Below are 144179 nucleotides of genomic sequence, written 5' to 3'. Positions count from 1 at the left end.
TTAGCCCCACACTGAGCCCCCAAGCCCGAGTCAGCTGACCTAGGCCAGCTGCAGATCTTTTCTTGCAGTGTAGACATACCTTAAGCATTTTATACTCCAGTTTTAATTATTGTTTCAACTGAATATATAAATTCAGTATTATATTGAGGTTGGTGTCCGCCCCTAAAAAGAGAACTTCTCATTGACAAGGTCAAGCAACTTGCTGACCTTGACTTGTAGTATCATATTGAGTGAGAGAGAGATGTGATCTGAACACAGGAATGGGAGACAAGATACTCCTGAGTTCCAATTCCAGATTTGGTTCTGATGAACTTTGTCCCCTTGGACAAGTCACTTAATTTGTTATCCTCAGTTTCCCTGTATAAAATGGGCATATTAGTGTCCATGTTGTGAAGATTAATTACTGTTTTTTGGTAAAAACTTTGCAAATAAAAAGTCTGCGTACTAAGTTATTTTGCCCAAGTGCCTAAGTCACTGTTGAAAATGGGATTTAGGAGACAAAGTCACCTAGGGTATATCTACACTGTTTTAAAAAAAAAAAAAAAAAAAGGCTGTGTCAGCAAGACTCAGAGCCCTGGTCTACAAGCTGGGGCTTGTGCTATAGCACTACAAATAGCAGTGTAGACATTCCCTGGAGCTGGAGCTCAGGCTCTGAAACTCATCCTGTTGCCCCTTAGGTCACATACAGATTTTACCCTCTATAACCAGCCATTTGTGCCATGATGTACTGTCACATCTAGGAACCCACGTTTTGTGCTTTTGTGCTTTGTTTGGAAATATAATGGAGGTAGGAGTGTGTGTGTGTGTGTTTAAGCTGCAAAATATATGTGAGGGTCTAGAACAGGGGTCGGCAACGTTCGGCACGCGGCTCGCCAGGGTAAGCACCCTGGCGGGCCGGACCAGTTTTATTTACCTGCTGACGCGGCAGGTTCGGCCGATCGCTGTCCCGGGCCAATGGGGGAGGCGAGAAGCGGCACGAGCGAGCGATGTGCTGGCCGCGGCTTCTCGCCACCCCCATTGGCCCGGGACGGCGAACCGCGGCCAGTGGGGGCCGCGATCGGCCGAACCTGCTGCGTCAGCAAGTAAATAAAACTGGCCCGGCCCGCCAGGGTGTTTACCCTGGCGAGCCGCGTGCCGAACGTTGCCGACCCCTGGTCTAGAATATTCAAGTTAAAATATTTTCTTTGTAGTCTGTATTAAATAACTGGTACTATTACATTTGGTTGCAAAATGTGACAGAATAAGCAGACCAGTGCAGGGAAGCCAAGTGTGCGCTTGCCCTACAAACTGTGTTTGACCCATTTAAGAGATTAATCTCTCAATACAGATGTGATTCTCAGGAACATTAATAGGGGTCACTTGCTCCTTTTGAAGAACTAAACCCTTTTATGTATTAGGCAAAACTGGCTACAGTTTTTCATGTTGGAGAATCAAAGTTGTATCCCTTCAGATTAATTTGAAGCTTTGAATGTATGTCTATAATGAAGTCTGGTAAAATTGATCATGGATTTCTCCTGTGAAGTTTACTCTATATTGAGTTAATTAAACTATTTTAAAGCAGCTCTCTTTTTTGTGTGCATTGAATAGTGATCACATTGACTGGATTAATTGATGATGAAGTGGATGCCTGCTGTTAAGTAATTGGCTTTATTGTGGAGGAGTAGTTAGTGCTTCTTTTAATCCAGTTAAGGTGTCTACAGTTATTTTCAGTCAAATTTAAAATGACAGCTCATCCAGACAAAATTACCACATGAAGGGCAGCACGTCCGATTTAACTTTATTTGTATTAGGGCAGAGTCTGAATTACACAAGCAATTGCTATGCAGTAGATGAATGTCTAGATCTTCATTGACGAGAGTTACTGCTTGATGTATTTGAGTCTAATGCCCCATGACTGTTTAGCAAGTCTGCTTTTACCAGCAAGGAAGATGTCTGAGCAAAGAGTACTACTATAGGTTAAATACAAAAACAATGCTTTTTATCTGTTTTCCTAATAACATCGATGGTTTTTAGTGGGGGGGGTTTATGGTTAGGGTGTTCTTTTTATTAATGAAATATTGTTTTTATGACTGTTTTTCAGCAGAGATACCAATTGTTTTTGATGATTTTGTTTTAATTTCTTGAAAATGCTACAATGGTTTTGAAAACTATTCTTTAGTAAAACATAAACATTGGGATTTAATTACTTCTCAGCAGTCCTTCCAAACAGTGTACTGAATGGGCTTTTTCTTTAAATACTGTACCAGTGTCTTGGGGCCTAATCCTGTAGATTCTTGTTTGCTTTTAGTTCTCGCTCATACAAGTAGTTCCAGAATTAGTAGGATTACTCACTTATGTACTACTCATGTAAATAAGGATTTGCAAGTTAATTTCCTTGGTGCATAGTCCTGGCCATGCTTAATATTTTAACAGTTACTGAGATATAGAATTAGATATAAGTAAATCCAAATATTTAGTATTTTCCACAAAGCAAAATTGCAAATTTAAAATTCTTATAAAAGTACTTTTAATTCTTTATGATAAAGTAATCCATTCTAAAAGTAACCTAGATTTTAAATTAGAAGTGTGAGTTGATGCTTTGGAATCTGTAGGAAAAAAGTTTTATTGGATGCAAATAAAAAGTGTGCTTTTTTGACATGCATTTAAGGAGAAGTAGATATGATGTACAAACTGAAAAGTCCTTTTTTTCTAAACATTAGTATATACAAAATTCAAAATATAGAATTGTATAAAAATGAACCCTAACTGTACAGCTTATTCAGTGCTGGTATAACCTGCAAAGTGTTGAAAAATGACACCTCTTTATAATGGTTTGCATCACAGAATTGTAAAATGTTACTTTGGAAGATTTAGGCACAATTTTTGGTGGTGGTTTTTAATGTACTAGTATAATTGAAGCTGTGGTGTTGGGTCTTGGTCTAAAAGAAATTAGAATAGCTACCTGTAAATGATGTTTCTTACTTGTAATGAGGGCCACAGATCCATCACATTGGATCTCTGTCTATGCAGCTTTGGAGGCAGGCCAAACCTGTCTGTCATTGGAGTCACACCTATCCTGCCACCTTTGAGAAACTGCCTTATGTTTGTCTGCTGCTTCAGCGCCTTCTTGCTGCAGGGCAGTTTAAAAAAGGGCTTTAAATCTCCAGGCTGTCACCATCTGCCTTTGTTGGCAGAGGTGATTCCCTTTCTCCCCATAGTCCATCCCTTCTCTTCACCCAAGCAGAGTGCAGCATGGCAGAGAAGGCTCAGAAGAGAGGGAAAGCCAGACACTGTGTCTACTGCACCTCGCTGCTGATTGAGTGCCTGCAGGGAGATCTGTGCCTGTTCTGTGGAGACTCAGGCCCCTCTCAAGCGGGTCTGTGCTCACATTGGGCCACTATAGAGATTCCTCTTATCCCTCCCTCCATTATTTCTTATCCAGCCCTCAGTAATTTCTCCATGACGACTGAGCAGATTCAAAGCAGGCTTTTCAAGAGGTAAAGTAGTCAGGACAGTTACTGCCATAGATGCAAGCCTGGAGGAATAAAACTATCACACGGGATCAAGGACTGTTCAAGGATCTAGTCCAAACAAGAGAGCAAGCACAGTATAAGCTGGCAAGAGCTCAGGGCAATCTGATATGATCTCGAGGCTCTGCTCCCATGTCTGGGCTCTTCTCTTGTGCTGATCATGACAGGCAAAATGTCTTATTTCAACAGAAAAGGACTGCGTTCTATGGTCCCTCAGAGAAAAGCTCACCTCCTGATGACTTGGGCAAAGGAGAGTCTGCAGTCAATTCTCTCCCTTTACATCCAAGGGAAGATTGAAAGTTACAGCCAACTGGCTCAGCAGGCCAAAATTAGACAATCCCAAGTGGGAACTACACCGAGAGGTGTTCCATCAACTGGTTAAAGAATTTGGTCTCCCAGCAAGGGCTCTATTTGCCTCCCACCTGAATCACAAGGTTTGTCTTTTCTTGCTGGCAGCATCACAAAGCTAAGGTAACAGATGTCTTGTCAGAAAGATTGGCAAAACAGTCTCTTACGTGCCTTTCCTCTCCTTCGCCAGAATGCTACAGAAGATCAGGCGAGCAACTGAAGCACTGGTAATTTTGGTATCCCCATTCTGGTCAAGGAGGCGTCAGTTCTCTGACCTACTTGACAGAATACGAAGACCTCCCATCTGTTATCCATCCAGAAAGGATATGATGGGAGGGATAGCTCAGTGGTTTGAGCATTGGCCTGCTAAACCCAGGGTTGTGAGTTCAATCCTTGAGGGGGCCATTTAGAAATCTGGGGCAAAAATCTGTCTGGGGATTAGTCCTGCTTTGAGCAGGGGATTGGACTAGATGACCTCCTGAGGTCCCTTCCAACCCTGATATTCTATGATACTACCAGCGTCAGTCATGCATCAGAATCCAGACAGTCTGAGCCTAGCTGCCTGGTTCTTGAACAGACCCTCTTAAGCCAACAAGCTTAGTCAGAGAGCTAATAGCCACATTTGTAGATTCCAGTAATAAATCTACTAACTCAGCGTATTCTAGGGCCTGGTTGAGGTTTACCATTGGTACCAGAACAAGGGTCTCACCCACACATCTGCAGATTCTTGAACTTCTTCAAGCTGGACTCAGGCTAGGTCATGCAGTTCAGACATTCAGAGGCCAGGTGGCTGCTTTGTCTAGCATCCTTAGTGCGGCAGACAAGTAATAGATTTTATCTTATCCAGATGTCCAGCATAGTGTGGGTGTGGTGAGATTTTGTTTGTTTGTTTGTTTATTTTGGAGCCGCATCTTTTCTTCCTCCTCCTGAAGTACAGAGAGTTCTTTTGTGGGCTCTTACCTGGTTCTTAGTGCCATTACAGGTCATCCAGTTGAATCAATTGTGAAAGTGTTAATTACTTTCTAACATGGCCTTTTTGATAGCCATCATGTTAGTTTGCAAACTGTCTGAGTTGGGACCTCTTTTCCTGGAACTTCATTGCTGCACCTTCTATAAAGAACGTGGTAATAAGAATCAACCCTGTTTTAATGTGGGAGATTAACCCCAGGTTCCATAGAGCATAGGAAATTATCTTTCCATCCTTCTGTCCAGCTCCAATACCTTCCACAGAGAAACTGTGGCATACTTTGGATGTCTGCAGAGCTCTCAAAGTCTATGTTCATTGTATAGCTTAGGTCAGAAGGACAAATGCTTTTTATGTTTTACTATCCAGTGTCAAAGTGTAAGAAAGCTTCAAAATCTTCCATTTCCAAGTGGCTAAGATATTGTATGTCAGAAGCATAAAAGTGTGTGTATATAATATAATATATAAGGGCCCTACCAAATTCATGGCCGTAAAAAATTTGATCTCCCCCATGAAATCTGGCTATTGTAGGAGAGACCATTTTTCACAGAGTTGGGCAGCCGGAAAGCGGGAACTGCTGGCCGGAGCCCAGCACTGAAGGCAGCGCCCCTGCTGGAAGCAGCTCAGAAGTGAATGCGGCATGGTATGGTATTGCTACCCTTACTACTTCTGCACTGCTCCTGGTGGTGGCGCTGCCTTCAGAGCTCGGTGCCTGGCCAGCAGCTGCCCAGCTCTGAAGGCGGCAGCACAGAAGTAAGGGTGGTAATACCATGACCCGCCTCCCACAGTAGGCTCGTGACCCTCCCACCACGATCCTGTTTGGGGTTGGAAACCCCACAGTTACAATACCATGAAACTTCAGATTTAAATATCTGAAACTGAAATTTATGATTTTTAAAATTCTATGATCGTGAAATTAACCAAAATGGACTCTGAATTTAGTAGGGCCCTAAATATAATATATAAAATTTTTAAAGAAAGGTTACTCCCAACTTCTAACAGCAGAGCTTTTTCCTCAGAGCTGTGGTAGCTTCATGGGCAGAAAGACCTCCTACAAGCAAAAGAGGAAAGCAGCCACCTGGTCATCTGTTCACACCTTCTCCAAATTCTACAAGCTGAACATGCTATCGTTGTCTGATGCTGCCTTCAGTACATGGGTGCTCTTCACTGTAGTATCCCAGTAACTATTAAGAAAGGGTTACCCCCTTTTCCATCTGTGTGGGGACTATATACAGTCATATACACACAGTGGATACTGTTATGAAAATTCCAATGTCATGGATCTGTGGACCTCATTACGAGTAAGAATAGGAAAATGTATCCCTTATCTGAAAATCTCCTTTTTTTGGAGCAATGACGTTCACAGATCCATCCCTCCTTTGGCTGTTAATTCGGGAAAGAGATGGGATTATTAATTGGCACTCAGCTTCTTATACATTGAATATCTTGCTCTGCAGGAGGATTGTCGTGTTTAGTCTTAATGCTTAATTTTCCTTACCATGCATTTTGTTAGTTTGCCTAGGGCTATGGAACTGGCAGAGGGGGAGCCTCACCTAGACTGCCACTGATTTGGTAGGTTTTGGTCTGCCTCCAAGGCTGCATACAGTTGAGACCCAATGTCATGTGGGCCTCATTCCTCTAAGTAATTAAATTTTCAGGTAAGGCACAGATACATTTTCCTATTCTCCATCTCTAACAGTATGGTGAAACTTCTGGGTCAGTCACTTTACTTTACATCTTCACTGCTTTAAAAAAAAAGGGGGGGGGGTTATGTGTTTATACCAAGATAGCTGACTCAGTGTAAAATCCTAGTGGGTAGGCTTGTGGGTAGTGACTGTAATACTAGGATAGCCTGGGATGCTTTAGAAAGGTCCTAGTGCTCTTTATTGATAGGACACCATCAATCTTGATGTGTTAAGCTTCACTCTATCCCCACAGCTCCCTGATAATTAAGGTAGTTGAACTCTGCAGAGGAAATGGGATTGTAACTGTCATCTTTTACTTGGGTGGTGCTAGAACAAAAGGAGAGAAGCCAAGTCAAGCAGAACAGAGGAAGTTGGACTTCAAGATCAGATGGGACCATCATGATCATCTAGTCTGATCTCCTGCACATTGCTGGCCACAGAACCTCACCCACCCACTCCTGTAATAGACTCTTAACCTCTAGCTGAGTTGCTGAAGTCCTCAAATGATGGTTTAAAGACTTCAAGTTACAGAGAATTCACCATATACACTAGTTTAAACCTGTAAGTGACTTGTGAAGAAAGTGTTACACCTCCTTCCAATAAATTACAGATGGAAGAGGGCTTCCTATCTCTTCTGTGTACTTGAAGCAGGTTTGCTAGCGCTTCTGAAGATTGAGGGCCTAGTCATATGTGTATGTGAGGCATCAGTTGACAGCTCAGCCTTACAGGCAGAAAAGGCAAATAGACCCAGCAGCTCGAGTTGAAGTAGTGGTGTTGTCCCTCTTTCTTGGTTTGTGATTTGTGCTAAATAACTCTTTTTATGACCTGGCTGTCACAAAGGAGTAGGAACTGCTTTTCCATCTTACACTGTGAAAGGAACAACAAGAACTGGGTCTGTCAGGAGACAGGGCGGGGTCAAAAGGGCATGCTTATAACTTATGTGAGGAAAGTGACTGATCCAGATGTTCCAGACTGGCGTATCAGAGCTGGAGAAACATTAAGATATGAAAAATAGGCAGCAAATTCATCCTAGTTTTGTAGATTTCGAACGTTCACGTTTGGCTAGTGAGCTAAACCACTATTATTCATCTGTTTCTTCCTCTAGTGAAATATTACTTAAGCTGTATGGTGCTCAGCAAAAAATCATTATTGTAATGGAAGAGCAGGCAGTTCAGCCGGTTTACTTACATTATGTGCCTCTGGAGGCTCTAGTCACCACCTCTTTAATTATGGACTACTTAAAATAATTCACTCTTAGTCTATTGGGACAGCGGATAGCTAGGATTGCTGAGTGGAGGGGTTTATCACAGCCTAGTTGCTATCAGAACACCAAGTCTCCTCTCTTTCAGGAAAGGTTTTTAACTCCAATAAAAGCAGCATGGGGAGATTTTTAAACCTGTAACAACCTCTCTACTCCCACACTTTGGGTCATCAGCAGGAATTGAGCCCAGAACTTTTAGCTAGATCTGATCGAAAAATGGTAGTTGTCATGGGGGGGAAAAATTTTTAGTCCATAGGTTTAAAGAAGGAGTAATTTTCGATTTATTTGAATTATTTGCAAACATTTAACGCTTACTTCCTTTTTTTAAAAAATGGGATTTTTTTTTTCCCCTTCTGTCTCCTTTTCATTTTGCCAAAGTAGGCGGAAATTATAAGTTCCTTATTTCTTAACCAATGTTGTTCAAATTTGGGAAAGTGCACATTCTTCATTAGAGACTGCTTATAATTCTATTTTTTTACATCGAAACAGGTTTGGAGCTCTCTGAGCACAAAAAGACTTAATGGGCCAAATCTTCAGCTTGTGTAAATCAGTGTAGTCCTATTGACTTCAGTGGAGCTATGCCACTTACAAGAGGAGAGGATCTGGCCCAACATTTTTGTGAGTCTTATGACTTAAAATAATATTGTGTGGGGTTTTTTCCCCCCTGGCTTGGATATCTTACACCAGAATTGCTTTTGTATGTGGATGTTTTTGTTTTGATTTGCTTATAAACATTCCAAAGTTCATCAGTAGGCTGAAAAAAAGCATGAGAAATCCAGATGTAAAGGAAAATTTGTTAGAAGCCACTGAAAAAAGCTGTCTTTTTAAAGAATGGTATGGTTTTAACTGTAGTGTTTGTACCACAAAGCTTTATATGAACTTAAACAGATGTTTTCAGAATTAGATGTATCATGCCTACTAAGATAAGTATTCCTGGAAAACTATAGGAAAAGGTTATACTGAACAGCAGTTTTAGTTCAGTAGTAGTTTCAGGTTCTCATTGGCGTTATATACTTGGATGTTTGTTTTAAAATTGTAACAGACTGTTGGCCAGTTATCCATTCACCTTAACTCATTACTTATAAAAAATTACATTTTTTCTGGTAAATTTTAAAGTGAATGTTAAACCTTTAAAACTTCTGAAAATAGAGGAAAACTTGCATGTAAGTCAGGACAATCAAATATTATGCCTTTAAAATAATACAACTTGTTGGCAATCAGTCTGACAGAGATTTATATAGAAAGACAAGGTGGCTGAGGTAATATCTTTTATTGGACCAACTTCTGTTGGTGAAAGAGAGAAGCTTTCAAGCTTCCAGAATCTGAAGAAGAGCTCTCTTCTCCAGGTTAAAGTGAGCTAACTTATTCCCTTAGGGCACAGTTGTGTAGATGTGATTTCATTAGGACTAACCTGCAGGACTGATGGACACTGATTCTGAATAAAAAGCTGAGATGAAAAGTAGCAATTCCCATGGGCTACTTGCCTCTTTTCAGTTACGAAAAAGGTTTTATAGCTTCGTTCAATCGCATTATTGCACAAACCTAAACATTTGCTTTGTTAATCAGAGTCAATAAATAACTCATTGAGGTAATCACGTACAATGCCAAGTCATTTTTGTTCAATATAGTGTCCTTCCAGGAAAACTTGCAACCAGTCTAATATAAAACTATAAATCTCTGAACTGAGTTGTTCTGCAAAAAACATCTTTTTCTCTCTCTCATGCTTATAAAGCCAACAAATAAAAGTGTATAAAGCTGATTTATGTAGAAAACGTAAGTAATGGCTTTCAATTTCATTATTTCAACTTGACTGTTTGCAAAAGTTCAAACTTACTGAAAAAGTCTGGTGTGTTGGGCAGTAAATTACAAAGCATTTTGTTTTTTTCATGGTGATGCCTTGGTAGTCATTTAAACAGCAGGTGCCTCGTAGATATAATTTCCTCCTGCCATCCTTCCTGCAGAATATTTTTTAAGTGTAACAGACGTGATCATAAGATTCTGATTGGGTGGTAGTTGGAAATTAGGATTGAGTTTACATAACGACATTCTATGATTTGTCATACTATAGGTAACCAGAAGCAGTTTATTTCCTTAAGCAATATTATATGAAAGCCATATAGAGTGATCTGTATTGCAGAGTAAAAAGTTGTTAGATTTAGACTGTAGTAAGGTTACATTTTGCAGATTGTTAAAATCTGTTTTGTATACTGTTTTGAAAATCACGTGCATACCTTAGCAACTTTCTGGCTTTACTGGAAAAACATGTGGCTTAATACTCATTGAAATACCGGCCTGTATAATAGTTGACTGTTAAAGTTTCACTCAGCCACATATTTCATTTTAACTGTTCAGTGCTGAATACAGCAGAAGTTGGACACATAAAAGTCAGAATGTTAGATTGACTCTTCAGTTCTAATGAAACGGAGAGAAGCTTAATATGTTGGCTTGCTTTTCTAAGCCTGTGCCAGAGACTTCTGACAGGAAGGGAAGATTAATGTTAGCAGGCATGGTACTGCTTACTATGGAATGCTTCAGGCCAGCCCACCAGTGGGACTGTGCTGTGATTTGCAGTACAAGGAAAGGCTTTGTCCAGTTTTATCAAATGCCACATTTCTTACTAGCTTCTTGCCAGAAAAACACAGCAGGCATGCTAGAAAAAGTTCTTTCACTGTAAGGAAACTATTTCAATGGGACACAGCAACTGAGGAAGCAAGAAAATTCTGCTGGAAAACAGATCTTATACACTATTTTTCAGAACTGGAATTTTTTTTACTATCAGGAACCTTTTTGAAAAAAAAAATTGTATCTGTAAAAATTATCAGAATAATACTCAAATTAGTCCCCAAAAGTTAGATTTTTGTAACATCTGCAAAAACAAATTAAAAATAAGGTTTTAATAAAATAGTGAAACTAGCCTATATGATTTCACTGTTCAAGCTGAGTGAAATGCATAAAATAAACTAACCTTGTAAATGGTGAAAAGAAAATCAGGTTAGCAGAGGGGAATTGTGAAGATCAATTAATGACTGTAGAGTCATTTGGTTATGTGAAGTGCTATGAATTAAAGCTAAAAGCATTTTAAAAATCTAATGGTAGTAACAAAGGTGCAGACATTTTATTAAATATGACAGTGTGACTTACTGAGTATCCTTTGTAAGCAATGCTTGCTGATTTGCAGATTCTCCCAGTCCTGTATTAGCAAAGGATTGTAATTTATGCTTGAAGTTTTGTCAATGTTATGACCAAATATGCCAACTAGAAAAGTAAGTATATTAAAGAGGTTCGGAATGCACAGAAGCTATGTAACATCTAATCTTATATGGATCAGCATGCATTTTATTACCAAGATTGATAGTTAAAACTTTCCTGTTTTTGTAGTTGTAGAAAATAGAAGTTTAGGGTTTTTTTTTTTGTATTCTGACCTCTTCCTGTTGTGGTGGGGTGGGAGAAAGGTGCACTTTGTACAGTCTTTCTAGTTGCCCATATCTAGTGATCTTTTGTGAAGTGGTCTTAAATTCTCAGTGGCGACAGCTATGTTATCCAAACTGCAAAATGAATATGGTAGTAGCTGCTACCAAGGAGGAACATAAATATTACAAGGGAGAAAAAGAGGACTCAAAATGAAGAGACTGTCAATAAGCACTATGATCTCACTCCTGCTGATCAGCTTGAATTACTGGGCCCAGTTCCCCTCTCGTGTGTACCCTAATTTTACTCTGATGTAACTCTGTAGTTTCAGTGGGATTACTCCTGATTGACCCTGGTGAAAATGAGAAGAAAATCCGATCCACTGTCTTTGAGACTGGTATTCCCTTCAACGTCCTGATTTCTGTCATAGGGTGAAGAGCATGTGTGCACTCAGCATAGAAAATTACATGACACCTTTCTGGTGTATGCCTGCTAGCGTTCCTCATCGGCCTCCTCCCACTGTTAATATGATGGAAGGCTTTTATTCTTCAACAAAATGTCTGTGTGGTGTGACTTGTTTAAGCCTTGGGAAACTAGCTATTTCACAGGTGAAGGTCACCTGGGAACTGCCTAACTTCCAAGCCTGTTTTGGGGGCATTGTGCCAAGAAAGAGGGAAGTGTTTTTGGCAGCTAAGAGGCAGGGCAACTTGGGACTCTTGGGAGGAATGAAACCTGAGAGGCTGTAAAAATAGTAAACCCAATAATAATGGGGGATTTCAACTATCCCCATATTGACTGGATACATGTCACCTCAGAATGGGATGCAGAGTTAAAGTTTCTTGACACCATAAATGACTGCATCTTGGCGCAGTTAGTTCTGGAACCCACAAGAGGAAACGCAATTCTTGATTTTAGTTCTAAATGGAGCATAGGATCTTGTCCAAGAGGTGAATATAGCTGAGCCACTAGGTAATAGCAACAATAATTTAATTAAATTTAACATCCCTGGGGCGGGGGAGGGGGAGACACATACGAAAGAAGCCCACCAAAGTAGTATTTAACTTCAGAAAGGGGAACGACACAAAAATGAGGAAGCTAGTTAAACAGAAATTAAAAGGTACAGTCTCAAAAGTGAAATGCCTGCAAGCTACATAGAAACTTTTTAAAAATGCCCTAATAGAGGCTCAAATTAAATGTATATCCCATATTAAAAAACATAGTAAGAGGACCAAAAAAGTGCCATCATGGCTAAACAACAAAGTAAAAGAAGCGAATAGAGGCAAAAAGGCATCCTTTAAAAATTGGAAGTTAAATCCTACTGAGGAAAATAGAAAGGAGCATAAACTCTTGCAAGTCAAATGCAAAAGTATAATTAGGCAGGCCAAAAAAGAATTTGAAGAGCAGCTAGCCAAAGACTCAAAAACTAACAGCAAAAAATGTTTAAGTACATTAGAAGCAGGAAGTCTGCTAAACAATCAGTGAGGCCACCGGATGATCGAGGTGCTAAAGAAGTACTCAAAGAAGATAAGGCCATTGTAGAGAAACTAAATGAACTCTTTGTATCAGTCTCCACTGCAGAGGATGAGCCATTCTTTTCAGGTGACAAATCTGAAGAACTGTCCCAGATTGAGGTGTCATTAGAGGTGGTTTTGGAACAAATTGATAAATTAAACTGTAATGAGTCACCAGGACCAGATGGTATTCTCCCAAGATTTCTGAAGGAACTCAAATATGAAATTGTAGAACTACTAACTGTGGAATGTAACTTATCATTTAAATCAGCTTCTGTACCGGATGACTGGAGGATAGCTAATGTGATAGCAATTTTTTTAAAAAGCTCCGGAGGTGCTCCTGGCAATTTCAGGCCAGTAAGCCTAATTTCAGTACCAGGCAAATTGGTTGAAACTGTAGTAAAAAACAGAATTATCAACATATAGGTAAACATCATTTTCTGGGGAAGAGTCAACATGGCTTTTGTAAAGGGAAATCACGTCTCACCAATCTTCGAATTCTTGAGGGTGTCAACTAACATGTGGACAAGAGTGATCCAGTGGATATAGTGTACTAGGACTTCCAGACAGCCTTTGACCAAAGTAAGCAGTCATGGGATAAGAGGGAAGGTCCTCTCCTGGATCAGTAACTGGTTAACAGATAGGAAACAAAGGGTAGAAATAAATGGTCAATTATGGAGAGAGGTAAATAGTGGTGTCCCCCAGGGGTTGGTACTGGGATGAGCGCTGTTCAACATATTCATAAAGGATCTGGAAAAGGGACTAAACAGTGAGGTGGCAAAATTTGCAGATGATACAAATTTACTCCAGATAGTTAAGTCCAAAGCTGACTGTCAAGAGTTACAAAGGGATCTATCTCAGTAAATTGGGTGACAAGGCAACAAAATGGCAGATGAAATTCAGTGTTGATAAATGCTAAGTAATGCACACTGAAAAACATAATCCCAAGTATACATACAAAATGATGGGGTCTAAATTAGCTGTTGCCACTCAAGAAAGAGATCTTGGAGTCATTGTGGATAGTTCTCTGAAAACATAAACTTAATGTGCAGCAGCAGTCAAAAAAGCTAACAATGTTGGGAACCATTAGGGAAGGGAGAGATATGACAGAAAATATCATAATGCCTCTGTATAAATCCATGGTATGCCCACATGTTGAATACCAAGTGCAGATCTGGTTGCCCAATCTGGATAAAGATATTGGAATTGGAAAAGGTACAGAGAAGGGCAACAAAAATGATTCGGAGTATGGAACAGCTTCTGTAGGAGGAAAGATTAAAAAGACTGGGACTTTTCAGCTTGGATAATGGGTGACTAAGAGAGGATATGATAGAGGTCTATAAAATCTTGACTGGTGTGGAGAAAGTGAATAAGGAAATATGATTCATGCCTTCACATAACACAAGAACTAGGGGTCACCCAATTAAATTAATATGCAGCAGGTTTAAAACAAACAAAAAAGGAAGTACTTCTTTACACAATGCACAGTCAATCTGTGGATCTCTTTGCCAGGGATTGTTGTGAAGGCCAAAACTATAACAGGGTTCAAAAAAGAACTAGATAAGTTCATGGATGATAGGTCCATCAATGGCTTTAGCCCAGATGTTCCGGGATGCAACACCATGGTCTCAGAGTCCCTAGCCTCTCTTTGCCAGATGTTGGGAGTGGATGATGGGATGGATCACTCGATCACCTTTTCTCTTAATTCCCTCTGGGGCACCTGGCACTGGCCGTTGTTGGAAGACAGGATACTGGGCTAAATGGACCATTGGTCTGACCCAGTATGGCTGTTCATATGTGCATTCAATCTCCTCCTTGTCATTGCAGAGTGAGGGGGACAGAGTAGCTGCCAAGAGAAAGGTGTACGTAAGGCCATTTGCCTGTAGTGGAATAGTGTTCTGATACTCACTGAGAGGGAGGGGGAGACAATGGAACAGGGTTCTCAGCTGCAGTGACAGAGGCAGGGCTCTTATGAGAATAAGAAGAAAGATGTGTGCACTGAGGAGGATTCCTCTGTAGTACTTCATTGCAGAGCACTGCAGGCTTTATGCTCTCTTGAGTAGTCTAAGGGAAGTGGCAGTACTCAAAGGAAAGAGTATCTCTAGTGTTCCACAGTCTTCCCATCTAAACTCATGGCTACCTGGCATCTGTACCCTGCTGAAGCAGTCAAGTCAGCTTGTGTGAGGACACATTGTACAAACAGATGGAGTACTACACAGGTATGTGGGATGAGTGAATTGTTTATATGTTGTTTGCACCAATTCTGTTTTGTTAGCCAAAGCCTCAATAGAATGGGAAGAATCAAGCTTCTGACTGTCCTCTGCCAACTTTTGGCTGAAAAAGTCCGCAAAGTGCAGAAATACTTATGTTTGTTTAAGTGATGCACAATATTTGTCTAAGTAGATCCCATATTTATTGAATATTGACAAACTAACTTCTTCCATAGTTCACAATTTTTTGTTGCTGCTAACTGCTGTTAATGGGCAACTTTAAAAATGCATTTCTATTTTTTTATTTTTATTTTTCTTTTAAAGGGTCTGGAATCGTACCTGCAAACAAGGCTGAGGCAGGAGCGACAGAAATTTCTCCTCCAAGTCCTAATCCTTTGAAAAAAGGAGGATCAATTAATTGGCCTTTCCCTGATAAAATAAAATCTCCTAGAACTGTGAGAAAACTTTCAATGAAAATGAAAAAATTGCCAGAACTCAGCAGGAAGCTGAGCATCAAAGGAACCTCAAGCTCTAATAGTTCAGATAATCCTTCTTCCTTGCTGAAAGGTGACTGTCAGGATACAAGCCAAGCCACATCTTTACCATCTTCTGGAAACGCAACAGCAGCTGCTAGCAGGAATGTTATAAGTCGCTACCATCTTGACAGTAGTGTATCATCACAACACGGCTACAAAAAGAAAAGCAGTGGGAGTTCCAAATCCTCCAGTAAAGGTGGTTATCTCAGTGATGGAGACTCTCCTGAACTTATAGCAAAATCGGGTAAACACGGTTCTGTAAGCAGGTTTGGGAAAGGAAAAGAGACCCTTCCAAGTAACAGCAATAAAACTGAAATAGACATTGATGCCTTTAGACATTACAGCTTTTCTGATCAACCCAAATGTTCCCAATACATATCCGGACTCATGAGTGTTCACTTCTATGGTGCTGAAGATTTGAAACCGCCACGGATGGACTCAAAAGATGTCTTTTGTGCAATTCAGGTAGATTCAGTAAACAAAGCAAGAACAGCCTTGCTTACATGCAGGACGACTTTTTTAGATATGGACCACACTTTCAACATAGAAATTGAAAATGCCCAGCACTTAAAACTAGTGGTCTTCAGCTGGGAGCCTACCCCACGGAAAAATCGTGTTTGCTGTCACGGAACAGTGGTTCTCCCCACTCTTTTTCGAGTGACAAAGACGCATCAGCTGGCTGTCAAACTGGAGCCCAGAGGGCTTATTTATGTCAAACTGACTCTCATAGAACAGTGGGAGAATTCTCTTGATGGTCTAGTTGCAGATCGAGAGCCAGTGATATTTGGAGTAGGTGCTCGAAAAGTTGTTGAGAAGGAAAATGTGGGCTTGATGGTACCGCTTCTGATGCAGAAATGTATTGTGGAGATTGAAAAGAGAGGCTGCCAGGTACTGTAAACTCTTTAAAAAATTATCCTATATCATGTGGCTGAATTTCCTTTTGCACTGTTATGTTTAGAATTTGAGCAGCGAGCAAGGCAATACAGTAAGTATGTTTCCCACAGTGTGTCTTTTTTTCTTTGCTTCTCCTCTTATTTGATCTCATCACTTTATTGCTGTCAGTGTGTAAATTTCTCCCCTTGCTCATTGTAACGTGGTGAGGAACAGTAAGGCTGGGTGAACCCAGCATTTTCAGCTGCTTCAGACCCAGTGGTGTGTTAGGACAATGGGAACATAAATAAAACTGTAGATTATGGCACTTGGAGTAACTCCTCAGTTAAGGCAGCGTTGGGGTTAGGACTCACCACTTCCTGACTTCCAACCAATGGCTCATTCCACAAGACTATTTCTGCTGCATACATGTTGAAAAGATATAAAATTCCCAAACACCCACAATTCAGGCACTGTGCCATCTAAAATAAAGTTATTTGCTATCATCCTGGCAAAACTTCAGTTTAGCAAATGCATTCACAAGCCAAAATGTGAAGGATCGACTCTGATTTGTCCCTTAGCCTTTCCTTTATTTATGCTGCTATACATAACACGTCTGCCTTTAAACACAAGCTACTGCTTGGGAAGCCCCCAAATAGACTAAAAACTTCTCAGGCCAAGTCTGGTCTACCCCTCTGGCAGTTGGACAAAAAGGAGACAGAACTCTCATTGTCTTCCTCCACACACACACTCTTTCTTTCTTGCTTGCTTTCTTTCTTCATGGGGGGACCCCAAAATTGTAAGATAAACTCTAAAATCTAGTAGTGTTGTGCAGTGTCTTTTGTTCATCTTGTATAGTTTATGGTTGATAAGTCTAGTGGTTGTAAAATGTGTTAAAAGAATCATGATATCTTCATCTTCCAGTAACACTTCCAATTGTAGACGCTGAAAAAAATTAGAAAGTAAGGAAGGTGCACAGTTCTCATGGCAGACTTCTCCTCTGGCCAATTTAATTGAAGTTAGCAGAACAACTTTCACATAGTGCTCCATAACATGTGTGAGGCCTGGGAGCCTCTGACACACACTTTCATTCAAGGTGTGCGCTTCTGTTTGATGAACCCTGCAATTCAGAAGTAGCCACACCCCCTGGCTTGTTACATTTTAAAAATTGTGCCATTTTTGGTGAATGGTTCTGGGCCAAATGGTTTCACCACTCCCATTTTTGACTTTGATCATGTGACTCCGATTTTACCACAGCACTTGCTTGTTAGCATCTAGTCATGCAGATGATATCGGGCAATCAAGACATTACTGATCATTGAACAATTGGGATCTGAATTGTCTTCAGGTGCCTGGTGCTTCTAAGCATGAAGTGTAATTTTTCAACCTGTACAAACAAGACTGAGAACATTAAATGTACCGTGCATGTTAATTTCACATTTGACTATCTATACATGAAACTTCTTGGATTTCTTACTGAACTACACAGAATGTAAGTTTGTGTTTCTGCTAATGTCACTGGTGTCTGGATGATTTAACAAGCTGTGATAGTAAAACCTTATGGCTAATAGTTGAGTGTTTGTCTAATATCTGCATATACATTGCTAATTTCTGCTTTCAGTTATATGGTTGTAACATCCATTGCCTTCATTTCTTAACTCTTCATGTACATCAGTGAGCCTTGGATCCAGGTAACTTATTTGACCATTAGCATATGGTCAAACAAATGCCCCTTTTTATAAGCCATCATATATAATATAGGACTCCTGGGTTCCAGTCTCTGCTCTGCTCATGACTCACTCTGTAGCCTTAGACCAGTGTTTCCCAAACTTGGGACACCGCTTGCGTAGGGAAAGCCCCTGGCAGGCCGGGCCAGTTTACCTGCCCCGTCCACCGGTTTGCCGATCGCGGCTCCCAGTGACCGCGGTTCGCCGCTCCAGGCCAATGGGAGCTGCTGGAAATGGCAGCCAGTATGTCCCTCGGCCTGTGCCGCTTCCAGCAGCTCCCGTTGCCCTGTAGCAGCGAACCACGGCCAGTGGGAGCCGTGATCGGCCGAACCTGCGGACAGGGCAGGTAAACAAGTCAGTTTACCAGTCAGTAAAATAAGGATCAAAATGTAACAGAGGGTCCTGTGGCACCTTTAAGACTAACAGAAGTCTTAAAGGTGCCACAGGACCCTCTATTACTTTTTACAGATTCAGACTAACACGGCTACCCCTCTGATACTTAAGGATCAAAATAACTCTCTCACTCTTAGCGGTGGTTTTAGGTTTAGTTCTTTAATGTTTGAGAAGTGTATGGAGAATGGGTGTTACCAAAATACAAAGTTGTTTTTAAAATGATAAATATATCAAGTTAGAGCGGGTAGAAGTATATGCGCCAAGTACTCTTCGATGCATGATAATCGTGTATAGATACCGTTCCCATGTACCTGAATGTGTTAGATAACTTTAGGAAATATAACCTCCTGCTTTGTATAAAAGTGTTCATGTAACTTGAAACAATGTATATGTTGGCGTAATATCTTAACACTTCTCAAATTTGTTTCTTGGTTACCTGATGCTAGAGTACATTTGTTGTCTCTTGATATCCCAGTGGATATGATATCAAATATAATTAAATATTGGTAATGATATAGTTAACTGCTGTGAAAGCAAGTGTGTCAATACTAAATTACTCACTTAACAAAATAAAATCGAAATAATTTCTTTGTAAATTGATTTACAGCATATCCTTGTTTCTTAATGTGCATAATCTGTGGCCGTGTTTCACAGGTACGAAGCTTGTTTACTGAAGGGCCTATTAATCATCAATAGACTAATATCTGTAGAATTACCTTACAAAGTCCAAGACCAATTTTCTAATCCAAATTATTTTCTGCTTACACTCAAAGGAGTTAACGTATTGGGAATTAAACTGTTACACTAGCACAAAAGCGGTGAGCTGAACAAGCAGAGTAGCAAGAGGGTTGCAGTTTCACCTGCACAACTTTGCATTATTCATTGAGATTACACCCACTCATCAGTGGTTATAAAGAGTAAATGTGATCAGAGTTCTAGTTTGTGTATCACAACAGAAGAAAATGAGTGTGGAAGTTGTTTTTTTTAAAGAAGCCACTAGAAAGTGAGCAGCAAAGAGCACTTAGATTAATGTAAAGACTTGATAATTTTTTTCCATTTTGTATTACAGTTTATTGTTCTAGTTCTCCTTTACAAATTACTATAAAAATCATTGAGGTTGATTAGGACATTATTCCCATTCCTTGTCAATAAAAAGGGTTTGTGTGTGGGTGTGTAACAATGAATAGTCTTTTGGGGAGGGAGTTGTTTGCTTTACACTAATATTTAACACTAAGTTCTGCAACTTTTTATCAGAGTTTATTAAAACATTTATTCTTAAACAGAACATTGCTAGCATCTGCTATGGGTACATGGAAACCTTTTTGTGCTCTTCCTGAGTGACTCAATGATAAACCAATAGCTTAATAAAAATCACTTTCTGTCAAAGACATAATGGTTCAATATGTGTGGCTGTGGATATTAGCTGCATCCATAGAAACAAACTGATAAGAGATTGAGTTTCAGTATTGTAGAGAACAGTATTATTTGTTTACTATTATAACCCAGACTGAGGACATTGTACAGTATTGATAACATGTTGCTGTTTGACGTTAAAAGATTTTGCCATATGCTTTTGTTTTTTACTTAAGTAAGTTTTTGGGTGTGAGCATTTTTTCATCCTTAACAGAAGACATTGTAAAACATCTCATTCTTTTCATGCCAGTTATCTGAGTAGCACTACTTAGTGCTCTGTAATGGGTAATATGTCACAGTGTGGCCATGATTTTACTTCTAGGTTGTAGGCCTGTACCGATTATGTGGTTCAGCAGCAGTCAAGAAAGAGCTTCGAGAGGCGTTTGAGAGGGATAGCAAGGCTGTTACTCTCTGTGAAAACCAATACCCAGATATTAATGTGATAACAGGTAATGCACTTACTTTTGTTTTTAATATATAACTATGAGAAATCTCTATCTAAATAAAGAAAATTGTGCTTTAAAATGGCTCATTGGAGAGTCACACAGACAAATCCATTAGTTACACTTCGTTTTGCTGAACAAGAAAGGGAAGATGAATCCTAACTTTTGTCATGTAAAAATGAGATGTGCCAGTGATAGAGAAACAGTGTAATGAGTTGTGGATAGGGGTTTGAAGTGAATGGAGGTCTCCGTGGTGTGCCAAACCTTTAAGATTATTTATTCTTTGTATTGTGATAGCTCCTGGGAGACTTAGTCGTGACCAGTACCCCATTGGGCTAGATGCTGTACAAAGACAGAACAAAAACTCAGTCCCTGCTCCCAATATCCTATAATCTTAAGAGAAGAGACAGCATGTGGATATAGCCAAACGGGAGAGTACAAAGAAACTGGTCTTATTTACGAGCTTAGGCCCCAGTCCTTGTGCTAATTTTACAAATAATTCCATTGGCTTCAATGGGACTACTCACAATACAGAAAGTTACTCACGTCCATAAGGCCTTGTAGAATTGGGTCCTTAGAGCCAGATCCTGCTGCCATTTAAGCCAATAGCAAAACTTTCATTGACTTATGTGGGAGCTAGATTAGTGAATAGTGCATAGAAATTCAAGGTGTGCAGTGGGAAATAATTATCTATTAACCTGATCATATGCATACTTTTTTTTGTTGGTCATTTATAGAAAATTAATTTGGGGCTGATTTTATCTAAAGTCTTATCTGTCTGTGTAGTTCATATTCCTGCCACTCAGTGGGATTACTGGTAAGGGTTTGGAGAATTGAGACAATTTTTATGATGAGAGTCTTAGTTTGGATAGCCTTCTGGAAATAAACCAGAATGTTTTGTGGTATATACTGTGCATTTCACCTGTAACATTTAGTAGTAGGAATCTTTGTTTTTTTAAAAGGTGGAATAATTTTATGACTAACCTTATTTTACATAACAAATATTAATCTATTTTCAAGCTTCATGGTATAAATTGATTGCCTGCAGAAATTGGAATGGAATTTTTCCTTCATATACATTCAGGGCTTGAAAATTTACTCAGCATGTGGTAGCCCTGGTGCAAATTTTGCTGGGCTACAACATCCTCTGTCACTTGTAAAGAAATAACAGTTGTGTTATTTAATTGTTGGTCCTTTAATTTCCAACATATTGTCAGTCAACTTTCGATTTTATGCATATTTAAAAAAAGTAACTTACTGCTAAGGATGGGTGAGTAGAAGAAAAACTTTATCAGCAGATTTTATGCAATTAATTTTATGGTGTTTGCTAAATAATATCTTTGCAGAATAGAACTTGACCAACCCTATTTACTGTTTACTTGGCTAGTTTCATTGTTGGTTTTTGCCAGTTACTGGCTATTCCCAGAGGCAGGATACTGGATTTAATTATATATTCTTTATTTTGAAAGGTTGCACAATGAACACTCATCAAGATCTTTTAAAATATTCTTTGATTTAACTTCTTTTAATAAATTCACAAGAAAAAAGTGATGATAATTCTTAGGACCAGTTTCATATCCAGTTTCTTTCAACAAGAGTTTGTTATGGTCCTGTGTTGCTCTTGATCATTGTAAGCAAGCACTGGAAATGTAGATGACTGTTGTTGCTTAGGTTTGTGAATTAACTCATAGAAACAAGAGTTTAATTATGTCAAACATCAGAAACCAACAGCTTAATAGTGGGCTGTAACTAAGTAATGGCCAAACAGATGTACTGCTAAGACAAGTTTTGGCTCAATAAAAAATTGAAATAGCATCTCGCACCTTAATATAAAGCCTTATTATACTATAAACCTTCAGCAATTACAGAAGCAATTCAGACACATGGAAGACTTATGAAACAGTTCATATCCACACCCAGAAAAACTAGTAATATTTCTAGGGTTGCCAACCCTCCAGGATTGTCCTGGAGTCTACAGGAATTAAAGATTAATCTTTAATTAAAGATTATGTCATGTGATGAAATTACGAGGAATATGTCCAACCAAAGTTGACAACCCTAAATATTTCATAGCATTCCAGTTACCTGTGCACCTCACTACTTCAAGTATTTCTTATAATTGATTTAAGCTTAGGTTTGACCTGGGATAGTGCTAAGTGTAGAAAGAAAGCCCCGGTGTTGCAGCTGCACTAGTCTGGTCCTTCCAGCACAATCCCACAATACTGTGGATAAATACAAAAGATCACTTTAATTTTGCAAAATACATTGGTGCATGCTTTTGTTGTTCTTGATTGTTAAGCTACATCTGTTTGAATGTGCAGGGTCTCCTGTACTCCTGACTTCTTGTTGTGAACTACTCCAGCTTCTTAATTTTTTGCATTTGACTTTTATTTTTATAAGGTATAAGGCATACAGTTTTGATATCTTTGTTTTTAAGGAAGAATCAGATATGCTTCTTTATACGTTATAAAATGTATGCTGCTCTGTTTCTGAAGAAAAAGCATATTTTAAGGAATCGCATTTAAAAAATTATTTGCTACAGCACCTCTTCAACTGTGCAGTTCTGAGACTCGCGATGCACTGGTTCTCTAACAGTTGGCAGGGTTGCTGTATGTGTCTGCACACTGAACTAGTTACTTACGCAAACTATAGCCAGTTCTATCACTGGTTACAATCTAAACAGTTCAGTCTTTGATGAACCTCTAATGCCTGCTGACATATCAGAGGCATCATAGAATCATAGAATATCAGGGTTGGAAGGGACCTCAGGAGATCATCTAGTCCAACCCCCTGCTTAAAGCAGGACTGTAAGTAGACATGTGCCTGTCAGTTTCAAGTTGTTTTTTAATAGTATCACATGCTGGTAATCTACTATTCTACAGTATGACAATAAATCTAACTGTGAGGATGGTGTCCCTCATACCCCATGAGAAAAAGAAAAATGCTTGATTCAGGCTTAAGATCCATCCTTAAAGGAAGTCCTCAGTACAATTTTCATACTTGGTTAAGATCATGCATACTTTTCCATCCTTATTTGTAAGTATCTGTTAGTGCATATTCACCTACATTATCTCTTTGTTGATGAAGAAGAGGTTTCTTAATAAGCCAAATCATGTGTTCCCTAAAATATGAATAATCCTAAATCTTAGCTCTTTTTGAAGACTAGTGCTTTATGTGGGCCCATATTGAAATTTGAGGAGCACTGTTGTTTTCAAAACATTATGAAGATATTTTCTTTTGACAGTTCTCCAAAGCCTAAGGAATGAACATTTAATGATTAAATTTGACGGAGAAATGCTCTTGAGGCTGGCACTGGCTTACACGCAATTAAATGCGCTCGTGGCTCAAAATAAAATGGGCTGCCAGTTTTAGGAACTAGCCAGTAGTAATGTTGTTGCATCATGTCTGCTTCCATCCATGTGAATTCACATCTCTGAGTAAAGCATGTAATACAGTTAACAGTTCAGTGGATCAGAAAAATGAGAAATTAATGAAGTGGATGGTGGTTTCTGCTTGCTGTCTAAATTTGTTCTGTGTGGTGAGTGGTTGTGTGAAGGAGAAAGCAGCAGTGAGCTGGCAGTCAGGAGAGCATAGCTTAGATTCATAAAAATAACTGCAGCCTCTTACAGGGCTAATTTAGCAAAGGGAACAGCAAAAGGATTGAGAGGTCAAAGGGCACTCCATGGCTCAAAACTATTCTGTTATTCAGGAAGTAAGAGAAAGTTATCTTGGGGGGTGAGGGGAGAGGGAGAGGTTGGTCCCGTGACTATGGACTATTGTATTAGGTGAATTGAAAAATCCTATTTCTTTTGTTTTTTACAGTGCAAGTATTTGTAATCAAAAATAAATATAAAGTGAGCACTGTATATTTTGTGTTCTGTGTTATAATTGAAATCAATATATTTGAAAATGTAGAAAACATCCAAAAATATTTAAATAAATGGCATTCAGTTATTGTTTAACAGTGCGATTAATGGCTATTAATTTTTTAATTGCTTGACAGCACACACACACACACATTATATATATATATATATAAAAAACAGGAATATATAACAGCCTTGCTTTTTGAAGAGGACCATGCAATAAAAAAGCTGTCATCTGAATCTTGAGATGGATCCTTGAAAGGACATGTGTTTACAAATGTAAAGGAAGAGTAAAAATTTTGATTTAAATATACGTTGGGTTGAATAGTGTGTACTGAGTGTGCATGATATAACATTTCTTTCAGTTGGGAAGTGTGCACTTAAACTTAGATGCATGTCTGAGGAATGCACACCCATTTAGCATGTCTGTGGGTAAGAGCCTGCTCCTGTTGATGTAAATTTTGAAATTCACATTGGTTTCAACAAGAGCAGAACTTGGCTTCAAGTGTGGACTGTTTGTCTCAAGGAGTTTATAATCTTCTCAAACTGAAAAGCTCCAGACTTCCCCCCCCCCCCTTTTTCCTCTGCCCTTTCTTTCTTTTCTTACTTCTTTCTTATTTATAGGCTTTAAAAACCTTGGAGAGTTAATGTTAAAACTATTAATGCCCTGATAAAGTTATACAGCTAAAGCTGGAACAAATCAGCTGTGCTTTCAACGGCAGCGTTAATTTGGCCATGTTGCACTAATCAGAAAAGTAGGACTAGGAAATAGTATATTTGTGTAATGGGGGGCGAATTAATGTTACTCCTGGAATCTTTGCTTTCACATTTTCTGACTTGCTACAATTTTGACTGTTCTTTCTTAAAATTGTTTCAATGCAGTACATTTTCCTTTTTTACTTTTCTTTCAAAGAAATAAGAACAAAGATTGATAATAGTTGTAATAGTTATATTCCACATATGAAGACCATCTAAGGAGGAAAAACTAAATCTCCCCACTCTCTGTATTTATGCTAAATTAATTTTTAACAAAATATTTAGTGACACAGTTTACTTTACAGCTGGCTCATAGAGCAGGCTTTGCATTGAGATTTGTAACAACTCTGGCTTTGTTAAAGAACACAAAAGTGATGGTATTTCTGTCCTGGTTTGGGGAGTGACATGTCCTATGTTTGGCAGATACTTAAAATTATACCTCTCTATTTCCTGCTTCCAGCTCTCTCATGCCAGGTGCTGCCACTAACCAAAGTGTAGGCTGCATTTATTAGGTTAATTATGGTAACATTTTATGAAAAGGAGTTTTAACTAAAATGAAATATCAGATTATAATAGGTTTAACTGAGTTGTATCTTAATTAAAGTGGTTGTTTGCATGATATACTGTGCTTGGACATTTTGTAGCACAGAGAGTGATTTTTTTTAATTAGTTTTTTTAAATGAGTGGTAAAAGAGGTAGGGTGGAGAGAGAAGTAAAACCTACACATCTTTAGGTGGTTTCTTTGTTTTTGTAATTCTGTGGGGTGTTTTTTTTTTGCTTCTAGATACCAGGCGTGTGTTTGTTGTTTCCAAGTGGCTATGATTAGTGCTCTTGTTTTTTCTATAAGCAATTGAAATAATAATCATCCCGAAGTATTAGCCAGGAGTTTAGACCTGTTTACAAAAATTTGCAATTGCTGAGGTTAACTCCCCGCACCCACTCCCCCGCTGCCCTTGCCCTCGATTCTATTTTAGACAGATGGCGAGGCTCATAGAGAAGCAGGTATAGTGAAATGCTTCCTGGCTGTTGGCATCCCACAGAATCACATTTCTCTTCTCCTTTTCCTCCTCCCTCTCTACCCCAATCCTTTCCAAAATTACTTTTATAAATGTCCATCTGCATGTCGTGCATGGTCTTGGCTACACTTGCAAGATAGAGCTCATTAAAGCAGCCCCAAGCGCCCTAACTCCCGGTGTGTCCACACTGAAAAGGCACGTAGAGTGTCTGTACTCTGCAGCTGGAGCACTCCTGGTAATCCATCTCCTTGAGAAGCATAAAGCTTGCTACGCCCTGGCTGAAATGCCCGGGCGTCAGTGTGGGCGAGGTGTTGCGTTACTGTGCTTTGACTGGCCTCCGGAAACGTCCCATAATCCCCTGAAGTCAAGTGGTCACTCTTCTCGTGGTTTTGAAATTGGCTGCAGGCATGCAGATATCCCCTTTCAAAGCTCCGTTTCTGACAGCCGGCATGCTTATCTGCTCCAGGACAAAGCAAACCATTAGTGTAGAATGCTGCTGTTGTGTGGGGGTGGGGGCGGGGAGGCTATGCTGCTGTCTGAACTTACAAGGCAGCATGCTAACACACTCTCAGCCCCCCAAAACACACTTTCTCTCCCCCCACATATACACTCCACCCCCCCATTTGAAAAGCATGTTGCAGCCACTTGCACACTGGGATAGCTACCACAATGCATTGCTCTTTGTGGCGTTGCAAGAGCTGTAATGTGGCCATGTCAGTGCGCTTGCACCTGACAGTGTAAACACACGGCAGTGTTTTCCCTACTGCGATCTCCAAAGGTTGGTATAACTCTCAGCACTCTACATCTGCAAGTATAGCCATGCCCTTAACGTTGGGACTATAGCAATAATTCTCTACTAGTTAGTGTTTTCTGGGATCAAGAAAATTTGCAGAAGTAGGTCCTTGCATTCATTGCTGCAAATGTCTGTGGGCTTGTCTACACTTCAGTGTTGTCGACAAAACTTTTGTCTTTCACGGGTACTTAAAAAAGCCCTCCCGCGAAAGACAAAAGTTTTGCCGACGCAAGTGGCAGTGTGAATGTGGCTTTGTTGGCAGGAGCGCTCTTCTGCCGACAAAGGTAATGCTGGTCGCAGGGCTGAAAGTATTTTGTTGACAAAAGTGCTGACAAAATATCAGAGAGCGTTCACACACTCTGACTTTTAGCGACAAGGCAGTGTTGACACAGCCTTGTTGCTAAAAGCTGCTTAGTGTAGACAAGCCCTGTGATCTTGATACATTCTTATGTTTAGTGAGAGTTGCAGGAGTTCTGCACTTCTTGGGCTTGGACATATAGTTGCCAAAGAGGTGATGAGTGGAAATGTCAATGAATGGGAATGGCTGCTTGTAGCCGTATCATTCTGTGACCACTGATCTACTTATTGACTAGTTCAGCAGCTGTAAGTGCTCCAGGTGGTTAGAAAGTGGGACGTTGGGTGGGGTTGATGTTTTTGTTTTAGGGATTGGCTGCTCTTTTCTGCTTTGGATTAGTGTTAATACACAGAGCATGGCCTTCTAGTGATACTTGGCAATCAGGCATATTTTATAAACCATAATAAGAAACAATGAGATGAATAGGAAAGGAATTAATCACCAGGCACACATGAAGCCTTGTGTCACTAGGCTTTGGTGTAGCAGAGAGATTTAGGTCATTCCTAGTTACTGTAACTCTCCCTTCCCTTTCCTGAGACAGCAGATGTGTGGGAAGGCTACTAGCAGCTTCTTTTCTGCTCCTCCCCTACTTCTTGTAAATGGCAGGATCCCGAAGTGACATTCTCCAACTTACCCTTGAGAGAGCTGTGGATGAGATCACTGATAGCATACAGTTTCCATGTGTGCATGTGCCCACCTCATACATACATCTTTCCTCTGGGAGTACCAGGCACCTTTCATATGTCAGGCATCCTCTGGTGCCTTCACCTGGATAAAACACTGTCTGTGGGCCTCAGTGTAAGTTAATGCAAAGTAGTTATTCGAGTAATTAAGAACTTTTATTCTATTTTCTTTCTTGGTATTCTGGCTGTGAATAATGCTAGACAGTAGTACTGCACTGCTTTTGTTCTGGAAGGACAGAGTCTTTTACAGAAGGTGGTAGAACCACCAACGCAGAGGAGCTGGTGTAATAAATAGCACTGTTGAGAGCCTAACAAAGGCTCTATTGCACTGTCATGCAGCAGAGCCAGCAAGTAGCGTGGAGCAGAACAAAAGGGACTGGGGAAGAGCAAGAGAGCAATCTTACCCCAGTGGGGGCAGACTCCCAATTCTGATGAACTTGTAAACTTGCACTGAACACCAATGAGAAGCATTGTTTGTATGAATAATCCTGTATTGAGAAAGAAATATAACTCATTCTGGTGCAGCTAGAGTTCTGTCATTAATGGGGGTATTTAAGGTGTTTTCAATTTTTTAGTGTGACCTGGACTATGAAAATGTCTGAGAAAGAGAGCTCTGATTCAGAATAAAGCAATTAATCTTCATTCTTGTGTGTGAATTTTATACTAGTATGAATTGCGTATGACAGGTTTTGGTGGAATGCATTTGTGACCTGTTAGAACTGGAGAGATTTTTATCATGGAGAAGAAAAATGCTCTCATGTTAGCAGTCATTACTGCACCTACTGTGCACAACATAGGCAGTTTCTAAAGTGCTCTGTATACTGGCAGTGCAAAAATAGAGGAAGGATAGTTCAATGGATGGGGACTGGCTTGGGAGACCTGGGTTTAATTCTTGCTCTGCCACAAACTTCCTGGGCAAATCACTGAGGGTATGTGTACACTGCAACCACAGGCTGTGATTTAACCTAGCTAGCCACCTGGGTAATTACCCAGGGTTCCGGACAGGGCTGTACAGCCCATGCTAAAGTCTGGGATGCTGCAGCTTCATCTATTCCACATCTGTATTTTCCTACCTCTCAGGGCTGTTGTGAAGAGATCTTCATTTAAAGATTGCGAAGAGCTTAGATCAGGGGTGGGCAAACCTTTTGGCCTGAGGGCCACATCTGGGAATAGAAATTGTATGGCGGGCCATGATTGCTCACAAAATTGGGGTTGCGGTGCCGGAGTGGGTCAGGGCTCTGGTTGGGGATGCAGGCTCTGGGGTGGTGCCAGAAATAAGGAGTTCAGGGTGCGGGAGGGGGCTCCAGGCTGGGGCAGCAGAGTTGGGTGAAGGGCGGGGGTGTGGGCTCTGGGGTGGGGCTGGGGATGAGGAGTTTGGGGTGCAGGAGAGTGCTCCAGGCTGGGATTGAGGGATTCAGAGTGTAGGACGGGGATCGGGGCTGGGGCAGGGGGTTGGGGCGCAGGGAGAGGCTCAGGGGTGCAGGCTTACCTCAAGTGGTAAGTGGGCGGCACTTACCTCAAGTGGCTCCCAGAAGTAGTGGAATGTCCCCCCTCCAGCTCCTATGCCGAGGCATGGCCAGATGGCTCTGCGCACGGCCAGGCAGCTCTACATGCTTCCCTGTCCGCAGGCACTGCCCCTGCAGCTCCCATTGGCTGCTGTTCCTGGCCAATGGGAGCTGTGGGGGCAGTGCTTGGCACTGGGGCAGCATGCAGAGCGGAGGCCCCTGGCTGCCTCTAAGCGTGGGAGCTGGGGGGAGAGGGAGCATGATGCTACTTCTGGGAGCTGCGTGGCGCAGCCCCCAACTCTGCTCCCCAGCTGGCACGGGGCAAGCCCCAGACCCTGCTCTCCAGGAGGAGCTCAAGGACCAGATTAAAACAGCTGGTGGGCAGCATCCAACTTGCAGGCCGTAGTTTGCCCACACCTGGCTTAGATACTACAGTAAATATAAAAGAGAGAGAGGTCTGCGGTAAGTCTAGTACTAATAGTGCTATAAGCATACTTGAAAAAGTTTCCAGAGCCCCAAAATATTATGAAGGAATGAAATACCATCATCGGGTAATGACACTCCCAGTAATGCAAGCCTTTGGGAGCTCCCCAAATAATATGATTTTAGTCTATTCTTATTTCCTCCCTGCAAATGTAAGATGTAGAAAACAGCCTGGCCAATCCTCTTATAGGAGGAGTGCAGGTTATGTGCCTTACCACTCTCAAGAAATTCTGTAATGTGAGAGTCTGCAGCTTGTTAAATGCATCTGTTTCTGTCTCTTTTGTGAAGGTGTCCTCAAGGATTATCTAAGAGAGCTGCCCTCTCCCCTGATAACTAAGCAGTTGTATGAAACAGTGTTAGATGCCATGGTGAAAAATCCCTTGAAAATGACAGCGAGCGGTTGTGAAAATGACCCAAGTGACTCTGAGCATACGGTGGCCCTTCTTGATTGTCTGCCAGATGTTGAAAAGGTGAGTACTATTGGACAGCTAAAATGATAATAAATCGCCAATTGCAGAAAGGGAAGGAACTCTTTTTATTAGACTACACATAAATGCCTCTGAGTTCTTATGTTTTCTATTTGTAACCCAAATACCCACTTGATAGATAACACTTTCAAGCTGTCTTTTACTTTAGGGTCTGTATTGCTGGGTTTAACTTGTACTTTGTGTGTTTTACCTCTTCCGGTGTACAAAATGGAATTAAAAATGCATAAGGGTATTTTTTAAAATTGTTAAAAGGGAGATCCTGACTATGAGCTGTATTAAAGTCCCATCGCCATTTTTGTTATCCTGGGTATCCTAGCCAATGCTTACCTGAGTAATTGCATTCTTCTCCTCTAAACATATGAGATAGGACTATAAGCTACCATATGTTGTAGTGTAATAGCTGCCGTGTTCCATCCAAGAGAATACTGCAAACAGCATATCCTGGACAGGCAAAGTGAACCCTGTATATAGATTGTGGAGTGCTGTGGGAGGATTCAGTCTGAAAGGCACTCTGTAAATCCCTCTTGCTGAATTATTATTATTATTATTATTTATTAACAACAGTGCAATAAAACTTTAACCTGGTTTAATGTTGGCATAAATAGATTTTACAAGAGCAAAAGTTAAAGGTTATTAACAGAAAAACTAAAGAATGAGAACTGACTTGATTGTTTAATGTGTATACTGTAAAGGGACAAGCAAATTGCTTTTATGCAAAGTAGAACATAGTAAATGTTTAATTTTTAGCCAGCAAATGTGCTTGTTAAGTATTTTATTACCTTTAATTTAAAAGATGAATTAATGTTCCTTTAAGAATTTTTTATTGATTTGATTGCCAGCTGTTTGTTGGTTTTTCACTTTTGTGTTGAAAAGTGCCCAGAATTCAGGATGGATGCTTCAGTAATAATTAAAATAATCCCATGGACAGCAGCTAGTCTGTGTTGCAGAAATGAATGCTCATTCTCCATCGAGGAGGACTGCATTTGAGGTGGTGAAAGGAGCAGGTCCTGCTTCTGTGTTTGTACATCTGTTCTGTTCTCTAATAGTTCAAAGGCTGCTTAACTTCTTGGTCCTACGGTTTAACACATAACATTACAGTACCGTTGCTCTCAGAGGTGCACATCCTATGGCAGGGGTGGCTGAGCTGCATGCGGCTCTTTTACGTTAAAGTGCAGCTCACAGAGGTCCTCCATATATCTTCCCCCATTCTCCACCTACCTCACTGGGCTGGGGGGAAGCTTGTGGCTTCTGCCCTGCGGCGTGTTGGTGGGGCTTCAGCCCCACGGGGCATGACTGCCAGGGCTCAAGGCTTCAGCCCCAACACTCCCCTCCCTGCGGGCTGAAGCCTGAGCCACGGCAGGCACACCCAGCTCTCAAACTTCTGAAGATTATCGTATGCGGCTCGGCGGGTTAGTAAGTTTGGCCACCCCATCCTATGAGTATGTGATGTATTGCCTGAGGTACCATTCTCTCTTCCTGACGATCTGTGTTCTTCAGGAGAGATTAAAGGAGCAGCCTTGAACATTTTGAGCAGATACTAACCCCTCATTGGGGTGTTTATGGGGTTGCACATTCATAAACAAAGCCCTTTTCTTCAAGATTACAACTATTCCTAGAAGTTGCTCTTCTAACTAAGGGGTGTAGTACAAAGGACTTGAGTGTCCATGGCTGACAATCCAGCAGTTTTAAAGAATTCTCAATTCATGTAGGGCCAGATTCGGCCATCTATAACGCATGTTGAGTAGTATTGTATTCTCCTTGTCCCACTTTGTTTAGTGGAACTAGCACTGGGGTAAGGAGCTAGACAATATGAGTAAAAGCACCAGATGCTAGTCCTTAATGTTAAATGAAAGACACTGCCCCTTTGCAAAAGAATCTCTGGAAGCTAAGCATTTTGAATGCTGAAAAAGACGTAATTCTAATAAGTCATTTCCACTTAAGGCAGACCTGGGTGGCCAAAAACTGGATAGAGGCCAATTTTTATTTTTATCAAGCCAGACTGACTTCTTGTGTCCCTGCTGCTTCTTCAGTTTCTTTCCTTTCTCTGGTGTCCTCTTTTCACTGTAAGAAAATCTATACACATAGATCAGAGGTCATGTAAGAGAGAATTTTTTTACCCAAGACATCTGTCTTAACCAGCCTGCACTGTAATGGAGTCCAATACAACTTGATGTTCAGTGCTTAGATACTGCAGTGATTGTGTTATAGAATATGTGACAAGTACCCTTGAAAATAGCACTGTTAAACAACAGCCAAAGGATGATAATGGACTGTATTTTTGCTTTATCTAGTTACCTGAAACTTAACTCTTCATTTTAGGCAACCCTAAAGATGCTGCTGGATCACCTGAAATTGGTGGCGTCTTATCATGAAGTAAATAAGATGACGTGCCAGAATTTAGCTGTGTGTTTTGGGCCTGTCTTACTGAGCCAGAGGCAGGAGACCTCAAACCATAATAACAGAGTCTTTACAGATTCAGAAGAACTTGCTAGTGCCCTGGACTTCAAAAAACACATAGAAGTTCTTCATTATTTGCTCCAGCTATGGCCAGGTAATAAAGTTTATGAAAAAATTCTGTCTGATGAGAAAGCAACGTCGTCAGATCCTAAAATATAACCAAATCTTTTACTGTGTGACTATAGAGTGTGGTTTACAGGGTATACAAACGGTATTGGGACTCTTCTCAGTTATAGCAGCAAAGAATCCTGTGGCACCTTCTAGACTAACAGGCATATTGGAGCATGAGCTTTTGTGAGTGCATACCCACTTCTTTGGATTTATGGGTGGGTATTCACCCACGAAAGCTCATGCTCCAATACTTCTGTTACTCTATAAGGTGCCAAGGGACTCTTTGCTGCTTTTACAGATCCAGACTAACACGACTACCGCTCTGATACTTCTCAGTTATAGGTTAATATGTCACAACATACAACTTGGTGATTAAAGAGACCACAGTAATTTTATTATCTATTGTATCCAACTGTTGTTTTATTAAAATGTATCATTTAGTGGGAGATCCTGTGCTTTGGTGATCTCTCTACCAAATGAAAATGACAAGATTTAAAAGTGCACATACAAAAAGCTGTTTTAGTGTCTTTTGTGTAGTGTTCTCAAGCAACTATGATAATAAAAATAGACAAAAGGTAAAAAACCTCACCTAATGGGGTAATGCTCCTACACATGACCTAACTCAGGTTTCTGCTGTGTTTGGCATTTTACCGACTTTGGCCTGAACAGGTATAGATTCTTTTGGTTTTATGGCTTCTTAAATTGCATGGACAGACCTGCTGAATTATTGTTGTTTGTATTACAGTAGTGGCTAGAAGACCCAGACAGAATTTGAGATGCCATCTGTACAACTATGTAGCAGAAGGCTTTGGGGAGATAGGTAATGAGCCAGTTTCTGAGAGGTGCAGGGCACCCATAACTCCCATTCGCTTATTGCGGGTTTCATGTGCTTAGCAGCTCTTGGGAACAAGCTCTAGTAGAAGGGAAGTGAAACTTCGATATTTTTAATGAACCTGCCAGGATGCAAGTGAAGGACATAGTTCTGTTCAGATCTGGGCTTCAGAGGTAGAAGGATGTTGCCAACTTCTCATTTCCTAAGGTATTCAGAGACCTGATCAAAGCCCGTTGTAGTCAATGGAAAGACTTGCATTAACTACAGTGGGGTTTGGATTAGGCCCCTTATAAATTATTTTTGAACTTTTTCTCCTGCTTAGTAGCTAGTTATTGAGCTGGAGTCTCCCCTTATGAAAACCCTGCAGTAATTCACAGTAACAGGCTCAGCTATTGTAGTCTCAGGGTTGTAAACTGGAGTTTGAGAAAATTACGGGGGGGTCTTTAGTATCTTTTTATAATAGTTAAATATTCCCTGGCCAACAGAATCCATCAGTCACCTAGAGATACGTAAGTGGGTGGAAGATGAAGGTCTGCTATATCTCTTGTTTCCTGACATGAACAATCATTGAAGCCCACTTAGTTTCATAGTAATCTGATTTGTGACAGTGATCAGAAGTAATCTCTTCCATTACCTACCTGCTTGTTAATACGTGTTTCTCAAATGTGCACAGAATGAACATTTTTATTTTTGAGATTGCAGAGGTTAACTATAGTGATTTCATGAAATATTTTCTCATCTGTTTTGCCTTTAGGACATACTAAAGCCTCTTAGGAAACTTTTGATTTGCGTTAAAGTATCCATTGAAATATGGGATAAAACTACTTGATATGAGGTTTAAACTAACTGAGATTATTTTTTTAACACAAACAGAAGAAATCCTTGTTCTTTTATGTAAGATTAACAGCAGATATACAAGAAATGTCTGAGGGTATGTTGTGGCATGTGTTCGGGATGGCAAGTGATTCAGGTATAAGTGAAGTATGAAGGACATCATATATTCTGCATATGCCACGCTTATTACAGAAAATCTGTTTCAGAAATGTTTGAGAATAAATATTTGTGTATCCTTTTGCCAATAAATCCTTAATACCAAGAGTCAAAATACAGGACCTGGAAGGAGAGGAAAATCATAATTATTACAAAACCTAAAAATTTACCTAAAATAGTTTCCCCATACATCATCATGTCACAATTGAATTCAAGGTTGATATCTATCATCTGCTTAGGATAGAATAAAAATGCTATACCTTTTAGAAAATGGGAAATCTCCCCTTTTCCAGTGATGTATAGCAGTGGTTCTCCAGCTCTTTTTATCTGCAGACAACTCGCAACAGAGAGAGAGCTGCCCAATTTCTCACTGGATGGTTCTGAAAGCATTTAATTCCAGAAACCACCAGGAAGGAATCCTGGAACTCAGGACTGTGTGAAAGAAAAAATTAAATATTTCTCTGGCAAGTTGTGCAAGAATAAATAAATAAAAGTTAATGGCCGTTTGAAACTATTTTAAGTTTAAGTTGAAACCGTTTTAAGTGTTTCTCCTGGAGGGGGAGATGGATTAGCAGACAAAGTGCAGGTCAGGCATATGGGCACAATGAATGCAGTCTGCAGTTTACTACATGATAACTACATAAGTGGGAATAAAGGTGAACTTCAAAAGTTTATTAATGTTTTTGTTTTTTAAGATCACAAATATATTTACTAATATATTTTGAAGTAAAAGTATATGGAAATCCAAATTTTTAAATATTAATCTTGTAACTCCACCAGCTGTACCCTAGCTCAGTGGTTCTCAAAGCCGGTCCGCCGCTTGATCAGGGAAAGCTCCTGGCGGGCCGGGACGGTTTGTTTACCTGCCGTGTCCGCAGGTTTGGCCGATCGTGGCTCCCACTGGCCGCGGTTCACCGCTGCAGGCCAATGGGGGCTGCAGGAAGGGCGGCCAGCACGTCCCTCGGCCCGTGCCGCTTCCCACAGCCCCCATTGGCCTGGAGCAGCGAACCGCGGCCAGTGGGAGCCGCAATCAGCCGAACCTGCGGACTCAGCAGGTAAACAGCCCGGCCCGGCGTGGCCCGCCAGGGGCTTTCCCTGAACAAGCAGCGGACTGGCTTTGAGAACCACAGCCCTAGCTCACATTTTCTTGGGGGAAGATCTCAAAGTGGGTGCTGCTTTATCTAGCTAGTAACTTTGGTTATTATCTGTTGAGAATCTTTAGAATGATTGACTGAAGTAAGAGAATTGTTTGAGAAGGTGTAATCTGTCTTTGGGTGGAGCTGTGAAATGCGAGGGGGTGAGATGAATAAACAAGTAGAGGGAAACATGAGTCTTCTGCAGGCTTGTTTGAAATTACCACAAAAAATTCCAAATTTCTGAAGAGCTATGGAGAAGTGTTTTTTAAAAGTACCCCAAGGTTTCCCATACTACATTAGATACTGATCAGTATAAATAATATTGTGGGACAGACAGTGACTCAGCCTTCGTGCATACCTCTTTATCACTATCACAAGAAATAACTTCCACCCTGGGAATATCACTAGGATCAGTGCTGCTACTGCCAAAAATGTTTGGCACAAAATCACTCTGCACCGGAGGCTAATGCCATTTTAAGGTCTACAACAGCTGCAGCACTCATCTGTCTGTGAGCACCTACTTATGCTTTATATCCTGGCAATAGAAACAATGAGTTTGTTAGGAAATTTAAATTGTGTAGCGGAAGAATAACCCAGTATAAGTATGCAAATTCTCATCTGTTCGGTTTGGGTTGTTTTGTTTTGGATATTGAAATTTCTAATGCTCACTGCCAGTCAGATATTCTCAGACGTTAGACCAGCACTTTGTGGGGAGCCAGTGTTACTTCTGACTGTCACAGCGATCTTATGAAGCCAGTCAAAGGGCCTGAGGGGATGTCCCCATCAGAAGAACTGGAACAGCTGCTTATCAAAAAGATAAATGGCAGTGCTTGATCTTCCATATTCTTCTGGTCGGACAATGATCATGTCATGGCACTGCCTCCACACTCGGGGGGCCAGGATTCCCATTCCTTCAAGATGTAACAAATGTACACCTGTTTCATCATGGATGTGCTTTAGCATAACGGCTCAACAGTCATTGACTAATACTGGAGCTGCCTGCTATAGGTTTGGCTAATTCAGCCTACAGAAATGAAAATGTGGGTTGTATTTCTAGTTGCAAATTAAGGTGGGATTTGAACCAATAATGTACAGTACCTTTGGTTTACAAGAATTGTGCAGAACAATGACTACAATGAAATTAAAGTAAAATATGAATGCTTAAATGTAAATCATTCTTCTGAGGGTAAAAAAAAATTTGACTCAAGAAGGAAAGAGCACAGTCTAGTCTCTTAAGCTTAATCTTCCTGTAGATTTAGCAAATTTGATAATAAACATGTTGTTGTGCAATACTTCAATTTCCTTATTTTTCCAAGTGAAAACAAATGGTCCTTGTTCAGTGGGAGAGTGTAAAGCTGGCAAGTTATTGTTAACCCATGGACGCTTCATCTTAATGGAGCAAAGTCCAAACAGAAAGACTTTTGTTAACGTAAAATAAAACAAAAAACCAAAAAAGTTATTGAAGATTACTGTGGTATACCTAAAATGAGACTAATGTCTTGCATAGAGACCAGTTATGGGTCCAGAGAGGAGAACATTTGAGACCTCCTAGGACTGAGACCTTTATGTGTCCCTAGCCTCTGTTTGTCAGAGGGTGGAGATGGATGGCAGGAGAGATATCACTTGATCATTACCTGTTAGGTTCACTCCCTCTGGTGCACCTGGCATTGGCCACTGTTGGTAGACAGGATACTGGGCAGGATGGACCTTTGGTCTGACCCAATATGGCCGTTCTTATGCTTAAATATAGAGGACATTAATTAAAAAGAGACCGAGTTGGAATCTTCCTGATCTCAAGGTATTTGTGTATGCTACATTTCTAGCAGTGAAAGAGAATGCATAACCTGCTTGTTTAATTTCAAGAGGTAATAGTCCACTGCACAGCAGAAAGAAGTTCAGATATTTAGGAGGCATGGGTCAGTAAAAATATTTGTACTGTTTACCATAGGAAGCCGATAACAGAGGAGGAGTCTTAGTAACTTATGCTGTGTAATCATGAGTTCAGGTAACAAACCGTCAAACCTGTTTGAGTGTATTTTATCTTTGACATGGAATTATGGCTGCTTAGATAAATTAATACAAAAGAGCTTCTATTGGTAGTGCATAAAACTTCGGACAAAAGAGAAATGCAAGAGTTCAACTCTGATGTGCCTTCAGCTTCTCTAGGTGTTTCTCGAAGTGGTATTTTTATTGTGTTTTTAACCTCTACATGCTGTGCCTGTGTTTTGTTGCACCATTTAGTTTGGAAGAGGCCTGTGAGCTAAGCTGTTTGCTTTTATTTGACCATAGCTAGATGGTGATTAACTCAACTGCGTGAGTTAATCAATGCTCTGGAAGTTTTCTGTTTTTAAATAGACTTTTTCAGTTGTGGACTAAATATGGCATGAATCTTCAAAACTGGGCCTTCCACTAGATTTTCCTTTTAATCTAAGTGATGTCAGACAATGGCAGAAAAAAATAATAGTGGAATGTGTTGGCCATAAGTTTGCATGTATTAATGCATGTTTTGAGTATGTAAAGTAGAGTGAAATAAATGGACAACCTTTCGTTGCTGGTCTCTACTAGCAGTATGATTGTTATGATTTTCATTAAACTTCTTCTTTGTTCTAGTGCAATGTTCAACTGCCAAAGAATCAACATACTCAAACATGTTTCCAGGGAACCAGTCGTCTTTGAATTATCTGAGACCCAAGAAGCAGCGACCTCAGATGTTGAATTTGAGCAGTACTGAAATGTCAGGGGTACTTAGGCCCAGACCAGCCAGATTAGACAGTCCCTCAAGTAATCGCTATGCAGGAGACTGGAGCAGTTGTGGGGAAAACTACTTTTTGAATCCAAAGGAGACCCTAAATGAAGCAGACTATGATGATGTTCCTTCAGAAGATACAGAAAGTGGGGAAGATTGCAGCAAAGTAGATGGACCAGATAGACTGATTGAACACGCAAAATCCATGTCTAAAGAGCATACATTTCAGACCTATTTGACAATGCAAACAATAGATTCAGCAGTGGACCACAGAGTAAACCTCAAAGACCTGCAAGAAAGTATAGATACTCTGATAGGAAACTTGGAGCGGGAACTCAACAAAAACAAACTAAATATCACTTACTAATTTTCTTGCATGATACCTGCTGTTGATACCTCCCTGTTCCTCCACCCGCCTCCTCAAAAAAGTCTGTCTGTCTGGTTTTTCTAATGCATTGTGGAATAATCTGTGGCCTCCCTTCGATAAACAAATCCAATTTAGCCAATCCATTATTGTGGATAATTTTTCTTCTCATTAGAAGAATACATTGGCCTCACCCTCTGTGGTTTAAGTTGGCCTTTTAGACTATGCGAAATGATGTTAGGAAGAAGTGATTTCCCCCTCACCCCGTCAAGGTACTATGCACTTATGAAGCTTGGACAGTATGTGACAGGAGATAAGGTGCCATCTTTGTCTGCTCTGTGTAGCAACAGCACTCTTCGTTCCTGAAACTTTATACCTGGTACGGACATTCCTCTTAGTAGAGGATTAGTGTTTCTTGGCCTGTGATTTGCAGCATGAACTTTAGGTAGATCCCATTCTACCATCTATGTCACCTTTTCATTTGCAATGCAAAGGCTGCTATGAAAAAATGCTTTTTATACATATATAAAAGTTTAGCTGTACAAAATATTATTGTATTCCTGTATTAACACTTTTCAGTAATTATTTAAACCTGCAAAAGTTAAATATTTTTCTAACCTTGTTTGTATATATTTATGTACATGTTTGTATAGTTATATTGGGAAGCGGGAAATCTGAATTAGATAAGGAAACCGTTTCTAAAAAGCTCCACATTGTGATGCCAAAATAAGGATTCGCTTGAGCAATGTAGCATTTGATTTTACGCACAGAAATATGTGCCGAGAGAGAGGACATAGTGAATGATTAATATAAATGACCTTGTGTCACATGTTGTGCTTCAGTTCACAGCTGTTGACTATTAACTACATTAAGAAACCATCCAGTTTAGTTTTAAGTAGTATTCCAGCATTTCCTAAGTGTTTCCAGTGAACCTGTCTGTTCCCTTTAAAGGTGCCCTTCAAGCAAAGAAGGGGGATGGAAAGGATTGTGCTATTTATTTTTTTTAATCCTTTCTGATGTATGAAGAAGGTCTGAAAGGGTTTTGGGTTTTAAAGCTGTTATTTGGGGAGGGGGTGTGTGCTTTTTCTTTTATCTTAGAAATAGCAGACTGTTAAATCTTTAATGCCTTTGGAAGTCATCTTGCATGATTCAGATGTTCATTGGGAACTTGGAGGTGATAAATACCTATGAAAGGCAGTCGTATGACACCCCCCCCCCCATCAGTGTTTTAATTAAATAGGTGTTAACTGAAACAAACAAAATCAAGAGTTTTAAACAGTCAGAATGAAAATCACATCCCCTCTCAATCAGATTTCATTTCCTTGGTATCTGTGATCTCATAATATAGTCATACCTCCCATCAGCTAGAGTCTTCCATGGCAGGCAACTGAATTTCTAAAATAAAAAAAGCTGAGAATTTTGTTTAATTTTTTTTTTTAAATCCCAAGCCACCTTTGTAACATCATAACAAGCAAAAGGGCACAAACCCATTGTTTTTCTTTTATAGGTCACAGCATTTTTACTGGGAATTCAAACATCCAGTCTTAATCAACTAGCAGTATAGGATTTAATTTTCTTGTTTCTTTTCACTATGTCCGCATCCTTCCATATCTTTCCTATTGCCCTGTAGTAAGTGCTTTTAGCTAGTACATACTTCTATATATTGCCAGGTTTTATAATTATTTATTTGCAGTAGAATGGCATTGAGAATTAGGGTACAATTTTACTACCTTTTTCTAAAGGAATATCTTAGCATGGTTTCAAATGATTTATTCATTCTCATTAATTTATTTTTGTTATAAGTGTTAAAATATGCAATACAATATTGTTTTAAATGTAAATTTAATCTGACACATTTATCAATAAATCAATGTATTTTTTTAAACTTTTATACAGAATGTGTATAATTTTAAAACTATAAATTTTAATTCGAAATAAAAATTTGAATTGAGAATAAAATGTGATCAAGTCTTGTAAGTGATTATTTAAAAACATACTTTAATTAAAGCTATCTACTGTACACATGCTTTGGCAGAATATATTATTTGCTCGATAGATACTCTAGTGGTTTGCAGAATTTTTTTTTCAGTCACTCGGAGAATTTTGTTTTCTAGATTGCATTTGCATTCATATAGGATTTTTAAAAAATTTAATGCAATAGCATTTGTAGATCTGTTTTTGTAAGCAACTTTGAAAAGCAGTGTTTTTGATGGCAGTTCTTGGTATGTTACAAAGATATGTTGACAGTTTTGGTTAATCGGTTTCCATATTGTTTGTATAAATATATTTAGCATTAAAATATTTTTGTATAAATATTCTTTGGTAAACCAGACTATTTCTTACATTCTCTGTGTTTACAGTATAGACTACAAAAGGGTCCATTATGCAAAAGTATTTGGTGGAAATTTCTTTCTTTTTTTTTTTTAATGTACAGATGTATTTCCTAGGCTGAATAGTGCATTAACATTTTATGCAGCAAACACATTGCTTTATCAAAATTAATTTAAACTTTAATATCTTAACAACATTAGAACACAGTAATCGGATGACCTGTAATGAATTACTTGAATTAATGTCAAGCTCATGAGTTGTTTAATTATACTAACGCTTCCCTTTTCAGAGATCTTGTATAAGGGATCTAACTGCAGGTAAACAAAATTAATTTTGCAGTTTGAATGATTGTGGTTGCCATGTTTGCTTTTAAATGGGTTATGACAACATCCTGTAATATCTTGGTGTCCTGTAAACATTTTGTTTGTTATATACTGTGCCTATTCACAAATCTGTTTATATAATATTTGTTCAAGTTGCATCCTTCTGTCAGACTTAGCGTTGTAAAAGATTCTTAAAGAGCTGGATTAGTATGTGAATTCCCCATGACCAGGGAAGTTAAATGCAGGGATTAGAAGAGCGTAGTTCTAGCAAAATGGAAATTAGCATTTCTTCTAATAGATAGGTCTTCATGGCATACAAGAGATGAGCCTCAGGTTCTGCAGTCTTTACTCAGGCAAAACTCCCAGTGAACTCCATGGATAAGCCTTGAAACACTTATTTAGTAATAAACTACAGTTTCTTGAGTTCCCCATTTTTGTGTGTTTTTTCCAGTACAGTTCATGAAGGTGGTAGTGCAATGGTTTGCACTCTGCAGGGCCTCTTACTACCAGAAGGGATGTAAAAACTAGATTTTACAGCACATAATATAATTCACAAGCAGACTGTCTTTGAGCTTTGTGGCCTTTCTACTGTCCCAGATAATGAAGAAGTTAGATGCAAATGAAGATAACACAGAAACATGTCAAGAAATCTTACCCAACTCACAAATACGCAAACTGCTTTCCCATAAGAAAAGTGTGGTCATTTATATATTTGTATACGTGTCTGTTGATGCACACACAGCATGCCTGGGGAAAGCACCAATCAAACGGCTTAATTTACAGTCCAGTGGAAATAGGAGAATGGTACCGAGATCTGTACTTCTGATAATGCTTATCCACTGTCTTACAAAATGATCACAACACTGATCAGTAGATCTCAAAGGTAAGTACCATTTCGCATATGGGGAAACTTAAGACACAAAGAGTTTAGCTGATTTGCTCTTGGACATACAGCAAGACAGTGGCAAAGCTGGGGCAGAACCCAGGTCTCCTGACTCCCTATCACTGATGATGTCCACTTAGCTATTCTGTGTCTCTGGCAATATGCATCTCAGTAGCCATAGCGATATGCACCTGCTTTGTGAAGGAAACTTCAGCTGCTTCCCTCAGAACAAAGGTATTTATCAATCATTGTTTGCCGACACTCCTACCCTGGCTGAGCTAGTGGATATCTCTGTCTGAACTTGAAGCAGTTGGAGAAGTAAAACTGGAATACTTCCATTTAGACATGTTAAGGTTGATCGGGAAGCCAGGCCCCTCTCTGGGCATTTATTTACCCCAGTTTGAGGAAAGGGTGAGGTTAGGTCTGGTTGCTGTGAGATTTCTGATGCGAGCTTCTCCAGGCTGGAAGCAGAGAGAATCTCCACTCAGCTGTTTTGTTTCCTCCACAACAACTGGAGCAATGACATTTTTGAAGCTGGTAGTTCTCAACTTCTTCCCAGTCTCCCTTTGGCAATCACACTGACAACTAGGCTGCTTGGTGATTTTGGGACAACATGAAAACAAATTTGTTTTCGGGGGGTATGATGTGGCAGCTTGGTTAAACCTCTACTCTCCAGAGCCCAGTTTGTTTCTGTGCTGTTTATTTCCACTCTCTAGGTATAGGCCTTTACGTATCTTACTGGTGACTATCCCGACCATAGCTTCCACAACTCTCCAGGTCACGTTGCACTTTGGTTCTGCACTCTCATGCATTTGCGAACCTTCTTATTCTGTGGTCATCTGCAAATATGAGCACCATTGAATTTGTTCTAAAGAAACACCTGACAAAGCACTGCCCTTATTGCAGCTTGTTCTTTCCTTTTTCCCTTTCAGTTTAATTGATCAAAAAAGCCTCTGGAGACCCAGAGTGCTCCACCGGGCTACAACTGGCAGGAAGTAGTATTGTTTCAAGACTGTCAGATGTAAGTGTAACTACTGAGACACTTGGAAGTTCCAGTTTGCGAACTACTCATAAGCAATTTATGAAAGTCTGTATTAACTTTGCACAGCGACCATGTAGTATGTGCTGAGAGGATCAAATAAATATGGAGTAAAAGAGTGGGTGTCAGTAAAACAAAAACCACAACACTCTGATGTTTCCAATTAGGTGTGTGCATGCCGTGTGCACAGTCGTTGGAAAGTTTTTCCCCTAGCAGCACCTGTCGGGTTAGCGGTGGAGCCCTCTGGAGTGGTGCCTTCATGGCGCCAATTATATGACCCTGCCAACCCAGCCCCTCCTCAGTTCCTTCTTACCACCAGAGACCGTCATTGGAACTGCGGTCGCTTGCATAGCAAGTGCTTCCCTTAGTGTTTATAGTAGCTGTTAGTTTTTAGTTTGTAGTTATAGTTTGTAGAGAAGGTATTGGGGGTGGGGCTACCCCCCAATCCCTTCCCCTTCCCCTGGGTTCTGGGGCATGCCTCAGTCCCGAGGGTTTAAGCCCTGCGGAACCTGCAGTAAGCCTATGCCAACAGGCGACCCCCATGACGCATTCCTAAAGTGTCTGGGAGAGACGCACCAGACATGTGTAGGATCTGTTAGGCATTCCGCTCCAGGACGAAGAAAGAGCAAGACTTCCGTCTTAAAGAGCTCTTGATGGAGTCCGCTCTTTGCCCCAAGCCTGCCATGGACCACCAGGACCCAGCACCGAGCATGTCTGTGCCGAGCGCCCCAGCCTCCGTGCGCAACAAGGTGCAGAGGAAGGACTCTGGCTTAAGAGATCCATGGCACTGGCGTGCCCCGGCACCACAGGCTGTGGAGACAACCCAGCACCGCTCTCACTCCCCAGTGCCGCACAAGTGGCACAGAAAGACTGATGGGATCACTCCCCTGTGCCGAAGACGGTGGTGCCGGTTGGCGCAGTAGCAGTACGTCCTATGCTGGAGTACTCGGCGCCAAGAGCGCCGGACTTGGTGCCATCAACTTCGGTCCCGTTAAGGGGACCGTTGAGTCCGGTGCCCAGCAACACTCCTGAAAGGCAATCCTCACGTGGAGGAGTTAGACCTGCCATCCACCCTGGAAACTTTTGAAGCTGCCAGGGATCTGATTGCCATGACAATACCTCAGCCCCAGCAGTCAGAAACAAGCCTCCAGTGCTGCAACGACCTGCACCGTATAGAAGCAAGCCGGCCATGATGAGGCAGTTGCCCTCCCAATCTTCCGTGTTACGGCACCGTTCGCCGGAGGTGGGTTCCAGGCAAGGCTCCCTGACACCATCGAGGTGGCGATCACCCTCCCCGACATCGAGGGTGGAGTGACACCGGTCCCCGGCACCGGCTCCTCGACACTGGTCCCCATCGGCGCCGCCACGGTCCTCACGGTCGAGGCTGGCTTCGTTGGACTCGGATTCGGAATCCTTCTATTTACGACGTAGCCAGCACAAGTCAGACAGGCACTAACACGATGCAGGTGTGGTGTCTTGGCACCTTCAGTGGCAGCCACCTGCACAGTGGCCCTTTTGGAACCCCTGGGCTTACCACCAGGCTCAGGGGGTCTTTTAGCCTCCGAAAGTCGAATTCCCCCACCGCCCAGAGACTGACCTATGCCTTGGGGCTCCAAGACAACGACAGCACAAAGCCCGCCACCCATCCAGGCCACCGCGACAACAGTCGGTGCTGAGGACCTTGGCACTGGGCAGGAGGACGCAAGAGAGCTGGAGGGTCAGGAAGACCCTGCACCACCTCTGGCCTCCTCATCCTCGTCCCCAGATGAGGTGGTAGCAGAAGCTTTGGCCTCAGGACATCTCCCCCCCCGCCCCCGCCCCGATCGACCACAAAGCCCACCAGGACTTGCTACCCAGGATTGCCCGCAACATGGGGTTGCAGGCGGAAGAGTTGGTCAAACCTGAGGACCCCATGGTGGACACCTTGGCTCTGGAAGGGCCATCCAGGGTAGCTCTGCCACTGATAAAAATGATCCAGAGCAACTTTAAGACTCTATAGCAGACCCCTGCATCTATCCCGCCTACCGCTAAAGGAGTTGAGTGGAAGTACTTCATACCCTCTAAAGGGTACAAATATCTCTTCTCGCACTTGCAGCCCTGCTCCTTAGCGGTGACCGTGGTTAACAAGAAGGAGAAACGGGAAGCAGGGACTGACTCCCAAATCAAAGAAGTCAAAACGGATGGACCTTTTCGGTAGAAAGGTTTACTCAACTGGAGGCCTGCAGATGAGGATAGCTAACCAGCAAGCTAGTCTCAGTAGATATAACTTCAACTCTTGGGCCTCCACGTTGATTCCATCAGACTCCTGAGCCGAATTTGCGGCTATAGTCGACAAAAGAAAAGCAGTGGTGTGGACCTCTTTACAGGCCTCACTGGATGCTGCGGATTCAGCTGAACATACCCTTTCCTCTGGGATAGTCATGAAGAGGGGCTCGTGGTTACAGGCATCTGGGTTGCCCTGGAAGTGCAGCAAACCCTGCAGGACCTGCCGTTTGACAGAGCAGACCTGTTTTGGGAGCAAACAGACTCCAGGCTGCACAACCTAAAAGACTCCTGGGTGACCATGAAATCTTTGGGCATGCATACCTTGGCAACCCAACGCAAACATTTAAAGCACAACACCAGCCACACCCCTATCCTCGCCAGCTAAGGCAGGACTTCTGAAGGAGGAGGGGTAGGAATGGCAGGCGCAAACCTTCCCATCCCCCGCCCAGGCCCGACCAAGCCATCGTCTGGCTCAAAGCAGCCCTTTTGAAGGTGTACCCGAGGACAACACACCTGCCACGATACCGGTTCCTTCCCCTTGTTTCTTGAATCGTCTATCTCACTTCTACTGTGCTTGGTCCCAAATAACATCAGACCGCAGGGTTCTTTGCATGGTAGAAGTGGGATATGCTCTCCGATGCCGCTCCCGTCCTTCCCACCCCACTTCCCCGTCCCTCTTCAGAGACGCTTCTCACGAGCAACTCCTTACCCAGGAGGTGCAGGCGCTCCTTGCCATAGGAACGGTAAAGGAGGTTCCTCAGGGGCAAGGGATTCTATTCCTGTTATTTCCTAATCCCCAAAGCCCAGGGGGGTCTCAGACCCATTCTAGACCTGCGAGGACTCAACAAGTTCATGGAAAAGTTGAAGTTGTGCATGGTCTCCCTGAGTGCTATTATCCCTTCTCTGGATCCGGGAGACTGGTATGCCAGCCTCGACATGAAAGACACCTACTTTCACATAGCTATACGGCCTGCACACAGATGATTCCTCAGGTTTGTTGTCGACCACAACCATTATCAGTTCATAGTCCTCCCCTTCAGCCTGTCAACAGCCCTCCAAGTGTTCACCAACTGCATGTTGGTTGTAGCAGCCTTCTTCCGAAGGAGGCAGGTGCAGGGTATACCCCTACTGTGACAACTGGCTGCTCAGGGGATGCTCCAGTGAACAGGTGGAGTCTCAAGTCCGATTGGTCAGATCCACTTTCGAGAAACTGGGTCTCCTCCTCAATGTGAACAAGTCAATTTTGTTACCGACCCAAAGAATAGAGTTTATCGGGGCGGTATTGGACTCGGTACAGGCAAGAGCGTTTCTGCCAGAGGCCTTCTTCCAAGTGATGGCAGACATTATTCAAGGCCTCTGGTGGTACCCGACCACTACAGCAAGGGGATGCCTGAGTCTCCTCGGCCACATGTCAGCCTGCATCTACGTGGTCCTGCATGCCAGAATGAGGCTCAGACCCCACCAAGTTTGGCTCACTTTGTTCTACTGCCCGGGGGCGCGACAGCCTGGACTCAGTGGTCACTGTGTCAGAGCAAGTACTTGAGTCTCTCCGATGGTGGCTCAACCCTCAAGACAGTGTGCAAGGGAGTCCCCTTCAACAGCCCCCATCCCTTCTTGTCCATGGTAACGGATGCGTCAGCTCTGGGATGGGGCGCGCATTTGGGAGATCTCCTAACACAGGGCTAAGTTTGCAGGACAAGCTCTGACTCTATATCAATATCAAGGAGTTGAGGGCAGTACAACTAGTATGCCAAACCTTTCAGGCCCGGCTACAAGGACAATGCGTGGCAGTTATGACAGACAACACCACTGCCATGTTTTATATCAACAAGCAAGGTAGGGGGGAGGAACGGGCTCCATGTCGGAAAGCCCTCCAGCTCTGGGAGTTCTGCATAGCCCACTTCATTCACCTGGAGTCATCCTATCTCCCAGGAGCACAGAACGAATTAGCGGACCACCTCAGCAGATCCTTTTGCAATCACGAATAGTCCATCCACCCAGATGTCATACACTCCATCTTCCAGAGGTGGGGGTTTCCCCTGGTTGATCTGTTCACCAGCCAGAGCAACAGAAAGTGCTTGCAATTCTGTTCCTTCCAGAAACACAGCCCAGGCTCGCTTGCGGACACGTTCTTGCTCCCCTGGGCAGGATGTCTGTTGTATGCTTTTCCGCCGATCCCGCTCATACACAAGGTCCTACTCAAGATCCGCAGAGACAGGGCATGAATGATTCTGGTGACACTGGCGTGGCCTCGCCAACATTGGTACACCACACTCCTGGAGCGGTTGGTGGATGCCCCAGTCACATTGCCGCTATTTCTGGACCTGATCACACAGGACCACGGTCGCCTTCATCACTTCGACCATCAGTCCCTCCATCTCACAGCCTGGAAGCTTCATGGCTAACCGCCATAGAACTCCTGTGCTCAGAACCGGTAAAAGAGGACCTACTCAACAGCAGAAAACCCTCCACTAGGGCCACATACCTAGCAAAGTGGAAAAGGTTTACATTCTGGTGTATTCAGAATCGCACACTTCCACTCCAGGTGCCCATACCATTCATCCTGGAGTACCTACTGCACCTGAAACAGCAGGGTCTTACAGCATTGTCCATCAAGGTGCACCTTGCAGCCATTTTGGCCTTCCACCTGGGAGCGACCGGGTATTCCGTCTTCTCCACCCCAATGGTTGCCCTTTTCCTCAAGGTCCTGGATGGTTATACCCACAAATTAGACAACTGGTGCCTGCGTGGGACCTTAACCTGGTTCTCTCCAGACTAATGGGGCCCCCTTTCACACCACTGGCAACTTGCTCCCTTCTCTACCTGTCGTGGAAGTTAGCCTTTCTGGTTGCCATTACCTCAGCAAGGAGGGTGTCGGAATTAAAGGCCCTCATTTCCGACTCCCTCCCTCCCTCCCCCCCCCCCCCCCCCCCCCCCCCAGTTTTCCATAAGGACAAGGTACAACTCAGACCTCACCCAGAATTCCTTCCAAGGTGGTGTAACATTTTCACACCAACCAGCACATTTTTCTGCCTGTCTTCTTCCCTAAGCCTCACACTAATGTCTGAGAACAGAGGCTTCACTCACTGGATGTTCGGTGGGCTTTAGCCTTTTACATTGAGCGCACGAAGCCATTCCGGAAGTCGAACTAGCTGTTTGTAGCGGACCAGATGAAAGCGCTCCCAGTCTCATCTCAGAGAATTTCATCGTGGATCACGTCCTGCATCCGGACATGCTACGAGCTAGCCAAGGTTTCAGCTCCAGCTGTTATGGCACACTCCATAAGGCCGCAGGCTTCATCAGCGGCATTCCTGGCCCAGGTCCCGATACAAGAGATCTACAGGGCGGCAACATGTTCCTCAGTGCATATGTTCACCTCTTATTACGCCATCATCCAGCACTCCAGAGAGGATGCAACATTCGGCAGAGTGGTGCTCTAATCGGCGGAGTTATGGAAACGCTTAGGTAGGGCTTGGGAGTCACCTAATTGGATCGATATGAGCACTCGAAGAAGAGAGAACGGTTACTCACCTTCTCGTAACTGTTGTTCTTCGAATCTGTTGCTCATATCCATTCCAAACCCACCCACCTTCCCCTCTGACGGAGTATCTGGCAAGAAGGAACTGAGGAGAGGCCGGGTCGGCAGGGTCAGATATTCGGGACCCGACCTGACTGGAGCTGCTAAGGGAAAAACTTTCTGATGACTGTGCACGCGGCGTGCACACACCTAATTGGAATGGACGTGAACAACACATCTTGAAGAACAACAGTTACAAGAAGGTGATTAACCACTTTTTCTCCTTCTAAATCTTGTAGGCAGTTATGTGAAAATGGAAGACATCTACTCCTCTCACTGGACGTAACTTTCACTCTACAGTAGACCCTATTTTGTAATTCAATTGGTATAAGGGAAAATATCTTGCCTTGTAATGCTACGTCTCTGAAACTACTGTCTCACAGGAGTCTTGCTTTTGGGTCAATAATAATTACTGCTTGCAGGGGGAGAAAGTGTTGTACAGAATTCTAATGAAATTGTTTACTTTGTCTAAAATGTCCTGACAAAGCCAGTTCCTGCCTCTAACGAAAGAAGTACTCTGATAAGGTAATATCTTTTATTGGACCAAGTTAGGAAGAGGGTGGTGAGAGCAGACAAAGTGATGGAGGCAGCAAGGCCCCCGCCTCCAGCCCTCTTGCCAGTACCCTGTTTCCCTGCTCCATTGACCTGATGCCCACTGGGACCAGGGCACTGGCAGCAGAACTGAGGGGCCCTTTCTAACCCACATCGCTTTGTCTGCTCTCACCATCCTCTTCCTGACTTGGTCCAATCGGAATGTCAGAAGAAGGCTCAGAATTTCCTCCATTGGACAGAGATGTCTTATTATAAAGCCCGGCATTTGGGGCAACATGGACCAAATGGAGCTGGTTCCAGCCTCCTAGTACTGAAGAAAAAAAACTGCAGCTACTTTTCAACATCAGAGCCACCATTGTGTAGGGCTTTTGCCCATTTTTAGCAGTATTTTTCTCATGACATGCAGGACTGGTCCATTTCTGCAGCCACGCAACTGTACAAAGGCACGGACTGAGTTAAAGTTCGTAGCTCTTGAAAACACAGTGGCTCTTTAAATCATGAAAAGTCAAGCTCCTGGAATTTGGTGACTGGGTAGAATTCAGGATGGGGGCAGAACTGCTGCTGCCTGCAGCGTTACCACCATCCATGCACAGATTGAACAATATTTTCCCTCACTCATTCCCTTAGTTCAGAACTGACCTTGATGTTCTGTGACGTCCAGGGAGTCTGGCTTTCAAGTCCTGTTTGCTTGCCTAGTATAACGCTTTTTCTGAACTCTTTAAATGCTCCTGTCAAGTCAGTTTCCCTGATTACTGCATCAAAGCCATAGGAGCAGATGTCTTTGCAGAACCAGGGCAAGGTAGCTATTTAGGGTCACTGTTACTAGAAATGGGCTGATTTTGGGGCAGGGTAACAGCACACCTGGATTTCGCTCTGGGACTGGCAAGGAGAAGCTCTGAGCATTATGTGCTGTTCTGGTGCAAGAACAGAGAGAGAACAAAGAGGCAGGAGGAGTAGATAAGATCCAGGCCAAGATCCACAGCTTGTGTAAATGGGCATAGCTGCAATATTACCACAAACTGAGGATCCGGTCCCCAGGGGGTTAAAATCGTTATGCAGGGGCCTAGGTTTTGTAGGCCCCTATGTGAAGTAAGATGTACCAGGCTCATCCCACTTCCTCCCAATCTGAGATACATTCTTCACCCTCCCCTCCACCCATCCTCCAAAGAAGCCACTGAGAACAGCTGGCACTTCATAGTGTATCTGCTCACAAACCAGCAACAGTTGAGAGAATTTTATGATAGGATTATATTGAATTGTGCTGTCTCTAAGGCCAGACTGTTGTAAGCAATTTTAGAATAGTTTGAGCCCCACAGGAGCCTATATCTTAGTGCTTAGCAGGACCTTTCCAACCTGAAAGGAAGTGAAACATTTTCTTTTAATTGCACAAAAACTCCTCCTAGCCACTAGAAAGTGTTTTGCCAGATCACGATATTTGTGCACTGACTGAGGCAGTAGGTGTTGGGATAGACAGGTCTGTAATTGACCGAGATCCACACCACCTCTTGGCTGAGGTGATAAACCTGTTACAAATCACTTTGTGAGGTTAGCAACAGTTTGTCCTTTCTGCTATGCTGTGCCTGTAGACAACACCAAATAACTTTAGGAGATTTACATTTTGCATTTTACTCCTTTTTTTCTTTTAAACTTAATATCCAAACATTTTCATTATTAATGAAACATGGGGAGAAGTCAGATCCGACCACTAGGCTTTATGTATCTGATCCAAATATTATACTTCACACTGTGCAGATTTGTTTTGGTTTAATGAATGAGAATCATATCCCAGAAAAATAATAGACATTTTCTTTTAGAAAATTCTGGTGGTTACATTAGCACAAGTGCCATGGATTGCAATTCAGCTCATGTTATTTGCACGAAAGATTTTATGTGGATTACATGGACAATAAAAGATGCAGGACAGCACTTTTTAAAAAAAGAGATGATCTAATACTTACAATACGTCCTCGCTTTCCTAACCCCTTTTAAACAATGATTTTGCTTTTCAAATTAATTTTGCACCTGCCTTGTTTATTTGGAAAAAAACCTCTAAAATACCTTGAATGTTACTTAATATTCTCCCTCCTCCACAGCTGTGCCCGGTAATTAGAATTAGGATATTTATGCTTTGTAATTTGCAAAGTAACTTGTATGCTTTGTTCTCTGAATGCTTGGAGTTGCCTTTAGAGTTGCTTTAACAATCAGCTCTGAACCTAGAGGGCTGTGGGATTGGAGGTTTTTCCCTCCCCCCCTTCCCCCTTTTTTTTCTTTTAAGTGTAAGATGATGGAGATGTTGGCCATCTCACTACAAGTAAACAGAGTGAAACAGAAATTCCAGCTGTCTGTGCACTCCGCTTCATTATTTAGCACTAAGGGCATATGTTTAAGTTAGTAGATAGCCCAAGACTGCGAGGAAGAATGACTAATGAAGACAATGCAGCCAGACAATGATACTCATAAATCATGGATGAATCTGCACTAATACAATTTAATCACTCTCTCATGAGGAAACTGTTGCAGTAGGAGAGCCCATGGACCACAACAGAATGATAGGGTTGGTTATGTGCCTGCTTATCCGAGCAGAGAATACCTACCTTGGAGAAATGCAGAGGCAGTACTCCCTCTGGAGAGGTGCTTTCCACCCACCCTTTCTGGGACCACTCTGAGTGTCTCGCAGGATCATCCTCCCAAGGGCTCTGGGGCATGGAAGGAAGTAGGGAACCAGTTTTTGCAGCATAATCCCCTGCAAACCTGGCAGATTTCTAGATGGAATTCCCAGGGTTAATGTTTTAGCTCCGATGGGGGCTCCCCTCAGCAGTCTCTTAGGAGCACCCAGAGGGAGATTCACAGGATGAATTCTGAGCAGCATGCTATAGTGGGGCAGCTGTCCATGTTGGATGGTGATTGGGGCCTTCCCTTCACTGCAGATCTCGCAGCCCTCCAGGAAAGCCCTCTTGAGGGGATGCTTTCCAGGTTGCCCCACAAGGTTCACCATATGGTGGTTTGCCGGGTCTCTAAATTTGAACTTGAACCATGGACCTAGAGATGAAAGGCTCCCACATCCCATTACCGATCCCATCAGGCATCCACTTCCACTTTGTCCAGTCCAGTCTGAAATGACTCAAGCAATAGATTCATAGATTCCAAGGCCAGAAGGATCATCTAGTCTGACTTCCTGTATAACAAGTCCTAGAACTTCCCCAAAATAATTCCTAGAGCAGAGCTTTTAGAAAACTTCCAAACTTGGTAGGAGTTGCAGCCCCTCCCTTGGGAGGTGGTTCCACAGTCTAATTGATGATGCTGTAATGACATTTTCTTCAATAGCCTAAACTTTCCTTTGCTCAGTATCATCTTGGCCTTTCAATGGATAACCAGAATGATTGATTATTTTTCTGAGTCATTTCAGTCTTCAGTGGCCGCAACTGCCTGCAACAAGAGCACCCTGCAGTGAACTTTTAGATCACATTTTAGTTTGTGAAATCCATTCTTCTAGGTGGCTGCATTTTCAGCAAGCTGTGTACTCCATGTGCTGTACCTCATCTGCTTTTCCAGGATTCTCATTTTTAAGCTGTGCCTTGGGCTTTGCCCTCTGGTGGGGGCAAGTTGCATGCCCTTGCTTGTCTTTAAAACCTCTTGCAATTTTTATAATTGGGGTGTTGCTATTCAAAGAGGCCTGCAACATGTTAGCGATTGGTCAAGTTCTTGATGATGGAATTTGGGTGAAGGTTTATTGAGTGAAGTGAACTGTTGTTTTTGTTTTTCCTGCTCTGCAACATGTTTGGATGTTTCTGTACTGGTATGTCAATAAAGGTAGGTGAAGCTATTCCAAAGTGTTCTAGAAGTACAGGGGAAAATCCCCAACAAAAGTAGATAGGGTTTTTACAGGATAAATTTGATAAGCCAGGGACACATCTGGTCGCTCTGTTGCCAGGCCACAAACCTCTGACCGCAAAATGTAGGGTTTTTTCCCCCCCACAGTAAAAACAATTTAGTCCTTGAAATAGCATGTCATGTTCCAGAACAGTGGGTTTTTTAAGTGAAAGATGATGGTTTCCCCCATCCACCTGCACCAGTGCACTTTAGGAATGCGTCATTTTAGCTAGAAGTGGCTGTAACTTCAGAAATCACTTTTCCAGAAATGATTCTCCCACTGTTTGATGACACTTTTGTAACCATGAGTGAAGCATAACATGTGCTGTACATCTTCTACTCTTCCAAGAGCCTCATTTGTAGGCTATCCCTTGGAGTTTGCCGTCTACACAACAATGTTCTTATGTATAATTAAGCTGTGGAAAGCAACAGAGAGTCCTGTGGCACCTTTAAGACTAACAGATGTATTGGAGCATAAGCTTTCGTGGGTGAATACCCACTTCATCGGATGGATGCACGCATCCGACGAAGTGGGTATTCACCTACGAAAGCTTATGCTCCAATACATCTGTTAGTCTTAAAGGTGCCACAGGACTCTCTGTTGCTTTTTACAGATCCAGACTAACACGGCTACCCCTCTAATACTAAGCTGTGGAACTCTCTGCTGCAAGATTGGTTTGGATTGGATTAGACACGTAGACAGGTAACAGAACATCCAGAGTTAAAATAGAAAGTCTAAAACATGTATACAGGATGTAACCCTCATGCTCAGGCTAAAAGCCAACCACTAATTGACAAGTTTCAAAAATAAACTTTCATTATAGGCAGGTTATGCCATTCATGTCCCTTATGAAGATTGTTGCCGTTCCCCTTAGGATCTGATACTGGCTGCTGAGATAGGATACTGGACTACATGGAGCTCTAGTCTGATGATTCCGGTTTCTAATTACAATTCTGTCATGGTACCAGATTAAAATCTGGTTGTTCTGTAATCTGACTACAAAACATGGTTCCAATTTGTAGTGTAGACCTGCCCTAAACCATGTTTCACAACCAGTCTGAAACCTTAATGTCTGGTTGGTCAGAATAATGCTTTAGCTTGTGTGTTAAATAAGTTTAAGGTCTACTTTGTACAGAGAATTGGAAGCACAGCTGTAACTAGGTGAAGCGACAGCCTGGTTATGATTAAGTTTCCTGATGTGGTTGAGGTTGTAGTGTAGACAAAGCCCTAGCACTTGTGGATCCCACGCCAGAGCTGCCTGCGTAGGATTATCTAAAATAACCCACACCTGTTACTAGTTTGTAGATAACTGTAAGATTTTTAGCAAGGAAAGCCATTTCTATCAAGCGCTCTATAAAATGTATCTCTAGTGCCTTGTGTGTATATATTCTTTTTAACAATTTAAACAAATAAAAATAAGACTATCCAGCTTAGACAAGTTATTTCATCTATAAGCCAAAAGCATTACTACCCTATGTGATCCTGATCCTTTTCCCACTGAATCCAATGGGAATTTTGCTGTTGATTTCGGTGGGAGCAGTGTCAGGCTTTGAAATCTGTGCATCATCATAGAATATCAGGGTTAGAAGGGACCTCAGGAGGTCATCTAGTCCAACCTGCTGCTCAAAGGAGGACCAATCCCCAGACAGATTTTTGCCCCAGATCCCTAAATGGCCCTCTCAAGGATTGAACTCACAACCCTGGGTTTAGTAGGCCAATGCTCAAACCACTGAGCTATCCCTTTCCCCAGGAAGTTCCCTTCTATGAGTGAATGTCCTGGAGCACAAACGTTGTAATGGCTGCTTTTCCTTATATCCAGGTCTGGGTTACTACGTACTGGTGCTGTCTTGCCCATGCTGAAGGAATCAGCGGCAGAATGGAAGCGACTGAGGCAGGTGGGAAGGCATGATTCCTTTTTTAACCTCTGCTCTGAACACTGGGTCCCGTGAAAGGGCATGCATCCAGCCCCCACTGCTTTCCAGTGGTTCCTCTGAAGTGCTGGGGAGCATGGGGTATATGTAGAGGCCGCCACAAAGAATAACTTTTAGAGGTTTTTTTAAGTGGTTTTAGGAAGAGAATAGTTGTGACTTCCTCTCGTTTTTTAGTAAAGGAGACAAATGTGACTGGGAAAGTGATCACTTTATTGACTTCAGTGTATTGTACACTGCTGTCCTGATTAGCTAAAGTTCTGTGGAAGCTGATCTGAAAAGTCTTATGTTCCTCTAATAAAATATAGGCCTCACAACCAGAGGATAGGGCTTTTTAATTTAGCTGGTGTTGGGCCAGTTGCCATATCTGTGCACATCAATTTATTTGTTAAATGTTGATTTAACAAAGGGAGCTTGGTTTGGATTCCCCTTCCATTTGATTTCCAGCTGTAAACACAACATTATAAATGTCAGGAAAGTGGTTTTTACAGTTTACTTTGATTTTGATGTAGAGATTGTGTAATATAGAGGAGCCACATGATGTGATTGTAATAGTGTTTAAACTTCAAATTAAAATTGAAAGGCTGATAATTTTATAGATCTCATTCCTAAACACACACATGCTCAGTTTTCCTTTTTAAATGTCACGTTATAATTACATCCAGGTTTAGTGGTACTCAATTGGCACTTTCTTTAAGCCTGACTGAAACTTTAGCAAAAAGTAAATATACCTAATGGGAGGGGCCTTGAGACACTAGCCCTTGTGGGTTTATAGCATGTTTTTACCTTTCCTTAAAACCTATTTGTAATCTCTATATTTCTCTGTAGACAGGAAGCTCATAGCTATCTTGTTCCAGGGTTTTTAGAATAGCCTTTGTTCTGATGAAGTAGTGCACTGTAGTTAGGTATCATTGGTCTACAGAAGTTTCTCTTGGCAAAGGCCCCCATGTGTCAGTTTTCTTTTGCGTTCTAGTGTCTACTGTGACCATATGGACACTCATTTGACAGGAGTCTGTGACCCTCAAAACAGCTCAGTGAGTCATGGAAAGAGTGAATTCACCCGTATAGAGTTTAATCTGTCCTTCTCTGATCCATTTAATTTCCACTTGACAGGTTCTAGTCAGTTACATGGTATCTGACCTGGCTTTGGAAACCTAGCAACAGGCAGAACACTGCATTATGTAAAGAGTCATCCCTGCAGATAAAGGATGAGCATTAATATTAATGAGGCTGTTACTCATTTACGCTTGTGGATATTAAAGCTGTTGTATAACACATGGTTCATCTCTCAGGAATAATTGCCTTTCAGTGGAAATGCAAACAGCAACATCCACTGTGTGCTTAGGAAAAGCTGCTCTTTTCTAATACAATCTAATTTCCTTGGGGGAACAACATATTTTTATGGGTCCAGTCTTCTATTTGTTAAGCATTTACTAATCTTAAATTAGGAATCATTTTATAATCTGATGAACAAAATGATTATTTTAAGCAGAGATGCTCCAGTTCTGAAATGTCCTAGACTTGGGGGACGGGGGGTTAGATCTGTGGTTTTGGATCAGCACGTTATAACAGGAAAAGGACCAGCCTCAGATAAAATGTATTGCTGTTTAAAACAAATTACATGGAGCTTTAAGTGTACATGATACTTCTGCAAATATTAGCAGTGCTTGAATCCAGGATTTAGATGTGGACTCCCCTCTTATTTTAAGCATATCTAGTATTAAATAGAAATTGTAAGGTATGGGATGTAGAATATAGACCCTCCAAAAATTCATTCACCGATTTCTCATGAAGTGAATTAATATAGTTATATTACTATTAACCTATTCTGCTGAAGCTATGCTTAAGATTAGCTCCTTAATCATGTGTGTTACATATATGACTTAATCTGCTGGTATCCCTCTAATTCAAGCTATTGTCATTGTTCCATGTTGCCCTTTGCAATCAGTGTGGAAAACATCCATAGTCCTGTGCTGTGATGTTTGTACTCAATTTCTGCCAAAGATCAGGTTTACACAAGCCCAGGCTTTTGGTTTGGGGAATTCTCTAGTGAAGAAGGAACTGTTCTTATGCAGCTGTGCTGAGCTCTGATATACAGCTGTGACATCAGAGATCTGTGAAAGGACCAAGGAAAAATTAGAACACGGTTTTTATTCTCTCTCAGAAATATTGAGAGCTCTATTCCGTTCATTAGGTTTTTATACCAGTCCACACAATGTGTTCCACACAATGTAATGGTATTTAGTTGATTCTACAAAAAGAGCAGAATCATTCCCTAGAAATGATCCTCAGCCCTCATCAGATGTGACCACCTGCTAAAGATGAAAGCAGTTAGGTCTCCATTTACATTCTTTGGTCCCTCCACTGTGATTGACAACAAAATGGCCACTCAGTGCCAATTTTTATGTATGTGATTTTTGTGACATCTACTCAAAGCTTGATTGAGCCTGTCAGCTCATTTCAGATGGGAGATGTGACAGCCAGTGCATTGTCTCTGGTCACTATCATTAGTTGCTAAAGATTCAAACTAGCGGCCTAGAGATATAAGGCTCTGTATTTCCATTGCTAATCTGGAACCACCCAGTTCTTCACAGAACAACTTTCACAAACTGCAGCATGCAAATAAAAGACGTGTTCTGAGGGGCTCCAGTACCTCTGTGACTACCCTCCTATCCATCCTCCCACTGTTCAGAATCAGCTTAAATCAAACTGTGAACTGAATCTTAAAATAAATGTCAGACAGGAAAAAAAGAGTCATCTTGCATGGGATTTACAGAAAAACACTTTATTTTTTTAAATCTTGTGCTTGCCTTTAACTATGTACAAATTGTTGTTAATCCCAACACAGGAAAACTAGCTAAGGAACACACACCTCCAGGTTCTACAATCTCATACCTAGCCACTAGAGCTTCATTCTTGTAGATACCAGGATTCATCAAAATCTCTTGATGAGCGTCCAGCTCGTATTTGTATGTTGTTTCTTCTATCTAAGGCTTTGTCTACACTGACAAGTGAACAACAAAACTTTTGTTGTTCAGAGGTGTTAAAAACCCCCACACACACGTGCCCCCAAAAGACACAAGTTTTGTCGAAGAAAAGTGCTGGTATGAACAGCACTTTGTTGGCAGGAGTGCTCTCCTGCCGACAAATCTACCGCTGCTTGTTGAGGGTGGATGTTTTTTGTTGCTGGGAAGAGCTCTCTCCTGCCAACGAACAGTCGCTACACTGCGCGCCTTTTAGCAGCATGGCTGTATGGGCACAGCCGGGTCGCTAAAAGCTGCGTAGTGTAGACATAGCCTAAAATATGTACATCTCTTTCCTCACAGTCTTCAACAAAGGAAATCCTGCCAACCACTTTAGAATCTTTAACTAAACCCCCAGAGATGGGGCTCAAAGAAGCCTTTGAATATTGAAGCAAAGCTTGTAAAGTGGCATCAATTCACACGTCCGATAGAATCAAAATGTAGGTCCCCTAGGACAGTGCATTTCCTGCTGTTCTTTCCGTGGGACAGCCACACTCTGTATTTAACAACACAGTAAGTCCCGTACTATCTGCCATGCTATACATCCTAATCACCCAAAGGTTAGATTGTGTGCACTGTTTGGGGTGACATTTTCAAATGATGTAGAAATTGCAGGTAGTTCAGAATACAGTGACTTGCTTATGAGCTGGGCTTTCATGAAAAGAGCACAGGAGACCAGTGCTTCATGATCTGCCCAGATGAAGTGTGTGGCGTTATTTATGATATTTAAAGCTCTTAAAGACTTCAGTCCCAGCCACTTGAGAGACTACCTCTTTCTCTTCGTATGTTGCCAGGACAGTTGTGGTCATCTGAGGTGCTGACTGGTCCCTCCTGGTATAAACCAAAGGCAGCAAGCGGCAGAGTGTCATTGGCTTTGGAGCTCTCTTTGTCCCTTGGTTCATGACATGCCCATATTTGGAACCTTCAGGGCATGCTGCAAAACTTAAAGTAACCTTTTCTTTCGAGCTTTTCCAGGGGAATTGAGTGCTTTGGGAATGAGGTAGGGTGGAATGGGAGATGTTTATTGGAGCTGAGCAGCAGGAATATTAATATCCTGTATTCTATTCGAACAGGAGCCGTTTGCAGGGGAGGATGTTATAGTCTTATTTTGACTTGTTGAGTAGGTTTTTCATTGAATATTTTTACAGCAGGCACAGCACTGGATAGGCGCATTGTAACAATAAATAAGTAAGACAACTTAAAATAATGCCATTAAACCAGGAGATGACTGATTTGCAACTATATTCGTTAATGAATGGCCGTGCAGGAATCTCACAAATCAAGTGTTCTCTCGCCTGCTGCTGTGAGCAAACATCTTAATAAAGCTAGTGAGATAATGTTGCCTAGGTGTGATATGCTTTATATTTACAGTTCTCATACTAAAGATGCTGCTTTCCCAAGAAAGCAAAACAACCTATCCTGAAAAAAAAAATGCACATTTGCCAATATGCTTGTTCTGTTCTGTTCTAGGCAAATCTATCTGTTGCTTTCAATAGCCCAAGTCCTGTCAGGATTTTCTTCTCTTCATCCAGAAAATCGACATAATTTATATTCATCTGCTCCTCCATTTGTTCTCTTGATTTCTGTCCACCAGCCACTTTCTGAGGAAAAAGTAACCAATAGTTCATTATTAGCTGCTGTTAGCTTTGAAATATTAATACGATTCCATTGCTTTGCAGTCAGTGATTGTCAATGCTGACTGCATCGTTGAGAACCACATGCACAGATTTGCCATTTCATCAGCCAGGTAACATCATTTATTAGTCATGTCAACACAGAGCTATTGGATAGATTTAATTCTCCAAGCCCTTGCAATAGTACCTCCTACGGACAAGCCTCATTATCTGTTCAAGGCTCACTTCCTTTCACATACCACACAGGACTCCAGGTATAGAATGCTCTATATAAAGCTAATGTTAACATTATATAATACATAGGTTGAGAAAAGAGTGTCTGTACATCTGGGTATAGTGCTTAATTATCCACAAATACCATGTTTGTTTTTAAAAGTCATATGACACCTATAGTACATAATCAGCAATAACCCACATTTAGGTGAATAAATTTAAGAATATAGCTTAGATGTTAGCATCCAAGTATTCGGGTACATCACTCATGCAAAGCTGTACAGAGAGATGGTTGTGGAAAGCAAAATATATCAATGAGTGAAGATAGCCCCTCAGTAATTGAGGATTAGGGTAGGGTGTCCATCAGGGAACTATTTCAGTTACTTTCCTTAGTGTGCTTCTCATCATACTACACTTCCCTCTCTCTGCAAGGGGGAATTGTTGCATCTGGCATATCCCATAGTCCTCTACTACTGCCAATGGGAATAACAGTGTTGTATGTAACACACTCCCAACAAGATGATATGGAGGGCACACAAACGAGAAAAAACAAATCTGAGTAAAACATTAATTAAAATATCAAACTGGAAAAACATCTCTATCCGACTGTTATAATTTAATAGTTCTAGCTTTATGTATGTAGGACTCAGGCCTGCAACCCTCATTCATGCCAGTAATCATCACTTACATGAAGAGTCCTACTGAGTTCAATGACACTACAGCTATATGTAACTAAGGGCTGAAGGTTTGGGGCCTCTGCCTGCTGACTTTAAAGAATAATACTTACAAAAATGGCACCTAAATTAAGATTTCAAGTGTACAGCTAGGGGAAAGGGGAAAGCAAATTAATAAGAGTTCTTAAACAGGGTCAAACTGATCTCCACTCTAACTCTATTGAAGTCAAAGGGAGTGCTGGCTGAGTAAGGACTGAAGGGTTAAGCATGACCTAGTACAGTATATTCTCTTCCCCAAATGATGGACTAGTCTATAAATATGAAAGTGGTCAGTTGGATTTACTTAGAAAATGCTAAGCAAAAGCTATTTTTAATTTATAAAGCCTAATAGATGGAAATACCATAGGAAATTTTCCCAGAGCAAAGAGAGAGGCATATTTTAAAAATCAAAATAATAAACTAGCTTTTCTACCTCCTGAACACAACTTACTATCTTCTTCCTCTGTTTCTCCAGCTCCAATTCCTCTCTTTCTTTGGCTCGGAATTCTTGCCGCTGTTCAAAATAATCCAGATGTTTGACCTCTCTCTCAAAGTAATGAAGAACACTGGCACGCTATTAACACAAAGGCAATCATGGTTTGTGGTGATCACAGTGAATCTTAATTATTGCACTTTTCAGCACATAATCCATCTACAGTAATATTGCATTGTTTTAAAGCATCTTTTTTAAATTTGCAGAACTAAATAAGAAATTCTGTAATAATGTAATACATCGACCGTTTCCTGATGAACCTGATAATGCTGTTATCAGTTTTCCTATCCTAGTGTGGGTCTATGCACAGACTTGCAGTAAAATAACAAAAGGCCTGGGTTAAAACTGATTTTAGGTATTTTTGGTGCAAGTCTGTGCACGGCCAAAGTCACTTTTATAGTCTCAATAACAAACTGACTTTATCCATTCACGTTGTGAAACAAGAGTGACACCTCACAGGTTTGCACCAAAATAACTAAATTGGTTTTACGATAATGATTTCAGTTAAATCAATCCAGGTCTGTGTGTAAACTAGCCCTGAGTTACCTTTTATGCACCAAGTCCCCCCACCCCACCTCTCCGCTATCAGAGTTATTTGAGTCATACTGTGCACCAATTTCCCTAACATGACTGTTCAAGATCCTAGAGTTTTTTAACAGGATTTAAAGATTTTTACAGTAAGTAGATAAATATTCACAACTCTGTCCAGTAAAGCCCTCTACTCACAAAACAAATACAGTATGGGCAGAAGCAGCGCAAGTTTCCCCTCACTGGAAATGTGTCCCTAACCTGAACTAGAGAGGTTCTCTTTACTGAGCCCAGGGTGCCAGTTATCACCAGTATTCATATTGTTTCATTTTGGTTACATACCATAACTTCATAGTAAGTTTACAATATACACGAGAACATAAATGGTAAGAGGAAGGTTTGGGATAGTGAGCAGGAGTGGTTTGGGGAAGGAAAGAGAATAAGGAGTACAGAATAAGCAGCAGAAAAAATTGTTAGAATGAGTTAGATGGGGCCCCTAACTTGTTTTCTGGTGGGGAGAAGGAGCTGAGTGAAACTGAATGAAAGCAGTAGAGAGAGAAGACATGCAAATTCAGCTCCTAATTTTGCAAATTATTATTGATGCAAATTATTTATTATTTGTAGTATTACAGCACCAGGCCCCCATTATGGTAGACATTGTACAAACACACAGAACAAGACAGGTTTCAGAGTAGCAGCCGTGTTAGTCTGTATCCGCAAAAAGAACAGGAGTACTTGTGGCACCTTAGAGACTAACAGATTTATTAGAGCATAATAATAAACAGAACAAGACCGTCTCTGCCCCTAAGAGCTTATAATTTAATCGTTTTTACTCAAATGAGCAGTCCCAAAGAGTTTGTGAGGGCTAGTTATGTAAGAGTTAGCAGGAACATATCCTAAAAGATCTAAAGTCAGATCCTCAGATGGTATAAATCATCATGGCTCAATTGAAGTCTCTGACATTCTTGGAGCTATGCAAAATGTATAGGAAATAAATCAAGGCAAATGTATAGAAAGTAGTTTATTAAACCTGGGCCATTTTATGCACGTGGCAAAAAACGGTGTTTGTACCATTTAGACACTTTGTCTACATTTTTTCCATTGCTTGGTTATAATGATGGAGTTCTGCCAACTCTGCTTCTTGCAACAACTGGTTTTCCTCTGATGTCTCCCCTCTGAGGACTTACCAGGTACAGCTTTGGTTTGTGAGATGTTATGAGATCATGGCTGTGGATCATCTCGAACACAAGTTAATCACCTTTAATATGTAGGAATCCGATAACCTGAAAGGATGTGCCTGAAAAAAAACTCCATGAAACCTCACAACATATGTAGTCAGTTACAGGGTAAGTAGAAAATGTTACAAACCTCATTACTGGAAGGGTGACTTAATGTCCAAGAGATTTCTAAAATATGCAGTGTTCCAAAGTCATCAGATATGGCTAAAAAGTGCTGCTTTGCTGTAAGATTATGAAAACAAAATAAACAATGATGCTATTACTAAGGATGCAGAAAGTAAATTAAAATGTTTGTGTGACCCCCCACACTGCAGGACATAAGCCAGACGCTAACTGATAGGCTAAGAAGAAAATTCCCTTATAAATTATTCTGTGATTGTCCACTGTGGGTATTTTTGCATCTTCCTCTGAAGCATGTGGTCCTGGTCATTGCCAGATATTGGATTAGATGGTCCAGTGACCTGATCCAGTATGACAATTACTGTGTTGGCATCTTTTTAACCATGAATTCTAGTATTTACTGATTAACTTTTCAGCTAAGGCCTCTATTCATACAGAATTCCAAATATGGTTATTTGAGTCATTGGATATTAATTTTATTGTGGTTGTGCCAAGAGAACCTAATCACAGATTGGGACTCTACTGTGTTAGGCATTCTGCCCAAAGGAAAGATGGTTCCTGCCCCGAAGTGCTTATGATCTAGGAAGGGTCAAGGAGCTTGTCTGCAGTTTCCATTATTTCCCGGGGAATAGGCAAATATAATTTGAAAACTCTTACGTAAAGTTTCAGGTGTTTCTCTGACTCTATTAAAAATAATGTGAAAGATATTTTATTTTATTTAAGATGCACAGTTTCAGACATAAAATACTTAAACCTCATAAAGTGTTGATAAAATGCTTAAGCAAGTGTGCACATCTATCTATCTTTTTAAACAGAGAAAGCGAATAGCTCCCAAAGACTCATTTTTGTTACTTTTTTTAGGTTTTGGTTTTTGCAGCAAAAAATAGCTTTATTTTGTCTTGTTTTTCTAATAATTAAATGTCCCTTATTACATAGAAATATATTTTTACCTTTTCAAACTTGCTTAATAGAAACAATATTTTGATAACAATATTAAAAAACAAAAGAAACTGTGCCTAGTTGCTTGTGTCATGATAAAAACATGAAGGCCCCAGTGCTGAAAAGATTTATGCATGTGTTTTACTTTATTCACTGTGCATAGTTTCACTGACTTCAGTGGAATAATGCACAGTGTGTAAAGTTAAGGATATACATAAGCCTTTCCAGTATCATGGTATAATTTATTTTTAAGATACAGTGTAATGGAAAAGTGTAATCACGACAACATACAAGAGACAATCCAGGGTTTGATGCAGGTGATCATTGATATAGAGATGTTCTGGGTCTGGGATGGCTCATGTGTTTTCTCCAGTAGGTCCCAAATATCAATATTTCCATCTTCTCTACCAATGAAGAAAACTCCTGCTCTTGATAAGGACCAATGTCCTACAGTATATCTTTTTGATGAGCAGCATGATTGAAGGATTGGGCCGCTCTTAATTTAAAAAAAAAAAAAAGTCAATGAAACAGAAACCAAAACAATCAAAACCAAAAAACCAACCCAGTCAGAACTCTTTCCAGACTTCTGCTTGTGTAATGCGAGAACCATTACCATTTCTGAGTGATCCCACTACACAAGTAATTATGGTGTCAAAACCAGCCTGTATATTGTTGACTGGTAAAGAGAAGTGTTGTAGGGAAGTGGAAAAGTTGATGCCCATTCCCTCAGTTAAGGGAGGCTACCAATTGACAAACAAGACAAACAACAAATCTGGGTTTTGCTAGATGCAACTAAAGTCCTGGATTCCCAGATGGCAGCAATAGTAAGAAACATATTTTTCGATATTTGGCTGGCCAAAAGACCGCACCCATTCCTCACTGGTATGGATGCTACCATAGCCATCCTTGCCTTTGCTATCTTTAGACTAGAATAGTGCATTTCCTTTTCCCTGTAACTACACTTTGCCCTTTGATGTGCTGTAACTCCAAAGGGAAAAAAGAGATAATGAATTATTATTTGCTGTCTCTTTTACTCTGTTGTTCACATTACTTTTGTTTAATAGGGGTTCCTTAAGCCTGTAGTATTGTTTAGCACATCCTACCTCTACTCTCAGCTCCTCTGACTCACAACAGACTGCTTGAAATGTAAATAGCCTGGGCAGAAGCCACAACTGTCACAAAAGCTGGTATTAGAGAAAGTTGCTTCCTCCGTTGGAGCCAAGTTTACAACACTATTTTTAAAAGCTTCACTCTGGCAGGAGAAAATAGCTTATTTTTTTAACCCAATTTATTTTCAAACTGGCCAGCTCTGCCATCTACCATCATTTCCGTGAGTATTGTCCCTGAGGCTATATCCTGTAGTTACTCTATTCTTTTCTCCATCAACTCTAGTATGTCTGTTGCCAAAAGTAACTTACTGTAACACCTTCTTTCCATATGGCAAAATTCCAGCCTCCAACACTAAGAATGACGTCTTTGAAAAATGGAGATCTTTGTATAGTATGGACAATTCCATCATGGATGGTGTATTTGTTAGCTGGTTTCTGACCTAATGGAATGAAAAGGACAATTATTTACTTGTAACTCTAGTTTTCTGAAGATAGTGAAATTGATCCTACAGTCCTCAGCCTCGTAGGAGTTTTTCTGGAATAACTACTGCAGGATTGGATCCATTATCTTTATAGATTCCCTCTCCTGGGTTTTTGTGCCTCAGATCCATGTGCTCTGCAGCTGACTAGCACAGATAAAAGCGGCCTCAACCCAAATGTATGTCTGCAGTTTTGCCCAAGAAAATTGTGATATCAAACTTCCATAGTTGTGCCTGCCTGCCAATTGGTTAAAACACTTAAGTACCTGATTACAGGCCCTTGCATTTTGATTAGTTTAATACAATCTCTTCTTTTTAAGTCTCTCTTCTAATTTTCTAATAACTCTCAGGCATTCGTCCCCGAGGAAGGAGATCCTAGTGGAGAGCTATAGAAGGCACTGTACTTGTCTTCAGAGAATTTTCATTAATTCAGATATTATTAGCTTTATTATTATTTGCTTTATTGTTCAGTGTACATTTTTGTGAGATACTGACACCATTTGAGAAGTTTTTAAAATATGCTTTTTATTTATGTCTATACATTGAATATCTTTAGTCATCATCCTATAAAACTGTTAGTTCAGCAAGCATTTCTTAGTTCATGATAGAAACAATAAGACATTAAAATGCAACTTAAAACTTCTAGCTTCTCACAATGTAACCCTCTTTATTGAATCCCTCAGTTACTAAAAATATTCCAGTGTTTGTATCTGTCAATTAAATGCAAAAGCTACACTAATGTAGTTAAAATTAAAAAGCCAGGAAATACAGAAGTTTGGATTCCTACAGCAACATTGTCAGCCAAGTTGCACAACATACATACTATGTATTTCCTTTGTTTTTATATTGTTAAATGAATGGTTTAATATTTAATATAGTATCATTTGAGTTTTTAATATACTACTCAGAATGTACCATGTGGCTAAGCTAATGTCACTCTAAGGACCTATTGGATTTGCAGACATTTTCATTTTAACTGTGCAGCCAAATAATGTATTAATATAGGTGTTTCAATTAATTTTGTTGTGATTTTGAAAAATGCAATTTCCTGTCACAATTAAGCTTTCAAGTGAAAAGACTTGGGAAGGACGAGATTTCTATCACTGCTACGTTTGCTGCTATTCTGTGTCTGGAAATGGTCTTCTTCAAAACTGTTTACAGGGCATCAGCTTACATTTAAGCTCCATCTATACAAACAAATTGACCCATTTCTGGCAACAGTTGCAACAGGTCCCACTGAGCTGGTGTTAAAAACATTTTAATTACTAGTGTAAATGGGACAAAACTGTTTTCAGGATCACGGATCATGCATTCGGTAATGGTATTGAAAAGGGTTTTCTTCATTCTACAGTGGCAGTCAAATCATTTTCAACACCAGTTTGGAGGCTCTTTGCTGATGCCTGTTGTCAGCAATTAGTCAAATTCCTATTGCAGACAGGCCAAGAGTCCGTCCTACAAAGCTTACATCTTTGTGTAATAAAACAAGGCTTAAATCTATATCTGTATTCTCTATATCGATCTGTCCGTCCATTAGCTTAAAAAGGCAGTTTTAGTTGATGGTGAAAAACTTGAACTTACTAATCAGCCTTCCTGAGTCACTCTCTCTTTCCATCTTCCAGTCGGAATAAATAACTTCACCATCCTGTGATGCCAGAGAAATCAAATAAATGCAAATGGAGGCTGGGTGAAATATTTATAGCAAAAGCTTTAGTCAAAATGTGACTATTTTTAGTTGGTAAAATTGGAGTCTCTTTACTAAATGTCAATTTTTAGATACGTTTAATCTGAACATGTTTTAGCACGACTACAAAAATGGGGCAAATGTTCACATTACTTTATCAGTTGGGTTGTTTTAATTTTAAAAAAATTGCAGTCACCGATCAGCATTTATAGGGCATTCTTCATGTAGAGCTGGAATAGTTCACATTTATGGTATGGACCTTGCCCCACAATTTTAGGAAAAGGTGGCAGCAAGAGAGAAAAATGATTTCAATGGGAACCCCAAAATGGAAGAAATGCAGGAAATTTTAAGAAGACACCCTTTTAAACTGTTCAATTTTGGCAGCTAGATCTAGTTTAAATGAGGTAGAAGCTGGAATATTAGGCTTATTTTTAATAGAGGACTAAATTAGGGTAAAAATTGAAAATACGATAAAGCTTTCATGAGACCTTTAGGGAAACCGTGCAATGGGAATAAAGACATTTTCTGTGTTCCTGGGTTTAAGAATTAAGTTCAACACCTTTTGGCTGGGATTTCCAATGGAGCCTAAGGGAATTAGCCACCCCATTCCCACTGACTTTCAATCCCAGCCTTTAAGCATGAGTGTATGGCCCAGCAATCTTTTAAAGTAAAATATTTATATAGAAATAGAAATATAGAAATTAATGGAGATATCCCATCTCCTAGAACTGGAAGGGACCTTGAAAGGTCATCGAGTCCAGCCCCCTGCCTTCACTAGCAGGACCAAGTACTGATTTTGCCCCAGATCCCCAAGTGGCCCCCTCAAGGATTGAACTCACAACCCTGGGTTTAGCAGGCCAATGCTCAAACCACTGAGCTATCCCTCCCCCCATATAAATGTGTCAAAATGGGGTACAAAGGCAAGGCAAATTCAGAGTGAAAAACTACTGATTAACTCATAAAGAAAACATGTGCATGCACCAGTCTGTGTAAATTGTTCAGCACCCCCCCACTATTTTAAAAATTATCAGTCATAAATGATGATCAAAATGTTTAACTTACCTCAGTTCCAACAAAAAAGTTGGTGGCGATATTCTCCAGTATCTTAAGAGGTTTGGCTGAAGGGACCCTTAACTGCTTATAAGGATTTTCGTCTCCAAACATTTCTGGTTTGATTTGGTATTGCATCTTATCTTGAAAAGAGTATGGATATAATCATTTGGTGTTATAGGGAAATTTACTAGATCAGACATCTTATTTTCCTTACAGGTAATTCAAGGGTGAGGGATTAGAACTTTCAAGATGAGAAATAAAGAAGGGAAGAAAATTCCAGAGAAGAGTGAACCTAGTATGGCATGGAAGGAACGTTACCTTAACTCTAGCTGGGGGAAAGAGGCTGAGCACATACAGATTGCTAGCAATAGAAGGCAGGCTAAGCAGTACTCTTGTGATGCCTATACTTCAGATTTTTCACAAAATCTCCCACAGTTGCCCACCACTGATGCAGCTCCACTAGTGGCAGCCACAGCGGGAGCACTAGAGTAGGCCAGTTTACACAACGCAGTGGTTAAAATGCCGATGACCAGTCTACACTAGTACTCCCAATGTTGCTACCCCAGCAGAGCTCTAACACTGTTGTAGCAATGGGAGAGGGTGATCACCCATCCTGAATTGGGTGGGACAATCCAAAATGTGGATTTCAAGACCCAGTCCCAGGCTGAATGACTCCGGGACGGCATTTGTCACAGATTCCCTGAAGCGCCCGCTCCATGCCTTCCAGGGCTCAGGGGCTGCGTCAGCCTGTTCCAGGGTGGGGAGGGCTGAGTTTCGCCTTATCCCCCCTCCTTTGTCATGAGGCCTTGCCCCTTCTTCTCCTCTTACCCCGGAGTCCCTTCCCCCATGGCAAGGCCAGAAGCTGGAGCCAGGCCACGGTAAGACCGCCCGGAGCAGGTGGAGGACCCAGGGCTCCCCACAGCAGGCTGGCTCTTACCATGGCCTGGCTCTGGCTTTCGGCCTGGCCAGGGGACAGGGACTCAGGGATAAGAGGAGGAGCAGAGGTGGAGTCAGAGAAGGGGCAGGGCTCCTGCATGTGTCCTGCTTTTGCCTTTTGAAAAGGTGGTCACCCTAAATGGGAGAGGCTAAGAAAAACTCACAATACAGGATGTGCTTGTGGAGACAGCTCTGCTGCAGCCATGTAAATGGATAAGCAGGGTTGTGGGTCTGGGATGATAGACAGAAAAATCTATCACTTGAGAATCCTAAGCACTGCTGGAAAAGGTGTGATGGAAAACCCTGACTTCAGAGCATAACAGAGTCTGGGCCCAATTCTATGAACATTTATGCACCCAAGTGGTCTCATTGACTTCAGTGGGACTATACAAATGAGTAAAGTTTCTCTGGTATAGATGTATTTGCTCTCTAGATGGAGCTTGTTGGCTGCTAACCGTGACTGTATATTGGAATTAAAAACTACAGCAATATTTCTCTTGGTCTTTCTTTCGTTTAGACGAAACTTGACTAGGCAATGTCCCTTTCAACCTGAGGGGAAAAACATGATCACCAGTAATGAAAATGTCTAATACTTGCTGGAGTCTGTGTTGTTCTAAAACGTGTTATGTATCTTGAGAACTTGATAAAGACAATTGACAATGAATTCTGTTGTCCCAGAATTCTTACTTTCCTTCTTTGACGCAGGCTCAGTAGCAAGTTAGAACTAGACAGCTGAAAGATTAGTGTATCTCTTGCGTTCTCTCATTTTTGGGGGGCATTTTGGGGGAATTTGAAGTTTGCTATGTGAATATTTTAAGGTAGTGAGTTTGTAGAATTATTTATGAACTTTTTATTTACACCAACTGCAGTTAGTAGTGGGCAGTACATAAATCTGATCCAGCACATCTTAGTAACGGAGTTGTAGTGCTTCAGGGTCAGTGTGGTAATGATTTCCAAAAGTATTTTTAAGGACCCTGCTGTCCCATTGATACTAATTTGCTCCAAACCTTATAAACCCACCTGAGGATCTTTCACCCTTCCAAATCTGCCTCATCCCCCTTCTATTGCCTTCCCCATTCTCCAAAGACTTTAATGATTTTTCAGTATTTCCCTTTTGATTGCTACTTTACCAATGCAGGGAGGAAGGATGGTCCACACATTAGCATAGGACTCAGAAGAATTGGGTTCAATTACCTGATCAGTCAGTGACCTGTGTGACCTTGAGCAAATCACTTAGCCTTTCTGTGCCTTAGTTTACCCCTCTGTAAAATGGGAGTAATAGCACTTCTCTACCTTTGATGGGCATGTGAGGATAAATACATTAAAGATTGTGTGGCAGTAACACTCAAATACTATGGTAATGGGAGTTTACAAGTACCTAAGATAGCAAGATAGGTTTGCTCTCTGAATACTTTCTCTGAAAGTATTCTCGTACAGAGACTAATAATTTCTGCTGCAAAGTGAGCAAATAGAAGACTTGCCTAAGGAGTAGAAAATGAAGTAAGGAAAGGTTCATTTAAAATAAACACCCAGATTAATACATTTCTAACAGTGGCTCTAAAGGAGGAAATCACACATAGTACTGACCAAGGCTCAATTCACTTTGATGGGAGTAAGTACTCCTGAGAAAAACAGCTTGCTAGTATAACTTCTAATGAGAGCTGATAACCTGTGACCCATTGGTAGAGATTCTGTTCTTCTCATATGTATGTGCTCATTACCTTCAGTGGCATGATATACCAGTAAATTTAGGAAAACTGATCCATTCGTTACAGTATATTTATGTTGCTTATCTTTTATTCTATATACAGAGAAAAATCATCTTATGAAAATACTTATATCTCAAAAATATAAACTGAAAATATTACCTTGCATTTTGTAATGGAAATGCTCTTCCACTAGGCTAATTTTAGTAGGACTATAGTCTCCACTTGTGTCGCTCTTGGATAGGTTTGCCTGTTTAATACAAAGGGAGTATTTGATAACTCATTTTGTCAAACACTTGAGGCATATGGCTAAATTGCTTTCTGTTGTAATGGTAAAGACCTGTCAGTCTGAAGTGCATTCTTCAGATTCCACAAACCCTGGCTTCCGCCCCCTTCTTTGCTAGCAGTAGTTAAAATGTGACTCAGTGGTCCAGTCTACATTATGCTTTCCCCCCTAAAATTTCTCACTGTTGCCACTTCAATGTCAGCTCCACTGGTGGTAGCCCCGGTGGCCACTTGTGTTTTAACAAACATGTCTCTAGACCTGCTCTGACCAGAAGAGACAACCTGCTGGTAAAAATGCTCTTATACATTACTACTTCCACTGCAGCCTGCGTTTATTCAGAAATTCTTAGATCATTTTAAAGTTCTTGTAAGCTAAGTTTGGAAAGTATTTGTTCTATTCTGTTGATGTTATAGGGATAAAATGTGGTCTTCCCCTACACGAATCACAACAACATTAAAAGGAAAATCACAATACTGTGAACATTTACATGGTAAGTTTTGGGGTGAGGGGGTGGAGAGTGAGCCTGTATACACTCACCCCACAGCAGTGACTCCTATCCTGCAGGTCTGGACCTGGCTCCCCAATCCGAGCATTGTGACCTAGTGCACAGGATCACAGTGCCACTCAGGTTTGACCAGTGGGATTAGGGTTGGGGTACTGGGGCAGAGGGTGCTTCTGCAGGTGGTTGGTGCCCTGTTGGCAGGGCAAAGAGGCAGCAGCAGTGAAGGGATTTAGGTATATTGTCTCTGAAGAGGTAGAACTGCATTTTCATACCTTTCCCCCTAAAACCATGACTTTTTTTACTAAATTTAGCATGACTGCACTGTGATTTTTTTATTTAAAAATGCCATGACAACTCTGCAAGATTATACATTATATACAGTACCTTAATGAGAGGTCTCCAGGAGAGATCCAGATGTTTAAAAGTAGTCGGCACATCAGGGGGAGCCTCGATAGCCTTCTCATCTTTTGCCTTCTCAGTTGAATTCTGGATAGTAGTTTTGGGGGCTCGAAGATCCCAAAATAATATGGAGCTCCACAAAACCAGAGATTGTAGATTATTGCTCTTCGCATGCTTAAAAATCATTTTAACTTTTCCATAAGCTTTTGTATAATATTTGTTTTTTATCTTCTATCTTCAAAATTAGTATAGGAATAGATGCAAGAGTTTGGGGAACAGAGAAATGGAGAACTAATTTATAGCTACTTTTGTTACTCCACATTTTGTCCTCACTCTGTTTTTAATCATATACTGTAGCTAAATAAGCATCATACAGTTTGTTTAAGAAAACTACATACGCAGTGGATGAAATGCACTCCCTTGCATAGAGCCTAATTACTTGGTCTGAGAATGGGTCTGCTGTGGAGGCCCACCACCCATAGCTGCTATTCCAGCCTCTGGGTTGGAATTGCATCCACAGCCCTGCCAGCCAGTTGAGGAATATAAGAAATGTTAGACTGGGTCAGACTCAAGGTCCATTTAGTCCAGCATCCTGTCTCTGACAGTGGCCCGTAGCGGATGCTTCCTGAATGAAATGAGTTGTACTGGCAAAAGAACTATGTGCAGGTCTAACTGCATCTACACGAGGGCTTTTGCCAGTTTAGAAATGTTATTTAAAAACCCACACTAATTGACGTCACTATTTCAGCAAAAGTTTCCCGTGTAGACATGGCCTTAGGTTATTTAGCAGCCTTCTGTGCATAAATGCAGTTCTGTGGCCTTCCAGGACAAGCTACGTGGGGCCAGCCCAGACATTTTTTCTGTGGCACAGAGCGAGCATGAAAGCACCTCTGTAAGGCTGTCCAGCTAGTTGACCCCACACACTGCCCTTATGTGGGGCTTAAGTGATGTGGTGGTCTGTGTGCTGGCCCTCTGCAACAGGATGAATTTCATCTATTCCAGACAGCTTTGCAGGAATTCAGAACTTGGTCAGTTACACCATGGAATATATGCTGAAACATTTAGCAGAGAGATGGAATAAGGTGTATTTAGAAGGATTTTCAAAGGAATTCAGGAGATGTTTTGTGACTGTTGGTGCCTATGAAAACATTTGTAGAATGCATTACCAATCAGGAGAGCAGGTTACAAGCTGCACACAAACTCCAGTTCTGTTTTCAAAAGCAATGCCCATTCTGTTAACCTAAAATAATAATAATAATAATAATTAATACTATAGGGAGATGGGGATGACAAATGGCAACAAATTATTATCAACAAAGCTACTGCTCCACCGCCTCTACAACAGGCTTTAAGAAAGAGAGCCTCTCACTGTTGGCTGTATTTGTACCCAAGAACTGGTACAGCTGTGCAAGTCACGGCTCACTAGCCCATTGATATGAAAATGAAATAAACACGTTTTACCAAAACAAACCTACTTCAAGCAAATCAGTAGTGCCTTGATATTCAGAAATGCCAAGCACATACAACTTGAAATGAGGTCAATGAGATTTTAAGTTGCTGGCACAACTGAAAATCAGGCCCTCAATTGTCAAATATGTGAGTACCTAATAGCCATCCTCTTGTAAATTTCATCCTGCTTAAACAAATAGCAAATCAGTGAAGAATTAATGGTAAACAACTACATAGTGAAATTGCAATTCAAAAAGTGAATATCTCAAATGATACTTATAGTAATTATAAACAATTTAGTGTTTATTGGGCTGTGTATGTTTTTCCAATAACTTTTCTCTGAACTATTTCCTCTTTTTAGATCAAAACAGAAAATCAGATTTACATTGAAACTTATTCAGAAAATAAATGGAATAGAAAACAATGTGCTGATGAAATAAAGCATGTTATTGATTCCACTAATGTTTTCTGATCTTATTTTCAGACCTAATTCCCAATCTCAAAAAGATGAAAATGTATGTACACAATGGAATCTTTGTCTAGAAAAAGAATTGACTACTTCTTCATTGGCAAAACCTGCATTTATCTACTCAGCAAAGTTGCACCCATTATTTATAAGCCAAATCCTACTAAATTTTCTCACACAAACATGGCCACTGAAGTCAAAGGGTTATTTGCATGAGTAAGGAAGGCTGGATTAGAATCCTAATGTAGGTTGTTTACTGTCTATCATGCAGTTTTGTAATACTGGATTTGCTGACCCTGTGCCACTGTAGCATTGATGCTGCAGACCAGGGGTGGCCAACCTGAGCCTGAGAAGGAGCCAGAATTTACCAGTGTGCATTGCCAGGGAGCCACAGTAACACAGTAATCAGCAGCCCCCCTGCCAGCTCCCCCCTGCCCCTAGTGTCTCCCACCTGCCAGCAGCACCACCGATCAGTACCTAACTCTCCATCCCTGCACCTCCCGCCCGCTGCGATCAGCTGTTTTGTGGTGTGCAGGAGGCTCAGAGGTTGGGGGGCAGGAGGAGGAGCAAGGGCACGGCAGACTGAGGGGAAGGGACAGGGTCCTTGGGGGAAGGGGTGGAGTGGGGCCGGGGCCTGGGGCAGAGCCAGAGGTTGAGCAGCGAGTACCCTGTAGCACATTAGAAAGCTGGCACCTGTAGCTCCAGCCCCGGAGTTGGCACCTATGCAAGAAGCTGCATATTAACCTTTGAAGAGCCGCATGTGGCTCCGGAGCCAAAGGTTGGCCACCCCTGCTGTAGACATACCCTGAGTTGAACCACTGGCAAATTTGTATGTACTCTTCTGGGGAGGCCTTGTCTTTATACATGTATGTACAATACCAAGAGGGGGTTGTGGGTACTATCACAATATAATTATTAATGTGCAAATGTATCAATCTTCCTTCCAATGATGTCTGTGCATTGTCTTCTCCACGGTCTTCACTCGACTGTTAATGCAGTAGCAACTGAGTCTTAAAAACTTAGTTACAAGAAATTCTCAAGATAACATCCACTTTGGGTTGTGGGTCTGATTTTTCAGCCTGGCCTCTTTTTTGCACACCTCATTAATCCTACCACTTAGACAACAAATGATCACGTAGGGCTGACTCCTGGAAACCCTCTTTCCCTCCCACACTAACTTGAAAGGGAGCTGAATGGGCCCTTAAGATACAATGGCTGGAGCACTATGAATAGGATAGGAAGAAAATGTAGGTGCAATTTTTGTGGGTGCAACTTCTATCTAGAAAAAGGAGATCTGTTAATGAAGTCATTTCTGGCAACTAAGTTGTTTAGGTGACCTAAGAAGTTATTGCTTTAACTTCTCAGTGTCAGGCTAGGAATTCCCATAGTAGAGTTAATATGTTTTGAAATCCCATCTGTAGTTATCAAAACATCTTTAATGTAATTCTGAGTAAAGCTATAGAAATCTTATAATAAGGTCAGCTACATATCTGAATCAGCTGTAATAAAAAGTGAAAGTGGAGTACCATCCTAAAGTACAGAGAGCATGAGAGGGACCAGATTGACATTGTTTGGCATTCTGGGATGCAGTCAGAAATACTGAGCCCAAGTACTGCTGAGATTATTATAAATAATTTCATCTTGTAACACCTGATCTGCAGTTCACACACTGATTTTATTAGTGGTTTGTTAAACATATAAAGAAAAAGTAATAAAATATCAATTGAAACTCACCTCAAAATAGTCTGGCAGCCAGTGTATATCTGTTATTACTGTTTTATGGCCATATTCTATAGAAGAGACTGCACAATATCTCACAAAATGTGGTTCCTTACCACTTTGTTGTGCTTGTATAAACGTTGGCTAGAGAAGTTTTTAAAAGATACATTTTAAAAGGTATGTTTTGCAAAATACAACATTAGTTATCAAGAAAAACAAAAGGAAACTGCACATATTGTTAATGGCCCATTACAGTATTTTAGTTCAATCTAGAAACGTTTCTGGGGGTCTGATCTAAAGCCCATCAAAGTCAATGGAAAGTCTCAGCTTTGAATCAGATCCTGGCATACCATACTGTAAAAATGATGTCCACAATTGCTCCGGCCACCTCCAATATAGCATTATTTCTTCCACTGTGCTCTCAGGCCTTCCTTCTAATTACCTACTCTGTATCCTCTTTCCATTCTCATCTTCATGCCTTCTTCCATACCACACACTCTGCCTGGAATTATCTCCCTTATTCCGTGAGCCAAACCACCTTCCCTCTATCCTTTAAATCTGTCCTTTAAAACACACTTCCATATACACGTTTAGCACTGGGGAAAATTTCTGTTCTGCTTTCAGTTTATACCATCATCTAATATATTATATTGATTTGATCTATTCGGTTGTGTAGCAGGGTGGTCATCTGCTCCTGCCTTAAAAGGCTTAAAACAACCCGGGGAGAGGGCTGTGGCAGGGAAGGAAAAGCGGGGCTGAATGGGGAAAGCAGCCTCAGCTGGGGGGGTCATGCCCCAATCAGGCCGAGGCTGGCTTAATCAGGGCCCAGCCAGCCTTTATAAGAGGGCAGTGGGCCAGGAGCACAGAGAGTCTCTCTCATGCGCTAGAGAGCGAAGGGCCTGGCTGCCTGGAAGGTACCAAGACTGGAGCAGAAGGGCTGGGGGAAGGCCAGAGGAGCTGGGGAGCTCCGGCCTAGAAACGCCCCAGGCTGCAGGCCTTGTTAAAGGCCAAAGAAGGTATTTGGGGTTGCAGAGGGCAGGCAGAGGCAGCAGGTCCAAAACGCCCCTTGCCTATGATGAGTGGCTTTTACACTGCAGTCTGCCCCAGTGAGCAGGGGCTAGATGGTGACTGGCAGTAGCCCAAGACTGAGGCGAGGTGGGGATAGCGGGTGGGGGTTCCCTGGGGAGGGGAGACCCAGATTTGTGGGGGTACTGGCAGGAGGCAGTACCCCGGCCTGAAAGGGGCACCGGGATCCAAGAGGGACTTGGGCCCAGCGGCAAATGGGACACCAGCCTGCAGAGGGTGCTCTGGAGGCTGGAAATGCTAATTCCCTGGACGACCAGCAGGAGGCGCCGCACTGGTGAGTCCCGGCCCGTGACAGGTAGCTTCCTGGGGGTAGGGCTGAATACACTGTTAGTGCTCAATAAATAAAAATGCCCTATTGTATCTCTGGTCTGTGTCAATTACAGTAATATTATTTATCTGGGTTGATGATGTAGATATGAGATTTTGATAAAGATTTATTTTGTTGCCTCGTGTATCGGAATGCAAACAGTCTAGTTAGTACTTCATTGCCAGGCTGATATTTCCTTCATTTTAAGCCTGCATTCCCTTTCCCATATTTATTTCCTAACTTCCTCTCATTTTCCCTTTTTTTATTCACAGCAGGTCATACTCCAGCACTAAATACAGAACTCAAGTACTAACCATATTAACAGCGGTGTTCTTGCTTCCACCAGCACCAGTTTTAGCATTCTGCAGCTTTTCTTCATACTCAGAAATGTCCCACAGTACAACCTATGAGAAGAAATGAACGTCCTTACAAAGAATTTTTTCTGTTTAAACGATAGATTAAAACAGATTTCTGAACTGTAATATGAGCACTGTTTGAAAGTAGAAGGAGGAAGTCTACTTACAATGCCAGAACTGGAGGGTGGTGGGTTTTTTTAAGATATTGCCTCTGCAGACGCTCACTGTAGCAGTCTGGTGCAACAGACTGCAAATCCTAGAACCATCTGAGTCCGTTAACAATTAGCTGGTCTGTGCAGCCTGTCACGCTGATCAAGCATTTCTAAGTGTCACCTTTAAAGTGATTGCTGAGGTTGTGGACTGAAAAACTGCTTCTATGCCATCACATCCTCAGGACTCAATAAAGGATTAGACATTTCTATGGATGATGAGAATGTTTACAGACAGGATAAAACATTTATATGGGATATAAATGTTAATGTTTCATAAACCAACATTAACTAATGCAAGTTGGGAATAAAACTTCCCCTGTCCATAAAAATATCTAATCCTCTTCTGAATTGTTTTAATTTCCTGGGGTCAGTAATATCTTGTGGCTCCACAAGTTAATTATGTGTTGTGTAAAGAAGGTATTTCTTTTATAACAGTTTACATGCATTTCCTCTCAATTTCATTATCCTGCACTTAGGACAGAAGAATCCCATGCACTGCTACAGGCTGGGGACCGACTGGCTAAGCAGCATTTCAGCAGAAAAGGACCTGGGGATTACAGTGGACGACAAGCTGGATATGAGTCAACAGTGTGTCCTTGTTGCCAAGAAGGCTAACGGCATATTGGGCTGCATTAGTAGGAGCACTGCCAGCAGATCGAGGGAAGTGATTATTCACCTCTATTCAGCACTGGTGAGGCCACATCTGGAGTATTGTGTCCAGTTTTGGGCCCCCCACTACAGAAAGGATGTGGACCAGTTGGAGAGTCCGGCGGAGGGCAACAAAAATGATTAGGGGGATGGGGCACATGACTTACGAGAAAAGGCTGAGGGAACTGGTCTGCAGAAAAGAAGAGTGAGGGGGGATTTGATAGCAGCCTTCAACTACCTGAAGGGGGATTCCAAAGAGGATGGAGCTAGACTATTCTCAGTGGTGGCAGATGACAGAACAAGAAGCAATAGTCTCAAGTTGCAATGGGGGAGGTCTAGATTGGATATTAGGAAAAACTATTTCACTAGGTGGGTGGTGAAGCACTGGAATGGGTTACCTAGGGAGGTGGTGAAATCTCCATCCTTAGAGGTTTTTAAGGCCCAGCTTGACAAAGCTCTGGCTGGGATGATTTAGTTGGGATTGGTCCTGATTTGAGCTGGGGGTTGGACTAGATGACCTCCTGAGGTCTCTTCCAACCCTAATCTTCTATGATTCTCCGTCTCTTTGTTTTTGTATTATGGGAGAGGATAAATGAGGTGCCCAACTGTATCTTTTGTACCATTTATCATTTTATATATCCTCTATCATGTTCATATTTTATTGCTTTCCCCTCTAGAACCAAAAAAGGAGGAGAACTCTAAAGATGGGAAGCATTCGTATTCTAAAGCCACAATGAAGTACAAGCAGGGACATGGATCTGGATATGGCCTGGTGCAACTGGTAACAGGCATTCAGGTACTCTTGGTCCAAGGAAAGGCCTACCGTTCTGCCATATTGGAGATGAAGGATAAAGGCAGCATAGCCCACCTAAAGACAAGCATCTACTGAAACCATGAAGCAGTTATGATCACAGACTCTCACAAGACCAAAACTTCTTTACATATTCTCCCTTCCTTTGATGTATCTGGTGCTGTCCCCTGGCAGACAGGATACTGCACTAGACAGACATCTGATCAAGCATGGTAATTTCTATGTTTTTTTCTATGAACTGCTATCAATGGATGAAAATGCTCGGTTTCTGGAACCAAGAAGCCTGGATGGGTCTACAGCTTTCAGTTAGCTTAGCCACTTAGATACTAGAAGTGGACATTTTTAGTTAACCCAATCCCTTTAGTGGTTCTGGGACATGAAGAATAGTATGCAATACTCTTAAGAGTGGCAATGTGCCAAGGCAATTCTGTGGAGGAAAAACCTAAGATACTCATTCTGATACATTTTGCTGTTTTGTTAAGTAATTTATTAAAGAAAAAAAAATGAGTCCATGAGGATCACTGTCTAAACAGTTGTCCACAGCATTATTCGGTGTGGAATACTCTCTTGTGCTGTCAGACCTCCGTCACAAGGGGGATTTAGATCCAGACAGAGGTAGGGAGCCACTAGGAATGTGGTTCCTTAGGAAACTGAAAAGGAACAGGGGAGTAGGAAGTAAAGTGCAGGCAATAGGGTTTCCTTGTATATACTTCATTATCCATGGGTTAAGAGACTTCATTGTCCATACCTGCACAATAAAGGTACAAACCCTGTTTCACTACCACAAGGGGAGCTGAACCTGGGAACTTATCCCACAAGTGGTATGATTTGGCCATGTGTATTTTGACTGTGCTTCACTAGTTTATACAAACTACCAAGTTTGCTGCCATACTGCATTTTCCATTTGTTCAAGAACACTGAATATTCACTATTTAGTGCACATACACTAATGTAGTAAATTAAAATTCAAAAATGAAGATTGATTAGAACAATCAATATAGAAAATAATAGAACTAAGAAGAAAGGAGCCAACACCTGTCCATTCCTGCAGCCTCCAGCAATGATATTGGGATCAGATGGACAGAATTCAAAGCAGTAGACCTCTTCAGGGCACTCCAGCATTAACTAGAAAAAATAATAATCAATTGAGAAATACAGCCATGTTGGAAAGATTGTTCCTTTGTTGTCTGAATGCTTTGAATATTTTAAAATCCTGTTTAAATACCTGAGGGTGAATAGGGTCAGAGAAACTCCAAAAAAGAATTGGTGACTTCTGCAACAACAGTTTACCAGATTGGGTAATACGTTCTTCATAAGAAAGCCGCTCTGTTACTGACACTGCTATAATCCCTGATCGAGGGGAAAACAAACAACTTCATCGTCGATAAAGGGAAAATTTTAGCACTTCTACAAAAAAAAAATGCCATGCCCACTTCAAGTGTTAATGGCTCTGTTAATTATTGCTTTATAGGTGACCTGTAAAGAGAAAAAATTGGCTATGTCTCCTTTTTATATACATAGCCAATTTTTTCCCCACTGGAGGTCACCTTTAAAGCAATAATTTTAGTTAATGAATGATTAGGCATCTTAAAAATGAGCGATGGAAGCCCAAGACCAGAATATAACTCAATATTTTTGCTAAGAGTCGTTAAATTCTAGTCTCAAAACTGGAATAACGTGACAGACATGGTTATGCTCTTGGGCACCCATTAAGAAACCAATTCCTTTGTCATTATACTTAAAAAGAAGGCAGATTTCCTTTGCATCCTGCAGTGTTGGCTATTCAATGGAATGTGTGGAGCTGCAATACCCCAAAGGAAACATTGGGAAGCATTCAGAATGACTACTGGTGCTCCCTGCACTCAGGTGGAGCCACATAGGCAAGTGGTGAGGAGAAGTTGAAAGAGAAGCAGGGCCCCATGGAGCAGTGTGTGCTTCTGGGAGAGTATGAGAAAGAAATTAGGCCCAGCACAATTAGAGTCCCTTTAAATGGATCTCACAAGGGGAAAATTTCCTTCCTATGTATTCTCTACTATACACTTGCACAAGAAATCATCTGGCCTACAACATTACCCCTTTGAATTCTACACAATATCTGTCCATATCCCACTTTATCTCAAATCAGTGGTTTCCACATTTAAAAGCCAATAAAACCTTTATCAATTTAAACTTTAAAGTTCTGAAACTATTTCAGGCATGAACTATATATTTTATAAGCATTACCATAAATGGTTGGGTGCCAGCAAACACAGCTAACTCTTCTATGCTTCAGATAGTGCAGGTCTGTAAACGATTGGTATTCCTTTAGGTAAGCATCTGACTTGCCACCAAAGGCACTTTCATCTTCTGCTAATGCTTTCCAGTCATCAAAAAAGGCATTCATAATTTCATTTTGCTGCAATGCTATTTCCACTCTGTGTTATGAAAATAATAGTTAACATTTTCAAAAATGTCAGATGTGATTATTCAATGGGATAATTACCCATTAATTCAATAAAGAGACATCTTTCATTTAAAAATTATGATCACATCTCCCACAGTGGTATGCACAATGGTTACCCAGTGCTGGTCACTACTCTCAAGAGAGCCCTTCACATTCAAATACACTTAATAAAAAATAGACATACTGTGCTATCATTTCACTTGTGTGTGCTCAGATAGATTTGATTTCAGTGGGCTTAGATTAGGCTCTTGAAGTTTACTACCCAACCCTGGAGCCCCAATGATTTAAAAAAAAAGAACAGGAGTACTTGTGGCACCTTAGAGACTAACAAATTTATTAGAGCATAAGCTTTCGTGGACTACAGCCCACGGGGCTGTAGTCCACGAAAGCTTATGCTCTAATAAATTTGTTAGTCTCTAAGGTGCCACAAGTACTCCTGTTCTTCTTTTTGCGGATACAGACTAACACGGCTGTTACTCTGAAACCAATGATTTCAGTGGACTCCTCAAGTGAGTAAGAACTGTAGGACTGGGCCCTCACAGTTTACAGTTCCTCCTTCTACTTACTCGAGCAGAGGAGTCAGGGCCACATTCTCAGGTGGTATAAACAGATGTAGCTCCCTGACTTTAATAGAGCTACGTCCATTTACACCAGCTGAGGATCTGGCCCACCATTTTTTGTTTACCCATGAAAATGAATTTGTCATAAACTGTATTACTTGTTCCCATGTAAATGAATGTGATGTCACAAACCTATTACAGTATCAAGTAAGAAGAAAAATAGGCTAGGAAGATGCAGAATATAGAAACATAGGGACTGCACTACTTGGACCGGACCACTGGTTCATCTAGAGCAGTATTCTGTCTCTGACAGTAGCCAATGTCTGATGCTTCAGAGGAAGGTGTTAGTCACATTACTGGACGGGTATGCAATAGCATTACTATGATGGAAGTACTTCAATAATTAGCAAAAGTAACAGTGTAGAGCAGTGGTGGGCAATCTGTGGCCACAGGTTGCCCATCACTGGTGTAGAGTATGGAAAAACACATGAAATGAGTGAGACATATACTTTAAAAACTTTCCTACTGACAGACACTTTGAACCATCTGAAATTTAATTGTGGCTTAACAGTTGACTAACTTCTTTTAGAAATTTGAAACCACCTTCCACAAAGCACAACATCAGAAGAGCATGGATTGGGAATGCATGCATCAGAGAATTCCGTTTTTTGTCTTGATTTTAAAACTAACAGTTATAAACCTGAGTATATCGTGACACCTATTGTATAGTTGTGTGTACTGTTTTACTGAAAGTAAACTTTAATGCATATTATTGCAACATTTTTACCTTAAAAACACTGAGATAATAAATTCTTTCAGATCCTCAGATGACAAACACAGCTCTTTTTCTTCATCTGAGAACTCTCTAGGGAAGTATTGTGTGGTTGCATTTCTTGGATAGGTCCTAAGCAAGTTGGAACAAATTTTAACACAGGTAAGTTTGAAAGATTTTTTTTTTAAAGAAGCCTTATGAAGTACAAAAAATGGAAAGCTAACTACACCTTTACCCTGATATAACGCGACCTGATATAACACGAATTCGGATATAACGTAGTAAAGCAGTGCTCCGGGGGGCGGGGCTGCACACTCCAGCGGATCAAAGCAAGTTCGATATAACGCGGTTTCACCTATAACACGGTAAGATTTTTTGGCTCCCGAGGACAGTGTTCTATCGAGGTAGAGGTATATGTTAATTTTTGCTAATGTTGGTAAGATGATTTGGGTTGATGCGACTTCGGAAGTGAGGGAGAACTTAGCTGCACAGTATTTGAAAAGGTGCTCTCAGAGGACCTGATTCTGCTCTCACACTAGATTTACAACTGTGTAACCCCATTGACTCCAATGAGTTATTCCTGGTTTACATTACTGTTAGTGAGCTCAGAATCAGGACATAAATTAATAAATAATAATGAAGGGATGGTTTCCCTTTATAATTACTAAAAACTGGTAAATCCATTTCACACTTACCACTTTGTTTGCGTACTCATTTCCCTTACTTTTGGAACGACTTGTGCACCAACATCTTTTTCAAGTTTCATAATGCTGAAATTTTTATCCTGATAGGATGTACATTCAATGTAGCCATCTTTCACGCTTGAAGCATTTCTATCAGTAAATTTGACCTTTGAACCAAACTCTCTTCGCACTCGAGAAATCATATATTTAATCTGCAATAACCACAGGAAAACTATTCTTGAAAGTCAAGTCCTTTGAAACAGTGAGATTCAGAGAGCTGCAAGGTCACTTCTGGTGGTCACTTGTTCACAAACATTTATAGATTTGAAATTCTGTACCCCTCTCATGAGCCCAAATCATCAATAAGTGTATGTCATCATATATTTTTATCTTTCCAAACGGTACAGGACTTCTGAATATTTTTTAAATTACTCCTAGCACTGAAAGGGCCAATCCTGTTACTCTGAGATATCAAAATTGTCCCTTTGCCCAAATAAGTACCTCACTTCTCTCTGGGTGAAATTTACCCTGCTTTGAGAGCCACCACAAAGCCTATATGCAACTTAAGCCCAATGTTATATCAGACAGCAGATTCCAGAACAAATGGAAGAGAATACTGCATCCCATTTAAACTATATGGAGAATTTGGACTTCCCAGAGGTTAATGGGAGTTTTTCCATTGACTTGTTTGGAGCAGGATTGGGATCTTAAGTAAGTAACAAATAATTACAATTATCTAAATTGTAATTATTTGGCAAAGATATCAAAACTACCACCTCAAACCTTACAAATGGTGATGGGGATGCTTAATGTCCACAAGTGGCCATGACTTCTGTTTTACATCTCCAGCAGCAGAGTGCCTTCATTACAGGCAGGGCACTGGATCATGTATGGACTTAAATGGAAAAGGAAAACATCAGAATCTCTTCCTACAGCACTTCCAGTTTTTCTTAGAGGTCTAGCTAGTTCCAACTCTCCTTTGCTGTGGTATCTGACAAGATCACAGACAAAACTGGGATGACCACAAGAATTTCAGGCATACCTCTAAATTTTCTGCCTTCTGTTCATTTAAAGAACTTCTTTAATTTTATTTTAACAGAGAATTTGTGTGAGAATATGACTTTGATTGAATGACATCTATAATTTCTGACCTTTCTAACAGATTCATTAACTGATTCTTCTTCAATTTCCTTTTCACTGCCAAGGGAGACCCAAGGTTTGCGGACAGGAGGCTTATAAACGTATTCCTCTGTCGTTCCTTCTTTAGTCTCTCCCTCTTCTTCAACTGCCTCTGGAGGCTATAAGACAAAGTAATTGCAAAGAATTTATTTATAGTTTTTCATATATAAACATAAATATCTTATTTAAATGTAGATAAAAAATTCAGTGTTGCCAATTCTTATTCACACAAATAGTCTCAATGTAGTCAATCCGGCTACTCACAGGAGTAAGGATTTGGAGGATTAGGCCCTGTCCTTTTAGCAATGAATTTTCCAATAAATACTAAACGGACACTGTCAATTTGAAAGGAAGTCAGTTTTTAAAAAGGAATTTAAAGTAGTTTCATGTACTCCACCTGCTCCTGAGTCCCTTGTAACTAGCTAACAGAATGTTGGAAATCATTAGGAAAGGGATAGATAATAAGACAGAAAATATCATATTGCCTCTATATAAATCCATGGTATGCCCACATCTTGAATACTGTGTGCAGATGTGGTTGCCCTTCTCAAAAAAGATGTATTGGAATTGGAAAAGGTACAGAAAAGGGCAACAAAAATGATTAGAGGGATGGAACAGATTCCATATGAGGAGAGATTAATAAGACTGGAACTTTTCATCTTGGAAAAGAGACAACTAAGAGAGATCTATTAAATCATGACTGGTGTGGAGAAAGTAAATAAGCAAGTGTCATTTACTCCTTTTCATAACACAAGAACTAGGGGTCCACCAAGTGAAATTAACAGGCAGCAGGTTTAAAACAAACAAAAGGAAGTATTTCTTCACACAACGCACAGTCAACATGTGGAACTCTTACCCAGAGGATGTTGTGAAGGCCAAGGCTATAACAGGGTTCAAAAAATAACTAGATAAATTCATGGAGGATAGGTCCATCAATGGCTATTAGCCAGGATGGGCAGGAATGGTGTCCCTAGCCTCTGTTTGCCAGAAGCTGGTAATGGGCAACAGGGGATAAATCACTTGATGATACCTTTCAGAGTGGTAGCCGTGTTAGTCTGCATCAGCAAGAAGAACAAGGAGTACTTGTGGCACCTTAGAGACTAACAAATTTATTTGAGCATAAGCTTCCATGGGCTAAAACTCACTTCATCGGATGCATGCAGTGGAAAATACAGTAGGAAGATATATATACACAGAGGACATGAAAAAATGGGTGTTGCCATACTGACTATAACGAGGGTAATTAGTTAAGGTGGGCTATTATCAGCAGGAGAAAAACAAACCTTTGTAGTGATAATCAGGATGGCCCATTTCCAACAGTTGACAAGAAGGTGTGAGTAACAGTAGGGGGGAAAATTAGCATGGGGAAATAAGTTTTACTTTGTGTAAAGACCCATCCACTCCCTGTTCTGATACCTGTTCTGTTAATTCCCTCTAAAGCACCTGGCACTGGCCACTGTTGGAAGACAGGATACTGGGGTAGATGGACCTTCGGTCTGACACAGTATGGCTGTTCTTATGTACAATCACTATTTTATTTTCTATTAAAATGCTTTTTTCCTCTCCCCTGCTGCTGTGTGACAGACACACAGGAACAAAAGGAGAAAATGATTAACCTGCCCTCAACCTGCAGTGTACTGCACTTGGAAGGTCACAGGGGTCCATACAGTGGTGCTCCAGTGCATTGCAGAATTGAGACCTAACTAATTAAGGTTCCAGTCCTGCAAACACTTAAGCATGTTAATAACCTCAGGCAAATAAATAGGCCTACTGAAATCACGTGTACAAATATTTGCAAAAGCAGAGTCTAAATGACTATATAAAAAATGTTTGCAATGAAAATAAGCACAGTTTTCTCTAATCTTTCAGTTATAATAATTTTATATATCTCCTCAATATATGTTCCATTCTATATGCATCCGAAGAAGTGGGCTGTAGTCCACGAAAGCTTATGCTCTAATAAATTTGTTAGTCTCTAAGGTGCCACAAGTCCTCCTGTTCTTCTTTTTGCGGATACAGACTAACACGGCTGCTACTCTGAATAATTTTATGTGCTCCTTGTAACAACAGTAGGAAAAAAAATCAAAACCAAATGTGACTTTCAATGACAAGGTTAATGTTTTCCTTTAATGTTTTGCATTCAAAAATATCTTTTCTAAGTACAATTTGTTGATATTCTTCCTTTGAAGAGTCTTTAGCTCATTAATTATAATCTCTTACTGAAATGTGTCTAATCTGGAAAACTAGAGATTTTGCATTTGTGATTACCAGTTTTATGAGAAATGGTAATCTTGACATCAATCAAGTCAATGCCAAAAATCCCATTGACAATGGAGTTGGGATTTCACCCAAACTCTTTTTCAGTATAAATTATAGGTATATTTTGCATGTTAAGACTAACTGAAAGTGTAAAATTCTTGCAATTAGAGTGCTTTATTTATAAGTGTGTTCAATACAGATCTTCTTTTCATGTCATTGAAGATGATCTGTATCGATGACATAAAAAGAAGAATCAGACTAGCCACTATTGCATTCCTAAAACTCTGTAAGATCTGGAAGGTTAAGACATTTCAATAAAAATTAAAAGCAGTGTATATAAGACAATTGTGCTGATATTGCAGGATCGGAATGTTGATGTCTGAGGAAAGCTGATGAACATAAGAGATTGACTGTAGAAATGAACTAGCAGAGGGGAATACTGAGAGATTCAAGACTGCAGAAAATAAAAAATTACGTGCTAAGAACATGGCTAGGGCAAGAAATAATGCTGTTACAGAAGAGCCAAGAGAGACAACTATAATGGTTTGAACATGGGTCAAGAATGGACCCAGAAAGGATGCCAAATGAGGTGATATGTACCAGAGTGCAAGCAACTAGAAAGAGAGGAAAACTGAGGATGTATTGGATAAACACAGTGATGAATGAGGCTGTGAAGCTGATACAAAGTGATGGAAAAACTTCATTCGGCCCCATTGTTGCTGGTGAGCTGATGGATAGGAATCAAAGAGAAAGAGAAGAAGAGACAATACAGATAGGGTGACCAGATGTCCCATTTTATAGGGACAGTCCTGATATTTGGGGCTTTTTCTTATATAGACTCATATTACCCCGCACCCTCTGTCCCAATTTTTCACACTTGCTGTCTGGTCACCCTAAATACAGATCTCAAAGTGTGTGTGTGTGTGACTGTAGCACTGTGAGTTATTTTAAGTATGTGGAATAATGTGAAGGTGTGTTTGGATTTTCTTACATTTAAAAAGCTTTCCTTGGCCTCTTCGGTTGCAACAAGATAAAAGTTCTGTCCATATTTGAACTCTCTATCTAAAACTATCAGAAGTTCTTCCCCTGGATATTCCTGCATGAATAAGAACAGAAAGGTTTCATGCATTCAACTTCCAATTACAACTGATATATTAATCTAAGATCTGTAAAATTGTGAATTAGATATTTAGGTAATCTATACGAGAAAACACAATCCCGAAGAAAAAATAATTCTTAAATTCAAAGAACTGTAGCTATTTAGTGGAAAGTAGAAAGCAAGTAATGTACAAAAAAAGCTTGATCCTATGCTCATTTAAGTCAATGGCAAAGTTTATTGTTAACTTTAGTGGTGGATGATCAGGGTCAGAATTTGTAAAAATTTACAAGTACAGAGGGCTGTTTTGCCCTGACATGTGTGTGTACAATTCTCATTGACTTCAATGAAAATTGCAAGGACATATCCAAAGGCATAACTAGACTTATTTCTATTTTGTATTATACTATTTATTCCCTTTTACATTTCTTTTTAAGGCTTATATATGAATATGAAAAATTGTAATGAAAATACGTTTTCCTAGAGTATTCACAGATGGACAGATGAGGATGGGCCTTACCACTGAAAGTACGTGGTATGAGGGTTTTAAGTTTTAAGTTTTAAAGTTAGAAAAAAAGGGGTTACGTACTAGGACTATTTTTTTGACTGGGTGGAAATCGGAGACTGCAGCTCTTGTCTTCATATCCTGAATTATGTCCTCTTTTTTCAGAAGTTTGTAAGGTTTTTCTTCTGTGATATCTTCATTAATTCGACAATTTAAAATTTCCTGTGTCTTTTCAGTGAAAACTAATGGAAAGATCTCTGGGTGGCCTAGAAAAAGTAAGGCAAAGTTGGAGGGTGAACAAAAATTGTGTTTTCCTTGAAAGGTTGACAGTGTAGGAGATCTGTCGTTAACAGTTCTAAATCTTTCTTACTGCTAGTAATACGACACCTTTGAACCGCTGTACTTATAGTTTTTGGTACATTTGGCAGCATAGATTGTAAATTCAATATGGAAAGATAACATTGTCTTCATGTTGTAAAAGTCAGCACCTAACACATTTTGCATAATCAATATACGTTATTTAAAATAAAATCTTTCAAGAAAACAGAAGAATGAATTCACAATCATCCCATGCTAAGGCAGAAGTATTGTGCTAGGAGTTGGCTGTGTGGATGGCAAAGAAACATTTATTTGCTGCTAATCTAGCATTCACAAAATAACGATCAGCTGATTTCTTTAAGGTGGTGGGTAGCCTGGTAAATCTAAGTTATGTCTATTCTTTGGCTGAAGAGAATCCTTCCTGGAGTGTGGAAATCTTGCATCACTGTGGATAAAATTTACAGTATTCAGACCAAAACATCTGCATCTATAAAACCACAGTAATATATGGAGGGGACAAATGCTCAGTGTTTTCTGCTTGAGTTTTGTGCAGTGTTGCTCAGTAATATGCTGGGGAAACTTCATTCCACAACCTGCACTTTAGTCTTATTCCTAGCTAGTGACGGCCAGTAGGGAAATACTGGTCCTTTGCTAGAGGAGATGGCCAATGCAATCTTGAAGAGAACAGAGGACCAAGTGCTCTTAAGGAAGCACGTGTATATCCTCTGATCAAAATCCAGCTCTAGATGCTGATAATCTGTAATTAGTGACTGTATCTAATTGTTAATGTTTGTTTGAGATTATGGAAAAGGTTGCAGCAAGACAACTCAGAGTCTTGATGCCTCTGACTTCCTAAACCCTTGTTATTCTGGGCTTTGCCTATTATATTTACATTGATCAATGGCCTTCAGGCAGTGAATAAGGACAGGGTGTCCATACTGATATTGTCAAATTTGCCAGCAATCTTTGCTACAGTTAATTATGAGGTTTTGTTAGCTCACGTGAAGACCAAACTGGGTTTAGACAGAGCTGCCCTGTGCTAGCTTCGTGCACCCACTGTTAGGCAATTGCTCTTCTCTCTCATGGGTTCTCTCACATGGGGTGGTGCAGGCTTCCTCTCTGTCACCTCATATATCTTGTTCAATGTGCATGAGGCCATTAGGAGGGTTAGTGAAGAGGCATGGACTGAAATGCTTTCAATATACTAATGATTTCCAGCTTTATGGCCTTGATGGAGTAAAGTCCGAGTCTAGCCCTATTCAGGACAGCAATTAAGCCAATGCTTAACTTTAAGCACAGGTTTATGGACTGTCCTGAACAGGGATGCTTTTCTAAATCAGGACCCTCATCTCCATTTCATCCTGTCTAGGGTGCAGTTGAATCTATTTCTCAGTTACTGGGTGAGACTGAAGCATGAATAAGAGCAAACTGATTGAGACTCAAACCAGATAAAACTGAGGTGGCAATGGCTGGCCAACGGAGGCAACCAGATCATATAACAAAGATTATATCTGACCCTTTGATTGAGAGTATGTATCCATCATTTGTTACTAAAGTGTGACTCTTGTCAGATTCCTATCTGCTTTTAGATAATCAAAGAACATTGACTAGAACTCTGACTGTGTCTTCAAAGCCAGCCTTGGCACTATAATCTATGCCTTTGTCATTTCTAGATAGGATGACTGTAGTAAGTTCTATATGGGATGGGGCTACACCTTACATCCATTCAAAAGCTGAAGCTAATATAGAATATGGTGGATCCACTTGTTAAGTGATGTAGCTCACCATGAGTATGTGACACCAGGGGTGCCCCCAGAAATTGACATGGTATGCACCAGTAATCCCTGTGGAGCCATCCGCACTGCTGCCACTGGCCCCAGCATCTAGCCCACCAAGTCTGCATCATGCTCAGCTCCCACCTTCCAGCCCGGCCCACCAGGTGCAGTGTCATTCCCCATCCTTGAGAGGGAGAGGACACAGGCTTCTGGAAGTGGGACAAGGCTGGACAGGCCCCTGGGGGGAGCTCTGGTATAGGAGCCAGCCCCATGGAAGCAGCAAGAAGGAGCAGCACTGGCTGGCCCACTGCCCAGTGTGCTCACTCTGATTTGGCCCCCTGACCCTGTGTGCCAATCGCTCAGTTTTGGCCTCATCACTCCACATGTCATGAGGGAGGGCCAGAGGGGCCAAATCTGCTACTCCTTGCTGCTCCCAATGATATGCAAGGGCACTGTTGTGTGACACTGGTGCTTCCTGAATTGCATTGTCTGCTTGTTGGCTTTGGATGGAATGTAAATAGTTGGTTATAACATATAAAGGCCTAATTGGTTTGAGCCTTGCCTATTTGAGAGACTTACTTTTTCCCCTTGCAATACTGCCATAGTTGCAGACTACAAAGGCATTCAAGCTGGATCTTTGCTAGCTTATTAGAATGGGACTGTTGAGAGGACATTCTTCGTAGAAGACCCCTAAGCTTTGATCTGAAATAGTTTGCATCTGCTGACCTTGAGGGTAAGCTGTAAAATGCTTCTTTTCAACTGGCTGCTTAGAGAATGGAGGTTTTTGGGGACCTGAAGGGCCAGGTGGGTTTTGTTATGTTCTCAGCGGCTGGGTTTTTTTTGTGTGAAATCTGCTGGTGTTTCAGAGTTTTTCTATTTCCTGTTCTTATAAGGTATATTTTGTCAGGATATCTAGAGCCTGGAGCAAGCATCTTTTTGTCTATTTTAAGCTGAAGTAGATAAATCTAAAATGGAGTATTGATCAGCTTGGTAAACATGCTTTGAGAAGTCAATTCAAACCTAATCCTTTTAGAATTGACAAAACAATAAATCCTTTTTAATCTCTATCATCCAGGAAGCTAAATTTCCCAATAGGCCTATCATTTAATAGGTAATATTTGATAAATCCCACATTTATCCTTTAAACCCTTTCACTGCAGGTCCTCCACTGTATCTGCTCTGCTGCAGTCATCCACTGAAATCAATGGAATACTAAGCCATTCCTAGTATACTCTGCAATATTAAAGATGTGTTCTACCTGGACTTCCTGGCTATTACACAACATTGTGCAGTATGCATACAATACACACACGACACACACAATTCCTGTGTCTATTTGCTTCACAAGTGCTAATTAACATTTCACTCTTTCCTTTTCTGTATCGCTTAGATTTTAAGGACTTATATTTGCGTGAGCTTCCAAGAGTCTCTGTGTTCTCCCTGTCAGGCACCTTATTCCAATGACCCCAGCTCCCCACCTTTGGGATGAGGAGGCCAGGCCATGAACCCTTCTTTGGCCTAGCATTTTGGCTATAGGAGTCAACTACGAAGAAACGACTTGAGGCGTTTACTTCTTCTAAAGAATCAAGCATGTTGTTCTGCAGCACTCCCAGCCCCTGCTGCCCCAGGGAGTGAAGGAGGTGGTCAGGACACAGACCTGGAACCCTAGTACACAGCTGCAATGCTACAGATACAGCCAAGATTTCAATATGTCATGGCTGACAGGCCCAGGAAATTACGTTTCCTCTTGCAAAGCACCTCTCTGAGAAAGAAAATTACCACCCGTTCAGCACGAGGACTGTAACAGTAAAAGCTCCCCAGTTGCTCTGCTGGGGAACTTTCCAACTAACAACATCATAGATAGGCACGTGCATGTCATGTCTTCCCTGCCGTCCCCTTGCCAGCTCTGTTCCTGTGAGCCAACAGGAGAAAACTCCAGATCTCTGTAGTGCACCGATAAGAGGATTTTCATTCATTTTAATCTCCAATTGGCTCAAGAGAATGGAATGGACTGGGGGAGCAGAGGGACAGTACAACATACATGTGTATCAGTCCTCGAGATTTGTTGCATGGGGTGTCCAGGACTGATGCCCAGGGTGCATCTAACTGGACTGGTTCCCAGAGGAAAATAATATAACTTTCCTATCCCTACCCATAATATTTTTGGAATCCCCTTATTGTGAAATTATCAGAAAGGAGGAGAAGATTCCCCCCATCTGACAGAAGAGTAAAAGGAAACCCAAGCAATTAGTCATATAATTCTCTTTGTATCAAAAGGTCCTAATAGAGAATAATGGTGATTTTCAAATAGCTCATATAAAAAATTATTTCATATAATAAAACAGCTGTACTGCACTCCAGTGGTAGCAGATGATTAAAAAAATGCTTGAACAAGCTGCATAGTATCTTTTCCTTCAATGTTAACATAAAAACATTTTCTTAACCTGATGCAGTTTCAGTGTCACATGGAACATAATGAATGTCCATTTAAAATTAATGAAAACTACTCTAGACAGAACACTAGGGAATATACTGTGGCAACTGTCCTGCATCAGCAGAGCAGGCTAGATGGCCTAAAATGTCTTTTTGACCACTTATTTCTATGAGACTAAATTAAAAGCAATAACCAGAATAATAGGTTATATCATAACATCTATTTGCCTGAAGGATTCCAGTACAAATCATAATACAAAACTAAGAGCTGATCCTGAAATTCTTCCTCATATCAATAATTTTGCCAGATGATGCTTTTCTGAGTAAAAGTTTTTAGCATCAAGTCAACATTTTTCAATTAAAAGCTCTTCTGACTAGTGTCTTCCTATATGGCTGTAATATATACTATATATAATATGTACTTCCTATATACTGAAATATAAATAATAAATGAAATAATGTATCACAGACACATAAAATGGGTCATGACGGTAAACAGGTACTGTCAGCATGACCTTGGGATGGTGACATTATTCATGAGTAGTAAAGGTACAGATAAATTATGCAGGTCAACTCAGTGAGGTTTTTACCCACGAAAGCTTATGCCCAAATAAATCTGTTAGTCTTTAAGGTGCCATCAGACTCCTTGTTGTTTTAGCGAGTGCCAATGAAACCTTTCTATTACCACACACCACAAATGTTGTACCATTTGTTTGGAATCACCTTGTATTTGTAGTGGTGGACTTTTACAAGAGTCTTAGTTTTGGGGACATTGGTTCCTGTTTGTTTATTATACTATTACAATGTTTGTGCCCTGTGCCCACAGTTCACACTTTAACCTGCTACCACTATCCTCAGAGGCCAAAAATCCCTAAAGAGCAAAGGGAATTTTGCTAGTTTTATGCTAAGGAGCTAAGAACCAGGAATGAGACTCCCACATAGATAGTATCTTTAGAGAATAGGATCTTTTGCATTTCCAAATACTATAATTCTATATAAACTAACAGTCATACGGATATCAATTTTTTCTTCTATTGTTCGCCACTAGGCGGAGCTACGATCCTTATTTGTTTCTCTTGATGACTTTCCAGGAACATCATAAACATAACATTGATATCATCTGAAAGACTAGACATATTCTGTCTTTATTAAAAGCAGAGACAACTTACCCCAGCTTAGATGAAACTTCTAAAACCATGTAATTTTACCCCCATCCATCAGCAAATAGTACTGAATAATATGCTACTCGGGGGAAAGCAGTGATTTATGCCTTTTTTATAAAATCCTCTGGTGAGGAGTATATTCTAATTTGCCACAAGATCTCTCAGGTGTGCAACTGCTTTTAGCAATGAAAGCTGCGCCAGTAAATGCCAATACATCCAACTGAGAATGTAACCTATTGAGCTTGACCAGGTAGTTTTTTATCAGGCAATTGAGGTCAAAAACTGCAAAATCTGTCCAAAAGAATGCATAACAAGAGGGTTCTAGAAAAGCATGAAAAATCCTACAATATTTAAGATGTGAATATATCTAGACTTAACTTATTAAAAACAAAAATTGCACTCATCTTACTCAATATCCAAGGGTAAAAATATCCACTAAGGAAGAAGTGGTTGACGTGAATTCTTTCAGAAGTTTTTAAATGGCAATTGGAATTTCTGTACCTAATTCTGCAAGCCACTCCCTTGCTGAAACTGGCTCCTACTTGTGGTGCTGGTAATGGTAGACCCCAGTGAAATGGACTGTAAATCAGTTTCCAATCAGATTTAAGAATGGTTTAACAACGATTAAAGGAAATCTAAATATTTTGTTTAAACATTAAAGTTTTTCTTTTGACTGCAGGTAATTTACAATAATATCATCTGGTAAATACACTTCACCTCCCCTTGACAACCACTGCTCTCTTCAGCACAAGCTGTCGTCTCCTCTTTTCAACTCCTGATAACACAGGTTCCTAGGTTGGGAAAGCTATTCCTGTCTGACACTCCACACCAACCTGCCTGCTGATCAGACAGCTGTACTTTACTAGTTAGTTCAGGCAGATGTAGTCTTTCATCGTTTCTAATTCTTTCTCACCCATTTTTCTTCATCTTTCCTTCTTCTTCTACATTATTAACCTCAGTGATTATGGGTGCTGTAAAATATTCTAAAATTGCTACTATAAATCCTGATCAATAATGGAACTTACCTATGCTAGCCATAGATACGTCCTCTTCCTCATCTTTTTTACCTGAAATACAATAACATGATGTTAAGTTGGCATTTAAAAAATTCTAATACATTAGTTATCCTTGTACAATCTTTAATTTGATAACATACACATGTGGCAACACATTCTTTATAATGTATAAAATCTAACCTGTGAAGAGGCAGCACAATACACTTTCTATTCAACTTAGATTTTATGAAAGAAACTACCGAATCCTATTCGAATGAGTGTCTGAATGTGTTTTAAGGAGGATTGGTATTTCTTTGAATTTTGAGAGAAATGTAAAATTCATGTTTATTGTGAACAGGTGCTCAAGACACCAAAGAGGAAATCTCCCACCTTGTGGCACAAATGCAGTCACAGCACTCTACCTGATAGCATCCCCTGGGTAACTTGCCACCCAGAAATGGTCATGACTGAATAGGATGGTAAATGGCCGGGTCCCCTAAACACTTTGATCAGTAGAGCTGGCTGGTATTCAGAGGAGCAGATGTTGCATCTTTCTAAAGAGTGGTGGAGTGGGTACGGAGCTGCAGGAGTCATTGTGCATCCCTACAATGGGTCAGGACAGGAAGGGATTAATGGTCTGGCGTTCAGTCTGCTCTGCTGCGTAGCACTCACTAGACATAGTGATTGGGAGGGTGTGACAGGGTGTGCATACCCCGCACTAGGCAAGAAAGGGTTAACGCCACATTATGGGTGGCCGAAGTCCTGCCCCCCAGACCATGATGGGCATGCTCCAACTGCTGCCTCAGTATAAAAGGGAGCAGCCCAGCTCATTCTAGGCTGACCGCCGAGGAGAGAGGACACTTGGTGGAGGCTCCTGCGCAGGAGCCGCTTCAGCACTTGACTGCGGGAACCAGAGATCCCAAGGACCAGACCAGAGACCTGTAGACACAGCTATGTTGACAGAATAGTGCTTCTGCTGGTATAGCTAATGTCGTTTGGGGAGTGGTGTTCCTACTCCAGTTGGAAAATCCCTTTCTGTTGGTGTGTACTGTGTCTACATCGGGGGCTAGGCCAGCATATGCTGATGTAGCTGTGCAGGCATAGGCTCTGAGGTGTAGACATAGCCCCAGGCAGATGGCCAGAAGAAGGACGGGGGAATAGCTTTATTTAGTGTTACTTTGTGAGTTTTGTGTTTGAATAACAAGTGAAGCCCTGAGAAAAAGGCCCGGATCCAGACTCTGACTGTGGTTTCAGTCCTTCCTGGGCTGGGGACAGAGGCCTCCAGTCTACACTCATGAACTGACCCTGGTCCACACCTAGCCTGGGGTGCTGACCTGTTGTTGATAGTATTGATAATGTTTTAACTGAAGAGGTTTTTATTGATACCATTCACTAAGGTGTGTTTCCTTTCTGGTTTCTGCTGTAGTCAGTTGGCCCTCTCCAGGTGTGACTCCAGCCCAGCTCCCCTTAGGGCAGTGCAGCAGCACACAGAGTCCAATTTTGACACTCATCTTGATAGCACATTGTGACCTCTTGGGTGAATGTGCCTAGACCACTGAAGAAACTCTTTCCTTACAATATACAGAAGAACCTCACTAACCTGCACTTTGCTAACTCTCGCTCCCCACTTCTCAGCTGAGATATAAGACCAGAGCACTCCAGTAAAGTTACATATTATTACAGTGAGACTTCATAATATTTTTAAAGAATGATAGTACATTGATGATGTTCACTATTAAATATTAAACACTGAACATTTTCTGCACAGTGGCAGCTGAGATACCTCAGTATTTTCCTGTACTTAAACCTCTGTCTTCATTGTAAAGCAATAATAATCAATCATACTTAGCTCTCATAAGCTTTTTATTGGTTGATCTCAAAATGCATTACAAGGAGATAAGCATCATTATCCCCACATTATAGTTGGGGAAACTGAGTCACAGAGCAGTAATGTTACATGCCCAAGGTCACCCATCAGCCCAGTGGCAGAGCTGGGAATAGAAAAAAGGTCTCCTAAGTCCCAGTCCAATGCTCTATCCACTAGGCCACATAGTAAATCTAAACTGTTTCTCTAAATGAATATAGTCAATTGTGTGATGTAATGTCCATGGTGCATGTGTTTTGCTAATTCACAAAGTTGTAATAATTCATAACAAGTCTCCCAGTCATTGGTGCAAATTAGTGAGTTTTAATGTACTTAGTATATAATTTGTAACATTTTAGCCCAAGCAATGTAAGTAGCTGCCATGTAAATCTAGGCAACATCTTTCTTTACCACTGTAGTATCATACATACCAAGCTGTTTTCGCTTGCCTTTGGCTGATCCTTTAGCTTTGGTTTCTCCTTTAAGTTTCTTTACTGAGCCTTTGGCACTTAGTGCAGAGGTCTTGCTGGATTTTGGACTTTCTAACATTTTTCAGATTTCTGTCTGGAAAGATGATATATATAGCATTAATATATTGTAATCAAAGGGTCAAGTTTACCACTGGCCAAAATGAGAAGTTTGGCCAAGGCTTACATTTATACAGCTTATCACTAAAGTATTTTTCATCCATGTCTAAAGGAACTGTCTAAATGTTTATGCCCCAAACTTACTGTACTTTTGACAATGCATCTTATAGTTGGAAAATGCTGTTGCTTCTGTTTTAGGGCATGTCTACATAGCACAGCAATGTGCGCTAGAGGTGTGTGCTTTTTAAAGCACACCAGTATGCTGCGCACTATCTGGCAGTAAAAATTCCATAGTACGTTAACGTAGGGTGGTCACTAGGGAACTTTTAATGTGTGTCAGCAGTGTCTATATGGGCTAGTTGGCGTGCAATGCAGTACAGTTTAGAAATTACATCCTCTCGCGCACACTGCTGTGCCATGTAGACAAGCCCTTCGTAGACTAGTTATAATATTGATTGTTCCCGGGCTGAATAATTTAAAAGGTAAATAACATAGTGAAAGTAGGTTTCACGCACAAACAAAGCTGTGTACTTTTGCTACAGTCTTCATGGAACATGTGGAGTACCACAGATGTAATTATTTGTCCCAGTGTTTTTAAACATAGACAGGAGCATTTGTCAGAAGTAATGTACAGAGTATTACCAAAGAGATATTTATCTGTATTTTTATTCTAACTAGAATTTGTTGGTGCTACTATCTCAACACAGCTCAAAATGAATAAAACTGTGCTACCTACAGTTTTCAGTGTCTCACTCCTTCCTCTCACCTAAACTTCTCGAAGACAGGTAACTCCCATCTTTGGAGGATTCCAGTTCCACAGGAGCAAATTCCAGTACAGTGAAGATAATATCAGAGAAGATACAATGACCAGTTAAACGATATGCCATTCCCTGACCACAGTTTTCTTTATCACAGGGGAAAATTAGGGATTTGTAGATAGTTCAGTCAAGACTGTCGGACTGCTTCCACAAGACTCACTGACTCAAGCAAACCATGCTGGTTTTGCTGTTCATCATTTTTTTCCTCTTTGTCAATTAACAGTCCATAGCATTTCAATTGCTGGACATTGCCAGCACTATTTTTCTTCAGCCTAGCCTGGGACCTCAACCTAAAATATCCACAAATCACACATGAGGCTGAATGTGTGAAAAAGCTGTAGGCCCAGATTCTGTTCTCATTCCCACCACTGTAAATCCAGAATAACTGGCCACTTGTCTCAATTGACTTTTTAGTTTGACACCATTAAGGGCAAACTTGAACAACTGTACAATTAGTTACAACATACAGTCACACACATTTCTTCTTTGACTTCATTATTCTCTACACACATCTGGAGGCTCAACCAGTGGCCGTCGGGCTTATTTCATTCTCCTTCTTCCCTCCCACTTCTCCCTCACAAAGGAGGGGAGAGGGTTTAGGAAAGAAGTATAGAGGCTCTTTTTTTCTGCTTCAGAGTGGTCACCACAGTCATAATACATAAAAGAATCACAAGAAAACAGCTTTCTGCTTCTGCCTTCTTTTCCATTGAAATAGTCCAACTGAGCTTTTTACATGTATAATGAAAATTATTATAATATTAAAAAACAATTAGAATAGCAGAGATCACAGGTTGTAATAAGGGTCTATTCTGCCTGACATAAATATAGTATCCTACTAGCAGTATGGGCCAGGGAAGACAAGACAAAACAAAACAAAAAACCCATGAAACACAGTTGCAGCACCATCATGTGGAAAACATACACATAGCATCCAATTAACTAGCAGTTTTTACAACCAGATTGGTCCAGGCTTTCTTAGGTCAGATATTATTAGTGAACAACCAGAAGATTTAAGCATAAGTAATGAAGGCTGGAGTGGCAGTTGCATTGTGCCACAGGTCTCTCTAATGTGGGCATATAAACTCCCCAGGGGAAAAATTTAAAAAAGGTATTTTAAGAAGCCTAAAATGGTTTGTACTAGGACTGTCAAGTGATTAAAAAAATTAATTGTGATTAATTACACTGTTAAACAATAATAGAATACCATTTATTTAAATATTTGTGGATGTTTTTCACATTTTCAAATATATTGATTTCAATTATAACACAGAATACAAAGTGTACAGTGCTCACTTTATATTTATTTTTATTACAAATATTTGTACTGTAAAAAACAAAAGAAATAGTCTTTTTTCAATTCACCTAATACAAGTACTGTAGTGCAATCTCTTTATCATGAAAGTTGAACTTACAAATGTAGAATTTATATACAAAAAATAACTGCATTCAAAAATAAAACAATGTAAAACTTTAGCGCCTACAAGTCCACTCAGTCCTATTTCTTGTTCAGCCAATCGCTCAGACAAACAAGTTTGTTTACATTTGCAGGAGATAATCTGCCCGCTTCTTGTTTACAATGTCACCTGAAAGTGAGAACAGGTGTTTGCATGATATTGTTGTAGCCAGCATCGTAAGATATTTACATGCCAGATGCGCTAAAGATTCATATGTCCCTTCATGCTTCAACCAACATTTCAGAGGACATGTGTCCATGCTCATGATGAGTTCTGCTCGATAACAATCCAAAGCAGTGTGGACAGACGAATGTTCGTTTTCATCATTTGAGTCAAATGCCACCAGCAGAACGTTGATTTTCTTTATTGGTGGTTTGGGTTCTGTAGTTTCCGCATCAGAGTGTTGCTCTTTTAAGACCTCTGAAGGCATGCTGCACACCTCATCCCCCTCAGATTTTGGATGGCACTTCAGATTCTTAAACCTTGGGTCAAGTGCTGTAGCTATCTTTAGAAATCTCACATTGGTACCTTCTTTGCGTTTGTCAAATCTGCAGTGAAAGTGTTCTTAAAATGAACATGTGCTGAGTCATCATCCGAGACTTCTATAACGTGAAATATATGGTAGAATGCGGGTAAAATAGAGCCGGAGCCATACAATTCTCCCCCAAGGAGTTCAATCACAAATTTAATTAACGCATTATATTTTTAATGAGCATCATCAGCATGGAAGCATGTCCTCTGGAATGGTGGCTGACACCTGAAGGGGCATACGAATGTTTAGCATCTCTGGCACGTAAATACCTTGCCGTGCCAGACACAAAAGTCCAATGCGAATGCCTGTTTTCACTTTATGGTCACATTGTAAATAAGAAGTAGGCAGCATTAGCTCCCATAAATGTAAACAAACTTATTTGTCTTAGCGATTGGCTGAACAATAAGTAGGAGTGAGTGGACTTGTAGGCTCTAAAGTTTTGCATTGTTTTGTTTTTGAGTGCAGTTATGTAACAAAAAAAATCTATGTTTGTAAGTTGCACTTTCATGATAGAGATTGCACTACAGTACTTGTATGAGGTGAACTGAAAAATACTGTTTCTTTTATCATTTTTACAGTGCAAATATTTGTAATAAAAATAATATAAAGTGATCAGTGTACACTTTGTATTCCGTGTTAATTGAAATCAATATATTTGAAAATGTAGAAAAATATCCAAAAATATTTAATAAATGTCAATTGGTATTCTGTTGTTTAACAGTGCGATTAAAACTGCGATTAATCACGATTAATTTTTTAAATTGCGATTAATATTTTTAGTTAATCACATTAATTAACTGCGATTAATCAACAGCCCTAGTTCGTACATTAAAAGAAATAAGTCTAGATGTGTGTGTTTGTAATTTAAACTAAAAGTTAGGATGATCCTTTAATTATTTTCCTCCCCACATTGAGAAACTTGGTGCTTCTCCTTTTTATGCCACTACTCTTAAATCATTCTAGAAGAAATAAGAAATCAAATACCATATTCTCCTCTACACAGCCAGAACATGTAAAATTTTAATTTGGAGGCAGCTGCTAGCAAAGAGAAGTAGAACTGGTCATCTATTATTCTAGATTTGGGGCCTAATCCAGCTGCCACTGAAATCAATATATATTTTGTCATTGACTTCAATGGGAGTCAGGTCAGGCTTCACTGTAATTTTTTTTTTTTTTTTACAGTATTTGGGATTCCCCACCACCACCACCACCCCCATTTTCTGTTTCACCATTAACAAACTAGAAAACTATAATCTAGAAATAATCTATTTTTCCTCTTTTATCAGAGCATGGGAATGATAGGTGATGGGCAGCACCTGCATTTAAGAAATTGTTAATCATGACTGATTAGTGCAAATATGGTCCCCTTGCTTAAATCCATTCATGAGTTGTATAAATATAAACCACCTACTTTTACCATTGGTCATAACCGCACTCGCACAAGATGGGTTAATGTTCCAGAACTCTGAAACCACTGCAGTTCTGGAGCTGCCATTTTATGAGAATTAACAAAGACTTACAATTGAATCACATTCTGAGAAGAAACATATTTACTAATTTTACATGGAATGACTCTAAAGTGAAGGATTCAAGATTTTACCATATGTTTACTCAATCTTAATTTGATATCATGGAACTTGTCCATAATAATTTCTACTGAAGATTGCTAATGTACAACTAAACTCACTTTCCAACTGCTTTCCTAGAAATATATTTATGTTGTGCATAAAATGTACTCATTGATTCTTGCCTATCTATAGTCTTGAACTCAGGCTTTGCATTGAGTAGTGTGCTTATCTTACAGTTCTGAGACACATTTTAACCTCTATGTTTTGAAAAATGTGTTGGGACTGTCTAATTAGAATGATTGCATGCTGCTCCAAAAGACAAGAAGAAAGGTAATCTATCTTTATGGGCATATTATGATAAAGATTTGGCTAAAAAGATAGAGAAAATGTTGTCAAAACCTCCAAGCACAGCCCTACAAAAAAAATCCTACATGGCACACCATAAAGGAAGGCACAAGATTGACAAATGCAAGTATACAGATCAATTTTCTTACACACAGAAAGTCACTACTGATCCATACCGTTGTAAATTTAAAACAACTGTTGCCCACTGGCACTATCTGTGGTCCTGATCCCACAAAGGGATCCTGTCGCTGCTCTAACTTGAGCCAGAAGCTTGAAGCCCCTGGATGAAAGAGAGAATGTTTTCCAACACAAACAAAGCAGACAGTAATTCTGAAAATTAATTGGAGGGCAAGATGAACCATTTGAATATTTAGTACAGTCACATTCCCTTACCTCACCACTTCCTTATTCAGTATTGAAATAAATCCAGATTGGAAATTTTGATTTGTTTCTAGTGAGTAATCAAAACCATAAATCACATGAATAGAGGAAACACTGAAATATCTGAGATTAATCACGACTTATTTTAAGAAAGCAACTTACAAAGCATAATAATGTATAAGACATCCCTATGTTCCATTCTTTTGCTTGACTTTAAAGCTACTGTGCTGAGAACAAGAGTTCACAAACAAATCTCTTTAAAATAAATTTTAAAAAAATCTCTCCAGTTTACTTAATTCTTCCCCCTTTATTCTCTGTACAACTGAGAGGTCATACAGACAAGTGAGGGGTTGGCAGGAAGATTGTGGGGGTGGGTGGGAATGTGAAATGTAACGGAGTTGAGTGATGGGGATCAAATCTGGAACCCACAGAGGCCGCTTAGGTACCAGCTGGGAGACAGATGGACATACATTTATTACAATATAGTTAGAAAAAAATCTAATTAGCCTTCCTTTATAATCTCAAAAACAATACATCCGTTCTGACTCAATATTTGTCATTCTCTAGGCACACATTTGTCTGTAGTTAGGACACTCTTAGGGCCTGATCTTTTTCCTACTGAACTCAACAGCAAAACTTCTATAGATTTCACTGGAAACAGAACCAGGCCCCTACCATTTACATCTATGCAAAGTGCATGTAAAATGCTACCATTTTGATTTGGCAACATATTACTCAGAGGTATGTGACTGTACAAAGTGCAATGCAGTGGAGAATCAAGGCCTTAACCTTTATGAGCCCCCTGTGGGTAGCTGACATGAATCAAAGTCTCTAAAATATTATAACATTCACTTTGGTATTATGCTAGGGTCTCCTGTTGATCCTTAGTGTATAAGCTAAAGCAAATATTTTCAGGACTTGCCTCTACTTTGGACATCTCCATATTTGGTTTCCTAAGTTTAGATACAGTAGTGTCTTAGATAAAAAACTAAAAAAGCAAGGCACCCAAACTTAGAGGACACTTTTGAAAATCTGGCCCTCAGTGTCTTGCCTCGGCTCACAAAGTTGTGCCGGAGACAGACTAAAAACTAAGAATGAGATCTCCTGATTCTCATTCCTGAACAGTAGCCACTAGACTTAGAAAAATGTAGCACAAATCATAATAGGTACTATCAACCTTGCCAAGTATCTATTCTGCCAAGTTAAGTACAACTTCCACTATTACTTGAATAACATTTTGTTAGTCACTTTTTGTTAAGCACTGACAGTATGGTCAACAATGTATAAAACACAGAAAAAGGAGTGTCTCCTGCCCAGGGGAGCTTACAATCCAAATAAGAATCTTGCTCTGTGAATTTTTCAGAAGAGGCCAGGAGTTTAATGTCAAGCAGAAATGTTTTGTCCATGTTCGGTTCCTATCCTCACAGAGAGCTCTCTCTGAGTTCTTATACTGCATAAGAGTAGGACTCCATTACATGTATTTCTCTATAAATACCCAAATGCAATATTTTCATAGTTATGTTCATTAACTAAATACCTGAACACTAAACTTTAAAAATAACAGCAGAGTGTACAAAACATCTATACAAAGAATAGTTATTGAAAACATAATATAATATACAAACCCCAGTATTAAATAAACCAGATATTTTATCTGTGGGCTGTTTATGTCAACAGATACATGTAATTTACTACGGTATCTAAAATCTTTCAGAAACTATGAGGAGTCCATTTTCAGCACAAATTGTCAGAACAAGATCATATATTAACTGGTAATGTCCAAGCAGACATCGTCTGACAACTTTGTGTTTGATATTTTACAGATTAATTGGCATCATGGAACCGATGTGCAGTCCTGAACCTTAGACTCTCAGAAGAAAAATGAAGATCAGAATGTTCTCCGAATTGTTTAATGGACCAAAAAAATTAGAGTTATGAAACAAATCCACAAAGTTGCTGGGTGCCACAGAAAGAAAAAGGTGATTAGTTATGAGCAATGCAAGGGATCCTGTCTAAACTGAGAAGGAAGAATGATTAATTAGTGGCCTAATTGAACCACTTAAGGTCATGTTTGTGTATATTACTAATTTAAAACTGATTTATTACAATTTAAAAAAACAGAATCATCAAATATACTTCTACAGAACAAAACAGTACCAGCAAAGTATCAAAAACATACTTTGTTATTTTGTTGTCTGTGTCACCAGATCTAAATTAAAGGAACACTGGCAACTTAAAAAGCACACTTCTGTCTGGGGGGGAGAGAAAGCTACAATTGTTAACAGTAACAGCTAAGAATGATCAAATCTGTACAGAAGCCCTTGTGTTGTTTATTTTGATTAACTTGATGTAACCTGCCTTACACAGTTTTTGATATGCCTCCAAATATATGAACTGACAATGTATAACTGCATTACAGAAGTTGTTTGGAATGAAACTAGAATTTTTGGCAATTGAGGCCCTGATCCAAGCAAGCATCTGAGCATGTGAGTAGTTCCACAGCAGTCAAACATATGCTTAAATGCTTTCCTGAATCAGGGCCTCACTAGGTGCTCGATGGGCTTTGCCACCTGAGAGGACGTAGGGAGGTAGTTAGAGACTGAGGAATGTGAGTTAGATGTTTCTGCTAAAATGATCAGCAATGTAAAAATGTTGACATTTAAAATGTCATATTTAGGTCTCAATCATCTCACTGGGAAGCGGGATCAGTGTACACATCTCTGAGATATGGTTTCTGGGTGTCTATAGTCTCAGGAAGACTGCAGTGCATCATCTTACATCTGATTAACATTTTCAAGCTTTTCTTTGCAACCACGGGGACTAGAAACATAATATTTTTAAAATAAAATCTTAGATTCTAGAGCATAATTCTGCAGCACAGTGTGGATTCCAAGGTAAATTCCAGAGAATACAAGGAATCCTGACTACAGGTTTCAGCATGCCATGCTCCGTTTTGATCAGATTTTCAGCCACCTTGTAGGTACTGTCTTTGCTAAGGCTACAGACCGTGGCATGCAATACTCCATTTTATTCTGAGCAGAGATGCTCATGGAAATCTACAGGTCCCAGCATGTTCATCTTGAGAAGTGTGGACAGTGCATTTTTGCCCTAAGTGGAGTCTGCAATGCACACAGGCCATCTCCCTGCCTACACTGCAATTTTTCAAAAAGAAAATGAGGGTGATCTGTACAACAGGCCTATGTTATAAATTCTATAGTGTCCAAGTGGAGGCTTGGGCTGGGTCCCAAGGTCAGGACCATTTTCACATTGTGGTGGTTGTTGCTAGAAACCACCAAAATGAGATTAAATCACAGGTTCAAAATATCGCCCAAAGCTTCCTAGTACCACCTTTTCCTTTCTTCTCTTTATCCTGATGTTTCTTTTCCACCCCCTTTTAACAGTGTTTATGTTTTTCCTTAGGCCATATTTTGTCATTCATTTTAGATGCTAATTAAAATCTCTCTCTCCCCATCTCTCTCAAAGATGTTTTCTTTGCTGATTTGGCCTTTCTTCCTCTGTCTCCTTTTTGGCTTCACTGCTTTCTCTTGCCATCCCAATCACTCCCCACCATTTCTAAGCCCCTTGCTCCCCTACCCCTCCCCTTTCTCCCACGCCCTGCTGGGGCTGTGTGCTGCATACCGGGGTGGTGAGTGTTTTGGTGGGCGAGCGGCTGAGAGTGGGGTGTCTCTCACTGAGTGGGGATGGGGATCACCCTGCCCCTGTGATTACCCCTCTGTGCTCCCAGATGGTCACCCTGAGCTCGGCTGCTACCTCCACGCCCAGAACCCCCGTCTGCCTCCGGCCTCCGTTACCTGCCTTCAGGATCAGGGGTCCGCTCTGGGGTCTGTGCTAAGAGGGCCTCAGGCCACGCTGCAGGCGTCGTTAGGATGCTTCAGTTGCTAGGGCCGAGAGACAAGCGGGACTGACAATACTATCAGGCAATACGCGCCTTCGAGTTCAACCCGCCCCCTGCCAGGGGAGCCCCGATTGGCTGAGAGAGACGAGTTCTGTTCTGAAAGCGATACCGATAAGACTCTAATTCCCAGCATGCTATGCGCTGCCATTCTCGTAGCCACTGGTGTGAGACAGCGAGCAGTGCATGCTGGGGATTGCGGTCTCTTCACTGGGGAGGATGAAGAAAGAGTCTGTTCTGGGCGCATTGTGGGCTCCTCTGGCTATTCAGTGCAGCAAAGGAGAGGCCTGCGTGGGGTATAGGCACCTGGCTGCGAGGAGAAGGATGGTTATCAGATCCCTGCAATCTGTGTTTAAGGTGAAGGCAGGGGGAACGGACCTGCTGCCCCAAAGCTTATCCATAGAGAGGGAGACACTTCACACACACCCCAAAAAACCTTAACCACAAGCTGCCGCTGGAAGAAGACCTTTGCTTTTGTGCTAACTCTTCTGACATAGCCTCTACAACTGTGTCAAGATTCCCCCTCGGTTGCTAAAGCTGCCACCCTCCCCCCAAAGCAGCTCATGTCCCAGTTCCATTCCCCCCCTTCCAGGCCCTGAAATTGAAAGTCTCCCGTGTTTGGGGGTTCTCCTTGATTTGGGGTCATTTTAAGGCTGTTGTGAGTCTCTCCAGATAGGGAGGGGAATTTAGCTGCTTTGGTGAGATAGTTTGTTTTGGTTTTGTTTGTAAATCTCCCTCCTTCAGTGCTGGTCTTACATATGTTTAGGAGAAGCATGAGAATCATTTAGATTGAGTTACTTGATTGTAAGCTCTTTGGGGCTAAGGTTCATCTTTTTGTTCTGTGTACAGCATCTAGCTCAATGGGGCCCTTGATTGAGCCTTCTAGATGTTACTGCAATACAATAATAATGACCACCTAGGGGACAGGAGTGCCATTTTCTTCTGTTCCTTTCCACACAACCAGGAGGGTCCTAATCTCTCTTAAGTCTGCTGATACTGCCTCTGACTTTCCCAGTTGTCCCCCCCGTAATTATAAAGGAAAAGTTTTCTTGCCACTACGGAGTCTGCCGCAGGTTGGGTAAGGGGGCAGCAGGTAGATCAGTACTATTCCCACGTTCTTAGGGCAGTTTCTCTCTTTCTTGAAACTACCCTCACCGTAGGCAGCTGTGCCAAAGTGATCTTTTGTATCCTAGTTCGGGAGTGACTGATCCTCGGGAAAGAGGCGTATTGTCTCTTTGAAGTCTAGCTAATAACTTTAATAGGTTAATTAGATTTGATGTTTATGATGAGTGCCTATGCAGAGCTATAGTCAATAGAAGTCATTCAGCATAGCTCAACCCTCCCCCGCCCCACGCAGACTGCGCTTCGTAATTATGATTTTGTTACTGGAGGATGAAGATTTTATTAAAAGATCCAGATGAAACTAATTACAGCATAGTGTATTCTTTCTTCCAAACCAGGAACACGGGGGGGAGGGGGGGGGGTCGGAGAAATCCAGTCACACACAGAACTAGTATTACAGTACATACATAATATTCCAAAACATCTTGTGTAACGGTCTGTCTGTGACATTACATTCCAAGAAACTATATACATACACACATACACACACACACACACACACTGTTTCTTGGAATATATATATATATAAAAAGTTCAGCGCGTTTTATAAGATTTTTCTTCCAACAATTTCAAAGCACTTTACAAACATTAGAAAATAATCCTCACCATACCTCTGTGAGATAGACCAGGATTATTAGTCCCGTTTTCAGATGAGGAAACTAGAACACAGAGAGGGCAAGTGACTTATCCAAAGTCAAACAGGAAGTTAGTGGCAACATCAACGAAACAACCCACATATCCTGTGTTTTAACCCCTTCTACTACAGCATGAAAAATGATATAATTACTATAGTAAACATTATTCTTTGTGCAAAGCATATTTAAGGTAACACTTCAGTTCAGATTTGCCCCCAAATTTAAGTTGTATACAAACAAGCTAAATTAATAGAAACATTCAATTTTATTGAATAATATCCAATTCCAATGCAAATTTTATACAAATAAACATTTCCCTGCAGTGTTTGCACCCCCACACATTAGCTTACTGAGACTCTGAAAAGGAAACGGATGATAAACAAAAGTGACAATGACTTCACTCATTCTGAGTGTCTAGGCTGAACGACATGCAAAAAGTAAACATTATAATAGTGACGAGTAAAACAGGTGTTTATTTAGAATCTTCCCTGTTGATTACCTACATGCTATTGGTAACGCAAGTACCGATATAGGTTTGTTTTCAGCGTATGATTTTTATGTCTGCATAGCGTTTTTGGACCAGAGCAAGAAGAGAAAGAAGGATTAAAATAGGCTCCTACTCTTCTAAAGTGACAGATAAGGAAGAGAACTGTAAGTGCTGCTGCAACTTGATCTGTGGCTCGGATCATCACACAGTAGTTTTTAGGACTATTGTTTGCAGGTTGGGGGATCTGGTATGATGTAGATGAAGAGAGGGAAAATACCGAAGCGAGGAGGACTCGGACCTCAATGAAATGTAGTCTGCCAGTGGGAGGAGGCTGCTGGAGGAGCTGAGCGGCAGTCACGTGCCGCTAGTGCGGCTGCAGTATCAGTTAATCCCTGAGATGAGGTTCTGGGCTCTGCTGCTGTTAGACGCCAACGCTTCCTCGCTTCACTTGTCTCCTTCGGCCACAGGCCAGGAAAGGTGCGTATGCGGCTATGAAACCAACTCCCCACTGACGCCTTCTCACCAGAGCAATTTGCACCTTCCCAGCTGGCTGCTGTAGGTACGTGGGTTGACGCGCACGGGCTATTGGCATCAGGTGTCCTTGCACTTTGCAGAGATGCTAACAAGATCGCCCTGTGTAGTTTGCCGAGGGGCAGGTTATATAAATAATGTGTCAGGGCTACTGTTAAATAAGTAAATATATCAGTTTCTGTAGGTGGTGCTGCCCTGGGGAAAATAGCTAAGCAGCCATGGAGGAGAAAGGCACAGGAGCAGACTGCGAAATGCAGTTTTTCTATTGTTATCCTCCAAAAGGTCAGTTTGTGCGCAGTCCCCCTTTGACATCTCACTTCCCAGGAGGTTGGGGAAAACTCTGCAGTGAAAGGCTCTGTGAAGCTACCTTTAGGGTGTAGAGATGGGGAACAATTTCCTTCCTTCATGTATCCATGACATTGTATAGTCTCTTTAGAGTGCCAGGCTGCCACATTTTGAGTGAAGCTTTGGGAAACATGAGTTGTTAACTTTTGAAATGTTTAACTATTTTAAACATGGATACCAAAGTGAGTGATTCCTTAAAATTACCTGCAAATAGATCAGACTTGATATGCTTCCTTTTTTTTTTGCTTTAAGGAAAGGTTCTAGCTAACTAAGTAAAGCTGTTTCTATGGTAATAGTGTTGGTGCTGTTGAAACTGTGCCTAAAAACCCTACAATATTTCCTAAATGTTACTTTCCTTACAACTGTTCATGGCTATAACGTTTTTTTAACCTGTGGGTTTTTTCAGTGTGTTGGCACTTTGTCATCTATTGTAAGGCTACCTTGTTGGTGACTTGGAATAAAAATACTTGGCAGAGATCATCCTAGATGATAGGACTATGGACTTTGCTCTTAAAAGTTTTCAAGTACAAAGAATGAAAAAGTTTACTATTTAAATACCCTAATACTTCATAAAAAGAAACTGAAGTTGAGTTAACCCTATACAGAGAGATCCAAAGCTATGTCAGAGTTTTAATTCTAATTGCTTCTTGTGTCTCTGGGCATTGTAGTACTGACTAGCTAGTCCTGCTCTCTACCAGTGTATCATTCTTATTGAAGTCAATGGCACTATGTGTGGAATACTTGATTTTTCAGACCTTATGTAAGATCTGCCCCCTGCTTGAAGACCCATGTAGCATTATCAAGAGAATTTCAGGCCCCAGTATGTATTCCCCTAACCATTACAGAATCCTTCCCAGGACTTTGGATGTGGTGGTTACAAGATGAAAGCCTGCAACATGTTCTTAAAACATCAATAATAAAATGACCTGTATTGCTGGAAGCAGACCTGTAACGTCTGTGTGTTGAGAACTATTCCCACTCCGAGTCCTCATGGAGCCTTGAATATAACCAAGGGTGAATAAAAGTTACTCTTCTAGCCATGCTTCCTCCCCCCACCCCCTATAATTGGTTTATGACCTCCAAAATCATAAGTGGAGTTCTTAAAGTAACTTCCTTTACTACTTATGATAGTGTGGGAGATGGAGAGACTCTTGCAGTGCTTGTTTATGAAGGTGTGATTGTTTGATCTAAAACATGTGTGTGGTGTCAATGCAACAAGCTTGTTGAGTGTCGGTACCACTGCTGGTTTGCCTGCAAGTTAATAGAGTGAAAAATATTTGTTAGTAATTGAGTATGGCCTACACTGTTCTAAAAATGTCTGTGGGGGAGAGGAGATATATATATTTTAATTGGCCACAGAAACCGAAAATCCTGTATGACAAGGAGGACGTACTGCCTTTAAGCCAAGATGAGTAAGATTTAAGAATTGTCAAATCCGAAGAAGTGGGCTGTAGTCCGCGAAAGCTTATGCTCTAATAAATTTGTTAGTCTCTAAGGTGCCACAAGTACTCCTGTTCTTTTTGCGGATACAGACTAACACGGCTGCTACTCTGAAAACAAATTTTGTTAAAGGACATTGGAATCCATCATGTACACTAAAACCTGCAGCAATAAGAGTCCTCAAAATGGGAAATTATAATGAGCAGTTTTAAATATGCCTTTATTGTCGGTCCTAGTAATAATTTTCAACGTTAAGAAACTATGATTTTCAGGCCTCTTTAAGTACTCTCATACTCTCTGGAGAATTAATACCATGCAGACCCTTGTATACAGCTGAGTACAATGACTTTGTGCAACAACTGAAGGAGAAATTAATTTTTAATGACTTACAGTTGGATATTGGATATAAATTGTGAATGAAGGAGAATTTTCTAGCACATGTAGCTTTAAAACTTTATTTGTCTTTAAAATGTCTTTCCAGTATATTCAAAACTCAGATAAGAACAGGGGAAGCAAATCTAATTTCACAATTTAATGGAAACAAAACTCTGTCCTTTTGTTGACCTATTTAGAACAAAAATGTTTTTGAGTGTAGCCTTACAAGCTCTTCACTTTGACTCCAAAATACCACAGTAAGAAGCTCTTGTGCTGAAGAATGTAATAAAGAATTTAATCTGTTCAATTCTTCTCTTCTCTCTAACATTTGCTTGATGCTCTTTACCATCTTTGGCTGCAGTCTTAGCAAGCTTAACAGAAAAAAGTCCTGTCACTGCATTTATGCTAGGTCCTATTATAGTACTGTCCACTCCAACCATTCAGAAATCATGAGTCAGGCCCTGCAAAATCATGAGATTAAAAACCTCACTAACCCCTCCGCAACTTTGGGTCCTCCTTATTTGCTTTCTTTTTGATGAGCCATTAATATGCACATAATCAATGCTCTCAAGATTTTCTCTGCAACCATAAAGGCTAGACACACTTTTTTTAAGAACAAACAACTCTGATTAAAAATGTAATCTGACTCAGGATCTGGGGCTCTAGAACACTAAATGTCAGATTCAAGATAAAACCATGAAAGTTGAGAATACAGTAGCAGTATCTTACTTTTGGACCAGTTGCTGCCTCTAAGTTATCTGTATTGTGTGAAAAGGAGAATTGACATTTGAAAAGGCTATAGGTCATTTAAACTTGAAAGAATTAGTCCTGGCCTTTTGCCTGGTTCTACTTTTTAGACAGCAGGCTTGGAGATGTAGGGGTAGATAACAAGTACCCTTAAAAGCTGATGACATACTACAAATGTCCTTCTGATTGATTTCCCTCTGTGTCTAAAACTTATCTCATATTTGTGGTTTTGGTGAGGGAAGAATAGAGCTTTTTGGCAATCAATTCAGTAATCCAAAGGGACAAAAATGTCACTTGTAAATCATGGTCCTAATATTTTAATCTCCAAATTCAATGGCTTCTCAAAACTTTGTTAATTGAGCCTAGGTATTGCTGTAGTTCTAAAGAATACATACGATATATGTCTTGCTATTTGTGCAATGTAGAGTGCAAATATCTTTAACCTGCTTGTAATCAGTAGACTAAAATCTTAAGTATTGTGTGTAATAAAAGTGATCTGCTGTTTACTGTATTTTTCCAATTGACTTACACAATGGCTTTTTTCTTCCAGAAATGGAAAATGCTGAAGTGGTTGTAAGCAGCTGCAGTTCTCCTGATGATGATCTTTACAGCTACAAACGACACCCATCTGTTTCACGGGAGCTGCTTTTGGAAGACCAACTTAGAAGGAAACTTAAATTTTTTTTCATGAACCCCTGTGAGAAATTTTGGGCCCGGGGCAGAAAACCTTGGAAACTTGGGATTCAACTTCTAAAAATAGTGATGGTTACCATCCAGGTGAGTTACTTTGGGAGCTGGGGCTTTCTTTTCACTCTATGGATACAAGATAGGAGGAAGGCAACTGATAAATATTCTACTTGCTGTGGCACAACATAACAGTATCAACTCAGGCTTCTCTTGATAAGCAACTTTGGAAGCCTTGGCAATATGGTAGACGTTGCGTGGTATGTTCACTGTGAATTTTGAATGAGGTATGCAAACGTACATACAAACACACATTTAGGTAGAATTTAAGTACTCTCTCAATCTTTTCCTTCTCATCCAGCTTTAAAGTTTAGTTTGCTAGACCAAACATTTGTTGTTTGACTAAAATGTCATTATCTGACTCTCTCTCCTTTTGTTGTGGAGAAAGCTTATGCGCTAATTCCTCCCCTATCTTAGTCTTCAACCAAAGATCTTCCATAATTTCTGCTTATAGAGTGCAGAACCTAGTGACTTTCTGCTGTGAAAGCAAGAGTGTGGAGGACAATGGTCCCACAGGCTGCAAGAGTGAATTCCAGGAATCTTGGTTTCCTTGATGAAAACCTGGTGGGCTCTGTGTGCATATATGCTCTACTTCGTATTTTTTTTATATTACTTTTACTGCTATGTGTTACACGGATTGTCTTCCTCTTGTAGTAGCTAGAAATTGGGCATGGGAGGATCTAAATTGGAAGTAAACTAATGTTGAGCCACTGTTTCCAGGGGAAACATGCCCATACATGATAGAGTTCAAGTTATTCATCTTCTCACTAGTGTGTTTACATGTGTAGCCCTAGGGTGATCTATTGAGATGATGCACTCTTAAATGCCAGAATTACTGGTAATCTAGTTATCCTCATGTAGAAATTTCTTCCAGGGAACATCAGGGCTGCAAAATCCTCCTTTAGCCCAGTGACTGTCTGTTTTATTTCCTGGAAGTCTCTTCTCTATTAATTGGCAGTAAAACCACTAAAGGGAATTCTGGGCTCCTGTTAAGTCTATATAAAACTCTTCTACAAGTCTCTCTTCTTCCCCAGGGTAATACTTGTCAACAGGATCTTGTGCTAGCTAATCAAAACCTTTTAATGAACAGTTAATTCACTTCTAATATCTCTTTAAAAGCTGCTTTGGGTAATTGCAGAATGCTGTGCTAATGCCGCTTTTATCTGAGTGCAAGAGGTTAGACAACTACATTTCCTCTTCTACATCATCCCAGGGTGACTACTTTTTTTTTTTTTTCTTCCCCTCGCTTGAAAGCTCAATTTGGTTATACCTTGTAGCTGATTCTGAGTTGAGTCGCTCTGGTATTTCATGCTTTCCAAAATAACCTCAGACTATGACTGTCAAAACATGTGTAGTGACTCATTTGTAGCTTGGATAGGAGATGGGATGGCCCTTTTCTCCCACCCCCTTTATTTAATTAAAAAAAAAAAAAAAAGGCTGTTAGACCGGCCTCTATCTGGATGGGAAATGACTTTTTCCAAACACAGGAGGCGGTTGTACCTACACTGAAGGAATGATCTTCTAGGCTATGCATTCTTTGGAGAGGAGTTTAAATTTCCAACATGTCTTTCCCCCCCTCGCCCTAAAATAAACAAACAAAAAACAGCTGGCAGTGTGAGCTCCATTTCTAGTAATAGTCTAATCCAGCCATGGCTGTCCAGAGGAGGTTTCTGTGCAGAAGAGGGAGGGTAGTTTTACTGTAAGCCTTTGCAGTTCCAAAGGAAAATTGGCTTTTAAACATTTTCTTTTTTTCTCTCCTCCCCCCCCCCCCCCCCAGTTAGTAGTTTTTGGGTTAAGCAATCAAATGGTGGTTGCCTTCAAGGAGGAGAACACTGTGGCATTCAAGCACCTCTTCTTGAAAGGATATACAGAGAGAATGGATGATACCTATGCTGTATACACACAAACAGATGTCTATGACCAGATCTTCTTTGCAATAAACCAGGTAAAAGTTTCCATTGCAATATGTCTAGTACATAAAAGGGCGTAGGAAAGAACCTGTAAATGTAACTTAAATCAAGTAATCTCACAAAACTGCAAAATATCTAAAGCTGGTGTCTCAGAAAAAGTGAGACTGAAATAAAACTGGTCGCTTTAGAAAGAAATTGGGCTAAAAGCTGGAAGAATTTCCCGTTTCCCAACTTCTTTGGGAGTGTTGGAAAGGGAGAACTGACAAGAGAGAATGCTGACTCTTTCTAAATTAAGAGGGCAGAGTATCCGTGAACAGAGACTTGTACTCTTAACTGTGGAGTCATTAACATAACTTAAGTATCTAGTAATTTTACAAAGTCAAATAGTAGTAGACTTTTTTTAAATAGTCTGTCATGTCTCTGCGTTATTGCCAAATCTTGAGCTCTTTATGAACAATGATATAGGATTGGTCAGATTGATATTCTACGAATGTAAAGTCCTAACTGGAGTGTGCCACTTTAGAATTGTATGGTAGATTATGTCCTATATAGTAGTAATACTACTGTCCTTCATTGTAAATTCAACTAAATCCATTAGTCTATAGCTGGTGTTAAGATGACCTGGTCTCCCAGTTGACTCTTTCTTCAAGTTAGGGAATGATTTCATGCTGAAGTTGAATTAAAATGGGTATGAAGGAGGAGACTTCCTCAATTTAAAACTTGTCTCCTTAAATAGTGAGGAGATACTAAAGTTGGATTTCATGACTAGTCTCTGGCTTGCTGGGCAAAGTATGAGTACTGGGGGAAGTGGTAAACTCAGTCTGGGGGAGAGGAGTTTGTCATTCAGCTGCAACCCATCTGGATGAATGTTGCCTCATTCTTTAGGGAGTCTTATCCAGCCATCTACAAAGCAAACAATGTGGGGATATATCTAGGAGAGAATCTGAATTTTGGTAGCAGGTCTCTAAGATTTTCTGGGATGAATAAAAGATGACGGGGAGGGATTCAAATAATTCTTCCTCTGTGGAGACTAGAGAAAAAGCAATTGGGTTTTGTTTTTTAATTGGAGTAGTGAGCTGGGGAAGAGAGCGGCTATGTTCTCCAGTCACTGGAGATAACTCTGTGGCTCTACTTCTTACTGGTTGAGAGCCTCCACTTGTTTTTCCAATACAAGCAAATAGACCTATCGCTTCTCTAACAGAGTCGATAACTTACATTTGATTATAGTGCTTTTTCATCATATTTAAATGCTACAAGGAATGCTTGTCACTAAACAATTTCTTTTGGCATAGTTGCCCTTTGGGATAACTAGATAGAATGGTCCACACTTTGAAACAGGAGGTTCCCCTTATCACATTCAAATGTGTTTGCATTTTGGCACCCAGAAGTGAATTATGGGCCCCGATACGTGTACCCGTCTCTCTAAATACCTCACCTTGGTGGTGCTAAATGGGGATATATCAACACAAATACTCTGAATTGCACCTGCAATTCATTTTAAAGGTGAAAATTATGCCTGTAAAACACTCAGGCTGGGTCTCTCACCATCTCAAAAATGAACTACCCCAAAGGGGGAGTGGGGGAAGAAAACGGGGTATTGGTCACAGTGTCTGTATGCTCTGAAGTTTCAGTGTCGTGGATTTAATTTATATTTGACCCTGCTCTCCAAAAGCAAATATTACAGTAAATATCTTTTTTTGCCTTGGTCTTCTGGTTCTTAATTATGTAGTACCTCACCCCAATTCTGTTTATCCCTGTGATATATAGATATCCCTGATATTTGTAACTTACCTGGGCCAGCCATTTCTGTAGGTCTAAAGAACAATACATAATCCAGTTCCTGCACTGGATGATCAAACATGATCAGGCTTTTCAATATAAACCAATATTAAAGCTTCCTGAGAGCTTGATGTTTTAGAGGCTTATGGCTAAAAGTGTAGAATACATGGCAGTGACAGGAGGCGGATCAGGATTACCCAGTGCAAGGTTTTTCTGTGTCCACACTTAAGGCTAGATTCACAAAGACACTTGGGTGTGGTGGTGCTCTGCATCACCATGCTTATCTTTTAGATTCTTAGAAAAATCACTGGGATTCATAAAGCCTGGGTTAGGCACCTGGGGTCCCTATGCGATGAATGGAGGGTGATAGGTGTCTCAGAATGGGATTCACAAAAAGCCAGTGTGCCAGGAGGCTCCTTGCCTAAAATAGCCAATGAGAGGTGCCAAGCTGAGGTGTGCGCTGAGCCCTGCCCCTCTCTTGGCAATAGGTGCCAAAATCTGGGCTGCAGGGAGATGCCTCCATCTGCTTGGGATTTTCAGCTGCAAACCATCTCTTGGTGTTAGGTGCCTGTGCTGTTTTGGCAAAGGGGTGGGGGCTAGTAGAGGAGAAGGAACAGGACCAGCTGCCTCCGCTTTTAGTCCAGTGATTAGGGTACTCATCCGAGATGTGGGAGACTTAGTTAAAGCCCCCACTCCACCTAAAGGCGGGAGAGGATTTGAGCAGGGATGTGTCACCTCAGGTGACTGCTCTAACCACTGAACTATGGATATTCTGATGTGGGACTTTTCCACTCTGGATAAACTAAAAAGTCAGTGGAGCAGGAGAATTAGACCCAGGTCTCCCACTTCTTAGGTGAGTGCTCTGACCACCAGGCTGCACAGTCATATATATTCTCTCTCTCTCTCTTTTCCCCCCCCCCCCCCCTTCCTTCCTTCTCCTCCCACCAATGATTCTGTCATTTATGTATCCAAACCAGTGGTCTCCAAACTTTTTCAGCACAAGATCACTTTTTGAATTTAAGTGCAACCCAGGATCTGCCTCCAAAGAAAACACAGAAATAACAGTAATCACACAAACCAAAACATCCCAAGGCCCAGGCCATGCCCCTGCCCCGCTCACACCATCCCCACTCACTTTCACTGGGCTGGGACAGGGAGTTGGGTTGTGGGACGGGGTGCAGGCTATGGGCTGGGGCCGAGGAGCTTGGGGCTGGGGCTGGGGGTTGTGGTGCAGGCTCAGGGAGGGAGTGTGGGCTTTGGAGGGAGTTTGAGTGCAGGGGGGCTGGGGCAGCAGGTTGGGGTGCAGAAGGGGTCCAGTGTATAGGCTCCCGCTTGGTGCCCCTTACCTCAGGCAGCTCCCGGGCAGTGGGGCTCTGGCAGGCTCCCTGTCTGCCCTGGCCCTGTGCTGCTCCTGGAAGCAGCTGCCATGTCTGGCAGTAGCTCTGTGGGGGAGGGACAGGTGGCTCTACATGCTGCCCTTGTCTGCAGGCACCACCCCCACAGCTCCTATTGGCCGGGAATGGGAATTGTGGGGGTGGTGCCTGCATATGGGGGCAGCACATGGAGCCTCCTGCCCCCAGAAGCCAATGGTGGTCGCTTCCAGAAGCAGCGTGGGGCTAGGGCAGGCAGGGAGTTGGTCTTAGCTCTGCTGTGCCGCCAGACTGTTAGCGTCCGAACTACATGTTTGGCTGCTGGAGGGTTGGCAACCCTATCATGACTGACTGGTTGGTTGTGGAGCCTCTGATGGCCAGAGGCTCCGCGATCGACTGGTAGGTGACCACTGATCCAAACTAATACAGGAGAGACTGAGGAAGCCCCACACTCGAATATCCTATAGGCTGTAGCCCAGCAATTAGAGCACTCATCTGAGAGGTGGCAGTTGTGGAAGCAGAGAAAGAACTGACAGGAAGGGGATGCAATGCATGACTGTTCTTTCTCTGCTTCCACGCAGTTCAAATCCCTTCTCCTGCTCAAATGGAAGGGAACTCGGGGGTCTCCCCCATTGCAAGTGAGTACCTGAGCCACTGGGCTAAAAGTTATGAGGGAGGTCGTCTAGTCTAGTGTAAGTTCACCTATAGGGGTCTAGCTCTTAGCTGCCAAAGAACAACAATCTCTCATTCCAAACTTCTGGGCAATTGTTTGAGGGATACGATCCTATTTCTTAAATATCTTACAAGACTGTCATTTTAAGATTCCAGGGGACAACTTATCATGGCACTGTCTGACTAGAAAAGTCAGGATAGTGCCATGGTTGGGGATCTAGCCTAGGACTTGAGTCGAGTTCAACTCTCTGCTCTGCCACAGACTTCCTGTGTGACCTGGGCAAGTAATTAAGCCTCTCTTTGCCTCCGTTCCCCATCCTACCTCATAGGGGTTTGTGAGAGTATATACGTTAGACTGTGAGGCGCTCTGATACTACAGTAATAAGGGCCATGGGTAGGGGGAAATCTAGACCAAGGGAAAGAGTTTAGGAAAAGAGAATATTTTCCTAGAGTTGCAAGAAACAGACCTGGAGAGACACTGTGTGTGTGAAGAGGGAACAACCTGGTCTGCTGTGTGGTGGGCTGGAGTCCCAGTAGAAATTTGAACTGCCAAGGAGCCAAAGTTGCAGTAGAGGATTGGTAGGACTATAGAAAAACCCCAGCCACACCTTCCTATGCTGGAAACAGGGAAAAGCATGGTATAAGAACTGCTCTATCCACTCTAGGGCATCCCAGGGTCCTGTATGTTGAATAACACTCCTAGAGTCAGATGTGCTAATGTGGCTGCTTTTTGTAGCATCACCACATCACGCGAGAGGATCTGTCCACTATACCTCTAGGGTCAAATGAAATACTACTGTCAAACCAAATAGCTCATTTGTGTGTAAATTTTGACTAAGTAACAAACTACAATATTACCATATGCATGGGATAAAACCAATCCTGAATCAGATTGACAGATGAAGGCCTTCAGTGACTACTTGGAAAAAGCTGGTACTAGTGATCTTCATGCCCCAGTGTTAAACCTGGGAGGCTGTTGCCACCCAAGTCTTATCTGTATGCTTTTCATGTCTAATGGCTTTAATCCAAGGATCTCCAAGGAAAAAATAATGAATTAGCCTCATCCTAGGAGACCTTTAATAGAAAATACTGCTTGTTTAGGATCTAATCCGGAACTTTTTGCCCAGGCAAAACTCTCTTGAACTTAGTGGACAAGTCCAGCTGAGGAGTGTGGTGTAGGCCTTCTGAATTATTTAGGTGACCTTTTAAACAATGAGATGGTTCTAGTATACATTCAAACAAATATTGACTAGCTTGTTCAGATGTAGCAGCCTAGGCATGACATCTAATTCAGTTTGACTCTTATTGTTTTGACTTAGTACTTACAGCTGCGCAACATATCTGTTGGAAATCATGCTTATGAGAGGAGAGGCGCAGAACAAACAGCTATGGCAATCTGTCAACAGTTCTACAAGCGAGGAAGCATCTGTCCTGGAAATGACACCTTTGATATCGACCCCAACATTGAAACTGGTGACACACCTACCTTATATCTTGTCTGAACTCTTTCTTTATACTCAGTGAACTTTTTTGTTTTCAATTTTCCCCAAAAATAATCAGTTTTTTATAGTTGTATTAAACTGTCATGGACTCTACAAAAGTTTCTCTTCACAAAATCTAGAACAGATTATGCTGGATCACGTAGTCTGTCTTTAAACTTTTATTGTAACCTAACATTTGTGAAATGGGTAAAGCTCTGTAACTTTTTAAAAATTAATTGCAATTCTAATGCCGTTATGTTGAGGGAAGTAGCACTAGCTTTAGCCAATGCTATTGGTATTTTGACTGACTTATAAGCTTTTCTGTGGCATTCATCACTATATTATGAAGCCTCTTGCATTTACCATCACAATATCCCTGTGAGGTAAGGAAGTAAATAACTAATGTTAATTCTTTAAGTGTGCCTGAAGTCAAGAATGAATTGAGTTGGAGTGCAAGAAAGTCCATACTCTCGCAAACTGATCTCTAAAATGACTGACCCATTTGAGATGTATTGCTATTTTGACTTCTTTAGTAAATAGCTCTTATGCCCACTGGGGGGTAGTTTAATTTGTTTTAAACCGACACTGAATCCAACTGCTGTTTGTGCCTCTTTCTTCATGGCAGAATGTTTCTATGTTGAGCCAATGATGCCTTTGGAAAACAGAACACTGGGAAAGCACAAGTTCAATTTCACTCTGGACTTCCATAGGTGAGGTGTGTGTGTGTGATTGATTCTAGTACAGTGGTTCTCAGACTTGTGAAAGGGGTCACCAGTACAAATACCAAGCCTCTGAGTGTGACCCCCTCCCATAAGTGAAAAACACTTTTTTTAAAAATATATTTAACACCATCCTAAATGCTGGAGGCAAAGTGGGGTTTGGGGTGGAGGCTGACAGCTCACGACCCCCATGTAATAACCTTGTGACCCCCTGAGGGGTCCCGACCCCCAGCTTGAGAATCCCTAGTCTAGTACTATGAAAAGCTAATTCAAACTTGCCTTCCAGACTTGTAACAGTACAGCTTACCTTTAAACTGAAAGCAATCAATCTCCAGACAGTTCGTCACCATGAACTCCCGGACTGTTATGATTTTACTTTGACAGTAAGTGAATACTATAATATATTTTGTATTCACCATAGTAATAATTCTTATTGCATATGTGGATATCTTCGTAGGGAGTGTACTATACATACCATACATTTAACCATGGTTGGGCACCAGGGCTCAGTTATCATGGTGAGTGGTCAAGGGGGCTGCTGTAGCTTCCAGTAGCCTATAACTAGTTGAAGGTTGATGTTGTGGGAGCCACAAGACATTTTGCCAACCTTTGTTGATAGGCTCTCCTGTTAAACCTATTCACCAAATGCTACCAGACAGCAAGTATAAGAAATTAAACCTCCGTCTTTGAGCACACTACAAGTCTATTTAAAAAAAAAAACTCCTCTCTTCTCTCTCAAGAGACCCTTCTAAGAATGGTTATGTGCAGTTCAGACTAGAATGGGATTGTAATTTAAATTAATGACTTAATTTATATTCCAACAAATGGATTAGTAATTTGCTATAATTACTATGTTCTATCAGACTTTACCTTTTTTCTGTTACATATTTACATGCATAAATTTGAAGATTCTTAGTTTCCTAATTTTCCTCCTAAGAATATTATGGGTCATTGTTATGAAATATATATAAAATTTCTAAGCTTTATGTAAGCACCTGTAACTTTATACAAAATCTCTCTGTCCTTCACACAGATAGTGTTTGATAACAAAGCACATAGTGGAAGAATTAAAATAAGTCTGGACAACGATATTGCCATCAGGGAATGTAAAGACTGGCATGTTTCTGGATCAAGTAAGTAACAACTAAGTTAAAATACTTTAAGGCATCCATAAATGTGTTTAACTTTTGTCATGTTAATACAGAATTCATCCACTCTGGATGGGGTTGTGTTAGATCTTCTCATCCTCTTTCATTTTCACCTTGCCAACTAATAGGGGGAATTATGTAAAGGGGTGCTGTCCACAGAGTTGGTCTCAAATTTAGGTTTTATAAAGAATCTTTCTGCTCATAACTCTCAAACATTTTGAACTTTCACCTGAAATTTTGAGAACACAAACACATAATTGAACTACTTGACGATTGAGGTGCTAAAGGAGCACTCAAGGAAGCCAAGGCCATTGTGGAGAAGCTAAATGAATTCTTTGCATCGGTCTTCAGTGCAGAGGATGTGAGGGAGATTTCCTCACTTGAGCTGGTCATTTTAGGTGACAAATCTGAGGAACTGTCCCAGATTGAGTTGTCATTAGAGAAGGTTTTGGAACAAACCTAATAAATTAAACAGTAAGTCACCAGCAGAGCTGTCCTATCCATAGGATGGACCAGGGTAACTGCTGGGACACAGAGTCCAGGATGGGCTGGGGAATTAGCCGGGGGCATGGCGCCAGCAGCAACAAGCGACCCAGCCCTGGCATCACTTGGGGGAGATGGTGGAAGCCAGAAAGGGCCGGGGGAGGGGTGGAGTGGGGCAGGGCCTGGGTGGGAGGATGGAGGGGGGTGGGGGTTGTCCTGCATCCCCCCCCCCAGGGATGGCCCTGGTCACCAGAACCAGATGGTATTCAGAACTCTTGGGTGAAGAAACTCTGATATGAAATTGCAAAACTACTAACTGGCCTTTGATAGGTTAGAGTCTGTACCAGATGACTGGAGGATAGCTAATGTGATGTCAATTTTCTAAAAAGGTTCTAGAGGTGATCCTGGCACTTACAGGCCAGTAAGCCTAACTTCAGTACCAGGACAGCTGGTTGAAACTATGGTACAGAACATGTTCATCTGTCTGCTAATCCTGATCTGTTGGGGAAGAGTCAACACTGCTTTTTTGCAAAGGAAATCATGCCTCACCTATTTATTAGAATTTTTTGAGAGGTTAACAAATATGTGGACAAGGGTGATGCACTGCATATAGGGTACTTGGTCTTTTTGAGAGAGCCATTGACAAAGACTCTCCCCCAAAGGTTATTTAAGTAAGGAGTCATGGGATAAGAGGGAAGGTCCTCTCATGGATCAGCAACTGGTTAAAACAGGAAACAAGGGATGAGAATAAATGGTCTGTTCTGAGAATGGAGAAAGGTAAACAGTAGTGCCCCCCCATAGATCTGTATTAGGATGAGTGCTGTTCAACATGCTTAACCTTTTTTCCAGATCATTTACAAACAGTGAGGTGGCAAAGTTTTCAGACTATACAAACTAACTCAAGATAGTTAAGTCCAAAGCTGACTGCGAAGAGTTACAAAGGAATCTTTCAAAATCTCTGGGTAACAAAATGGCAGATGAAATTCAGTGTTGATAAATGCAAAGTAATGCATATTGAAAAACATAATGCCAAATATGCATAAATGATGGGGTGTAAATTAGTTTTTACCACTCAAGAAAGATCTTGGCCATTGAGCAGGTATCGTCATACCACTATCCACAACATGCAGCAGTGGTCAATAAAGCTAAGAATGTTAGGAACTGTTAGGAAAGGGATATATAATAGAAGAAGAAAATCACAATGCCACTGTATAAATGCATGATATGCCCACACTTTGAATACTACATGCAATTCTAGATGCCCATCTCAAAAAGATACAGAGAACGACAACACAAATGATGAAGGGTAGTGAACAGCTTTCATCTGAGGAGAGATTTAAAAGACTGGGACTGTTCAGTTTAGAAAAGAGATGAGTAATGAGTCTATAAAATCATGAATGGTGTGAAGAAAGTGATTAAGGAAGTGTTTATCCATTTGCATAACACAAGACCCAAGGGTCACCAAGTGAAATTAATAGGCAGCAGGTTTAAAACAAACAAAAGGAAGTACTTCTTCACACAACACACAGTCAACCTGTGGAACTTGTTGCCCCAGGATGTTGAGCGTTAAAACTACAATGGGGTTAAAAAAAGAATTTTGATAAGTTCAGGGAGGAAAGTCCATCAATGGCTATTAGCCAGGATGGTCAAGGCTGCAGTCCTATACTCTGGGTGTTTCTAAACCTCTGACTGCCAGATGATTGGACTAGAAGACAGGATGGGTCACTTTACAATTGCCCAGTTCTGTTCATTCCCTCTGAACCATCTGGCATTGGCCACTGTTGGAAGATAAGATACTGGGCTAGATGGATCATTGGCCATACTGAGTTAGATTGTTCTTATGGACTTTTTAGTACAAAAAGGCTAGAACTCTGTCTGCCAAAGCTGAATGATAGTGGTGAAAAGTAAAGCTGGTTCTTGCGTAATTCACTTTTTTTTTTTATTCGAACGTGCAAAGGCTGTATCCAGTAAGTATAGAAATATAGCTAAATGTTGCTAGCATGTGTAACTGATGGTACCAAGGATTTGATTTAATTGAAATCAAGTTGTGATGCACAATACAGTATGCACTGCATGTTGGAATTTAATGACTATTTCAAACTAACTTAAGATTAGTAGATATTAGAGCTGGTCAAAACCCTGTTTGACACTTTAATCAGAAATAGCCTTTCTTTAAACCAGAAACTTTCCATAAATGGCTTTTTGTCAAATTTCATTTTCTTTCTTTCCTTTCCCTCCCCTTTTTGCCACTAAGTGCCCCAGTAGGATGAATGAGATCCAGGTTTTTGGACCTTCCGCCCCCCTTCCCCCCAAAAGTCAGCGGCAAAAGGAAAAAGCTTGGGAGTGGGGGAGAAAATTAGGGGTGTGTGTGTGTGTGTGTGTGTGTGTGTGTATTTTTAAAGGGGTGGGGGAGAGGAGAAAAACCAATCCTGGCCTTCAATCTATTGCATTCAGTGGAAAAAGGGCAGTGGAGAGTGCAATGAAACAAAATAGTTTTCAAAAATACTTTTGTTTTGATAAATCTTTTTGTTTTCAAGTTTTTCCCTACTTCGATTAGCCAAGTGGTTCTCAAACTTTTGTACTGGTGACCCCTTTCACATGGCAAGCCTCTCAGTGCGACTCCCCCTTTATAAATTAAAAACACTTTTTTTTTTTTTTTAAATTAACACCATTATAAATGCTGGAGGCAAAGCCAGGTTTAGGATGGAGGCTGACAGCTTGTGACCCCCATGTAATAACCTCGTGACCCCCTGAGTGGTCCCGACCCCCAGTTTGAGAACCCCTGAATTAGCCCTATTAGCTGCCTTTCACCAACTGTTCACTAGATGGCATGCTAGCCTGAATGGATCATGCAGTGCTGAAAGAAGGTGCTTTATATCAGACTTGTGTGATGATCTGTATTAGGATGTGATGCCCTGTTAAAATGTGCATCACTAACATTTTTACAGGTCAATCCAGGAGATTCTTTTGTAACTTAATCTCAAATCAGTGGTGAAACATACTAGTCAAATTTACTTGTTTTACAAGTACAGCCCCCTACCAAAAAAAACAAAACAAAACTTTTTTTTATCCATTTGAATTAAGTTGCAAAAATTGCTCAAATGTGAGCACATAGCTACATATATGGCAGAATCTTTGTATATCCAAAATGTCAACATGTATCTTTGTGGAATGGTGCAGCAGGTACCATCTTGAGATCAGATAGTGCTTCAACACCCTATTTTAGATTGCTTGCTTGTTTCAAAACCTACTTGGATTAATAACCAGTAGTAGAGCCTTTGGTCTCTAAAAACCACTTTAAACAGAAAAGTAATCACTAGAATACCTTTTATGGGAGATAGGGGTTGTCTAGAATACTCAAGGAGCTAATAGAGGAGGTATCTGAGCCTCTAGCTATTATCTTTGGAAAGTCATGGGAGACGGGAGAGATTCCAGAAGACTGGAAAAGGGCAAATATAGTGCCCATCTATAAAAAGGGAAATAAAAACAACCCAGGTAACTACAGACCAGTTAGTTTAACTTCTGTGCCAGGGAAGATAATGGAGCAAGTAATTAAGGAAATCATCTGCAAACACTTGGAAGGTGGTAAGGTGATAGGGAACAGCCAGCATGGATTTGTGAAGAACAAATCATGTCAAACCAATCTGATAGCTTTCTTTGATAGGATAACGAGCCTTGTGGATAAGGGTGAAGCGGTGGATGTGGTATACCTAGACTTTAGTAAGGCATTTGATACGGTCTCGCATGATATTCTTATCGATAAACTAGGCAAATACAATTTAGATGGGGCTACTATAAGGTGGGTGCATAACTGGCTGGATAACCGTACTCAGAGAGTTGTTATTAATGGTTCCCAATCCTGCTGGAAAGGCGTAACGAGTGGGGTACCGCAGGGGTCTGTTTTGGGACCGGCTCTGTTCAATATCTTCATCAACGACTTAGATATTGGCATAGAAAGTACGCTTATTAAGTTTGCGGATGATACCAAACTGGGAGGGATTGCAACTACTTTGGAGGACAGGGTCATAATTCAAAATGATCTGGACAAATTGGAGAAATGGTCTGAGTTAAACAGGATGAAGTTTAACAAAGACAAATGCAAAGTGCTCCACTTAGGAAGGAAAAATCAATTTCACACATACAGAATGGGAAAAGACTGTCTAGGTAGGAGTATGGCAGAAAGGGATCTAGGGGTTATAGTGGACCACAAGCTAAATATGAGTCAACAGTGTGATGCTGTTGCAAAAAAAGCAAACATGATTCTGGGATGTATTAACAGGTGTGTTGTGAGCAAGACACGAGAAGTCATTCTTCCGCTCTACTCTGCTCTGGTTAGGCCTCAGCTGGAGTATTGTGTCCAGTTCTGGGCGCCGCATTTTAAAAAAGATGTGGAGAAATTGGAAAGGGTCCAAAGAAGAGCAACAAGAATGATTAAAGGTCTTGAGAACATGACCTATGAAGGAAGGCTGAAAGAATTGGGTTTGTTTAGTTTGGAAAAGAGAAGACTGAGAGGGGACATGATAGCAGTTTACAGGTATCTAAAAGGGTGTCATGAGGAGGAGGGAGAGAACTTGTTCACCTTAGCCCTTCAGGATAGAACCAGGAACAATGGGTTTAAACTGCAGCAAGGGAGGTCTAGGTTGGACATTAGGAAAAAGTTCCTAATTGTCAGGGTGGTTAAACACTGGAACAAATTGCCTAGGGAGGTTGTGGAATCTCAGTCTCTGGAGATATTTAAGAGTAGGTTAGATAAATGTCTATCAGGGATGGTCTAGACAGTATTTGGTCCTGCCATGCGGGCAGGGGACTGGACTCTATGACCTCTCGAGGTCCCTTCCAGTCCTAGAATCTATGAATCTATAAAGCAAGCATCCTGTTTTTAGTACTGGAACTTTAATCCTTTTCTTTCTGATGGTTATCTGGCTTCAAATATGTTAGCTTTATAGGAAAACTCTAGGATAAAATGTCTTAACCCTTTAACATAGTTCTGGTGCAAACCTTCGCCTGCCTAAATGTCTTGATTATGTGTCTAATTCTTAATATACACTTTTTATTAAAAGCAACATTGGTGACTCTGAGTAACTGATGTTCAGCACAACTTGTACTACTTGGGTCTTGACTGCCTGTGCAGCTGTGTAAGTTACCTGCATTGCTCTGGGAGGAGAAGGATGGCTCAGTGGATAAGACACTGGACTGGAACTGAGAAGATCTGGGACCAATTTCTGACTCTGCCACTGAATGTCTATTATTAATTATTATTATTATTATTTTTAAGGCTTCCATTCCTGTTGGTGTAAAATGAGGAACAGTATCTCGTGCTCTCATGGGACACTGGAGACACCTCTAATATTATGACATGGTTATTTTAAGACAACTGCTAATTTTCAAGAAGATACTGTAAAATCATGTTGGCTTGTGATCTAGGAAACCCTTGGAGTGGTTACAGGAATTCTAAATGAGAAGCACTAGTCAGTTTAATACTGTTAATATTTGCAGTCAATGTAATGCACAACTGTCTATACAGCTGTCTTTTATATCTGTACAAATCTAAGTTGCAAATGCACAACAGAAAAATGTAATTCTACCATGTTAGCAACTATGTATTTGCTCCAAGATACAAATAGTATTCACATGACTGTCTCATGCCTTCAAGCACTGACAAGGTCACTAAAGCGCGTTATCTGTACAACTTGCTCAAGAATGCCAGTAAAGAACTAAATATATTCTAAACAAAGCTGAAAGCTGTTTCCTCTTGAATATGAGGGAGGCAGGAGATACATTAATACTGAAATAACTTGCCAGATGGCTTGTCTTGAGCATAAGTGCAATATACTTGTATGTTTAAGCCTACAATTTGGTGAGTGTTGATCTATCATACTGAGACACTCATCAACTTCATGCTCCTACATCTCTGATAAGCTTTAATGGGTGAAACTCTAAATTTATCTTAATCCAAATTAAGTGATTCAGGCTTGAGTTAAATGGATACTCTTAGATGTGCACAAACACAATGGATTTTGCCTAATTATAAACATATTTTGGGGTTTTGTTGGTTTTGTTCTTGTGGTTTTTTTTTGTTTGTTTTTTGTTTTTTGCAGTACAAAAGAATACTCATTACATGATGATCTTCGATGCCTTTGTCATATTGACTTGTTTAGCCTCATTGATCCTCTGCACACGATCAGTGGTTAAAGGATTTCGGCTCCAAAGGGTGGGTATAACTTATCCTAAGGAATGCTTTTGAGCCATTTAAACTTAGTTTGATTGTAGCTGCTTTTCTTTTTTTCCTCTAGGAATTTGTAAGTTTTTTCCTACATAATTATAAGAAAGAAGTATCTTTCACAGATCAAATGGAATTTGTCAATGGGTGGTACATCCTGATTATTGTTAGTGATGTCTTAACTATTGTTGGCTCAACACTAAAAATGGAAATACAAGCTAAGGTAAGACCTTCACCTACTAGGTAGAAGCAAAACTGTTCTTGAAATTTCATCCCAGTCTGACTTCTCAAGTATAGCCCCCTTAGAGGTTTCCAACTAGTGAGGACCAAAAATAAACTGTTTGTTAGGCATTTCATTTCAGGTGAGCAGTGACTGGTCATTAGACTTTAGAACCCTGAATATCCTTGGACACCCATCTGCCTATTCTCTTCACTCTTAAGAAATTTAACCCTCAAAATAAAATTTTGTATTCACTATCTGCTTTCCCTTTTCCTCCTCCCATGTAGCTGTACTTGAGATATCTGGCTTTTCGGTTTAGAAGTGTATGTGTAACTTTCTGTGCACCATTGTACAGTACCTACAACTGTCTTGAGGAAATGAGGTACTTCTCAAACACCTCTTCACTGCAACTCCAGCTCCCAATCTCCAGCAACTAAGCAGGCATCAGCCTGGCAACTTTCTGTCTGCAAGAGTTCTGAATATCTCCAGGAATTGGAACATCTCCGCTACAGCACATGATGACAAAATAGACTTGCACCCTCCCACATTCAGAGTTAGATGTGTACAGTCTATGCTACTTTGATAGCTTCTCTAACCAGTCCTGGTGCTACCACTTAAGCTTTTGGACCATGGTATTTCTAGTTATATCTGAAACTACTTGCTTCCATATTAAAAAATAATTCTGACAAGGTGGGTGAGGTTATATCTTAATGGACCAGCCAAAGTTGATTTACTTTTTAATATTTCTTTTGCTCTTACAGAAGTGCCTATCCCAGGGTCTAGGTGCTCAATTTCTTAGTCACACAAAAATGCACAGTGATTTTTATAACCCATGTCCAACAAGACTCAACCACGAACTGCAAAAATATTCCATCCTGAAATACCCTAACATTAACCTAATGCTACTTGCCCTCAAAACTCCAGCAGATTAGCTTTGCAGCATGCCTGTAAGCTTTAGTCTAAGCTGACCAAAGAATAATTCTGAAAAACCAGTTGGTGGTGCTGATTACTGTTTTTAAATTATTCTCGCAAAGTACCCAACTACCAATTATGGAGCAGATAGCTCCTATTCTTACAAATAAAAGGAAGGTAAGAAGTAAGTGCAAAAATGAGTAATTGATTTATGGTCTGGGGAAATCCAGGTATGAGAGCAAGAAGGAGTATATCTGATTGCAAGATTTCATCCAATGTGCTGTTTTCTTATTAAATGGTTTGGTAAAAATTGGGATTGTGGGGTTCATCTTCTTTCTCAGGCCTGGTCCACACTAAGCCCCAGTTCCAACTAAGATACGCAACTTCAGCTACGTAAATAACGTAGCTGAAGTCGAAGTATCTTCGTTTGAACTTAAAGGTACTTACTGCAGGTCCACACGTGGCAGGCAGGCTCCCCCGTCGACTCCGCCTACTCCTCTCACAGAGCAGGATTACCGGTGTCGACAGCAAGCACTTCCGGGATCAATTTATCGTGTCTAGACAAGACGCGATAAATCGATCCCAGAAGATCGATTGCTGGCTGCCGAACCAGCGGGTAAGTATAGATGTACCCTAAAACTCCATATCCCATGTAATAGCTCACAAGTAAAGCAGAGGCATCTCATTGCAAGTCCTGCAAATTTAACCTGAGATCTGAATAAACATCTCTTCCTTGTTGTACACCACTGTCTGAAAGTTCTGCCAGCCAAATTACACTTTGCATAAATGTAGCTAAGGGTTGCACAAACTTTCTGAAGAGGGGTGCAGCTTAACAAATGAAGCAGCTGATGGATAACACAAGAAGGAATGGAGTCCACCCAACTGTTTGCTGTATTGGTTCTGCGGGTCTAACAGGAATAAAAAAAAAAACCCTGAAAACCTTTTGTCACTAAAGTGAGCTGTTGTTCTTACTCAGATCTGATGCTTAAACATATTTTTGCATAGTTGCCTTTCAAAATAGAACTGCAGTTAAAATCAGGATAGTGAATGTATTAAGTTGGATGAAAGTAGACCAGTGCGTGTAGGTGTTGACAGAATGGAAAACCATTGGAACACAAATGAAATCTAGTTCTGTGATCATTACTTCAGTTTTTAGAAGCGATCTTTCTCCTTGGTAACTTCCTGGAACTGTGGCACTTGTATGAGCTACTTGTTGGTTAGACCTGATTCTTCCTCTTACATAAAGATCTATTTTGCTTGGGCAGAAAAATACATGTCTTGGACATGATGGCTATACTGTATATATTAGTCACACACGTGAGAGATGCACAAAATTTATTTAAATACTTTCTCATTTCTTGCCTGCAGCTATATAATCTAGTAGAGTTTTGCCCACTAAACAGAATTGGTTTTGGTCAGTATTGGAATGGGAGATGGAGGCTTTCAAGGAAAATAAAGTTTCTTGGCAAATTGTTGTAGCAATGACCAAATCATAGGCTAGCACAAAAAGGGAGACTTCTAGTCCACTGTATGGTTTTAACACTTTGTTCTTTCCTATTTGTTTTATATATAGAGTCTGACAAGTTATGATGTCTGTAGTATCCTCCTAGGAACCTCCACCATGCTTGTGTGGCTTGGAGTTATTCGATACCTAGGTTTCTTTCAGAAGTATAATGTAAGGATCTCCTGGGATCTCCATGCTGTTGGTATTTATTTTATTTGTTGTTATCACACAACTGTAACAAATATCTGGCTGGATTCTAACTGTTAATATTGGTTTCTGCAGCTGCTTATTCTGACACTACGGTCAGCATTGCCCAATGTCATTAGATTCTGCTGTTGTGCTGCTATGATCTATCTGGGCTATTGTTTCTGTGGATGGATTGTACTGGGGCCATATCATGTTAAGGTAATGTAATAGTTGATTTTTTTTTAAACTGAACAAATTAAACCAGGGGTTCTCAAACTGGGGGTTGTGATCCCTTAGGTTTGCAATGTGGTTACATGGGGGTTGCAAACTGGCAGCTCTGTGGGGCTGACAACCCAAGCTCCCATTAAATTACCCCCCCTCATTTTTAATTTATAAGGGAGAGGTCACACTCAGAGGCTAGCTGTGTGAAAGGGATCATGAATACAAAGTGTGAAAGCCACTTATTAAACTAATGAATAGACTTCATTCCAAGTAAGTTTCTAAATTATAAGAGTTACCCGTAGCCTTCACAATTTCAAGGCTTTCTCTAAGAGGAAAGTCTTTTTTAAGAATCTAAAGCCTTACCTATCATAGTTTTGAAGGCTGACAAAGTACAACGTCAACTTGCTCAGACTTTCCTCTCCACCATTATGAGAGTCCTGAGTCCGAAGTATGGCCAGATTGATTCCTAATCAAAAGCTGGGGCTTTCTATGCAATATTTTGAGAAATAACTTGGTCTTGCACAAGACTAACTTCTATTTTCAAATTAAGATTTTTTTTTTCTTAAAGGGATAAGAACTAAGGCACCAAAGTCAGCATGTCTTGCTATTCGTTCACAGCTGAACCAATCTAAATCTGTGTTGAAGACAACTAATCTATTGCCTAGATATATTCTACCAATGCATGTTGTCATATCTGTTTGCAATGCTGTATCCTGCATTCTCTCCCTGCTATGCCAGGACCTGCCTGTAGCCACCTTTTGCTCTGCAGGTCTCTAAACCAGGGAAAGTTGATTGGGTTACAGGGTTGATTGGGTACAGTGCCTCATGCTTCTTGTAAAGCGTCTAGGACAGCTGAGGCAGCAACATTCAACAGCTCTTCACTTATTTTAAGACTAAGACTGCAGCAAACAGTAACTTGATGGTACTAGGGTTACCATATTTCAACACTGAAAAAAGAGGACACCCCATGGAGGCCCTGGTCCCGCCCCTTCCCCGCCCCCATATCAACCCCTTCCCCAAAGTCCCCACCCCAACTCCGCCCCTTTCCCTGAGCACCCTGCATTCCCCCTCCTCCCTCCCGCCCCCCCCCAGGCTCCGGCTGCTGCTGTGCTGGGGAAGTTGCTTCGGCCCCGGCGCACGGTGCAGAGCGGAGGGAGCCGGGAAAGTTGGAGCCCGGGGAGGAGGCGGCTGCGTGCTCAGATGCTGCCCGCCGCCTCTGTGCCCCCGTAGATCCCGGGAGTTGTAAGTTTTGCTGCAGCCACTCGCACTCTGCAGCCACTCGCACTTACCATGCCCCACTATTTTCCTGGACATGTTTGGCTTTTTGGAAATTCCTCCCGGATGGGGATTTGAGGACCAAAAAACTGGACGTGTCCGGGAAAATCTGGACGTATGGTAACCCTAATGGTACTAAATAATGTTTGTTTTGGTTTCCCCTTCTCCTCTAGTTTCGTTCTCTGAACATGGTTTCAGAATGCCTTTTCTCACTGATAAATGGAGATGATATGTTTGCCACATTTGCAAAAATGCAGCAGAAAAGTTACTTGGTTTGGTTATTTAGTCGGCTTTACCTCTACTCCTTCATCAGCCTGTTCATCTATATGGTGCTAAGTCTTTTCATTGCACTGATCACAGATACATATGAAACAATTAAGGTAGGCATGATCTTTTTTTATTCTCTGGTTCAGAAGAAAAATGCAAGAATGGTTTGCATATTCAACTGTGATATTAATACAAAACCAGTGATTCAGTGCTGTTGCCAGTACATGTACCTATCTGGTAATTAAAGTTGAAATATGAATACAAATATACAGAAACTTTTCTACTGAAAACCCTAACTTTCAGCAGCTACAGTATTGCTAGTTGATCTCACTGGCTAGGAAACAAGCATAATGGTTTAGTCGGTGTGCATCCAGACTTTACAATGTATTACAAAGCACTGAGGTAGATGAGGTAATGTACATGAATTTAGAGCATAAGTTTATAACTTTCTCTCCTGAAATGTTAATTTCCAGAAATCTTTGATCACTAACTTAAAGAAGAGGTGACTAAAATATTAATGAGAATTGTTTAGCAGATTCTCTTCCCACCTGGCCCTAGTTTTGACAAAACCAAATCTGCCTTCCTATCCCAAATGTTCATTTTAAAGGATAAAAATATATCAGAATATTTCTGTACAGTGTCTACTGCACTTCACTTCAGAATGTGCATCTTCTAAATCCAGTTTTTACACAATTGTGTGGCTAGTGTTGAGGGGAAGGAGTTAAATCTTAGCAAGACTATACACACAAGAATTCAGCTTTGTATTGTAACGAAGAATGACTAATCTTCAGCATTACCAGCAAGATGGCTTTCCAGAGACGGAACTCCATGACTTTATATCACAGTGTAAAGACCTACCAAACTCAGGCAGATACAGATTAGAAGAGGAGAGTCCTGTGTCGATCTTCTGTTGCTGTAAACGGTAGGCATCTGGCTTTATTTGCCTGCCTCTTATTAAGTAGCTATAGAACATGAAATCTTGGTGAGATATGGTATATCAGAAATTCTTTCTCAGTTAAGAACTATGTGGATTTCTAATGCTTTAGGAGTCCTGCACTACCGGCTATCCTCTTATTCAACTGGATTATGTTATGAAATACTGCAAAAGATAAGATGTCTAATTTAAACTATTCCAGGCCCCAAATTTTGGAATCAAAGCAGCTATTCAAGCTACTGCAATAGACGACTGTCCTGCTCTAGTGGTCAGACCAGACTTTTGAGTCTATTGCCTCTAACTAATGGGCCTGGCTCTTTAGTTCAAATATGGGTTCCTGCTGTTTGGATCCAGAGATTACAGGTTCTCTACCGATGCCCTATCCAATGGAGGTGTTAAAGTTAGTCCAAATCCCCAGATGGGCCACTATTAAAATCTGTAGCTTCAGCTCAGGAATACTCATAGAATCTTGCCTGTTTTGTGCCAAGGACTTCGTATTTGTCTGTACCACCTTAGCGTGGGGGGGGGGGGGGGGAGAGCTCAGTCGTTTGAGCATTGGCCTGCTAAACCCAGCATTGTGAGCTCAATCCTTGAGGGGGCCACTTAAGGATCTGGGGCAAAAATCAGTACTTGGTCCTGCTAGTGAAGGCAGGGGGCTGGACTCAATGACCTCTGAGGGTCCCTTCCAGTTCTATGAGAGAGGTTGGTGTCTGTCTGTGTGTCTCTCTCTCTCTCTCTCTCTCTCTCTCTCATACAATACAAGGTGACTGAATTATATGTGATCTTTCTGTTTCCAGTAGTGGTATCAGTCATTAAGGAATGGGTCTGAGTTATTTTGATTTAGTTAATTTGCAGTTTTCAAGTTAAAATTGTTACTTTCCTGAAACTAGCTGACAACTTTCTTTCTTGAAGGTCCTAATGAAGATATTTACAAGAACGTGGGAATGAATTCTGGAGACTTTTTTTAAAACAGCACACTAATCACAAGAACTGGATAGAAAAAGTGGCTGGAAAATTCCTGAACTTAAAGCTCAAACTTTCTTTTCTTTAAAATAGTGCAAACTTGTTACAGAAGCTTTGTGAAACTTGAACCTCCAACTGACCATTATCTCTAGTTTAGATTGTATTTTTCTAAGCTTATGGCTCGAATTGTATCATCTAGTTAGAATTGATGCAAAGGGCATTATGAAACTGGCTATGCATAGTGATCTGGCTAGACTAGACTAACTTTTGGATCTATTGGAGAAATATTGTTGGATAAACAGTTGGACAATGGTAACGTCAAACAAAAACTGGTCTTCAACACTACTGGCATAATGAATGCTAATCCATACATATACTGAGTTACAGCACTACTTACCAAAGAGCTTTGGTTTCTTCAGATTTTCTATTTACATACAGTAATAGTAAAAACATCAACCAAAACTGAGTTTTAGTAAAACACATTAGATAAACTGCCCCTGGAAACAGTGTAGTGGATTAATGTAAATGTTCAAATCTGGCTCAGGGCATAAATTAGCAGGCATTTGTGCAAACAAGCCATACCACCTGACATGACTGGCAGTCTCTTCTCTGAGAGGCCAGAGTATATAGCCAGGAAGAGGGCAGGTTGGGTTGAAGTGTGGTGGCAGAGCTGAGTAGGGGAACTTTACATAGCTTATTACAAACACCACTGGGTAGGACCAGGCACGTAGCCTTTCACTTCTCTTAACAGAATGCTGACCTACATTTTTAAAGAATTGAGGTAAGGGAGAAAATAAACATAACAGCAACAAAAGTACTTCCAAAATATCTATTTTTATTTAAATGTTTCCTCTAGTACACAAGACCTTAGACTATTTTTGGAGTCTAGAGTCTAAATTAGATGTATGGAGGTTGTGACTTCCAAATATTGGAAAGTGGATATTTGACGGAGTTATTATCTGCTGCAGTCAGAAAGGTGGTCTGTGGAATTTTGTTATGATACAGTACTTTTAACCATTACAATTCTGAGCTATTAAGCAGTCAGTCCTCTTGCTTTGGAACCACATTTTTATGGAAGCTTTATTCTCCATAATCTGTTCACTTGGGAAGCAGAATAGAAAAACGGAGGAGCATATTTTAGATGATTGCACGTGTAAGAGCAAAACTCCTATAGGTGTAGTAAAATGTACAGTGAAATGTTTATGTACTATGTACAAACTTGGAAGATGTTAAACATGTTCTGTCTGGATGTTTATATTTTGTAGGAAAGTACTGAAATAAACATTTGCAATTGAAGTAAATCTTGAGTGAACCAGGAGTAACTTTAAGATGTCAGTTTTTAGTTCAGCTTTTTCATGACCAGTATCCTTATACTTCGGGTATGGATTAAATATTGGACTGATTTGAGATGAATACCTAAACTTTAGCTTGATGCTAGCTCTGGGTCTGTACTAGATTAGCTCTTACTTTTATTGTTTTTTCTCACTGAATTATTGCATCTTAATCTTTCACTGGTTTTCTTGTGTAAAAACAGTCTTGCAGAAGTGGTACATCTATCATAATAGATTCTAACTCAGCACAGAGGCCAACCAAATGCAATAGGGAGCAGAACTGGAACAGACTGAACAAATTCCCCCTAAAAAAACTAAATTTCTAGCAAGTCATTTTAATAAGGCTTATTTCACCAGCATCTTGGTTATCTTGAGAATGCCGTTTCGTTGGGGGGGGGGGGGGAGTTAATTAGCATATAAGCAGTGATTGCAATTCTTTGCCTATCAAAAGGGGCTAAGCATAATGTACACATCACTTAAAAAGCACTATTGCAGCTGCAAGGAAATCTGAAAGGAATGGCATCTGCCACTATAAACCATTGAAAGGGCATCACCTCTCCCACCTGATTATCTCCTACCTATTTCATCATAAACCTTCTTTATTTTTAAACCAGTCTGCTATGACTTACACAATTCAGCAAAACCCAAATCTGATTACAACGCAGAGCACTGTTGCTGCCCTAATACAATGGAACATGTGTAAATAATTAGGGATACATAGAGACTAAAGGAGAGCTAGGGCCCATTGCACAACTTAACCCCTCCCATGCAATCTTCTCACAATTTCTAATACCTTCATATTGCCATATGGGGCAGAACAGGCTTACCCTAGCCCCAAACCAGCGGCAAGGTACTCTCCACCTTTGACTCGTTTTTATAGCCAGACTTCTCAGTTCTTGGCGCCAGTGATCCTGTATTTGATGTGCTGTTGGAAATAGCCTGTATTGACAATCCTGAATCTTAATCAATACATGTTCTCCTTGTCCTCCTCTAATGCTGAAGCCAAATTTCCTCAACAAGTATTCTGACTAGTTGGAGAATGAAGGTTGAAGATGACTTAATTTGAGCAACAACCATGCAGGTTAAGTACAAGCAACACCAGGTTCCAAGCTGGCATTGGATGATATGCATACTAAAAGAGACCAAACGTAGAAACAACTCAGACACCTTTCCTGTGCCTTACATAAGATTTTCTAACTAGAATTACATTTTAACTATAATGTCTGGCACGTCTAAACCAGGAAAGAACATAGACATTGCCATATAGCATCAAAACAGTGATGGATCTATTACAACTTCCTGTCTCAGGCAGTGGCCAATACCATATGCTTCACTGGACGCCTTGGGAATGTTTTGTTGTGGCAGAGCTGGCCCCTAGGCTTCTTACTAACTCCTGTTAGTTAGTGGTTGGCCTATGCCCTGAAGCATAAAGATTTGTACCTTGTCTATTTTGTTAATGAAGTTACGGAAGTCTATACATATATAAATCTTATTTGTTTCTGGGATCTTATTAGGCTGTTTGGTCTCAGTGGTGTCCTGTGATGATAAATTCAGCAGCTTCACTACCAACTGTGAGGAAAAGTTTCCTTCAAGCGGTAGTAACTTTGCCTTTTAAGTATCAGAGGGGTAGCCGTGTTAGTCTGGATCTGTAAAAAGCAACAGAGTCTCCTGTGGTACCTTTAAGACTAACAGATGTATTGGAGCATAAGCTTTTGTGGGTGAATGCCCACTTCGTCGGATCACATGCATCCAACGAAGTGGGCATTCACCCACAAAAGCTTATGCTCCAATACATCTTAGCCTTAAAGGTGCTACAGGACGCTGTTGCTTTTTGCCTTTTATTACTTTTACTACTGAATTCTCCTTTTATTAGGAGAACCCAATTTCCCCTTTGCTATACCACTATTTGTATAACTATCACTTCATTTATTCATCTCTCCTCCAAATAGTCCCAATCTTTTCTTCAGTCACTCCCCCCCCCCCCCCCCCCCCACACACACACACCTTTTATGTCTTATCAGTTTAGGCCCTTGTCTCTAGACACACTTTTTTTTAAATGTCTCATCCTTTCTGAGAGAGGATGAATTGAAGACCCTCAGGTGAGGGCACATTATCTAATTACATAATGGCATAACAATATTCTCAATCCTGTTCTTTCTACACGCTAACATTGTTGCCTTGCTCCCCTTACAGCTAGGACAGAACTTTTACCATCTATACTCTGTAACAAGAGGCTTAATCAAACTCTGTAAAGCTATTCAGAATGAGCTAGTTTAATCCTATCCTCTTCCACCCTCCAGCTTGCTGGAGTAATCTGACACAATCTCACAGCTTCCAGCTCCCAACTGAAAAGTGGGAACAGCTCCGTAGGATAAACTCTGCAAAGTTTTGGTATGGAGGTGCTCTGTAGGCATCTTAAAATTCTGTAGCAGCTGCCTTAACCTCTTCTGTAAAATGCTCCACCTAAAAGTTATGAACACTTTATTCCAAAATAAAATAAATCCTGATTATCAATATTGCCTTTAAAGGAGGCACGGTTTATTAATCCTTATCCGAAGCCTTTAATGAAGCAGCGATTGCAGAAGGAGTGAGCTGGATGTTTTGGTTTACTTTGGAACCTCTTTAAGAGTTTTACCTACCACGCTCTTTGCCTCTATCCACAACTCAACTCTGTTTAAAATATGGAGGAGACAATAAACTTAATCCCATGCCTCTGGAAGAAGTGTGAAAATATTAAAAATTGAAGGGTTAGAGGCCAGAATCTTATAGGTATTTAAGTGCCTAAATCTTGTTGATTTCAATGTAAGTTAGGGAACTAAGTAGGTTTGAGGATCTGGCCCTGTATGTGCACTTCAAAATGTTCCCTTTAAAAAGCTGAGATATAAGCTTAGAGCCCTTCTGAAGTAGTTTTAAAAACTCTGAATTGAAAAGGAATGGGGGTGGGGGGGGGCTGCTCCTGGACCCATCAGAAAGGCCCATCTAGCCCCAAATTTGTTTCCTACTCTTTCCCCACCCTTGGCCTAAGTTTGTGTAATCAATATTTACTTATTTCTTGGTGGCTAGTCAACTTCAACCTGGACAAACCAAACTGAACTGGTCATTTCTTTTTCCTTTGAGGTATTTGTATAAGTTGTTTTGTGGTGTTTAGAACAGTGGTCTCCAAACTTTTTTGATCGCGCACCCCATCAGTAAAAATTTTTTGAGCATGCACCCCCTGACACGCCAGTTCTAGCGCCCAAATTGCCGAAGCAAAAAAAAAAAAAAGACGCTCAGCCTCCGGCCTGACAAAGGGGGGGGGGGAAGCGCTCCTCTGGCCATGCACCCCAAGGATCCTCTTGCGCACCCATTGGGGTGCGCGCACCACACTTTGGAGACCATTGGTTTAGAGTACTGTAATAGAAAACTATAATCAAACAAAAATTAATGGAGCTTGTACTGTTCCAGCTGCTGAAATCATTAAATACATTGTGAAATACTGTCTGCACTTTTTTCCTTTAAATTTTTGTCAAGATTTATCAAAAAACAACTTTAGGATAAGTAATGTTTAGATGTTCAAAAAGCTTTGGCCTGAACTTCTCCCACGGAAAGCATTAGGGACTTTGAAGTCCAGGGAGGAACATGGTCAGAACAATATTTAGAGTATTTTAATTGTACCAGTCTCAACCAGAAAGAGCTCTTCTGCCTGCTAAAACTAAGCTTGATGATACCTGCATTTTTTGGGGGTTTTGGACACATGTAGCATCTGCCTAAATCCTGCTTTAATCTGACAAAAATTTAAATAATAAAATGGTTTTTTACCTGTGAATTTTCTTTTTAGTATAACAAAGAGTTGGCCTTAGAATTCACAACTGTCAATAAGAAAAATGTCAAACCAAGTTCCAGAATTTGTGGTCCTGTTTTTCTTATTGGTTTAAAGAATGAGCCATTATACATTCAATTTAATAGAGGAAATAGCTCAAAAATGAGCTTCCATACGAGAGAAAATTATCACACTGTGAGCTTGCTGAGGCTAAACATTTAGATCATGGCAGAAGAGGGATTATACCTGAATTTGAATCCTGCTAATAACAATATGTTAAGCCCAACTGTTGTGCTTATTTAATATCAACAAAATGATAATGGAACCACAGAGTTATCCACAACTACCTGACAAAATTAACTATGACATATCACCATCTCCATTGAGTGAGAAGTCCTGTTAACTAACAGTTTTGCAAAGTCCTGTTTTAATGCAATCTTTATTCAGATGTTGTAGTAGAGTCTCAGACCCCCCTTCAGGGATGAGCACCCCACGGTGCTAGGCACTAGACCAGGGGTGGGCAAATTACAGCCCGTGGGCCGCTTTCAGCCCGCCTGCTGTTTTAATCCGGCCCTCGAGCTCCCGTTGGAGAGTGGGATCTGTGGCTTGCCCTGCTCCAGTTGGGGAATAGGGTCAGGAGCTGCTTCACGCGGCTCCCAGAAGCAGCGGCATGTCCCCCCTCCGGCTCCTAGGCATAGGGGCAGCCAGGGGCTCCCCTCACTGCCGCCGCTCCCATTAGCCAGGAATCCTGGCCAATGGGAACTGCAGGGGCCGTGCCTGCGGACTAGGCAGCATGCAGCAGAGCCGGCTGGCCGCGCCTCCGCATAGGAGGTGGAGGGTGGACATGCTGAGAGCTGCTTGAGGTAAGCGCTGGCCAGAGCCTGCACCCGAGATGCCCCACTCCTGATCCCCCTCCCACTCTCTGAACCTCTCGGTCCCAGTCTGGAGCACCCTTCTGAACCCCAAACCCCTCATCCTCAGCCCCACCTAAGAGCCTGCACCCCCAGCCGGAGCCCAACCCCAATTTCATGAGCATGCATGGCCTGCCATACAATTTCCATACCCAGATGTAGCCCTCGGGCCAAAAAGTTTGCCCACCCCTGCACTACACCAACACAGAACAAAACACGGCCCCTGCCCCGAAGAGATCGCAGTCCAGCTATTTGTCTTTGTTGAAGTATTAGCTCATGGGTTTCCCAGAAACCTGATTCCTGTCCACACACACATTTCTAGCTCAAAGTAAGTGGGTCTTTAAACTAGAGCTAGTTAGCCCAGCTCAACAGTAAAAAGTTAGGTTGACTTCGGGTTGCCAACTTTATAATCACACAAAACCGAACACCCTTACCCTGCCCCTAGGGTGACCAGACGGCCCGATAAAATTGGGACTGTTCCAATATTTAGGCATTTGTCCCACGTCCGGACCAATGTTTGGTCGGGACACAATTTGTCCTGATATGTCGCGGCACTCCGTTTTTTTGCTCTGCCGGCAACCACCCCCCCATGTGTCCCGATATTTTCTCATCTGGTCACCCTACCTGCCCTTTCTCTGAGGCCCCGTGCCCACTCCATCCATCGCTTGCTCTCCCCCACACTTACTTTCACCAGGGGGGTAAGGTATTGGGGTATGGAAGGGGGTGAGGGCTCCAGGGTGGGGCAAGAAATGAAAAATTTGGCGTGCAGGAGGGGGTTCAGGGTACAGGCTCTGGGAGAGAGTTTGGTTGCAGGAGGGGGCTCAGGGTTGGGGTGCAGGAGGGCGTGAGGGATGTGGGTTCCGGGAGGGGGCTAAGGAGCAGGCGGCACTTACCTTGGGCGGCTCCCAGAAGCAACTGGCGTGTCCCTCTGGCTCCTAGGCTCAGGGTCAGCTAAGTGGCTTCATGTGCTGCCCCTGTAATGCCGACAGACCCAGTCATCAGCGGGCGGGATCGAACCTCGGGCCTCTGGAGCTTAGTGCATGAGCCTCTACTGCATGAACTAAAAGCCATGTGGCTCTTAACTAAGGCTATAGAGCAGCAGTTCTCAAACTGGGTCAAGACCCCAAAGGGGGTCAACAACCCCATTTTAATGGTGTTGCCAGGGCTGAAGCTTAAGACTCAGCCCTACTGCCTGGGGACAAAGCCCAAGGGCTTCAGCCCTGGGTGGCAGAGCTCAGGCCTTGGCTTCAGCCCTGGGGAGTAGGGCTCTGGTTAGTCCCCCTTCCCCAGAGCTGAAGCCCTTGGGGTTTGTCTTTGGCCCCCTGGCCCGGGGCGGCGGGGCTCGGGCAGGCTCAGGTTCAGTCCCTCCTCCTGGGATCTTTTTTTGTTGTCAGAAGGGGGTCGCGGATCTGGCCTGGCGCCACTTACCTCGAGCCACTCCGGTGTGGGAGCGGTGCGCAGTGGGGCTAAGGCAGGCAGGGCCGGCTCCAGGCACCAGCCTGGCAAGCAGGTGCTTGGGGCGGCCGCTCTGGAGAGGGGCGGCTGGTCCAGCTATTAGGCGACAATTCAGCAGACGGTCCCTCACTCCCGCTCGGAGCAAAGGACCTCCTGCCGAACTGCCGCCACAGATTGCGATCGCGGCTTTTTTTTTTTTTTTTTTTTTTTTTTTTGCTGCTTGGGGCAGCCAAAACTCTGGAGCCGGGCCTGAAGGCAGGCTCCCTGTCCCTGTCCCCGCACTGCTCCCAGAAGTGGCCAGCATGTCCGGCAGTGGCTCCTGGGTACCCTCCCGGAAGCTCCCATTGGCTGCGGTTCCCTGTTCCTGGCCAATGGGATCTGTGGGGGGCGGTGCAGGGCCAGAGTAGGCAGGGAGCCTGCCTTAGCCCTGCTATGCCACGGAGCTGGCAATCCCACAGGCCAAATCGAAAGCCCTGATGGGCCGGATCTGGCCCATGGGCTGTAAGTTTGCCCTCCCTTGCTCTAATTGGTCTTGGTGCCACTAGATGGGATAGAACACCACACCTAGGAGGTGTGTGGGTTAACCCCTGTTTGCAGGCACCACCCCTGCTGCTC

At 41.1% G+C, this 144179-nt stretch overlaps 3 protein-coding genes across 20 annotated transcripts in view; 2 read left to right on the top strand and 1 right to left on the bottom strand.

Annotated features, from left to right (window-relative positions):
* The window catches only part of SYDE2 (synapse defective Rho GTPase homolog 2), a 50656-nt gene extending 9777 nt beyond the window's left edge, over window positions 1-40879 (top strand). For 3 of the 6 annotated variants that reach the window (XM_065554152.1, XM_065554149.1, XM_024103830.3), the window contains exons 3-7: window positions 15221-16320; window positions 20158-20284; window positions 30024-30205; window positions 32543-32774; window positions 38360-40823. In XM_065554152.1, the coding sequence (XP_065410224.1) occupies window positions 15221-16320; window positions 20158-20284; window positions 30024-30205; window positions 32543-32774; window positions 38360-38862 (2144 nt within the window). In that variant the 3' untranslated portion in view covers window positions 38863-40823. Of the gene's footprint in view, window positions 1-15220; window positions 16321-20157; window positions 20285-30023; window positions 30206-32542; window positions 32775-37697; window positions 37755-38359 lie in introns of all 6 variants that reach the window. The other 3 variants (XM_065554150.1, XR_010589675.1, XM_065554151.1) reach the window with 3 other exon arrangements.
* Window positions 40880-58397: 17518 nt separating this feature from the next.
* On the bottom strand, window positions 58398-109209 carry DNAI3 (dynein axonemal intermediate chain 3). 5 transcript variants are annotated; one of them, XM_065554142.1, is made up of 23 exons: window positions 109111-109209; window positions 98211-98343; window positions 95946-95987; window positions 89316-89497; window positions 88622-88726; window positions 85344-85490; window positions 84205-84404; window positions 83525-83641; window positions 81958-82148; window positions 80960-81084; window positions 80770-80859; window positions 78022-78111; window positions 76330-76458; window positions 73847-73920; window positions 72666-72813; window positions 71656-71743; window positions 68861-68991; window positions 67696-67759; window positions 65948-66078; window positions 64821-65025; window positions 63601-63692; window positions 61663-61785; window positions 58398-60252 (listed from the first exon to the last, which is right to left on the bottom strand). In XM_065554142.1, the coding sequence occupies exons 2-23, from the start codon at window positions 98326-98328 to the stop codon at window positions 60118-60120; spliced, it is 2727 nt and encodes a 908-aa protein (XP_065410214.1). In that variant the 5' UTR covers window positions 98329-98343; window positions 109111-109209; the 3' UTR covers window positions 58398-60117. The 5 variants fall into 5 exon arrangements, 4 of the variants coding, with proteins under 4 accessions (XP_065410214.1, XP_065410213.1, XP_005294515.2 ...); XM_065554141.1 differs by lacking the exon at window positions 109111-109209 and adding an exon at window positions 107277-107423 and having other exon boundaries at window positions 98211-98339; XM_005294458.4 differs by lacking the exon at window positions 109111-109209 and adding an exon at window positions 107277-107404.
* Window positions 109210-109701: 492 nt separating this feature from the next.
* On the top strand, window positions 109702-137369 carry MCOLN3 (mucolipin TRP cation channel 3). Of its 9 annotated transcripts, none has more exons than XM_005294460.5 (14): window positions 109702-110180; window positions 113610-113836; window positions 115581-115748; window positions 120854-121007; window positions 121641-121725; window positions 122021-122117; window positions 122768-122867; window positions 129464-129576; window positions 129659-129808; window positions 132291-132392; window positions 132504-132626; window positions 134078-134284; window positions 134963-135093; window positions 136018-137369. In XM_005294460.5, the coding sequence occupies exons 2-14, from the start codon at window positions 113612-113614 to the stop codon at window positions 136022-136024; spliced, it is 1662 nt and encodes a 553-aa protein (XP_005294517.2). In that variant the 5' UTR covers window positions 109702-110180; window positions 113610-113611; the 3' UTR covers window positions 136025-137369. The 9 variants fall into 9 exon arrangements, with proteins under 9 accessions (XP_005294517.2, XP_042696460.2, XP_065410220.1 ...); XM_042840526.2 differs by having other exon boundaries at window positions 132291-132419; window positions 136018-136157; XM_042840528.2 differs by having other exon boundaries at window positions 109963-110098; window positions 132291-132419; window positions 136018-136157.
* Window positions 137370-144179: the final 6810 nt, after the last annotated feature.

Source organism: Chrysemys picta, chromosome 8 (assembly GCF_011386835.1).
Source record: "Chrysemys picta bellii isolate R12L10 chromosome 8, ASM1138683v2, whole genome shotgun sequence".
In the NCBI taxonomy this organism is placed as follows: domain Eukaryota; kingdom Metazoa; phylum Chordata; order Testudines; family Emydidae; genus Chrysemys; species Chrysemys picta.
The sequence above is the reverse complement of the archived record's forward strand: the minus strand, read 5'-3'. Positions and strand labels throughout refer to the sequence as shown.

Excerpts from the sequence above, each read along its gene's own strand:
- MCOLN3 (XM_065554143.1), top strand. The coding sequence starts at position 110,371 with ATGGAGGAGAAAGGCACAGGAGCAGACTGCGAAATGCAGTTTTTCTAT. Across the intron at positions 113,837-115,580 it reads TAGTGATGGTTACCATCCAG|TTAGTAGTTTTTGGGTTAAG; the intron begins GTGAGTTACTTT and ends CCCCCCCCCCAG. Across the intron at positions 122,118-122,767 it reads GTTATGATTTTACTTTGACA|ATAGTGTTTGATAACAAAGC; the intron begins GTAAGTGAATAC and ends TCCTTCACACAG.
- DNAI3 (XM_065554142.1), bottom strand. The coding sequence starts at position 98,328 with ATGTTAGAAAGTCCAAAATCCAGCAAGACCTCTGCACTAAGTGCCAAA. Across the intron at positions 73,921-76,329 it reads GGCTGCCAGACTATTTTGAG|GTTAACAGAATGGGCATTGC; the intron begins GTGAGTTTCAAT and ends TTATTATTTTAG. Across the intron at positions 66,079-67,695 it reads TGACTCAGGAAGGCTGATTA|GTCAGAAACCAGCTAACAAA; the intron begins GTAAGTTCAAGT and ends TCATTCCATTAG.